The 144,179-nt window shown below is 30.9% G+C and overlaps 11 protein-coding genes across 21 annotated transcripts; 4 read left to right on the forward strand and 7 right to left on the reverse strand.

Moving 5' to 3' along the window:
- Positions 1-6,209: 6,209 nt before the first annotated feature.
- LOC126845806 (PRL-1 phosphatase) lies at positions 6,210-18,907 on the reverse strand. 2 transcript variants are annotated; one of them, XM_050584717.1, is made up of 5 exons: positions 18,735-18,907; positions 7,727-8,202; positions 7,520-7,651; positions 7,267-7,433; positions 6,210-7,178 (listed from the first exon to the last, which is right to left on the reverse strand). In XM_050584717.1, exons 2-5 carry the CDS (start codon positions 7,850-7,852, stop codon positions 7,067-7,069), a joined length of 537 nt encoding a protein of 178 aa, XP_050440674.1. In that variant the 5' UTR covers positions 7,853-8,202; positions 18,735-18,907; the 3' UTR covers positions 6,210-7,066. The 2 variants fall into 2 exon arrangements, with proteins under 2 accessions (XP_050440674.1, XP_050440672.1); XM_050584715.1 differs by lacking the exon at positions 18,735-18,907 and adding an exon at positions 10,753-10,905.
- Positions 18,908-19,246: 339 nt separating this feature from the next.
- Positions 19,247-23,677, forward strand: LOC126845569 (neuroligin-like protein glit-1). Its single transcript, XM_050584279.1, has 13 exons — positions 19,247-19,763; positions 19,830-20,105; positions 20,171-20,317; positions 20,403-20,556; positions 20,620-20,831; positions 20,893-21,060; positions 21,120-21,321; positions 21,413-21,588; positions 21,700-21,886; positions 21,955-22,060; positions 22,481-22,676; positions 22,742-22,857; positions 22,928-23,677. The coding sequence occupies exons 1-13, from the start codon at positions 19,464-19,466 to the stop codon at positions 23,175-23,177; spliced, it is 2,490 nt and encodes an 829-aa protein (XP_050440236.1). The 5' UTR covers positions 19,247-19,463; the 3' UTR covers positions 23,178-23,677.
- A 2,459-nt stretch (positions 23,678-26,136) lies between these two features.
- On the reverse strand, positions 26,137-43,384 carry LOC126845910 (uncharacterized). Of its 4 annotated transcripts, XM_050584932.1 has the most exons (31): positions 42,918-43,384; positions 40,755-40,937; positions 40,544-40,684; positions 39,972-40,007; positions 39,625-39,807; positions 39,387-39,530; positions 39,007-39,321; positions 38,765-38,947; positions 38,545-38,676; positions 38,163-38,477; positions 37,907-38,089; positions 37,708-37,839; positions 37,298-37,627; positions 37,043-37,225; positions 36,832-36,969; positions 36,320-36,502; positions 33,224-33,355; positions 32,970-33,152; positions 32,742-32,882; positions 32,473-32,661; positions 32,014-32,151; positions 31,375-31,632; positions 30,322-30,422; positions 30,175-30,259; positions 29,975-30,106; positions 28,588-28,770; positions 28,379-28,519; positions 28,127-28,309; positions 27,921-28,061; positions 27,396-27,578; positions 26,137-26,567 (listed from the first exon to the last, which is right to left on the reverse strand). In XM_050584932.1, exons 1-31 carry the CDS (start codon positions 43,156-43,158, stop codon positions 26,389-26,391), a joined length of 5,391 nt encoding a protein of 1,796 aa, XP_050440889.1. In that variant the 5' UTR covers positions 43,159-43,384; the 3' UTR covers positions 26,137-26,388. The 4 variants fall into 4 exon arrangements, with proteins under 4 accessions (XP_050440889.1, XP_050440890.1, XP_050440891.1 ...); XM_050584933.1 differs by lacking the exon at positions 39,972-40,007 and having other exon boundaries at positions 26,138-26,567; positions 42,918-43,383; XM_050584934.1 differs by lacking the exon at positions 31,375-31,632 and having other exon boundaries at positions 26,138-26,567; positions 42,918-43,383.
- On the forward strand, positions 43,313-51,743 carry LOC126845911 (kynurenine 3-monooxygenase). 5 transcript variants are annotated; one of them, XM_050584936.1, is made up of 12 exons: positions 43,326-43,498; positions 44,892-45,010; positions 45,075-45,144; positions 46,375-46,568; positions 46,818-46,866; positions 47,843-47,930; positions 47,996-48,161; positions 48,215-48,472; positions 48,540-48,629; positions 48,687-48,827; positions 51,207-51,368; positions 51,625-51,743. In XM_050584936.1, exons 2-12 carry the CDS (start codon positions 44,963-44,965, stop codon positions 51,694-51,696), a joined length of 1,338 nt encoding a protein of 445 aa, XP_050440893.1. In that variant the 5' UTR covers positions 43,326-43,498; positions 44,892-44,962; the 3' UTR covers positions 51,697-51,743. The 5 variants fall into 5 exon arrangements, with proteins under 5 accessions (XP_050440896.1, XP_050440895.1, XP_050440893.1 ...); XM_050584938.1 differs by lacking the exon at positions 45,075-45,144 and having other exon boundaries at positions 43,318-43,498; XM_050584937.1 differs by lacking the exon at positions 43,326-43,498 and having other exon boundaries at positions 44,864-45,010.
- A 219-nt stretch (positions 51,744-51,962) lies between these two features.
- On the reverse strand, positions 51,963-59,890 carry LOC126845930 (2-acylglycerol O-acyltransferase 2-A-like). Its single transcript, XM_050584972.1, has 5 exons — positions 59,312-59,890; positions 55,253-55,518; positions 55,007-55,178; positions 54,714-54,907; positions 51,963-52,364 (listed from the first exon to the last, which is right to left on the reverse strand). The coding sequence occupies exons 1-5, from the start codon at positions 59,533-59,535 to the stop codon at positions 52,207-52,209; spliced, it is 1,014 nt and encodes a 337-aa protein (XP_050440929.1). The 5' UTR covers positions 59,536-59,890; the 3' UTR covers positions 51,963-52,206.
- A 1,091-nt stretch (positions 59,891-60,981) lies between these two features.
- On the reverse strand, positions 60,982-66,310 carry LOC126845929 (diacylglycerol O-acyltransferase 2-like). The gene is made up of 5 exons (XM_050584971.1): positions 65,832-66,310; positions 65,232-65,497; positions 64,970-65,141; positions 64,616-64,809; positions 60,982-62,015 (listed from the first exon to the last, which is right to left on the reverse strand). The coding sequence occupies exons 1-5, from the start codon at positions 66,050-66,052 to the stop codon at positions 61,846-61,848; spliced, it is 1,023 nt and encodes a 340-aa protein (XP_050440928.1). The 5' UTR covers positions 66,053-66,310; the 3' UTR covers positions 60,982-61,845.
- A 6,839-nt stretch (positions 66,311-73,149) lies between these two features.
- On the reverse strand, positions 73,150-75,424 carry LOC126845927 (2-acylglycerol O-acyltransferase 2-like). The gene is made up of 5 exons (XM_050584969.1): positions 75,012-75,424; positions 74,575-74,870; positions 74,340-74,511; positions 74,066-74,259; positions 73,150-73,401 (listed from the first exon to the last, which is right to left on the reverse strand). Exons 1-5 carry the CDS (start codon positions 75,233-75,235, stop codon positions 73,244-73,246), a joined length of 1,044 nt encoding a protein of 347 aa, XP_050440926.1. The 5' UTR covers positions 75,236-75,424; the 3' UTR covers positions 73,150-73,243.
- Positions 75,425-78,405: 2,981 nt separating this feature from the next.
- Positions 78,406-85,244, reverse strand: LOC126845928 (2-acylglycerol O-acyltransferase 2-A-like). Its single transcript, XM_050584970.1, has 6 exons — positions 85,005-85,244; positions 83,529-83,772; positions 83,162-83,436; positions 82,917-83,088; positions 80,241-80,434; positions 78,406-80,037 (listed from the first exon to the last, which is right to left on the reverse strand). The coding sequence occupies exons 2-6, from the start codon at positions 83,750-83,752 to the stop codon at positions 79,880-79,882; spliced, it is 1,023 nt and encodes a 340-aa protein (XP_050440927.1). The 5' UTR covers positions 83,753-83,772; positions 85,005-85,244; the 3' UTR covers positions 78,406-79,879.
- An 8,316-nt stretch (positions 85,245-93,560) lies between these two features.
- Positions 93,561-110,095, forward strand: LOC126845970 (myosin heavy chain 95F). Of its 2 annotated transcripts, none has more exons than XM_050585062.1 (23): positions 93,561-93,810; positions 103,867-104,051; positions 104,116-104,189; positions 104,262-104,391; positions 104,452-104,619; positions 104,698-104,960; positions 105,024-105,173; positions 105,256-105,515; positions 105,583-105,740; positions 106,064-106,228; positions 106,298-106,521; positions 106,592-106,789; positions 106,862-107,086; positions 107,261-107,468; positions 107,537-107,661; positions 107,723-107,839; positions 107,918-108,141; positions 108,220-108,289; positions 108,374-108,513; positions 108,590-108,695; positions 108,768-108,885; positions 108,960-109,193; positions 109,255-110,095. In XM_050585062.1, exons 2-23 carry the CDS (start codon positions 103,868-103,870, stop codon positions 109,401-109,403), a joined length of 3,690 nt encoding a protein of 1,229 aa, XP_050441019.1. In that variant the 5' UTR covers positions 93,561-93,810; position 103,867; the 3' UTR covers positions 109,404-110,095. The 2 variants fall into 2 exon arrangements, with proteins under 2 accessions (XP_050441019.1, XP_050441018.1); XM_050585061.1 differs by lacking the exon at positions 93,561-93,810 and adding an exon at positions 103,422-103,648.
- Positions 110,096-112,129: 2,034 nt separating this feature from the next.
- Positions 112,130-113,728, forward strand: LOC126845972 (28S ribosomal protein S24, mitochondrial). The gene is made up of 3 exons (XM_050585063.1): positions 112,130-112,293; positions 112,357-112,550; positions 113,287-113,728. The coding sequence occupies exons 2-3, from the start codon at positions 112,364-112,366 to the stop codon at positions 113,574-113,576; spliced, it is 477 nt and encodes a 158-aa protein (XP_050441020.1). The 5' UTR covers positions 112,130-112,293; positions 112,357-112,363; the 3' UTR covers positions 113,577-113,728.
- A 4,467-nt stretch (positions 113,729-118,195) lies between these two features.
- LOC126845962 (GDNF-inducible zinc finger protein 1-like) lies at positions 118,196-142,957 on the reverse strand. Of its 2 annotated transcripts, none has more exons than XM_050585041.1 (6): positions 142,407-142,957; positions 137,044-137,727; positions 128,808-128,897; positions 122,481-122,607; positions 120,940-121,285; positions 118,196-120,741 (listed from the first exon to the last, which is right to left on the reverse strand). In XM_050585041.1, exons 2-6 carry the CDS (start codon positions 137,713-137,715, stop codon positions 120,120-120,122), a joined length of 1,857 nt encoding a protein of 618 aa, XP_050440998.1. In that variant the 5' UTR covers positions 137,716-137,727; positions 142,407-142,957; the 3' UTR covers positions 118,196-120,119. The 2 variants fall into 2 exon arrangements, with proteins under 2 accessions (XP_050440998.1, XP_050440999.1); XM_050585042.1 differs by lacking the exon at positions 142,407-142,957 and adding an exon at positions 142,170-142,398.
- Positions 142,958-144,179: the final 1,222 nt, after the last annotated feature.

A 144,179-nucleotide genomic window follows, 5' to 3' on the forward strand; every position in this document is an offset into this window, starting at 1 on the left:
ATGTTCAACAGATGAGAATATGAACCAGTTTTTCGGTTACCATAAGCATACTCATTACCATAGTAATCATCATGAGTACATAATATCAGCTGTTTTTTCGCCATGTTCAGGAAACGTTTGGTATTTACCTAAAAATACTGTGTTCATGCGTATCCAATAAAAAAAAAATCGTAACTGGTTCGGGCTTAAAATAACAACCCCAGGAGGTAAACCAACTCTGCATAATCTGTACGCTGCAACCAGTCGGACAGCAATAATAATTATCGATAAATGTTCTCGAGAAAAGGTGCACGATGGACGAGTGTGGTAATTAGTGCAACGGGACTACCCACGAGCGCCGCAATTAAACGGCTGGCGAGAGAATGATTTTTTTGTTTTTTAGGCTTCGGGTTCCGCCACCGGTTGACAGCCGTCGCGCATAGAAGGGCAGCTGAAACGTCGGTGTATAGTAATTTCGTGGCAAATCCAGTTGTTCGTGTTTACTGCGAGATCTTGCATATGGAAGGAAAGAAGGTGGTGGTAGCGACGGCAATGCCGGTTGTTATGTGTATAGTGCACACTACAGTGGCGGAGGCGGGACGGCAACAACAAGAACGGCAGTAATAAAGGAACGCGTTCCGAGACACACGCGCTCGAGCGCACACATGTTGCGTGCCAGAAAGATTCCCCTTAAATTGCATTGTACTATAGAAGAATACAAGACAAACTCGAATTCTTTTTTGTACGACGGCGATATTCGAATGGAAGGCCCGGAGGTATTTGGCGAACGAGCCCTGAGCGTCGATGAATAGATGGAGATAAAAAAAAAAAAAATACCCCGAACAGCTGACAGTCACCCATCTAGTCTTTGCCCGTGTCCTGTCCTGTGTACGTGTATTTTTCTTTATTGTGTTTGCCGCGCACGTCCCTCGTCACCACAAGAGGCACGCGAGTTCTGAACCGATTTAAAAATACCGTTTTCCCTTGAAAAAACAAAAACAGCTATAGGTGATACAAAATCCAAAAACTATACTCGTACTCATAAATAGGCATCGCATACTACGGATGTCTCGTGGGGGTCGTTCTGCGCCATATACACCTCAGAAACGACCGCAGGAATAGTTATTGTTTTGCTGATTTTTCACATTGGTTCTTGCATTCTAAGACTTTAACACTCCCAACAGTATGGGTTAAATGACCGCATTCACTATAATATAACAATACACTCATAATATAGTGCAAATGTGTTTATTTAAATTACGTTACCAAAATGCACATTCACTCACGGATAAAATTTGGAAACTCGAAATGGTGATAAAAAGTGTTTTTTCCTCGTGTATCAAAGCTACCTATTTAAAATATTACCCACTAATAAAGTCACTGTAGATATTAAATGGACTTTTAAAATCCAAATTTTTACACACAGTAAGAAGTTTCTTATTTCCGTTTTATTTATTTGGTATTTTTAAATAATCATGGTTGAAATAATACTGAAAAATGATGTTATGGACAGTAGAAAACATTATTTAAAAAACAGCTATAGAGCGTATGAGTTGAGGAAATAATAATCAAACTTAAATTCTGAGTCATTATAATTTTGTGTGAGCCGTGAAAAGTACTTGATTAAATTTATTATAAATATTGATAAATAATGCTATTACAAACGGCGTGGAAATAAATTAAATTCCTATAATATTATAATATCTATATTTTTCCATTTATTATATTCTTTAAAATCTTCCAAACGGAGTAGGATGGATCTGATTATATTATTATTTTTTTATTGCAATACACATATCAGCATTGTACGCAAAACACTTTTGTAAACTGCAAAATATTATTTTTAATAAGTAATATCATTGATCAAAAATATTTATTATTTATAATCAATAGTAGTATCTAATATGAATATATTCTAGGATTATATACGTATATTATAACAGTTGCTACCATTTTTACATCCTTTACATGTATGCAAATTCCATTATTTTTTCAAATTAGGAAAAAAGTACCCAAGTAATGTTGTTATTGGCCGTAGAAGGCTGAAATTAGCATAATATATCTATATTAAGTTTTAGTGCCTAAAATAATAAATTATACACAAGCAATTTAATGTGAAAACATAGTGAAAAATTAATAAACGCGTGTATAATGAACAAGATTATTTTTAATATTAAAATAATACCTAATTAATATTATTAAATGATTATTAATTTCAAATGTTAAGTTAGTGTACTCGTAAATATTGTAATTCTAACAGGTTAAGTTTCACGGCGTAGTTAACGTAAATAAAAAACAAACTATTTTTTTTTTTTTTTTTTAAGAAAAACCGCTGCTGATGTATAATAGCTTGGAACCTAAATAGTAAATGGCCCCTTAAGAGTTAAGATAAGCTTTTGAAATTTGAAACATAGATTAAGCTCGAGTAGCTTAGGATACTGTAAAAATTCGAGCCCTTAATAGTAAGCGTTTTCAAAAGGGGAGAATTTCAAAGTTTTCATTTTTGTTACTGACTCACTCGTTTACTCACCATCAAAGTTATATACTATAATATGCTATATTTGACGGTGTTATCGTACAAACAAAAATAATATAATAAGGTAATGTTACATACTGCTAAATTTTTCGTAGTTTAAATTCAAATTTATTTTTTGCCAGTTTTGGAGGCCTTGTGCCCCTGTGTGCGACGCCCACGACGTTGAAGCCAGCAAAAAGGAATGATACCTCCAACAAAAACCTAACAGTGAAAAAGGGCTAAGTTCTAGACCCCTCCTAAAAAAGTCAGCCTACCAAAGTAGTGATATCTACATTGGGCCAAGTCTGCTATTTCTTTAGTTCATAACCTCATTTCACTCCTACCTTTCACGAGCAACACTGCTCTTTTATTTGTATTGCTTAACACTTGGCCAGTTCCTGTATGTACTCACTTAGGAATTACTTGGGTCATTGGGTGATAGGAAGGAGATAACTCAGAAGAAAAGAAAAGAGGTTCAGATTCCCTCCCGAAAAAGTCAGTCAATCAAAGTAGTGGTATCTTCATTGCGGCTAAGTCTGTTTTATGCCTCATTCAGAAAGGTCATGTTTCATTCTGTGGTCTACTTATTGAAACGAATATTAGAGTACCTACTCGTGACATCTGTAAGTTATTAACTTAGTCAATTAAGAGTAAAACAAATAGACTATGTATAAGGAAACATCATTCTTAATCATTCATCACATTGTTGTCTTGTACACACTAACTCAAATTTTTAATTGTTGGCAGTCGGCAGACAAATATGAACTTCAAACACGTAAACTAGCAATATATATTTGATTGTATTGTAATTAAGAATAAACCAGTGGTGGTGGTTTTTAATCAAAATATTTTTTTAATTGAAGCAGGTAAAGATTAATTAAAATCACATTCAGTTAATGTGTTAATCGAGAGTACCGATTTTAAAGGTTGTTACGATTTTCGTAATTTAAAATAAAGATTCAACATAGAGTGGCTTTTATGAATCTTACACCGGATAATATGTGTAAAAATTATTTTTTGAGGATGATGATTGATGTCTTAATTTATTCCACACCTATTAATATGCCCGCGTATAGGAAATTTGAAATACACACACATGGATGACCGTGCATGTATAAATAATTTTAAAAAAAGAGTACCAACAATAACGGTTAATACCCGTTGTCCGCCTACTAATGGAACTGTGCCAACTGCTTGGCAGTTGGTGAAATCTTAAGTAGGTACCTATAACAAGTAATCCTTTTAAATACACATATTTCATAGACATTCAACAGTTGAAATTGAAATTCAACTTTTCTATAAGCTGACATATTATATTTAAAATGAAATATGGCAATATTAAAGAGAATAGAATTAGAGGATAATATAGAGAAATTAGAGAATGGAATACAAGGTCCTATATAATAATTATTGCTCATAGTCTATGTTATTTTATTTAAGTTTTCAAAAATTGTATCGTATGATACAAATAATAATTTTAATTAAATGTTTGTGTTTCAACCTTTATTCCGTACTTAACAATCTGTGACGCACTTAGCCCTTCCAAAAATCCAGGAAGAATAATCATTGAGAATTGATATGGTAACATGTATGTGTGTGGGAGGTGGGTAGTTGGGCAGCTTTAGTAGTTAGTTCTAAAATAGTAGTAAAATCTTTTAAGCCTACATTTAATGGGATGTAGCGTTTGATTGAAGATAAATCAATTTTGAGTTTTTCTTCAATAGGCCGTTCTAATTTCTAGAATTTAATCGAGGTTTCTTTCTTTTAGCTAATTAAAGGGATCGAGATATTATCGAACGGTTGACATTTTTAATTAGGCCTAGACTAGTTTGTGAACCATTGTATCAGTGTCACGTGCTCGGGAGTGACTTTTTGCGTCAACATATTATGAAATAAGACGCAAGTTATGATTTACATTTGATGTCTGTCAGCGTTGCCGTTTAGCATTTAGCATAACATTAATGTAATTTTGTAATAGAGAACGAAACAAGACATGATCATTGATAAATGGTAACGAATAACGATAAACTATCATTAATAGTGAAGCCAACTTAAAGTCCAGTGTTGATTGTTGGTAAATAAATTGAGAAAAAAAATGTTTGGGAGTCGTTTTTTTTTTTTTTTGATACCGAAGAACTTACCGTCTTAACATTTCAACTGATCGATGATCATTCTTCTGATAGACTAGTCCTACCGAGATGACTAATATTATATATAATTGCATGGATTTTGTACTCACCTCTCAGTGAAACCTCGTTAAAAATCAATATCAAGAGTCTGTGCAATATATAACGCATTTAAGATATTATATAATTGTTTTGGTCTCGTCCCCATGCGATAACCGGTGGACGAACATCGCCCCAAATGTGTGACAGATACTCGACGTGACGAAATATAGGTATTCCTTGAAGATACAACACGAAAAAAATAGATTTTAAATAAATACTAATTGGAAATTTTGACGACAAATGGCGATTTTCTGGTTTGACGTAAAGGCATCAAGTTTTCGAACAAGTTAGGGATGAGTTTTGGTTTTTAATCAAATACAATTTTGAAAAAAGCCAACTGCAGATTTAGATTGGGAACGACGTTGACCGCCAGTTTGTGGTTGGTCACTATTTTTATACGTTATGCATTCGTCCATTTGCCAAAAGCAACACAGACACCCAAGTCGTTAATATTATTTCTCTCTAACTTCTATAATAAAGTCATACTTTATTCGAATCAAGAACAATCGACAAGATGATCATAACAGGTTTTTGTAACTTTGAGATGGCTTGAAACAAACTTAACAAAAGCGGAAAAGCCCCATAATACACCCATTATAGTCAACATCATGTCTTTGTAGTATGACGGGGTCACGAGAGTTCAAATACGCCAAAAACAATTATTATGGTTCCAAGTGCGCAATTCGCGCTTACAACATTCTGTAAGTCATTTAATGAACACATACACGCAATAAGTTATACTTAATTCTAGACCATTTCGGTGCTGTGGGAGACCGGCCATTTCATTAATTGTGTGTAAGAATACTATTCAAATCAAAAGGTTAAACGTTAGGGATTTTGTTGAACAAAACCCGGTGAAGAGGACGTTACCTGTGCAGAATGTGTTTTACTCGCTACGTTTGTTATCCTAACGAACTGTAAAATATAATTTATCTTGTTACCTTGTTTAAAATAGCAAAAAAATGTAATTTAGCACCAATTCAAGATGATCTTAAGTCAGGAATACTTTAATAATAATAAAAAAAACTCGCTCCGTGATGACTTTAGAGCAAAAACATCGATAATGAAAACGAAAGATGACAATATTTTGGAGACAATGTCATATCCTTTTTTTGATAAACCTAATATTTATTATTTAAAATAGCTACAACTTTTTTTCACATTGTTATTTTCAATACAATGACATTGTCTCCAAAATGTTATCTTTCGATTTCATAATAGATGTTTTCGCTTTAAAACAACCATGAACCTAGTAAAACGCATTCTGCATAGTGTGTTAAATGAAAAAAATATTTAAAAACATTGCCACCCTTGCGGAGTCCTAATCACTAAACTAATAATTTTTTAATTACAGTTTATAGTTTAAGCTTTAAATTAATATTTTGGAAAAAAGTTGCCTATATACCTTACCCCTAATAAATAAGGGGTATCACGCCCTCGCAACGTGTCAAGGAGAGGAACATAATAATATCCATTAGACACACCAATTTAAATATCTACATTATATTTTGATTTGTTTATTTGATTACAAATAAACAACTACAAGGTCGCAAAACTACCTACATATAAAAACAAAAATAAACTCACAATAAGTATCCGATAAGAGTAAAATAATGGTTGTAATCTGCATCAATATTTATTATAATAAAAATGTTTTAATGTTGTATGAGTTATGAGAATATAATTATTATTATAACTATCACATTACAATATCATATAGATTGATCAGTTAATGAACAAAATTGAATACTATCGATTAAATAAGATCTACTTTATTTTTAAAACGCTCAAATACGGGATCATCACTGTTGTTACTATACTGCGATTAAAAGCAAAGCTTTAACAATTATTTTGTACGAGATAAAATAGAATAAAAATTAATTATTATCAAAGTAGAAAATTAGTTCGGTCTTATCAATCAACATGATACAATTGTATGAAAACATTATCATAGAACTTTTTTTTTTTCGTACGAGAAATGCTCTATGATAAGTATTATATATTATTTGTCAAGTGTATTATTTTATACCTCTTAGATTAAAAATTGAAATAAAGCAGATTTCATTGAGAAAAAAATAAGCAATACCGATATTGTACATACGTATTTTGCTTAACATTTGGATTAAGTTTTTTATTTATAACACACTTATGGTTTTGTACTATACTAAATAAAAAGAAGTTATCAGATCTTTTATCGTAAATAGCGTACATTTATTGTTAGTTAGTGTTTATGAATTTCTAGAAGTGAAATTTTTGTTTTTCAATTTGGATTAATTATGTTGGTGCTATACTTAAAATGGTTATTAGTTTACGTTTGGTAAAACAGAGCGCGTGTAGGAAGTTTTTATTGAATACAACAGACGGTCTTGTGTCCATTTTTTATCTTCAGTCTAGATTTTGGACGGTATTTTTCTAGAAAAGCTAGTTGTTTTGCGTTAATAGCGCCTCTTCTTTTCCTTTGAAACAATCGCAAAAATATAAAATTAATATACAAGAGCTACACAATTTTTCATAATTGCGATACCAAAACAATTATATACTTACTCTCTAATCAATTGGACTGCATCTTCGTACTTTAATCCAAGTTCAATGAGTGCCAACGCCACAAGTACTGGAGCACGACCCAAACCAGCGACACAATGTACCGCAACACAAGATTCTTCATCGGCACGAAACTGGTTGCGCAATAGTTCAAACCATTCTTCAATTAACTAATAAGAATATAAATTTCATACTTAGAAACCTCAATAAAGAAACAATACACCCAAAAACTTCATGTGTTTCGGACTGCATTTACCTCATTAGCTGGAGATGTACCATCATCGTAAGCCAAGTCGGTGACCATAATACCTTCTGCTTTTAATTCATCTACTTTATATGTTGGTTCACAAACACGTACTACATGTTTAACATTGTGTCTCTTTAATTCCTAAAAAAATATAATAGTATAACAACAAAATAGTTTATTAATATAGACAAGAATATAAGACTTTTTGATACTTACAGCTAAATAGTTATGAACAGTCTGATCGTTAGGTCTGTCTGTGATCAAAAATCTCATGCCTTTGTAGTCGATTTCGCACGGTGGCGGTCTGATGTCTTTTTGACGCATAATGGCTTCGTTTGTCATTAGGCTGACTTGTAATAGTTACCAGAGAAAAAAAATGGTAAATATTATTTAACGCCCAACAAAAGCCTTTCCTAAATTGAAGGCGTTGTACAGAATAGTCTGTTAGTCCATTAATGGATGAAAATGGATTGTTGTGTTCTTATAACCAACAAGTTATGCTAAATTTTCGAGTAAACGAATATGATTCAACAATAACAATGGATTGGGATCAATGCGTGTTCAGTAAACAAGCATAACATTCAAATTGAAATTATTTAATATGCATTCAATGCGTTGTGTTGTGCTTGACAATATTCACTGCTGTCCAATGACAAATCCATGAAATCAAAGGCTGCTACAGATTTAACAACCTGCAAACATAACATTTACTAGATAAGCTTGATAAAAAAGAAAAAAATAAGTTTGGTAAATAAACGGAGAGCTTATCTTAAACAATTGTTGATATAATTTTCATAATAATTTATAAATATATGTTTACATCACTAAGATACTAAACTTCACTAGCAATGACTTTAGAAACGTCTCTACTGTGGACGTTTCATTTAAAGGATTGTAGCTATTCAAAATGAATGTAATGGCGTTTATCCCCTCGAATAGTTTTCTATATATTACTATCTAATTAAGACTGTGTAAAAAAAAAAAAAAAAACAATAAGTGGTTACATAAATAACTAAAAACTAACTTTACACAATAACAATAACCTTATCTTGTTTTAAAAGTAAATATTTTTTTAAATTTTATATCTCATGATAAACACTATACAACAACAGTGTAGTTGTTACTTGGCATATTATTAATTTACGATTTGATTTATTAAATGTGAAATTAATATTAATATTTATTTACCAACAGAACCGAGAAAACAAATGAAATTAGGTACTACTTAATGATGATTCAATATACATGTTTACTGCATTATAGCTACAAATTAGATGCAAGTATGAAACTAAACTTTTTTCTAGCCAAATTGTTAATAATACATTATAAAATTAAATATATATTAAAAACTACTATAAATTATATTTTTTTTGTGTCAAATTGTTGTGTTCATAATGCTTGTGAAACATGTCACAATATTAAACATTCTAAGGCTTCTGAGGTCGGGTGTAAACAATATCATTATGTAAGGAGCTCTTTCATTTTATATATCTGCGTTTAAAAATAACACTATTATTCATGTACAATGCCAAATAATTTATAAATGTTACAAACATATAATTGATTCAATTGTGATTACTAATTAATTTAATGAATATTGGATACTGGCAAAGAACAATAATTAATGCAAGGTTCATGTTAAATGCCAATCATATTATGTTATTAAATAAAGATGATTTTGATTTGTAGTGGAGTAATATGAAACAATTGAAAAAAAAAAAATGAATAGTTGGTATAACCCAATGCCAACTCTAGGTTAACCTTGACTAAACTTTATTTAATTTTTACCTACGCATGTCAACAGTACCTTTATATAATACATGAGTTGTATTATCAATTTACCTTTGTTAAATGAAACTTTAAAAGAAAAACGACAGTAAATATTAATTAGAATTGTACAACACATATTTTATTAATATCATTTTTAAAAAGTTTTTTTTTTAATAATTTGGTTTTGGATACACATAATATTAGAGCTATTGAATATAAAAAAAAATAATAAGAAATCAACTTTTGACAGCTCTTTAGGAATTATTATTTTAATGAGGGTATTCTATAAAATTAACAAGACAATCAGATCAGAAAAGGTATAAAAGTTAAAAGAAGAAACTTTGATTCTAGACTAATTGTAGGGTCTACAACCTACTTTTACTATGATTAACAAGACACACATCACACTCTTTTCATAAAATAAATTTCACTTTCCCTCGATTAAGCTTTTGGGGTAACAAGTACAATTTCTAAAAAGGAAAATTGCTTAAAACATTAATTTTTTTAACTAACCAAACGATCATAGTAACCGTATCACAGCAGATAAATATTGTATTAACTTTGATAAGGTTTTGTTTGACGGCAGCTGAACAAATAGCGAATAATGAATAATACTGTTTACACAGTTTGCTGCAAATATTCACCAACAATAGACAGACTTATGACGTCTTTCAAGACAATTTCATAGCTTTAATTATAATAGGTATGATATTTATACTACTAACAGATTTTTGGTAATATAAAACCATTTTTGCTTGCATAACAAGTGAACAGTTTTATGAAATTATTTTTTAATTTTCTACCCTGGCTGTGATACCCGTCCATGGTTGAGTATGAGAAACACACAAAAAGGGTTGCCATATATTTCATTGTAGCCGTATAATTCCACTTTTAACAATTAGGTAACAAGGCATGCACAAAAAGGAATTTGGGAAACGACAAAGTTATGGTCGAGTGGCAAGAGGGATTGGTCAAAATATACTTGCCGGTAAAAATTCAGCATAAATCAAAAATCGACTCGGCTATAGCGATGAACGAAATGGAAAGCTTTTCTGCTGGCCACACACGAATTGACAGCGGATGTCAATTAAAGGGGCTACCCTCGAGTTGTTTCGGAGCCGTTCCTATTTAAGGCCAAACGTCACTACTATTTACACACACGCGCGCGCCATTCAACAGAATGTACGTTTCGACATATTAAAACGAATAAATTGGGTAAGCACGAAATTCGGTTGAGGGCGACGCGCGCGACCGACAATGAACAAAACAAAATGTAAATAAAAATGTTCACAACAATTCTAATACTAGAACAATATCGTATAGCCACGGCGATTGGGCGATCCCTGCGGTTTGCTTAGACATAAAAAAAAAAAAAATAAAAACCAACCACCAAATTCGCGTATCGCCAAAAAGTCCCATACAACTACCACTACTTAAATAACAATAGTAAAACTCGGGTTCGTGGTGTTTACCTGCAGTGCTCGATGAATGACCATGGAAGTAGGAGTTAAATCAACGGAAAAATTGCCAAAATCTGTACACATAACAGTACGGCTGAATTTCCCGTTACCAGCCCCGGGTTTTAAATAACATCACTGCCTCTCAACCATCGAGCGAGTGTTGCGCGAGTGTCCGAACCAGGCGCGCCAGCAAGGGAGGAGGGGGGAAAGAGCAGCATAGCGCGCGCCCCCCCACCACTAATGATTTTACGGTCAACGCGGCCGCCGTCGCCGCGCTCCACTACGGAATACCGTGTCCGGATGACGTCACTATAGTCACTACACGCATCACCGCCGTCGTACGATAATTACCGTGCACACAAAATATTATAATATCGAATGGTTTTTTTTTTGTTTCCAATCATTTTGGTCGATTAGGTAAAACAGTAATATTGCAAACATTCCACAATTCAATATTGACGCCAGTAATTTAAAAAAAAAAAATGTTTTAATTGTTTCAATGCATATCGACTAATTACATAATGCATATTTTTTACATTTATAATTATTATAGTAATTAAACCCGTACACCATATTCCAGTGATAATAATAATAATAATAACGCGAATTTAGAAACGTATTTGTCAGTAACCATAATTATGTACCATACATTATTTTGTATCATACAATTTTTTACAGTGGCAGTGCAACCAACTACTACTGTTTTTGTGTCCTGCACAGTCACGGTACTCGAACAAAAAGCGTTTTTGGTATTAAGGTCAAGCCGCCGGCGTTGAGTTCTTGACGGGGAAATTTTGCGTGTGGGTCATTGCCTTAGTCATTACTATTGTTTTTTTTTTACGATTTATTTTTAACTTTCCGGGGGTAGTCGTCGCCCCGGGGGTGGCATACGTAGCGTTTTCTGCAGGACTCGAGGTCACCGGAAAATGATCGATGAAAACACTAGTGAAAAATAAATTATCCTCAACAACATACAACAGGGATTAGGTCATAAAAGATTGAACTTTAAAACTAAATATTAAACCTAAGTTACGTTGCACGTAAAATATTATGTACGAGGACATAATCACAAGATATTTAAATGGCAAACGAAACTGGAAACGTTTACAATTAAAACTGTTTTTTTACCTGATAAATCCAAACGAGTTCACAATAAAAAATTTAAAAAGTACCGTTATAATATGAGTCGAGAGTAGACGAAATAAATCACGGCGTAAACTCATATTAGGTACATTCATATACATCATCACAAAATAGTCTATAGGGATTCACAGGACCCCAACTTTAAAGTGTTTAATAAAATCTAACTATAACCCTTTACAACATAAACTGAACTTTTACCTTAAATGAGAAACTAGGAAGGGATTTAATTATTTTTTGGAACAAGAACCAGAGTACATTCACTTAACAAGATTTAACTCGCTAAATACAAATGGCCACGGGTTTTGTGCCGCGAGTCTAGTTTATTATTTTTTTAAATGTTTCTTAAATTATGAAAACAGGATTAAATCATGCTATGTTTAACGTGTTGTATGTACTTAAACCATTTATGAATTTTGTTTATAATGTGGATTTTAAATTTTCCAAGTTCAGAACTGGAATTATTTTGTTAGTTTATATTTGTTTTTACTTATACTTATACTTATGTTTATTAGACAAAATAAAAATATTATTTTAATTATTAAAAAATTGGGCAAGGATCCCCAGGCGCGTTAGAAGTGAAACTTACGATTATCTATGAGGATAGTTAGATAGGCAATTTATAGGCTTAATAAATAATTAAAAAAATTGTAAAGATATGTTTAGTTGAAAATATATCTTTGTTCATCAATCATCAGTGTCCATAGCTTCATCTAAATCTAAAAATGAGATAATGGAATAATCAACCAACCTAACTAACTTGTACAGCTGTACCGTACACCAATGATCGCCGAATAAGCCTCATGCTACATCTACCGCATACATGCTCGACCGTTTCACTTTTCAAGAAAATTGAAACAAATAATGTCATAAGTACATGGCATAAATACCATAATGAAGTGACTAAATAGTAAAATTGGTTCAGCTACAGTAGACCCTTTTAAATTTGCGAAAAAGAGTGTCAAATTGTATCGTCCAAGGTACTAATTAGTTAGTATTTTGGACAACATTTTTTAATCTATAAAACGGCCAATGGACACGGTCATTACTTAGTATATTGAACCTAAAACAAGATAGGAAAGCTCACCGTGCGAGCGTGCTAAACCTTATCGGTTTCTAAACGCATTTTATACGATAAACTATAATAAATTAAAAATCAACAATCTTCTTCGGAGCTAATAAAATTGTAAATATTGATATTTGTAACCGCACGGCAACGTATTGATACTTGACAACGGGGATATAAGATGTTTAAACTTATAAATGGGTCTTAACGACAAATAGGAAGGAATATTCGGAGCAGCCCCTGCGGAACTTTTTCAAACTCTCCCTGTATGTCTGTTACGGTGAAAAAGTCGTATAAAGTATTTTTAGTTTTTCTTTTTTTACCGATTTTTTATAGTATCTTCGGGCATAAAAAAAATGATTAAAAAACAGATTCTTATGTCAAATCTCAGCTTTCTGAAAAAAATATTTATTTTATTTTCGAGTAACAACAAAAAGTCATGAAAATTGAGTTTATAATCTAAAAGGTTAGTTTTTACGTATTCTCCAAAACTTGAGAATTTTTCTAATATATTCTTCAGAAAGTTGATATAATTTTACATAAAATGTGTACATTTCAAACTAGGTTCTTCTGTAAAAACAAAAAAAGAGAGGTGAAATTTCATAGAAAAGTGGAAAAAAAACGACCCTACAGTAATCAAAATAGTTGAAATAATTATGGGTAAAAATAAGATAATCTTTCTTGTTTTTGATCCATTTTTATATTATATACACAATGCTAAATTGTATCATTTAATTTATGAAACATTTAAACCATTATTTAGAATAACTTAGTAGCCCGAATGAGCTCGAAATTATTTGTATAAAATCGTGTCCCAGTTAAAATTTAACGATTTTTCTAAATTTGGAACGAAGGGTATTAAGGTCACGTCATTTAGCATTTTAATTTTTTACTCACAATGTATAAAAACGACGCTTAAATATATATTATGTAAGTATAACAGACAAAGAGTTATTTACTTTTTCAAATAACTATCATCATATTTTTGTTTGGTAATTTGGTTTGAAGCCACCAATGTGCACTTATGTAAAAAATGCTACAACAAGAATTTCATGTAGAGAATGAACCCATATAATTTAATGGCAATATTTTTGTATCATGTGCATTCTCTTCTGGCGACGGAATTATATGTAGAAAAAAAAATTAAGTGTTTTTTATTCAGTAATCAACATAATATTATTATTAAATCTCAACATTAGCACATCTACTGGCCGCCGACAATAACGAAAAGATAATATCTGGCCACGTGCCTAATGCAGATTGTATATTATAACGCGTGCACATATGTAGTTAAGTCGTACATATTTAAATTTGATACTTTAATGCCCACCACGTTCAATCCTATTATTATTTATTAACGAATTCCATTACATATTGCGTTTGATATTAAACAACAAACTCATTACAAGGATTAATACAAAATTAATGAAAAACCAACAAGCAAATCGTCAGCGCGTTTGTTAGAAGAAACTATAAAGAAAAACAAATTGGATATAATTGAGTTTAACTATAGAAATACTACGTAGCAATGGAAATTAATTACAAGTACAAAACCAATTAAAGTGCACTATAACGACTGCATATTGTAGTCTTGGAAGTATGCGGTTAGGTAATCTTACCTTATAGCGTTTGTAATCACATAGGCTTGTGTATAGTAGAACCGAAAAGTTTATGAGGTCGGTCACCGATGTAAGTACGAGCACACGTGCAATTAATAACAATTAATTAAACGTGAGTTAAAAGGTTAATATATAATCAATTAAAGAGTAGGTGGAACAACGTGTTAGTGTTAATCTGAGTCCCCTCTGTTCGCAATGACAATCTTATATGCTTAACATTTTTTAATTACCTAATTTAAACTAGTGACGATGAGTTTGTAAAAATTAAATAAGTAATTTTTTTGATTTTAAAAATAATAAAATACAGTAAATTTTAAAATCAATGGTACCCAACATAAATTAAGCGGATATGAATTTATAGATTACTTTCTATATTTACTTGAACTTCAAATGCTATCATTAATAAATGAAATATTATGCGCAGTATACAATTCTGATATTTAAAAATAAACTTTATAATTTTTTCCTTATCAATAAATAATTATCATTTGATTTTGATATGATCATAGTTCTGTTTTGTACTGTTATTGTACTACGACTATAGAATTATTATGGTAAATACTAAACTCTAAAGTTTTAAAAGATATAATTTATTTGTACCTCGCCTACATTATAATCTGATTATTTACTTTGGTATATATTATTTACATAACATACATAAAAGGAACAGTCAATAAATTAACGAATAACAACTAACATAATATCAAGTTTGAACTATATGAAATTATACAGAATGGAATTTTGTCAGACTATTGCCGAATATTATACGTTGTGAAGAGCATAACAAATAGTCATAACATTAAATGTACAAGGAAAAATATCACTCGATAATGGCAATTTTGCTATCATAAAATTAGTTTTGGCGTTATTGCATTATTTTAACATTTATAAATATTTTATGACATGATGAGGTCTTTACTTAAATAGATACTATTTGAATACGGAACAACACTTTTTTCATGAGATATATCTACTTAATTATGTAAATAATGTAACATTATTTTATTTTCATTATCATTACACAGTACATAAAATATTATCAAATGCTAGACAACGCAACACGTGACACATTTTCATAACAAATATATTATTACACAATGACTAATCATTTATGCAGTAGCTTGTCTTGTTTTGACCGATCCAGTTGTCGACAATTCACATACACTCAAGCATTAACGATAAGAAATTAGAAAGCGAATTTACTTTAAATATGATCATAGTAGGTTCAACTGACAAACGTAAGCATTTGAGAGCCAATAAAGAATTACAGAAAGTCATTTTGGAGTCTAGGAGGAACAAGAATTTAAAAGGTCACAAAGATTTAAACGCCATCAAACAAACATAAGAGACTGATGTTTGGATTGAATTGAACTGCACACTATATTATAAGCTTGTCAATAATAACTAGTAGAGGCGGGACATAACAAATTTAAATGTTCACTAAACCCCTTGTAAAAGCCACTTAAAGTCTTGTTAATATACTCATATTAGATACAATTTGTTGATACTAAGTTTTTAAATAATTTACAATTACGAAAATTGACTTAAATTTGAATTATACAAATTCTGAATTTAGGTAAGTTACATAATATCTCTCATCCAATATGCAGTATAATAAAAACTTTAAATATTTGAAATTACATAAATAGAACATAAAAGTAAAAAACAAATTATGATACCAATTATTAAGTTGACGTCATTGAAGATATTATATTATTATCACAATTTGAAATAATAATATATATATAATAGGATAACCCAAGGCGATTAACAATATATTATATCCTACACGTATATTATTTTATCGAACTTACCTAACTATGACCTTAACGGGTTTTTGAAAGGAGCTAGAAACGGCTAGTAATAATTTAGGGTTAAGGGTGCTAAGGTTTCTCTAGCTTTATTTAATCACTCCGATTTCGGGGAGGGTATTTACAATATAAATATTGTAAACATTAAACTGAAATATAATATGTTGGAAATAAACCGGGAACAAAATGATTCATAACGAATATAGACACGTTTATCATTGAATACGGCCTTCTTGAAAAAATGTAGATCACCCTCCTATCCACTCGATTAAAATCCTAAAAACGGTGTTGTTGTTGTTGTTGCTTGAAAAGATGTAATAATAGTAATTAAGCAACAATAAAGTGCCACTCGCTTAACTCGGCAGCGTCGCACCAGCAGCGTGCGTTAATTAGGAAATGACGGACATCCTGCGTGTCAATAAAATACGTGTAACATATATCTAATGGACAATGATGAATCCTATTCAAAAACCCAGGTATATTTATAAATAAATATTTAACTACAGATGGGACGGTCGCGCGCGCACGTCATAGCGGTTCATTCTGATACATTTAAAACAACACGAACAGAGTATAATAAAAAAAAAGAAAAAGGAAACAGGTGTCACCTGCAAAGATCTCGTTACACGCCGAGTATAGACACTTCGACAACAGACTTTCCCATTAGTTCTACGTTTATGGTTTGGTAGGTATTCGAATATGCTCACGACCGCGATGTCGGATACAATAAATGATATTACAATAATTATTATGTATATTATATACACCATACACATACATATCAATACTACACCGGAATGTCATTTTTATTACACTAGCTAGGTATTGACATCACTACAGCTGTAGTACGTACGTAATAAAAACTGTTGTAAATTGTAATACAACACAAACAAACGTAATGATTCGTAGGTAACAACAATCGGCGGAATTTATTTATTATAAAAAAATAATGTTATCGGTTTCGATTTCATACATTAAAAAGAATAATAAAATTGGTTTTATACTCCACGATAAGATATGACTTATGAGTGTCATAATATTTTGATGAAAAATACAGTAACGATTGATGACTATCATTCATTTACAAAAATTTAACATAAAACTTGAAAGCACCTAGCTTCCCAATTTCTTTTTTTTTTTTTTTTTTTTAATCGACCAATAATAACAAACGTAATTTTTTCATTTTTGTATTAAAAAAAAAAAAAAAACAAAATAAACATGTTTGAGCTGGATAAAGCTTATATGAGGTATCAGTGTTGCCAAATAAGGAGATTTGTATTATTTACAAAATTATAGGACACATCCATAATATAGGTCCCATATATTATACAAAATTTACTTCGAGATCAATGTTGAACATTTTTTTTTTGTTCTGTAGGCTTTTTATTTCATTAAGTATACTTATTTTTTAGAGTTTACTAATAGTATTTGAAGTTAGACAAAAATGTTATATAAGCGTCTGGATATTGTTATGTAACTTAGAAGCAACCACATACATTTACAAATTGGAATTAGAAATAATGAGATTGCTTTCAAAATGGTTTACGTTTCTACTAATCTTATAATTTATTATAAACACCTAATTATTACTGTAAAATATTTAAAACAATTGTTATTTTTAGTTCTATTATGAGACTGTTTTTTGACAAATATTTTTGAAATTTATAAAAATGTACACGTTTTACTGATTTGTAAACTGAAAAATTCAGTTATAAGGCGGAGGGTTTCTTAAATAGTATTATAGAACAATATCAAATAAATTCGTACACATATAAACATACCTATTCTGTCTGTCGAAAAAAAGTACTATATATTATCTTTCCTTTACGATTTTTAGATATAATGCATTTATTTAATAATTAAAATTATTTTATTTAGTAGTTTAAAATAAATATATTATAACAATAGATTATTATGTATCATAATAGTATTGCTACAAATGAAATTGTGAAAAAAAATCTACAAAAGGAGTGTAATGTATTAATACTAGAAGCCGCGTTGTAACAGATCAATTTAGCATGCAAAGTTATATACAATCTAAATACAACTTATATACAACTTAAGCCTAATAGTTTAACACCTTTATGGCTTCTAACTATATTTACTAAAAAATAGATACTAGAATAAAATTGTGTTTTTAATTATAAAATATAAAAAGATTATCTATTACAATTACACATATTATCGAGTTGAAGAAATTCTATTAATGAACAACTTCATCCCTTATTTCCTTTTTCACTACAATAATTAGACTTATCTAAATACAAGGAATTTAAGTACATATATAAAGTATATAAAAATTCTCTTAAGCGGTATAATACTAAAGTTAGTTAATTATTTTTAGTTGAAAAAACTTACAGTCATAACCATGTAGAATTGTAGTCATTAGAAGTTGTCTTGACGATAATCGTCGTTCATAAATGATTAAGTTCTGTCAAAAAGATTAATAATTTAGAAACCTAAAATTATATAGGGTGTTCCCTTAAAACGATTCTGATGAAACCACATTTTGATACAATAATGAACTGCATTAAAATATATTTAGTGATAATAATCGAATTATCGCGGGGTGTTCATCAAATAAATTGATAAGACATTGAAACCTTTAAGAGTTGAGGAGGGGATGTAAGAATTAAGTTTGCTTTTATTTAAACGTTTAACACTGTGTGCTAATAAAGTATAAACGCCAATAATTAATATGTATAATATTGTATTCCTTGTGGCGTTAAACTCTCAAAAAAAGTTTAATTTTCAGTCGTACTTAAAATTTGTTTGCACAAATAGAACAGTGTAGCATTAACCGTTATCCGAATTACAAGTGTTGGTACACTTGTCTAGTAGATGTTAAGAGCTGCTGGAATGTGGGCCAACTATACAAAGTACAAACAAAAACAATGAAATTTTAATTTTTTAACGTTCACAATTAATATTTTCTCACGAACATTACCATAAAGACAAATTAAACACTACTAATTTTTACACGAGACCGTTATGTGTGGGCGTAAAATAACTATACACTGTCGTGCAGGCTTTTACTGATAGTCGGATGAACTTTTTTCTTTTAGTGATCTTTTCTGAAAAGCTGTTATGTTATTTCTTCAGTGTCACGCCCTATTCATCGCTTTAACATCTCAAGTTTTATTAACAAATGGCCAACAATATAGTTACGAGCCCTATAATCGAAATAGCTATTCACAACAATCCCAGACGGCATATGACCGTAACTTGCCTCAGTCGGCGAATGATCCATTTAATCCACAGCTCAATCAATATGGCCAGCAAAATAATTATTTGAATCGACCACCATACAACCAATATCCTGGAAATCTGCCGTACCCCGGCAGGCCCGGAACACCTGCTTATCGACCAAATGGTCTTAACTATCCTGTAAGTAAATAGCGTAAACAAATATTTTAAGTTCAACATTACATTAACTGACTGATCAATTTTTAGGGAGACAATACGTTATTGCTACCAGGAATTTTGGGCAAGTGGCGACCGGATCTACAGGGTAAAGAAAGACCGGATTCCAAGCAACTTGACAGAGACGTTTTTGTATCTACTAAATACGGTCAAATACAAGGTTTTAAGGTACACCTTTATGACAACCCTCTGCCTGAAAGTGGTTATAGGCCTTTCCAAACACCCGTCGAAAGAAAACAAGCTGAAGTGGCAGTGTTTTTAGGCATACCATATGCATCACCGCCAATCAATGACGGTAGATTCCGGGTATGCATTTTATTTATTTATTTTCTTGATTAATCCATTAATACATTTTTAATGATTACACTTAGCCACCACGACCACACAAAGGCTGGCAGTTGCACCAAGCAGTTGACTATGGACCCGCTTGTCCACAACCTGCAATGTACACAGGTTTAACTAAAGGTGTATCTAAGGTCGACGAAGATTGTTTGTATTTAAATATTTTCATGCCATCAGTAAGTGAATTTGTACATTAGCTGTACATAGAATATATTAATATAATGTTCTTTAGAATATATTTAGCATTATATTTTTTTTTAGACCGGAATTGCACCTGCTAAGCCATATCCAGTTATGTTTTACATACACGGCGGAGACTTTATTCACGGCTCATCAAATTCATTTCATGGACACATGATGGCAGCTTTCTATAATGTGGTAGTTGTATCTATCAATTATCGCCTAGGAGCTCTTGGTAATTTATTTAGGGACGTGAATGTAATAAATTATATTTCATACTAATTATGTAATTTACTAGGGTTCTTGAGTACTTGTGATGAGAATTCCCCAGGAAATTATGGATTAATGGATCAGGCTATGGCTCTCCGTTGGGTCTATGATAATATTGAATTTTTCAATGGTGATCGTAGGTCTATTACATTATTCGGTCCTGATGCGGGTGCAGCATCTGCGGGATTGTTAATGGTTAATCCAAGAACTAGTTTCATGGTGTCTAAAGTAATTGCTCAGGTAAGTAAAAAAACAAGTTAATTCTTCTCAGACAGAAATTATATTTGTATATATTTTACAGAGTGGTTCTGCACTTGCTGATTGGGCACTCATTAAAGATAGATGGCGAGCTTTGAATACAACTAGAGTGTACGCATCACATATTGGTTGTAGCATCGATTCTACTTGGAAAATTGTAGACTGTTTAAAAAGAGGACGTAGCTTTTTAGAACTGGGTGCTGATTTTAAGGTAAGAAGAAAAAACAACCTAAATTATTTATATCACTTGTATACTGTTCATTTTTTTAGCCACAAATTGGTTTCAACGCTTGGGGACCAGTTATTGACAATGAATTTTTAGTACCCAAAAATAATTGGTATGATGGCTGGCAACAATCAGATTGGCATTTTGTCAATGAGTCAGTGGAACACGCTATCCGGTATGGCCACTTCAATAAAGATCTTAGGTACATGAGTGGCGTCACCACTCAAGAAGCAGCTTATATACTCGGTAAGTTTTATTTATAGTTTAGTGAATCATCAAAATATGTTTATCACTTAAGATGACATTAGTAAAAAAATAATGACTCATTTATTTTTAGTTAACAATAAAACTTATACAGTAAGTGAAGAATTGTTTGAAAATAAAGTCAAAGAACTAGTTCTTCAGTATAACTACACGTTAAATCCTACGGGTGTCTATCAAGCGATTAAATATTTATATACATATTGGCCAGATCCCCATAATACAGATTCAGTACGAACTCAGTACATAAACGTAAGTAAAAATTATAAACAAAATAATTACAATCAGCTGATAGGGTTTGAAAATGATTTTTATCACTTTTAATTGTAATAATTTCTAATAATTTTTTTTTTGTTTACATAGATGTTATCAGATTTTTTGTATGTTGCTCCACATGACCAAATATCTAAATTACTTGTAAACGAAGGTGTTCCAGTTTATTTATATGTTTTAAATACTACTGTGACAAGTATTCCTTTACCAGAATGGAGATTATATTCACATGATACTGAATATTACTTTTTAACTGGAGCACCTTTTATGGATAGTGGTGAGAATTCAATTTAATATATTTATATTATTATATCTTTGTATTTGATTTGTAAAATTACTGTTCAGATTTTTTCCCACGTATACCTGTTGTGGATAAAAGAAAATGGACAGATAATGATCGCAACATGAGCCATTTTTTTATGAAAGCTTATACTGATTTTGCAACTCACGGGTATGCAATTTACTAATAAAATTTCTTAGAATATTTTTAATTTATTAATGACCATTGAAAGTTATTATTTCAAAAATTCTTAAAATTATGTATAGTAGTATAATAAACATTGATTTTGAAATATAAAGTTAACCAGTATTGTGAACAAAAACGGTGACCGATCTCTTGGGAGTTCCTTGAGAGGATTTTCAAGTTTGCTCGTCTTAAAACTATTATCAGGGTATCTTTGACCAGAGGGAATAATCTGAGACATAATCTGTCACATGCTTTTTATATAGAGCACTACTTATCTGTATTTTTTTAAATTAATGCTAATAACTGAGAAGTACACTTAATGAATTAAAAATTTCTAGCTTAAGGTAGAAATATACTTATTGAGTTATTACTTTCTTTAAATACTAATTTATTTTATTTTTATAGAAACCCTAGTCAGACGCAGATTTTGGGTTTACATTTTGACATGGCTGTGAAAGGAGATCTTAAGTACTTAAATATCAACACGACTTTCAATTCAACTATAAAACAAAATTATAGACAAATGGAGTCCGCCTTTTGGTCAGAGTACTTGCCGACAGTTATCGGTATTCTTGTTCCATTCTATCCACCGACTACAGAAGTAAATACATTTTTGTTTATATCACCTAAATGAACTTTTTAAACTAATTTCTTCTGTTAAAATAGTATTGGTGGGAGCCTAAAACTCCGATACAAGTAGCATTTTGGGGATTATCCGGTCTTAATATGCTATTGATTGCCCTAACAGCAATTATGTGCATTTTATGGTGTAATGCAAAAAAGTGAGTCATAACTAATAGTTCAATTGAGAACTATTTATAAAGCGTACTAATTTTCGATTTATCTGTTTAGAACAAAAGATCACTATTTTAACGGTGATGTATTGGTCGTAAGAGAAGAACCCATGGCAATGAGTCAACAAGGTATTGACAATCGTAGTGTCAGTAATATTTATGAATACCACGATGCACCTATCAAAACACTAAACGCTTCTCCCAGGAAAACGGCGTCGGCTAGCACTTTAAGAACAAATAGCGCCGCTTCAATGAGAGATCATCCAATGGGAATAAGTGAAAAACCGGTACCGCAAACTCAGGTTTGATTTAGAATTTGATGTACGATATAATATGTATAGTCATTTAGATACATTAATAGTATACAAAATTACATGTATTAATTTGGGTTTGTGACCTAATTGTTCATGGGCAAATAATATTTTGATTTACTGTTTTCATCACAATCAAAATGTGATTCCAATGATTAGCGTGTAAGAGTTTTCCATATGATGTAACGGTTCCGTCCAGTGTTACTCATACACAATGACCATTCATATTTTATTAACTTATTTTTTTTATTAGTAACTATCCGTCCAGGAATAATGTAAATTATTATAACAAGATGTCTGTCCTTTATACTGTATGTTTAATATTTTTAACATAAGTAACATGAAATTATAATTATTAGTTTATTATTTTGTTAATTAAATTCTGCAAAACGATGTAAAACTACAAGTTTTTTCTTTTTGACCAATTTAAAAATAATACATCACTAGTACTTACCAAAAATCTTAGAAATTTACATCACAAAGGTTTATTTATACAAAATAGAATTTTTCCATAATTCTTTTAAATTAACAAGTAATTTTAATTTACGACAATGTACTTTTGTAGAATTTAATGTATAAAAGTATATTGAATAATAATGATTATACCTCATGAAATTGGTAGAGTACAAAACAATTTTTCTTAACATAAAAAAAATATACTTCAATATCATTTAAGCACTTTTCATTATTGTAGTTCTGTTATTTTATATTATATAATATTTTGCGTTACAATAACTTTTAAGAAATATAATTAAAATAATGAGAATTTTTCATTGGACATTTTAGCAATAAAACACTATCTTAAGAAATAGTATCATAGATTAAATTGTATGTTTCAAAACATAAAACACAGTTTTTAAAAATATTATGAAATTAGAATTTATATTCAATTAAGATCATTATATTATAAATAAGATCATTTATAAGTAAGGATCTTCAAAATTATTAGTTATTATAGTTCAATATTTAAAAAAAGTAAAACATTAGTAACACAAAGTTAAACTTTTTTGCATCTAAGATATTTATTTTTTATGTCATTTGATATCTTCCAGTTTCTATTAATATTATTATTACAGTTCTATCACTGTTTTTTTTGTTACCAAACTCTTAAAATAATCAAGAACAATATTAACGATTTAATTAAGAGTATTTTTACTGTGCTAAGATCTCATATGGAATAAATAAGCATCTTTTTAGTTTTATAGAAAAACAAATGTCATTGTATCTTAAACTGTTATAAGTAAATGTATGTGTTATATATATATATATATATATATATGTATAAACTAGCACTTTACATTAGACTTTAAACTCTTTTGTTTGATTTCATAAGAGAAAACTATTTTTCCATTGAAAACACTAAGTTATTCAACTGCAGATTGTTACATTACCTACCATTGTATCTGTATTAGAGTTAATCTATGATTTTATTGACTGTTATCAATTTTAATAAGCTAACTGAATCCCAGACAAAAATTCTGAGGACAAAATTTCCAGTTAAAAAAAAGCCTTATGAAATGTCCAGATGGCATAAATTTAAAGTATACGTTATTATTAAGTCCGCATATAATATATTATATTATACAAAAACTATCCAATTTTTTCGATCGATAAAATTACATTCGAATCTTTTGTCCAGCTTTCGATGTCCTGCCAACCAGCCATATTATCTGACCTTTTTCAAAGCATTTGTCTTCGAATATTTTTTTCCCCAGACTTTTTTACCGTACTGTAAATTTTATTGTTTATTTACGGTATGTCTTTAAATTGTTCTATTAAATATAAATTATAAAAAATAAAATTAGGTTTTAATTCTTGTTTTAAATTTTTGTATAGACTTTTTATAAGTATTTTTTAGTTGGTATATAATTTAATGATCTGAATAAACTATTGTTCTACAATTATCAATTAGTTTCAATGAAAATTAAATAATTGTTTAATGGTATATATTATTAAAACCTCTACTTCCCTATATTAATTATTAAACTTTTATATCTTATATTTAATGTTAAATTTTGTATGAAAACTTATTTAAATATTGACTAAAAAATGATTTGTGAAAAAAAAAGCACAGAGACTATAATAATAATTACAATAAGAGCAGTGACTGATCGTTATAGAGTTCTAAATGACCTTTTTATTGTTTTGTAAAATCTTTAAATGACAATTTAGTACTTGTGTTAAAAATGATTTTAAATATTACAATTTTTATGAACAAATATGATGAGTAACTAATGTGTTCAATAATTTAAGAACGAAAAAGAAGTAGATTTCTTAAGCATAGTGTATATTTTTTTTTTATATTCATATAATTTTTTTATTTTGTTAATAGGTTCTTATTGACTATTGTAATGACTTGTTAAACATTAATATTATAATGATGTATTTAAAAAAAAAAATGCAATATCTTGTTATAATGTATATGATATTGTTTACAAATTATAATATATTTAATAATAATTCATTATTCAATTTCAACTGATTGAGTATTTACTGGAAAAGTGATATCTGTGCGTGTACAATATATATTTTTGTTCAATTTGATACCTTTTATTGTATTATCAGCAAAATGTTTTTTTTTTGTACAGTCAATTTAATTAGAATATTTAAATAATAAACATATAATCAAGTATGTTTTACTTGTTTAAGTTTTTACAAACAGTTATGATTATAAATTATTGAAAGTAATGATGAATTTCTATAGGTAAGATTATTTTATTGTCGTTTGTAACTGTTGTTGATAACCGTATTTTCTTATTTTGTTATTTGCCGTTACAATTAGAAAACCAAATAAATAAAGACACTTTTTTTACGTATAATATATTTTACATATATTTTATATAAGCATTAACTTAAATAATTTTATTTTGCCTAATTTAATAAAAAAAATGCGGTAAATTTTTTTACAAATTTCACTAGGTATTTTTTTTTTTTTTATTAAAAATAATATACATTATAAAATGACTTTATGCGTTGGTAAAATCATAAAACAACTTTACAAGTTAAACGTTTGCATAATTTGTTGGTCTTTTAGTGTAAGAACAATTACAACGAAATGTGGAATTAATTATATTGTCTTAAATTATTATGTATTCAGTTACTGTCAAGTTTTTTACTTAAATTTGATAAAATCGTGTCAAATTTTTTCAAGAATAGAAGTATTGTCTTTGGTATTTGAACGCACTTGTGGCTATAGTCAGAGTTCTCCTCACGTGGGTTTGACTTGTGTGGAAGTGATTTTTTTGAAACCATACACCAACAAAATCGTGTACAAGACAAACGCCAGCGATATCGTCAACATCACGTACATGAACAGGTTAAGTTCGGGTTCGCGATAACGAGTTTTCTTCAGCCAATCCAACACCTCCAGTTCGGAATCCAAACGTCCTGTGACATGTGTATTATAATTGTTTTAAATATTTATTTAAACAAAGGCCAAAAATAGTATAAGTTTATTTTAGAGTTCAGGCATTTCGAGCCAATAATAACGACGAGATGCCTTCAAAATGTGACCCCTCATTGGGTTTTACTAGGTTTTACCTGACTAGTTACGCCCCTCATTACCTATAAAATATTTATCAACACACAAACTCAAAGTTTGATCTAAATTTAAAAACTGAAGGTCACACTTGATTACACTTTTCATAAACTTGTCTATAAATAATACAAAATAATGGATAATATATGCCACTACTGCGATCCACTTAGTGCAAAATCTGTATGCTAGATTTATTCGACGTGTCTCTCTAAATGTATTCCTACACATCATACTACCGCGTTTCCCTTTTAGTTATACACTGGTTGAGTCAATTCGTATTTGTTCATTTTCTTCAATAGTCTAATAATTCATCTTATCTGTCATCTTTTATTTTAGTTTGTTTTAGTATAAGACATAACTCTCAAATGTTAATTATTGATAGCTTTACAACATACTATAATATTACATATTATGCGTCTCTTCTCCCCTTGTCTGTCTACTATATTATGACATTACATATTTTTCAAAAATATATTTTGGTGCAAAACCGAGCTTAAACATGGCTAATTGACTACTATATTTCGGTTTTATTTATCACTCGTTGGTCAATTCAAGACGATTTCTTTTCTCTTTCATACTTGCTAAAAACTAAACTTAAATATTCTGATCTAGGCGTTATACAGCTGCACCGTTTCCTTCCAAAGGAATCAATGGGCAATGTTCTTTTAGGTGTATACCTCTGTAAATGCTAGGGAATTTATTTCGGAAGTAGACTATTGTCGGTAGTTTGGTAACTCCCCATTTGCGCGCATAACGGGCATCTGCCATTTTCACAAATGTTATGTCCATAGTTGTGGTCTCGTCGTCGATATTCTCCAGTCTAGTCAATACTTCTGAACTTTCTGCCATGTCGTTCTCGTCTAAACGAACAAATTAAAATTAGTCACGTGTTAATGGGTTACAAAAATACGTACTAATAATAATATGGTCTGTATAATCGAAAATAACCGTTATTGTTTAATTTACCGCGTACAATAAAAATGGTTCTCAACTAATATTGATTATAAGATCGTCAATAGTGGTAAGTAATGTATTAATATAACATATTATGTTCCACGTGTTCTTTGTATTGTTATTTCTAGATTCTCAAGTGTATAATTGATGGAATTATGAAATGTTTTCTTTTAAATAGCTAAAGCACGGTTGATTCGATTGGAAAATATTGCAAATAAGTATATTTGCGGTGCAGGTATTAGACTTACAAAAGAAAACGGCGACGAATTCGTTTTCGTTTAACAATTTAGTAAGCATCTTTTTGTTTACTTCATCGATTTCGTTTTTAATCTCAAACACGTCCTGCGAAGTCAGCCAAGTTAGCACCTTATCTTCGTCGGTCAGATCGCCTAAAAAAACACGCATGATCCTATAAGTCAGCATTTGATTATAGGATAAACGAACAAACAATTACCGTCATATATTTGAGGCACCCTCTTTCTAAAGTACGCCAAAGCAGGTAAACTTAATATACTATACTTAGCAGCGGCGTCGGGGTCGGATATTTTCACCATGTCTATACCGAATAAATCAGCTTCGCCGTCAATAATTTCCAAATTTTCTAAAATATCGCCACAGTCTTCGCAGTTTTCTTCATCTGGAAACGTTTTAAAATTGCACTTGTTTTACCCAAAGTATATAGTCAGAGGTGGCGTTGAACATTTACAGAAAAAAACCGCTAGAAGCAACGACTCGTCCAAAAGTCTTTCTAGCATACGACTGTTAACCTCTTCGATTTCGTCGGCAAGTTCACGATTGTCGTCGTCGATTAGCCATTCGAGAACGGATTCTTCATTTTGTAAGTCACCTGTTTTGTATGATAAACACGGTAAAAAAAAACTGCCTTTATTAAATGTTGTTGTTGTACAATCTAACCTTCGTATAATAAAGGATTTCCGTTTCTAAAGTATACCAACGCCGGAAAAGTTTTGATTGAGTACCTCTTAGCTAATTGGGGATCTTGAATTTTCACCATGTGTATACCATACAAGTCGCATTCGTCGTCGACTCGTTCTAAATCGTCGAGAATTTGGTCGCAGATGTGACAAGCCTGTTTGTCTTTTTTCATAAAATATATATTTATTATTTAAAATGCCAAACTATAGGCAATTTTTTACAAAATCTTAATTTAAAGGTTAAACTGTAATGTGTAATTATTAGTTCAAAAACTAGGACTCTATTTTGGTAGTTAATTTATTTTTTGGACTATCACAGCATCCTTGAAAGCGATTTAAAAATGTTTTATCATCTCTACATGTTTAAGCAGACTATAAATAACTCGATTAATTTTGGTTTTAGAGTAAAAGCACCCATTATAAAATTAAAAGAGAACAATATTCCGGAGGGCCAAACGGTACGTTTTTTTCATTATTCCAAGTATAACGCTCAATACATAGTTTAGAAATAACGACTATTTTAACATTTTTAAATGACTGTAACTTATCAAAAAATGATTTTTTTTTTTTAAAAACGCACCGTGGTGCCCTCCGGTATATTGTTCTTTTTTAATTTTATAATGGGTGCTTTTACTCTAAAACCAAAATTAAGCGAGTTATTTTCAGTCTGCTTAAACATGTTTTTACCACTGAAAATCACCGGTGTGACGCCCTCTTAAGTAACTAAGACCTAAGTAATCTACGTCCAAGATTTAACTAGTACATCCAATATGTTTAAACATATTAAAGGGATCCACTAAATCATTGGCCATTATTGTTTCTAGTTAATGATTGTTGTATAGCAGTTCCAGTGATTTTTTTTACGTTCATTAGTGATTTTACTACTAAGTGGGAGTTGCCTAATTTTCGGTTTCAAAATTATTTAAAAGCTATCTTACTTGTTTGATTTTTTTTACCGGAGAATATTTCGAATTCTGATGTTGTTTTAATTGATAAGGTAAAATTTATTCTAGAATCAATAGTTTCTTAATTTTAAACAATACTCTAATGTAAGGTCGGATAATTTAAAGAAAATCGTAAAATAGGAAATTTCTATGAATTCGAAAAATATTTAGATCACATTTTCGGTTGAAAATGTCCTCTAGAGTCATTCGATCAGAGTTTCGATAATGAAATCTTCAAGACCCATTATTTTTATTTTGAGAATTTAGATTTTTAAAAGCTATAAGAGGAGAGGTGGTGACTATCTCTTTCGTCCCTCCCCTTGAGAACGCATTTGTTGTGGGAAGTATTTTTTGAGTTATTGTTGCTTTGTATTTTTGATGCTGTTTTCTAATAGTATATTTTATTAACTTAACCGAACTTACAAAAGTATACAGCCAAGTATTGAGTTTCTTCAATGAGTGATTCCAACATCGATCGGGTGACCAATTCGATTCGTTCCTCGGTCTTTTGTGTAATGAGCCATTGTAGGACTTCTTCCTCTTCTTTCAAATCGCCTTAATAGGTGTTAAAATATGTCAACACTAGTCACGATTCTACGATCGAAAATATTAATATTACCAACCTCCAAACAGATTCGGTACTCCGTGTTCGAAATAAACTAAAGCAGGCAATTTTGTTACTCCATAAAATTCGGTTGCGTCCACGTCCTATCGGGTAAAAAAAAAAAATAATAAATTAAATTAGATTAGTCAGTTGTTTAAATGTTTACTTGAGTTTTTATAAATGTTATCCCGTGTCGTTCACAGTCGTCGTCGATATTTTCCAGTTCTTCCAAAACGCTCGTACACTGTTCACATTCATCTTCATTATCTGCAATAAAACATGGCGTTATAAGTTATTTTCATGATCCAATGAAATATATTTTGTAAGAATTAAGATGTATTTACAGAAATAACGTCATAATTATAATACATTTGATTTGATTAAAAATAACAGGAAAACATACTACAGAGTAGGTATCATGCTTACTAAAAATAAAAGAAAAAAAAGCTCTTGTTAACTATGTAACGATACATTAAATGTATTTAAAGATAAAGCGTGGCTAAGTAAAGGCAAAAAAGCGCCAGTGTTTTTAGGCATGTTCGTTCAATAGTTTTGATCATTGTAAATTTATTTTTCCTAATAGTAAATGTATGGAGAAATAAGCAGGCTATAACACCTGGGTCTTAAGTATTTGTAAATCTTATTAAAATTGTAAAATGTAATCTACCCGACTGACATAATTAAATGCGGAGTGTTAAGGTTTATAGGTGATAGACAATTTTATACAATGTAAGCCTTGTTTAAAGTGAGTCATATTATGTCCGGAATGCTCATTAGATTTTTAATGAGATTAACGATAGACGGTACTTAGCAGGAAATCACTTGCTGACGCACTAGACTCAAACCGCGACATCGAGAACCAAAATATAAGTTTTTGGCTTCTAGACCGTGGGCAAAACTTGGTTTCAAATATTTAAATAAAACACAAAGCAATACTATTGTTTTTAAATTGTGATAAGAACTCGTAATTGGACTTTTTTTCACCAGTGACGCTGTTTCTTAAATATCTTCGAAAGCGTATTTACAATAGTGGTAGGTATTTATAATTTTTTTTGTAAAAACTTTGATTTAAAAGATGGAAGCTTCTAAAAAAAAATGTGCATACATGCAATATTCATTTAGTGCACCATAAGAAATAAAAAGCCATAATTTCGCAGTCGTTTGTGCGTATTGAAAAAAACCAAAGATTCAATTGTTTTTTCCTTTTGGACAGAGATACCATTATTGTTTTTCACTTCTGCGTCCAAGTCATCATGTGAAACATTATCATCGTTATTATCACCATTATCATGGTTATTATTGACATCGTTATCGTTAGTAAATGCATCATTGACAACGGTTGATGCCGTCACAACTTCCGGTTTTGCTTCCTTTTTATGTCCATCGCTTTTGCCTCCGTTCGGCTGTTGCGACTTATGCTGTCTACGGAACGCTTTTGTGTTGGACGCCTTACAGCGTTCGCACAACGTGCCATTCCCTAAATGCCGGATAACACACTCATATTTCTATACAACACAGGTCAGGTCAAGTATCGCAAGTCCAAATTGAAAAAAAAAAATTATATGTTCATAATCAAAATATTCATTTAATAATCTTTTTAGAGGTATTTAAACTCGTGTCCTATGTTCCATAAATGCATTGATAGCAAGTGGTATACTATCGTAAGTCAATTTATGATAGTGCCTAACTTATTTATTTTTGTTTTGTCTCCCCTATAAAATTTGCTTTTTGTGATTTGCGTTATTTGACCTCTGCGGTACAGATTTGTCACCATTACACGATATTACAAATTTTTAAAATTTTTAAACACGAATCGGTCAAGACAAGCGGTTTGTAAAGTATAAATTGTTGAGCTCACAGAAAAATACTGCGATGGATTCCGATGTCGCTACCGCGCTCCTCAATTCCATTCCTTCCATTTCTTCGATTATTTCACCGTGAGGATTCTTTTGGATAAGTAGCCAATTCAGTATGTCCGCTTCTTCGTACAAGTTGCCTGCAATCCGAAATATTAGCGTTTAATATACCTATTTTTTTGTATTTTGTAACCTTACTAAACCGATTGGTGTAACCGAGAGGGAGCGCTAACATGCCCAATAATTCATAGGCTCTGTTAAATGATTTTTATCAGTCAATCATCAAAAATGACCTTTGTGTTGGAACTCGGAATCTTTAGCATCACAAATTACCCCTTTAATACATTATAACTTATAGGAAATAAGAACAGGATCAGGCCTCGTCCACACTATCCCAGCCGAGACTTTTATAATATTGTCTCACAGAGCACTCGTACGAAAACCTAACACTTGTTAACTACCTGCATATATGGTAGGCTCCTTTGAACCTAGTTTGAAGAAAACTATTGCCGGTAAAGCGAACACTCCACATTCTTTAGCTAATTTTTTGTCGTCGATTTTTACAAAGTCTATGCCGGCCGCGTCTGCTTCGTCGTCGATGTGTTCGATTTCCATCAATACTTGTTTACATTGTTTGCAATCGTCGCTATCTAAAATTAATAGCGCAAGTGCGTCGGTTATATATTTGTATTATTGTCATATATATTTCAATATATCTAATAAGTCTCACAAAAGAACACGGCAACGTTTTCCGACGTCTGTCTGATCTTCGAAAACATTTTCCTGTTAACTTTTTCTATGTGTTCCGTAAGTTCCATGTTTGAAGGATCGGTTAACCAATCCAAAATTTCTTCATCGTCGTCTATGTCACCTGTGCAAACAAACTCACACAAATTACATTCGGTTCGAATATACTCCCAACCGATGTAATACATTTATAAGTTACCCGATTACTTACCATCATAGTTGATGTACTTAGCTTTTCTGAAGTAAGTAATGCCAGGTGGACTGCGAAATCCGTGCTTCTTCGCCATTAATCTATCGCTGCATTTCACCACTTTTATACCGTATTCAGCGGCTTCGTCGTCGATTAACTCAATATGTCTCAAAACCCTAGGTACTTTTGGATCGCCCTCGGTAACTAATCGTTTTTTACATTAAATACTATGGACACCTGAGGATAGCAATTTTTACACCATACAATTTACTTACACCATACGACTGCTAAAAAATCTTGATTGTCAATATAATCGAACAACTGTGTTCTATCGACGTGTTCAATACTTTCGTCGTTCTTCTGTCTTATCATCCATCGCAATACTTCCGTTTCATCAGCGATATTCCCTTAAATAGCCAGCAAATAAAAGCAACATTACAGTTTGGTGAAATATCAAATGATGCTAAAGCTGTCAAGGTTTTAATTGTGCTTCTCAACTGATTTAAATGGACCCGAATAAATATGAATTAGGCCGAACTCTCATATTATTATTTCATTTTCTTGTTCGATAAAAAAAAGTAATTTTTAAGGTGCGTATAATTTAGCCGTATGTAAGTAATGTTCAAAAACAGAAATAATCGTTTTATTAATACAATATTTGTACACATAATTGATTGGTAAAACTTAAATTATAACAATTAATTATAATAAACACTTAACATTATAGCTGTGGTCGATTTATGCATGAAAATAAATAAACATTGTTAAGATTTTTAAGTTAAATTTTACAGAAATGGAAGCAAATCTAAATTGTCTAATTTACACTACATGAGCAAAATCAGAAAAACACATGAAATTATTTACATGGGGATAAATTAACAGCCTTTAATTTTTTTTTATACAAATTACAATATTAATAAATAAAAAAATCACTCTGAAAATAATAAATTATGATATTCAAGTTTAATCAAATGTATTAAATATATCTAATACTAAAAATAATGAGCAATTTAATTGAATTATATATTTTATATAAATAAACATGTTTTAATGTTATTAAAGAGGTACAAAAAATACCAACTAGGTTGCAAAATATTTAGTTATATCTAATATTAATTGCAATTTCTTATTAGCTGGGGTTTTACGCATCTGATTTTGCTTAAAGCTTTAGATATACAATAAATAATTTCTTGACTATAATAAATACATAAAAATGCTTAGTTAAACATCATTGAACAAATTTTTAATTCATAACTTACAATTTAATAGTACATATTTTTAAATATTATATTTTTCTAAATATTAATATGGTTTTATTCATTATTATTATTTTGTTAAAAATAGTGTAATTAAGAAACGTATAATAGTTATTAAGTTTTGGATTAACTAATTAATTAGAAAATCGAAGAATAAAAGAATCATACACGTGTAATTTTTTGTAGTTCATAAGTTGAACTTCATAAGCCAATTTCAAAGGTTGAGGTATATGTCACAATCTTATTTTAATATAATGTATAAGAAAAAGAAATATTAGGTATTTAAAAAACAAAGATTTTATATAATATTATAATTTGTATAGTTTTTATTACGATTTGTGATCATCCCTGAAAAATATTTTCTTCTCCTTTTGTTCTTCGCTTACCACCACCACGAACCTTTTCCGTTATCCTTATTCCTTTTATCCTTTTTCTTTTCATTCAATTTTGATCTATCGTTTCCTTTGATCTTCTCATTTGTTTTGGGTACGTTGTTCTTTGATTCCTTTGCCGTTGGTTTGGTGGACTTAGGCTTGTTGGGTTGAACTTGAGGCTTTGGACAACACTGGTACGGTTCAAATGCGGGCGTACTCTTGACATTTCCCAGGCCGATGTAAAAACAGCTGTCGCCTGCAGCAAAACCCAAATTATATTAGAACTTTTGTTTTTACAATATGTCAGTGTGAGTAAATATTTGTGTAAAATGTGAAAATGATAATACGTTAATAGATTTAAAATGTGTGTGCTGTACAAAAGCTTAATCATAACGAGGATAGTGGATCAAAATGCTGCAGACGACAAACTGTTAGTAGTAATTAAAACAATTGTTACAAACAATCTAAATACAGTGTTATAATTTGACAACGTTTGCCCTATCATATTAAATAACAAATATTAGTAGTCACGGATGAATAATAACTTGACGGTTTATAAACCCAGTAACACTATTTATGATTGGGAATGAGTCTTGAAGTTTTTGGTATTAACTAATATAATGTACAGGTTCACGAACGTTTTCATAAAAATTATTAATAAAATCAAGATACCTAAATTTTTTAAATAGTTGACTATAAAATATAGTTTAAATGCTTTAGCATTAAAATCTGACTACATTTCCCGAACCTTCCTATTGTTCTTCAGCGTCAACGATTTTTTATTATTATTGTAAAAATAACATAATGGATAATGGATTAATCAAATATATCATACATTTAAGCTTTCAAAATAAAATACTTAATAAGAGTAGCGTGTACGCTGAAAATCATTATTCGGAAAAACGGGGCGTCTGATATATTTTATAAGAAGAGAAACTACGTCAAAAATATCCGTGTGATAAAATTAGCTACTGTACCAGTCTGCTTTTATTTTTAGAAATTTGTCATATCTAATTCAGATTATAAGCACGCGCCCTTCTATGCTGAAATAAATTAAGTTTTTGAAATTCAAGTACCTGTGTGCTCTATTTTTTGCAATTTAGACGGTTTGGAGTCCTGATATTTTTTTTTGCCACCTGGATATTATACAAGTCAATAAATATTGGGTTCACATTCCGTTAAATTTATAAACGTTATTATTTCATTTACACATAATTACACGCATTGCTTACTTTTTTGATCTATTAGCCAACTTAATACTTTTCTGCTGTTCTTAAGGTTACCTAAGTACAATATAATGTTTAATATCATAATATCTGACACTTATAATGAATAACATAATATAGTTCAGTTAAAATTGTTTACACAAATTAATACCTCTAACACATAAATACTTTATAAAGCAAATAAGAATATTTTTACATTTTAATAATGATCTTATTACCTAAAATAATAATACATTTAATAAAATGACCTCATATTACATAATATAATGGCGGTATTTTTTTTATAAAATGTACTCGTATGTATACATTTTACCATTGCATAGAAAAATTGACAGCGTGAAATGTTACTTTTATTCATTTTAAAAATTACATATATTTAATAAATTGTGATTTTTTTTTTCAATAATGTAACATTTTATTACTTCTTGTTTTTTTATTCGAATAAAGTAAGATACATAATAATCTTGGGGTTTAAACATTTTGGTAAAAATATATGTTAAATAATTTTCACTTACCGTCATACATGATTGGAACGCTAGTTTCATAATAAACCAATGCGGGGAAACTAAAAATACCGATTTCTGATGCCAATTTCGAATCTGTCGACTTGACAAATTGTATTCCCTCTTTGTCCGTGTCGTCATCGATAGTTTCTAGTTCGTCCAGTATACTGGGGCAGGATTCACATTTATCATCATCTATTATACAAATTAAAAATACAAACATTAAAAAAAAAAAGATATTCCTTCTAATATTGCATTGCATCAAATAAGAGTCGTTATACTTTTAATTCGATAATTATTTTAAAATATTTATGTACATTTTGCAGAAGTTAAACCCTATGCAATAGATAAAACGTAAATACGCTAAGGAAGAAGTGTAGGGTTACAATTTTTTTGAGTAAAATAAGTAATTTATTACTGAAGCTTGAGTGGAGTACCTATTGTATTTACATTATTTACACATCTTGCCGGTACACATGTATATTAATGTCCGTGTAATCATAATTTCTAATACTAATACTTACAGAAGAAGACTGCTAAATGTTCAACATCGTTAATTAAAGTTTGTAATGTTTTCCTATCCACACTCTCAATGAAATCTGGTTCAGACTCATGTAAATCGAGTACCCATTCTAAAATTGCTTCTTCGTGCATCAAATCACCTGACAACAATCATGTATTTGTACTCAAGTATAATCCACAGTATAAGTTATACAATAAAAATTTAAAATATACCAGTGTAAATTTTTCGGAATTTGTTTCTGTAAAATATTAAAGTTGGGAGACCAGGCAAATCGTACTCTTTTTGGATTCCTCCGTCTGAAGTTTTAAGGAATTGGATATTTTTCTCTTCACATTCGTCATCAATATTTTCCAATTCCGCTATGATTTTTTGACTCTTTTTGTCCCCTTCTTTATCTAAAAACAACATGGACGTATTTGTTTCGATATTTAAGCAATTTGTCAGAGTTTTGTTTCAAAATGTCTTACAGAAAAATACTACGACGAACTTCTTTTCGTTTAATATCTTATCCAACATTTTCGTATTGACTTCTTCAATACGTCCGGGTACCTTAAGCGTCTCTTCATCGAGCAACCATGTCAAAACCTCGTCTTCGTCTTCTAAATCTCCCGAGTATACAAGAGGTTCTTTATTTCTAAAGAAAACTAGCGAAGGGAATGTTCTAAGCCCGTATTCTCTGGCAATAGACGCGTCTTCGGTAGTTACAAAAACTATTCCCGTTTCGTCCAACTCGTCGTCAATGTTTTCAAACCCGTCTAAAATATTGTCGCATTCTTCTCCTTCTTCGCATCTGCCACCTTCGTAATAAATCAATTATACCCGTCAACGTTATAATTTAAAATAAAACGTAGTTTAAAAAAAAACAAAGTTTACTCACTAAAGTATACCAAAACGTATTCGTGTTCTTCTATTAAATTTTTGAGTATCTCGTCTGTAACTTCTTCAATAGTGGCAGTATTCTTTTGCTCTATAAGCCATTTAAGTACTTCGTCCTCATTGATGAGATCGCCTGCGAATTGGTTAAACTATTTTTATACCTACTATTGTTATTGAATTCGAGTGTAACCATATTTTACCTTCGTAAATCGCGGGTATTTTATTTTCAAAGTAAACTAAAGTTGGTAAATGATCAATTCCGTATTCCTTCGCTTCTGCATCATCATCCAACCTCACAATCACAATACCTTCTTTCTCTAATTTATCGTCGATATTCTCCAATTCGTTTAACACACGAATGTCTTCCTTATCATCCTTGTCGTCTACAAAAACCACATACATAATAAAAGGTAAGTACTATATTGATCTACTAATATCATAATTGTCATTACTTACAAAATAGTACTGCCAAGTACGGTTCGGACTCGATAAGTTTATCAACGATTTCATCAGTGACTTCTGGTATTTCCGAGTGTCTCTTTTGATGTATCAACCAACTCAAGACTTCTTCTTCTTTGAGTAAATCGCCGTTATAAATGTGCGGTATTCTTTTTTCAAAGTACAATAGTTTTGGTACGGTAGTTATACCGTATTCGCGGGCTTCGTCTAGATTATTGATCTTAACGAATGCTATTCCACTCTGATCACATTCGTCGTCAATGTTCTCCAATTCCGTCAAAACCTTCTGGCTTTTCTTTTGGTTTTTATCGTCTGAAACCAACGCGTGTAATGTTAAAACTTATAACGTAAGGTATTATTTTAAACGCGCGTGACTTACAAAATAGCACAGCCACATTGGACAATTTACTAATGAGAATATCAAGCATCTCGTCGGTAACGTCTTCGATTTCATCGTGTTTTGCCTGATAGCTAAGCCATTCCAACACCTTATCTTCGTCTTCCAAATTTCCTGTAAGTTTTTATTTACACAAAGGTATTATTATCTTAGAAATGTATTATTTCGCTAGTATTTAACATCATTTAGTCTATTGGATTACCGCTGTAAAGGGTTGGTACTCCATTCTCAAAGTACAACAGTGACGGGATGGTTTCTATTCCGTAAAGCTGAGCTTCCTCTTCGTCGTCAATTTTAACAAATGCTATTCCCAGTGCATCGCATTCGTCGTCAATATTCTCGAGTTCGTTTAAAGCTTTTTGTGACTTCTTATCGTTGTTGTCGTCTGAAAGGGACATACGAATCCATTGTTATGCCGTTACGGTACATTATAATTTTTCTTACAAAAGAGCACGGCGATATTCTTTCCCTCCTTTATGAGACGGTCCATCATTTCGTTTGTGATGTCTTCAATTTCGTCTTTTTGCAACTGTTCGATGAGCCATTGTAGTAATTCGTCTTCGTTTTCGATGTCGCCGTCGTAAATGTTCGGTATCTGTTTCTCAAAGTAAACCACGGCAGGCACGGATTTCAAACCGAATGACAAAGCAGCCATCGGGTCTTCGATTTTAACAAACTGTATCCCATGGCGATCGCAGTCGTCGTCGATCTTTTCCATTTCGTTTAAAACTCTCAACGAGTCCTCGTCGTCGTTATCATCTAAAAGTGGTTCTTTTAATTTATTTTTTGTTTACTTTACAGTTTTATCCGTACACGATACATACAAAAAAGTACCACGAGGTTGTCGACGGATCCTATAAGGGTGTCCAAGGTTTTCGCCGATACGTCTTCAATAATGTCTTCTTCGTCTCCGGTGGATTTATTTTGCACTAACCACTCAAGAACGTCTTCTTCTCGGGTCAATTCGTCTGAAATTGGATTATCGAATACATTAAAAATCTCAGTGAAACGTGTATAAGATTTAAGCGATAATTATTGCTTGTCATTAAACAAACCACTGACGTTCATAAACAATCGGTATTTGATGACGGTAATAGACCAACTTGGGCAATTCTCCTAAGTTGTATTCATCCGCTAAGCCGGCATCGTGTATTTTTACAAAACCAATGCCCAATTGGTCGGCTTCGTCGTCAATATTTTCCAACTCTTGTAGTGCTTTAGCACATTTTTTACAACCAGATTTGTCTAAAACAAAGGTTCATACGCAAAGAAAACAATCATTAAAAATTTTGCTAGTCAACATAAATGACGGGTTATGCTAGGATATGGTCATGGAAGGTTATACACTTCTAATAGGTAATATAGAGATGATATATAGCCGATGTCAAGGTTACAACCGTATCACTTACGAATATCTTTTAATGTGCATTGAGACCGTTCAGGACCTAAGTCATTACACAACACAATACATACATAATAGTTAAACGTTAACAGTAAATTTAATAAAGTTTATTTCAGTTAATATTCAAATAGTGTATATTTTTTTTATGTTTCAATATCAGTGGCACCACATACGTTTTTTATGGGATGAGGAGGGGGGGGATCATGATAACATTGTTGGTGTTCGGAGGATAACTTTTTAATAGTATACTCATAAAAAACCCATCTCCCTTTATCTGTGCGCACTGTGTACGCCACTGTTTATAACCTAAGACCACTGAACTCAATATACGGAACTCGTATTCAAATAAAAAAATGTTCTGACCTGGGATGCAGCCATTTTGTGTATCAATTTCATAGAAATTGAAAAGGCTACGTTACTTTTCCATGTTACATATTGACAAATGTTAGGTATAACTGTTTGCAAAATGGCAGCCTCCTATAACTAGTGTACATTTTCATAAGCAGCCCATTATAGGCTATACGCGTTCCATATATTGAGTTCAGTGCCTAAGACTCTAAACGTATAATTATTACTTACAAAACAAAACAGCAACATAATCAGTGTCTTCAATAATTTTTTTTAATATCTTAGTATTAACCTCTTCAATACGATCTGGTAAATCTAGGGCTTCTAAGCTGGTCAAGAATTCTAACACTGCATCTTCGTCCATTAAATCTCCTATAAAATTAATAATTTATAAAACAGCTTATTTAGTAAAGTTCATAACTATATGGCCCAACTCACTAACCTTCATAAATAATTGGTTCTTTCTCGCGGAAGTACGTGAGTGCAGGGAACGTTTTAATTCCATAATGTTTAGCGAGTCGTTTGTCATTGATTTTAACAAAGTCAACCCCAAATGAGTCCGTGTCATCGTCGATTTGTTCGAGTTCCTCTAATACTTTATCACACGTGAGACAACTCCTGGTATCTAAAAAAAAAATCAATTACTCGATTAATCTAAAACAAAAAAACCGACGAATTTCCTTTCAAAAATACGAGTACTTTTATTTATACTTTAAAAGACTATTTGTATGTTATACTCCCTACTAAGAAAATCAATTAGTTATCCATTCAATAATAAAAAAACGATAATTTCATATTGAAGTTAATTTGTATATTCTTTTTTATAGTTGCACATTCTTTATTTCATTTTTACTTTATTACTTGTAGTAAAAACACAAAAATTATAAGTGTTGAACAAAATGTTTAAAATAATACATGAGACGATAATATTATTTTTTTTAATTTATAATAATTTAGCAACAGTCAACATATTGGTTTTAAACTAACAACATAATTTATCGTTTTAAGGTTGACGAATTATTATTCTGTATTTCTTATTTATTTATTATGTGTTGTAAATCATTATAGATGTCATGTGTTCACTGTGATGATTTAATGGGGACAATGATCCTTGTTAGTACTTAATAAGTTTTATGTCGTACTCTAGTTATTACAATGAACAATAATAATATTTTACATTCGATTTTATTTATCGCAATGTAACCCATTGTACAGCGTAGGTATACCCGTTTGGCGTTGACGTAGAAAAAAAAGTTAATTGTTGAACATTTAAATGTTCATGTATAATTTATTATTTAGATTGTACTATTCGATTAGTGATTACGGTAAGTAATCCGGATTCGTTTGTTTCGGTTAATGCTGTGATAAAGTGAATCTAAACGGGGTTTTTTTTTTTACTATTACTCTGCTTTATCAAAAGCAGATGTTAAGATAATGCTTGGCTGTGCGGTGTCAGCTCGAGAGAAACGAAACGAGACGGGCTGTACTACCTCAGATGGAGTCAGCCGTGTGCTATTATTATACTCGGCGTCCGGTCTCCGCTAAATCGTCAACGGCCGTCGGGGGATAGTGTGTCCATAATAATACCACCACGGCCGTCGACTGTTTTACAATCCAAATAATTTCTCTCTCTTCTCCATTAGAAAAAAAAAAAAAATACTTTCTTTACAAAGGTCAGAACTCAAACAATTCCGACACTCTGCCAGCGGTCGACCGAAGCTTTTATTTTCAAAAATGTAGACGTGTGCCGAAATTATAGATATTAACAGTTCAAAACAGCAAAAATCCTATGAGAACAGTCTAACGGCGAGGAGACTATTAATAAAAATAGACATAATAACTCTGGATGACCTAGTGATGTTGTATGCGCCGCATGCTCGCGCTATTCTCTGGTGCACTGATCTATGTAGGTGGTTAGAGTATTTAACTTTTTCCTACATCAATCCAAAATATAAAATCAGTGCGCGTTTTTCAAACATCTTCATTAACTTTCATAAATCATCGTTTTTATTTAATAATAACGCGCTCCGTGCATATCATATTACTATTTGGCATTGTGGGCTCATTCGTGGGCTCATTTTTTGCAATAAATATTGTATTTTTAATCCAAGGTCTTCTATATTTAAACCGATCGTTTAATTTAACAATTATTGCTGTAATGCTTTCATCAATATAGGTACTAGGTAGTTATAATAAGGTACCTGGGCGGTTAATTTTAAAGTATTAATTTTTAGCATTTATTTTTAACTATCAAAACCTTTTTCAATCGAACGATAGCTTTAAGTTGTCAACGTGTATACTTGAACATTTCGGAGGACCTATAAAATTATATCTGTTTTAATTTTTTACATATTCATAAACTTCCTGCGTCGTTTGGTATGACCTATGAATGTAAAAAAAAATATTTTCTAACGATTGTTTTGCGTGTGTTTGATTCACGTACAACAGAATTATACAAACTAATGATAAATAAACTAAATTATCCATACGTGTTAATTATAATATCATATAAAAACGTTTTTTTCGTTGAATTAGTTAAGTATCTGCTTTTTACTGTTTAAGGGAATCAGTTCTTCTACGAACACACAACATTCATAGTACTTACACCAAAACACTGCTACGTAATCCTTTTCGTTGAGTACTTTTTCCAGTTGCTTGGCAGTCACTTCTTCGATCACCGGTTCGGGGTTCGATTTTGTCCCTCGGTAAGGGGAGGGTGGTGTTTCGGTCGCGGGAGCCGCCGATCCGCTTGTGGGCAAGTCTTTTTTAGCGGTCGCTCGCTGTTGGAATGCCATCATCGCGAACACGAACACGACCAAGTAGCCGCGCCACGCGAAACGACCCATTGTGGATTGGTGAGTCAAAAAACAAACGGCTTTTTGATATGCACTGCGGTACGGTTGAAATTTCGATCAAAAATCAAATTGATAAAAAGTGTGTGTATTTTTGTGATGTAATAAGGAGGTTACGGGTTTTTTTGGAACGGCAGACCCGGACTGATCAGCAGCCGCATGACTGGCTAACGCGCGTACTGTGTCCCTGGGCAATCGTTCGTCCGGCAATCACTCCTACACCAGAGTAAAACTTTTGAGCAAGCTCGAGCAGTGCTGTACGATAGCCAAAATATATTAAAATTTAATTGGCTCACGCTTGCAGACTGGGTTTTGTTATCTTCTTTTGACATAGGTATGGTAAATACTATGTACCCATCGTTTCGCTTAACACTCGTGAACATGCTTGTCTGCGAATTTTTGTTGAATATTGGACATTTATTAAATATCGCGGGCGAACCAACATTTAAAATTGTTATCATAGTACAGACAGTAGAAAAATAAATTTGTGTACCTACTATTTACGCGTCTATTCCGTTTTAAAATTAATTTAAGCCTTTAATTGTTATACTTGACGTGTTACTCCAATGTTGTAGGTTATATAGTTAATTTGTTTATCAATGTAGACAAATATTTATAATAGTAAATGAACTAGAGATAGGTTCGAAATTACTACCTATTTTTTTCCGCTAATTTCATTAATATTTCAAAGTTGTGTTATCTATTATATAACATTTGTTCCCTAAAACTAGAGCTGTTAGTTCTGGAGCAAATAGAATTTCCATAATCAATTTTTTTACATGAAATTGCTTAAATAATAATAATATTTTAGCAAAAAAAGTTTGATTTAAAACATTACTAGATAAGGGAGTTTTGCATCTCTTATATAATATAGGATGATTTTAATAAAATATTCTTAATTTAAAAAGTTTAAAAAATATATTCGTTACCATTTAAGTTTCAAAAGTTGCTATCAAAAAAACTATTTGGGGGAAGGAGGATAGAAACATAATAATTTGTGGAAAATTGAAATCACATTATATAAAAAAACTGAAAAAAAATTTAATTTCTTATAAAACCCTATAATAAAAGGCCCATGATAAAAAAAATCACATTATAATATAAAATTTGAGAATAAAAGTATTATGCTTCTTTAACACGTTCTTTAACATGTTCACGACCGCTTTCATCAATTTGAGCTAAGTATATAATATTAATATTGTTTAACTATATTTAATTTTTTTATTAAGCTGGTCAGACGAATCGTGAATTGCTTAAACTATATTTTAAAACGCGTTAAGTATTAAAGTTGAATGTGAATAGTGTTCTGAAAGTTACACAATAATTTAGATGTAGGTAACTAGATACTGTATGAAAAATGTTAATTCACTTTTTTTTTTTACTACAGATTACAATAATACTTAAATTAATTAAATGTTTATAGCTTATTGGTTGTATAAGTATAAATATACTGACATATGTAAAAATAATAGCACTTAAAAAAAATTATAGTTAGTTATAAAATTATAATTAGCAGCTTAATAATAAACATATGTGTACAATTAAAACACAACAAATAAATATGCTTGTAAACTAATAATAAAATAAAGTAATCGATAAGTATGTTGCCCCCTCCTGCCACCACAGATACTCCTAGGTAGTTGTATGGGTTTCATATAAAGTAATACTTTTAAGTATCAGGTGTTGTTTTAATTATGTAATCACACTCTCTCTCTTTGTATTTGTAGGACGTTCGATAATATAGATTAACTTATGCATTTTATGATTCTTTCATTCTCAAACTATCGGCAACACCAGAATGGCGTCCCAATCTATTCAGAAAGTTGCCATTATTGGAGCTGGCCCGGTAAGTAATATGGATTTTTATTAGATTATTTACTAATACTGAAATAATAAAAAACTGCTGTTAGGTTGGCGCATTATGCGCATGTTTCTTGGCTGAGCATGGATATGATATATCAGTCTATGAATGGAGAGAAGGTACATAAAATTAAATAAACGTATACATTTAGTATAAACTTAAATTGTAAGAAAATGTGTACATTTCATTGCTCGTCCGCTCCAGTAGATCTTTAAATTAAAAAAGTGAACAGTACATTGTATGTTATTTTATTATTGTTTTTATCTATCGGCCTCGGCTGCTAATGATTGGCTTCTTTATTGTAGTGCAAATTACTTTTAAGTATACATTTGTAATATATAATATTTTTATTTGCATCAGAGTAGTATTATTTTTCTTTTTGTTGCTTTATCCATTTAAGTCATTGCGTCGTTGTTAGTGGCAATATATGTGTGTTCTTGTATCCATGTAATTATTTCACCTTTGAAATTAATTTATTGCTTCTATTAAAAATATTGGTTTTATAAGTTACCTAAGTTTGTTTGAAATGTATTTAACATTTTGCGCTATTTAAATTATGTAATCTCATTTGCTTTGTATTTTTTTGATTTTCATGTTTTTATAATTAATAATTATTATTCGTTTAATGGCTATTTATTAAGCACATTCCTTTATACATCTTATTGTATAATATAATTTGATAGTCCCATAAAAAATATAATGCCATACGTATATTTTTTAGAAATACCTGTCGCCATGTTAATCTTCACAAGTTACTATAGTTATTTTCATTATTTCTTAAGATGTATTATTAGTTTTGGTTGTATTTAACGGTTAGCTTGACTAGATTAAAGAACTCGCGGATACTCCCACTTGAGTAGTTTGACTTGTCTGCCTAAGACTTGGCAGACAAGTCATGTTACTCGAGTGGGAGTACCCGCAAATTGTGTAAACAGTGTAAGTACAATGCAACCCTCAAGTTTTAATATTTTTTTAGATTAAAGAAGTTTAAATTGTCGTAGACTGTTGTCAATAATGATAAATTGGTTATTAGTTGTTGGCACGACTTATACGTTTAAACAAAATAATATAAATAGGGGAAAATATTTAACTCAATCAATAAAATAACTCAATTCACATTACACATGATTACTTTAAACTATATTTTGTTGTGATTTAAAATAATTTCATAGGACAAATTATTACTTGCAAGCTATTGCGAATCACATAAATTGTGTCCATCAACTAAAATATTAATAATATTATAAAAATGTGTTACTAAAATTATGTTCTTTTTAAGCACATACGTACGATATATTTATTACGCATTAAGATTTGAGATACAACCTTTGTGTCCATATATTATGTAGATATGAGACTAACGAGGACCATGTCGGGCCGATCGATTAATTTAGCATTATCAGAAAGAGGCATTAAAGCATTACGTTTTGTGGGTCTTGATAATATTGTTATTGAAGAACTTACAACTCCCATGTTTGGAAGAATGGTACATTCAAATGACGGGAGACTTTTTAGTATACCGTACGATGCATCTCAACATAAAGTAATTATACTTTTCTAAGTATTGCATCTAAGTTTAAATATGTATTAATTATTGATAAAGTTTATTTCAAAAATCAATTATGAGATAACTCCAAGTTTAAATATCAGCTTGTAGCTCATCTCATCAATGTTGAAAAATGAACGCTTGCGCGTACTTATAAGTGTTTATGTACTTGTATTGTTTGTATTTCATTTTAAATTAATTATATTACCAACAGATAATAATAGCTAATAAGTTTAAATGTTTTAGTGCCTGTATTCGGTAAGCAGAAAAGAACTCAATGAGCTGTTATTAACAAGTAAATAAGCTGAAATGCATTAATCACTACTAAAATTTAATAAATACTTTTAATTAATTAGAAAGCAATGTTTTACTCTGGATCAAACAAATTGATTAAAAAGTTGAAGTTGAACAAAGTTGATAGATTCATAATATCTTAATGCAGCTTATGTAGTTTTTCAGCCTTACAATATAATGTAAACCCTTTCTCTGTCTTAGTTTTGAAGATTTAATTTATTTTTAAACATATTTGAGTTATACATCAAATAATAAATAGTTTTAGTTTCATATAAATAGTTTCATTTAAATGAATTCCAGTTAGTAAACATTTCAACATTTATCTACAGAAAATCCGATAGCAATGTTGTTAAGTTTTCTGCAGTACAACATACCAATAACAATATAAAAAGATACCTAATTAACATGATATTGTATTAACTTACATAATAGTGCGATGGACAATGACGACATGTTTTCTAAAAGAACAAAAACCAACGTGATCACAAAAAACTTCCATCTTTGAATGAAAAACTTTTGATCATGCGCCTTTGGTCCTAGAATCTACGAAATCCAATGATCTATGACTCCATCTTATCCACACATAACATTATCTTATCCCCTTCCCTCTCCCTTTAAAATGAGGCTACGTCCAATATACGTGAAAATTCGCAATGTTCGGGAATACCTTTTTTCCCCCAAATAAATTCGGGAATACCTACCTCATAAGTTGTGGAAAACTACATACCATAAATAAAAAAAAAGCATACGCCAGAGCAAAACCAGTACCTTCGCCGCTCTGCATCGAAGCTAAAATGTATACATTTTGATCCACTATGACTTTTAAACGTGTTTTATCAATAGTTTTAATATTTATATCAGAAGGAAAAATACAATCGATTAACAAAATATAACTCTCGTAGAGTATTATTCCAAGTGAAAAAACTAATTTCATTGTCCTTAAGGTACACATGTTTTTTTGTTTGTTTATTATACAGAACTGGAACGATATTCGAACGTGAGTTTAAAGTTTTCTCATAAACTGACTGGCGTTAATTTTACAGACGGATCGTTGTCGTTTGAAATGTAAGTGCGTGGATGTCGATAATTTACATAACTTGTCTATAAATCCTATTGATTATATTTTTTAGCTTTGGTAATCAGAAAGAAATCGTGAAGCCTGACTTGGTCATCGGATGCGACGGCGCTCATTCGACGGTCCGCAGCCACATGTCTCGTCTACCGATGTTCAACTATTCGCAAAAGTACATCGATCATGGATACATGGAGATAAAATTACAACCTGACGCTTCACGAGTAATATTGGGTTATATTTTCTTGGGAAGTTTCTATCTAATGTTTACCCGTAGAGTCCATTATCCCCCGGTCATCTTCATATTTGGCCGAGAGGAACGTTCATGTTGATTGCGTTGCCCAATAAGGATAAGTCATGGACTTGTACGTTGTTCATGCCTATGGATGAATTCTCGCTAATTATCGAGGCTGGCAGAGAAAAAGTACTCGCATTTTTCATAAAAAACTTCAAAGATTTTACTGAATTGGTCGGGATAAACGATTTGATCTTCCAGCTGACTTCGGGAAAACCGCGACCTTTGATTTCAATAAAAGTATATTCATTCCAATTCTATTTGAATGAAGTGGTAATTTGTTAAATTTTATTTTATTCTTTTCCAGTGTGACCCATACCATTACAGCGATCAATTCGTGTTGTTGGGTGATGCCGCACACGCAATGGTTCCGTTTTTCGGTCAAGGAATGAACGCTGTATGTAAGGCATTGTAAATTATATTTAACTTCCGGTGATATACTTGCACATTTTAGGGGTTCGAGGATTGCACGATTTTTAATCAACTGCTCAATGAATACGACCACGATCTAAAGACTGTGATCAAAACATTTTCCAAAAGAAGAATAATAGATGCAGAAGCCATTAGCGATTTGGCCTTTTACAATTATATCGAAGTAAGTATATTTTGTCTTTAACAAAAAAATATGAATTCAGCAACTTTATTTTCGATGGGTACACTTTTAAGAAAGTATTGGGATATTAATATGAGTTCCAACACTTCGAACCTTCTCTCGCACTTATCTGATATCTCAGACGGCAGGCCGTTACCTCATATCTACAAATTGGTCACTATTGGGCAAATATTATATAAAACATAACAGCCATAAACAGTGAGAAATAAAAAACAAAACCACATGACTTATTACGATATCACTTAGTCGAGAAAACACGGTTGTCACTACTGACATATAAATACCGGTAGGAAACAAGCGGCGAATTCAGTATAGTCGTGACAGTAGAGCCGTGACTATAGCTTTGAAGATGGACCGTGCAATGGGTGCGAAACATCAGCTAACTTTTAACAAAATGGATTTATGCATTTATGGAAAGATCCGAAAATGATCAAACTAATAGTTCAATCCATAAAAGTTTTAACACATTCAAATAAAATGTTATTTAAGTAAAATTTCAATCAACTTTTAATAATAATATTTATTTAATTAATAATTTTAAAAAATTATTTGCATACAAGTAAAAAAAAAAATATTTATTTACAATTGGAAAAATGATTAAAAATAATAGGTTATTTGAAATAGTCAATTAAATATGTATTTCAAATAACTCATTATTTTTGTAGTTTATTCTTGGAATAAGAAAGGCCCAGGTTTTCCATTAGGTAACGCATATAAGTGTTTTTGTGATTTTATTACTACTTTATTATATTATATTGGCTACTATTATATTTTTAATGTTTAAGATCAAAATAAATGCTTCAAATTCGAAACCAAGTGGATCTTTTTAAATATTGTGATAACCCTGACTCCACATTGATAAGTGATCACTTCTTTTTAGACTAGTTTATATTGTAATTTTTTTTTATAAGTTTATTATTATAAAAGCTATAATCAGTTAAATATTTGAAAATCCTAAAAAAATGTTAACTTCTTGTAATAGACTTAAATAAGCGTTTTTTTAGTAAATCATCTTAAGTTTTTTGCAATGGATACTTCTATTGTGGATGTACAATGTACATACTAGTCTAGTATATTACTTCTAATCTTCGCATAAGAGAATTTATCATATAACAGAAGTATTTTTCGGTGACATCAGGAATTGATAACAATCTTATCTGATTGATTATTTTCTCGATTATATTCGTACGCTTTATTAAATTATACAATTTTTCCAAAAAAAAAAAAAAGAAGAAAATTAATACGTTTAAACTGAGCATTGTTCAGTTTTATATTATCACGTCAAAAAGCTGTTATTAAAATATGGCTTTGGCGTTTACAGACTACAGTTATAATACAATAACGTAGTCAACAAGTTAGAATTATACTTAAAAGTTAGAACCTATAATTAGTTATTATAAATACTTGATGATACTATGGTTAAAAATGAGTTATAACAAATTACAGATATAAGCTGTGCCATTTGCCATAGTTGGATCAAACATATTAAAAATTAAAATACAATTAATACTTTTTCCTTGACGTAGCATTGATTTTGTTGCGATTTAATATAGCTTGGGTATATATTGGGTATATTTATAGTATTAATTATAATTTTCATCCATAACGTCCTTCAATTCTCATGGGTAATGAAAAGTATATTGTATTTTCTTCTTTACAAATTTAAGCAGACTGAAAATAACTTGATTAATTTTGGTTTTAGAGTATAAGCACCCATTATAAAATTAAAAAAGAACAATATTCCGGAGGGCAAAACAGTGCGTTTTTTTCATTATTCCAAGTATAACGCTCAATACATAATTTGGAAATAACGACTATTTTAACATTTTTAAATGACTGTAACTTTTAAAAAAATTATTTTTTTTTAAAAAACGCACTGCGGTGCCCTCCGGAATATTGTTCTTTTTTAATTTTATAATGGGTGCTTTTACTCTAAAACCAAAATTAAGCGAGTTATTTTCAGTCTGCTTAAACATGTTTTTACCACTAAAAATCACCGGTGCGACGCCCTCTTAACATAAATAATATCTGTATTGCAATGTTATTTCTCTTCCATTGTCAAACCATATTCAAATTGTTTCTGCAACTTCAAACTATCACTTATATAATATACTCATTGCCAAATCTACTTTACCCAGTGCTCCAATCACCCTTATTTTCGTTTTAGCAACTTTCATTTTTTTATTTTTTTTTTTATTCACTTTTGATTATTATTTTCTACTTTTATACTCATTGTTGACTTCGCTACTGTTTGTAAGCACTCATTCCTTTCACTCTAAATGGAACTTATCTTTTGGAAAAAAAATTACAATATTCCTTAATATTTCATATGTATTAAATGTTGAATGTAATGTATAATAGATGCGTGATTTGGTTGCTCGGCGGACGTTTTTATGGCGTAAGAAATTGGATAATTTGCTGTACAAATGGTTTCCCGAAATTTGGATACCTTTGTACAATTCCGTGACGTTCTCATCTATCCCTTATAGCGAGTGTAAGCTTCACAGCCAATGGCAAGACAAGGTACAATCCTGTTTTTTTTCTTTGTACACAAGATATTTTTCAATTTTTAGATTTGTAGTTTTATATATTTAAAATAGATGTCGCTTGCTTGTACGTGTTGGTTGTGTTCTTTTTTTATGTATTATAAACGAATATTCTTGTGATCAGGAAAAAGTAATATTACTCGAGTACTTTTTATACGCTTCATATTACTTATTCATAAAACTAATATTAACATTTCTAACTGATTACGTTGTGCGTTTTTTTTTTGTTGCAGATTTTATTCAAAGTGTTTATTTTTTTGGCTGTACTACTTTCATTTTTGCTATTTCTTATTATTTCATCTTAAGTGGTTTTATATTCTTAGAAATATTTAAACGCGTTTTTTGTTTTACAAATATATTTTTTGAATAAGTAGTATTATAATTAGTTTTAAATAATTACGGCACAAGTGTTATATTCATTTAGAGTAAGGTAGGAATCATATATATATATATATATATATATAACGACATCTATAACGCTATTGACAATTAATTTTTACTACATTTATTATAACATTATATTTAGTTGTTTATTTTTATATAGTAATTGTAATTTGTATTACATTAACAAACATACGGCACATTAACAATAATAAAACAATTTTAATCCTTATGTATAAGTTTCAATTTTAAATGAAATAATTATTCTACATACAATTTTCAACATTAAATATAATAAAAATAATTGAACAATAAAATATTTTACTCACTAACACTCATAAAGTATAAAAATATGTACGAATAATAGTATTCCTAAAATAATATAATTAAAACAGATTGGTAGAGTCTGGACAAAAACATCTTGTACATTTTTTTCAGTCTAAAACTAAATTTTGTTCTTCAACATTTGTTGAATATTTAGTTTTGTGTTCTTCAAATAATTTGGTCAACTCGTCGACAAATATTTTATGATATTTGTCTATATCCTCTCTGGTAGGATTCTCGATCTTGGGTACATCTATCGGCTTGCCAACTGTAAGCAGGACAGTTATAGTTATTAATATGTAAAGGAAACGGTGATGACATAAGTTGCATTTATTGTAATTTACAAGAACCGATGTTTTAAACTTAATAATTCCATATCATTTTATACATTTAATATTAATCGTATTAGATTATAGTGTAGTATATTATATTGTATTGTATTATATTATATTACATTGTATTACTATTTCAGTTAATAAACTTTACATGGCCTCTTTATTAGGCGATCATCAACCCGATTTTTAGCATGTAACATGCTTTAACTTTGGCCTCCAAGTTCGATTAAAACAAAAAAATCGTCTCAGAATAGCGACACGAAATACTTCTGTTAAGATTGATTTGAATGCACCGGATCATTTTGCCGTGGTCGGTCCCTGTGGCTTTTGTCTCAGCACCTCTACTCATAATTTGCTGCACGATTGAAATGGGTGTAGCGGTTCTGATGAAACGCTCATATACACTGTTTAACAATGTAACAAAGGTATAACATATAAGATGCCATCGAAATAATAACGAGTGTCGTCGTCATGCTTATATGTTTTGGCCAAAACAGATAATTAAGATTATACTATCGTCATAAATCGCAAGGAGATTATAGATTAGAAACAATCACTATTCAGGAACCAGCAGGCTAAAGCATGTTCCATGTCTTATAATTTTAGCCGGTAGGCTTTAAGTCGACTGTAACTTTTATGTAAAACCGCTATCAATTATTCATAAAAAAAATGTACTAATCTTAGCTATAATCCTTTATTGAGTTAGAAAAAATCAATAGGCTTCATTTGGGCCATTAACATAATGCACTATTACTTTGTTAGTCACTGACAAAAGTTAAGACTGTTAAAGTTGTCTAGTGTGAATAGGTTATCTATAGTTTAATGATAGCGTTTGACCGTCAAAAATTAAACATTCGCGTCTCTGCGTATCTTTATTGCAGTCTGATTAAATACGGTTTTTCTATTTTATTAGCGTCCGCTCAGTGTCTCAAACTGTCGGAAACGCTCGGTGTGTAAATTTTCGATATTATATTATCAGCTTTTGCTTATTATGTCGACAAAATATTACTACCTTTTATTTTGTTTTAATAAAAGATAATACATTTTGTTACTAAAACAATTTTGATTTTTAAAACAAATTATGAGATGTAAGTGTTTTTATCGCGAATTAATATAAATAATTTATGGGTCGCCAAAAGGTACAATAAAAAGTTATCGGTATTACCCTTTTAAACAACACGATTGCGACAGTTTTTCCCTGCTATCTCTCATGCAACGTTGCCGTATGGATCTTATCGGTGACTACATAATAGTATTATAACGAAAGTAAATCGTAAATCGTAAATATTTATAAATTATTATCTTCTACAAAATTACTATAAGTATCTGGCAATACCGACATCAAATACCAATATCTGACAAAGTTTTTTTCGATATAATTTGGTCGTTATCATACGGTAAAATTGACTGAAACTTACGTTATGTGCACAGCTGTGTTCAAACTTTCGTTTAGTTAGTGTTTATCACAATTGGTGATCGGTTGAATGTGTATGTTTATTATTTTTGGCAATTATAATAATTATTTTTAATTATTATATTCTCTAAATCGATAGTACTTTATATTGTCAAGAAATAATCAACGAATAGAATATATATATTTTCCATTTAAGTTTCAAAAGTTTATACAAATAATTAATAATTTGGATAGTGGTAGAATTATAAAGATTTGTGCAAAATTAAGATTACATTGTATAAAAACATTACGGAAAAAAATAATTAATAAAAACCAATTAAATTCTGTGAAATATTGCATAGATCACTTTAAAAAAAATCATTCTTTAAGTTATACATTTTACAGTTTTAGTATATTTTGGCCGAAAAAAAGTGCTACTTAATATTATTGTTATATTATTTGGCAACGTCACACGAAAAATCGTTCGCAACCGTTTGATTCGTGAACACCGGTTTACAGGGGTCAATTACAGTCGAAATTAAGTACCTAATTAAAACACAATAAAAATGTTGAAACATTTATTGTGTACCTTAAAAAACACATAGTTTTTAGATTGTTTTTTACTTGTGTATTGTGGCCTTTTTAAATAATGACAGAATCAAATATTGACGATCCAGGGCCAGTTTTTATGTTAAGTACATTAAAAAAAAAACTCATAAAAATAGCATTTGTCAAATAATGTTTAAATGCTAAATTAGTGGATCTTATCTAAAAATATGTTAATACTCATTTTTTGATGATTTGACATGCATTTAAACGTTTGTTTAATTTAATACAATTCAAAATCATTTTTTAAGTTGGTTTGTTTATGTTAACAAATAATACTTACCGATAGTATGTATGGGGTGTCTTCGCGGTACAATACCAAAACTATACTGGAACAATCCTCGACCTACCGGTACCAGCCTGCCACTTTTCCATTTAATCAATTTCAACACTTTGTCCCAAAATGAATCTGGTGACGCCTCGCCTTTTCCGTAGACATAAGTCTCGCCAAACGAAAACACTGGCACTAAAGATGCTCTGCAAACGATAGGTACATATCAAATGTAGTATAATATTAGCACTTTCATAAGACATTTTATGGTTTTAAATTTGTTTTGCGAACCGAAAAAGGCTTACCCAGTTTTTAACGCTACGCGAACGAATCCTTTTCGCTTGTTGATTATGATTTGAATGGGTCCAGGGAAGGACTTGAAGGCTTCTGAGACACCACCGACCATGAGTACAGCCACGTTGCCCTTTTTTCCGTCCAAAATATTCACCAGACTCTTTTCGGATGATTCCCGGAGACCTGTGAGCACGCCATTAGTTAGTTATTAATTTTAGTTCCAACCGCTTTATATAGACTTCTGTTGCACAGTGTACCTAAACCGATTCCGAGTTCCCGGGTAAACGGCATGCTAAAATGCAAGTTGAGCGTGATCAGAAACGTTTTGAGACCTGGAAACATCTCTCGGAAAGGACCTGCGTTGGTTGCAAAATTGGAAAACACTCCGGAACACAGTACTCCGTGAGGATATGAGGCGAACAGGTAAGATCTGTCTGCAGGCAGCTCATGAGTTTTTACTAGAGACACGGGGAAGTAGTTTTTGTAGTAGTACCACCAACTCCAATTTCGAACAAAACCAAACCTGTGAACTCAAACGCAATGACATTATTTAAAAAGCAAACCAAGAAAAATTTTACTTCGATATTAATTTATACTTTTGTAAAAACAGTAAATAATTTTATTCGAAAAGACAACAAATTCCATATTGAATATAAAATCAACTCCTAGTGTTTATTGCTTATTATAATAAATGATTTGTATAAGTTGTACTTTGTACGGTGTCATAGATGTACAAAGATAATGTCTCATTTGGCGATAAACGTTATATCCGACGAATTTGTCTCCGGTCTTTGATCACCAGGTCAGCTGATCGCTAGGACAATATTGATTACAGGTTAATTCGATCGTGACTAATAAAAACCAAGTAAACTTATGACATCAATAGACAACAACCATAAATTATTGACAATGATAACAAAAAGCTTCCCTGGATCCTAAACAAAATTATGAAATTTTAACAGCAATTAAAAATTCAATGATAATAAGTGCAATTTATTTGATATTCGTGTTTGAGTATACAGATTAGTATAGTTAGAGATCGATCAACGAGTCGTAAATCAACAAGGTTAATTGTATACACGATACATCGAACCAAAACCAAAATAAAATAAAAAGGGTAACTACCCTATTCTATAAGAAATTACAGTAAAATTAATTAGCGAGATAAATATAATATAAATCATTTATTTTTTAATATTAAATGTTATGAAAAAACGTACAAACACTGCGAAAGTTTCTAATTTTTTTTCTAGACCGTAAAAAGACTTAAACAAATAATAAAACTAACTTCTCGTAAGACGTGTCTGTTTAAGAGGATGTCATACTCGTATTGACAATTTCGAAAATCAAAATTTAAAGCTTAAGCTGTAATGCGTAATTATTAGTTTGGAAATAAGAATTTTTTTTTTTTTTTGTAGTTAATTTATTTATTAAATTATCACAGATTCCTTGACATCGTTTTTAAATCATTTTTTTATCTAAACATAGCTACGCAGAATGCGTTTTACTAGGGTCGTGGTGGTTTTAGAGCAAAAACATCTAATATGAAATCAAAAGATAACATTTTGGAGACAATGTCGCCGATTTGTAAAAAAAAACGTGAATAAAAGTTGAAGCTATTTTTAAAAAAGTAAGAACTGTGATTTTAAATGTAAAATATTAAGTTTATCAAAAAAAGCATATGACATTGTTTCCAAAATATTTTCATCTTTCGTGTTTGTTACAAGTATTTTTGCACTAAAATCATCACTAAGCGAGTAAAACGCATTCTGCGTAGGTATATTTTAACTCCAGATGATAATTGTGTGTATGACGTCCTCTTAAGACATTAAAACAAACACTATTGTGAAATTATATTATCTATAATATGCAATGTATTTTTTTGAATTTATTGTGTATTTTAAATATGTATCAATTATAAATAATAACTAAAAAACCAGCTAAGAAAATGTACCAATGTTAATGTGTAGCAACATTCAACAAGGTTTGTCAGCATAAATTATATTTATACCAATGGGCATTTACAACAAATTCAAAACAGTTCGACTATAAAAACAATAAATAAAATAAAATAAATAATCTCTACACTTTTAGCTCTGATATAGAGCAATAATTACTAGTAGTTTTTGTACAAATTACTTTTCTGTAAATAATGAATCTGTTATTAATTATTTATATTATGTAAAATGGTGTTTTACCTCCGTAAATAAAGAATTATTATTATTTTGTTTTAATAATGGAAAACAATTAGTTTACATTAATAATGACTAATGAGCAAAACAAACTTTGAACATTTTATAATATGTATGCATAAACATTAAAATAACAACATAATTAAATTGACTGTTATGTGAAAACAGCTTGACAATAATATTAAAATCATTGTTTTTTTTTATAAAATAAATATGTTTGTTAAAAAATGTTTAGTATTTAAAAATATTTTGTTTAAAGGATCACATTTAAAATTCAATAGCAACCTTTATATTTATTTTACCAATCAAATGCTTAATGATTTCATGAAAACAATGACAAGGCAATAACCAATTTTAAAAAAAATATTTCGAGTTATTAATTATTATTTATTATAGTTTAAAACTATAGGAAAGAGAGGGAGAATGGTAAAGAATAATATTATATTCTTCCGACGAGCATAACTTAAAATAATAATAACATAAAAAGTATTTAATTAAAACTGGTTATCGATTAGTCACAATTTGTATTTTACCATTATTGTTTAAATAAGTAAATTATATAATATAAATTAAATGTTACTATTAGACTTTACACATTTTCCCCTTAAAACTACCCTTAATAAACAATTTTAAGCTTAGAGGTCAAATTTTTTGATACTTGAAATAAATAAAGTTTTTTTTCAAACTGTTTTATGAAAAAGTATAAATTATGAGGTCATTTGTAAATATTGATCTTTATTGTGTAAGTAGTTTTATGAAAAGAGGCATATACTTATACAGTAGCATCACTATTTTTTCAACTGTAATTAGCGTGAGAAAATAATATCGTATATTATGTAGAATGGTTATTATTTCTTTTAAAGTATTGTATTATTTTCTTAAACTGAGTTGAGTACAATAAAATAAATACTGCATAAAATTATGTTCTTATAATATAATAGGCATTAGTATTTAGATGCTTCTATTGTTGTTCGATTTAAAAAAAACCTATTATTTCGCTCCTCGTAGCATAATAATGTTGTGTATTTAACAAGATACGCGTTATAAATAGTCACATGAATAAACTTAACGAAACGTGTGAAGATATTGATATAATTGTATTTTTAAAAATTAAACAATAGACAATAATATTTGTTTTATGACTACTGTAATATCGCGTGACTTTGCTATACGTTGTAAATTTTATAATAAATAAGCCTACTTTTGATTTGAATTATTCAATTAAATTTGTTGATAAATTATTCAACAATTTAAATGATCACACGCCCCTAGTTTAAATTAAACTATACTGTAATTACATTGATATTATATTATTGTTTTAAGCGTTATTAATAAATATTAAAAAATGACTGTTTCTACAGAAATAGCTTTAATATAAACGTATCTTATCAAACATGCTGTTTAAATATATTGTATGGATAATACACGATTGTTAGTGTGGAAAAAATATGTTGTAGATATAACGTTTAGGGTAAATATATCATTACGCATAATCTCTTTGTCGTTTTTATTTGTATTTGTAGGAATCTGATTTCTTATCGGCGCAAAAACCATTCTGTGTAACAGGCCTAACAGCAGACCTTTAATGTGCTAGGTATAAGGCTCAATGTATATAAAACTAAAAACTAGGTCATGGTGGATAAATCATTCAAATGAACCCGAGTTGAGGCTGGCGTAACTTCGTTAGTATTTACAAATTACGCGGCTCATTTTTAACGACTTCATCCAAAATAACATAATAAGTGAACCGCGCGTACCTTCTCTAGGCTTATTAACGTATTATGTTAAATTGTTTTTAAATTTTAATATCTCTTGGTTTTAATGTTTTAGTACTTATAGATAATATTTATATAATGATCGTCATCGAAACTCATGGTCACTGATCATAACATAAACAGTTACTATTTTTAGTTGTTTGTTTGCAAAATAATAAAATCGTTTAAAAACTCGTACAATCTTTGAAACGAGCAAATATAATAGATTATACATAGATTAGGATTTGAATTTAGCCAGTTAATTATGATATTCGCCATATTTATAGAGATATTTTTTGTTTTTTTGCTAGCATTTATTTATTTTTTTTGATGTTATTTTGCTGTCTATGGGTAGCGTAATGTTATATACCTCGTGTATCCTGAAGACGGTGTGTTCCTGTCTATGTATATCCATGCCACGTACAAGAGACCCAGCCACCAAAACCGAGTGGCCAACACGAGGTAAGCGATCAATAAGCATCCCGTGATGCCGCCAAAGGCGACCAGGTGGATCCAAGCGGCCGCGGCCAGCGTCTCCAGTCTTCGGCTGAGGGGCACGCATAAAGGCGCAAACTCCACGTCCTTCAGCTTCATGGCAGTCGACCGGCTGCTGGCGATTCAAAAAACTAGAAGTTAAGTACTCTCGAAGTCTGCGGAGAAACCGTGTATCGAAAGACAAATTGTTTGTGTGCGAATCACACGGATACCGACTGGCGATTAACCTTGGAAAAGACAATACAACCGAGAGTAACACGAAGTGCAATGCAGTACAGAATTAAAACGTTTTTCCCCGCCGATTAAATCACATAGACAAATTTCGATCTGCCAAAACGTCACTGCCGAAAAGCAGCCGTAGCCTGTTGTAGTCGCCGATAAGCCGACGAGTTATGCACTGCGCTCGGCCGTCACTCGGAGGCACAACGGTGCAGTGGTCATAGCCAAGCAATAATAACCAATGTTATAAGTAACGACTACATGTATAGTAGGTATAGCTGCTGTAGAAATAGTCAGTGGTAATATTTATGATAACCGCGTGTTTTGTACTTTGACTCGGTCGGCGATCACTCAGTATACCATTGTGTATTCACAGTTTACCCACCAAAGTAACAGATAACCGGACAAATTTCAATATAGCTTATCAATTTCGTTTACTATACAGTATAGTACATATTATTATAACAATATGCTAAACCACCGCGGGTACCGTTCGCCGATAATGCATGTGATTATGCCTCACGTCTAATTCGGATAACATTAGAAACCTGAGTGATAAAAGACTAGCTTAGCTTTGTATTATTATTCGATCATCAAAGTGAGTCATATTTTATTTTTAAAAGTAATCGTGTAAGAGGTGTTCTTGACGTAAACAATAATTACTAGGTATGGGCCGATAATTTTCGATTTTTGATTAGGAGAGTCAAACTAATATACCTTTAATTTCATACAAAACATGAAATTCCAAAAAATTAAAAATACTGAAATAAATATTGGTCTTGGTTAAAACCGGAACTTGTTTAACTGTTCTCGTGTGCTTTTACTATAATGTTGCAACTTGAAAACGGAAAATGTACGCAAACTGTTGTCACTTTTCGCTTGAAGTTTGATCTCTTAATTAAACGTTTTAACCATTAATTGTGTTTGAATAAAATTTAATGTATAAAATAATTAAATGTCTTTAATAAAAAAATAATACTCACTACCTACTCAATAGTAAAATGCAAAGTCACAATAATATAATTACCATAATATAAAAACAAAATGGATTATTCAGTAAAACAATTTATGATCATTTTTATTAGCAATAATTCATTGTTTTTATTTAATTGACAAAATAAGGATACTTTAATCCACAATAGTATTCAACAGACATCGATATAATTTCAATAACAATTTCAAATAATAATAAAAGTGGACAACTTAATAATACATCTCTTCTACATTAATTAAAACTTTGAGCAATAATATAGTTGTTTCATAGAATTCGTATATAATTAAAAATAATTAACTAAAAAAATATTTAAAGTTAATTTATTCTCTTATTTTATTTTAGTAAACTTATTTTATTATTTAAGCGTAAAATACTTATTAATTGAAGGTCTAAATAAATTTACCTAATATAGTAATTATAAATCGTTATTACACAAATTAGTTTAGTACTATTCAGGATGTTATTATACAATAATAATGATAAACGAAGTGCGTTACATGTGGATAAAAATAGTTAAGTTTCCCACGCAATGATGCGAAAATAAATGAGTTGCGCTTATATATTATATATATAATATATTTTTGCAACATAAGTTTTCGATTCAACTCCTGACATGAGATCATTCTTTAAGTTTGTATGGGAAAACCTGAATCATTTTGTTGAAGTTATTATAAATCAGTATTTTGTTTTAAACGGACAAAACTTAATTACAACATAATTGTCTTGGTTATTTTCTGTTAAAAGGTCGTCAGAAGTCCGTTATATTTTTCTAAATAATCTGTTAACTATCAAAAATATGAAGTACAATAACTAGTATAAACAGTAAGGATCAAGGTAGATAAAAAAATAGGGAGAAACAAATAACAATATGCTTATATATTATGGTGTATTATGTTCTAATTAAAAATGAATGTATCACGTTTTACAACACGGTACACTAAAGTATAAAAACAACCAACAAGTACTATCTTGAAATTAATAAGAACAATTACATTGTTTTGGGTAGTAGACTACATATTATTTAAAAATATAGTATGTGGTAATTGTCATTGGTTAATTAGAAAATTAATTATATTCCTTAAAAAGGTACATAATCTATAGCCTTTATTAGAATTCAATGATTTCCTTGTACGTAAATTTAACGAAATGCAACAAAGCACGTACGATAAAAACAATATAATGCTGTTGAGGTTATATTAACTACGAATTTCATCGAGCACGATATTAATATTCTCAGCATTTTCCATGTATTTTGTTTTGTGTTCTTCGAACAGTTTGACTAGATCATCAACGAATATTTTGTGATACTTTTCAATGTCGTCCGTAGTTGGATTCTGAATTTTAGGTACATCGATCGGCTTACCCACTGTAAATATAAAATGTTTTTAAGATAAACAAAATATAATATATTATATAGACGGGGTGATCATTTTATCGTGAACCACTCAATATCTCATAAGTTCTAAAGAGAAATTTAATTATTTTTTTCGTAGTATTTTTATACTATGTGATCTCAATTTTGCACAAATTGTTTTTAAGTTAATCATAAATTGATTAACTTAAATTTTAAAATTAAGAATATTATACTTAAAATGTTGACTGGTTAATAACCAATTTTGAACAACTATTTTTAAATTTACAAGAGTTTAAAAGTTAGGACGGGAAGGGAAGTGCGCGCAAATAAAAATAGTAACACACTCCACTCCTGCCCTAACCTTGAAACTTTAATAACTTAAAAAATAGTTAACCAAAACTGGTTATCGACCAGTCAAAATTCTTAGTACATTATTCTCAATTTACAAATGTATTGAAATGTATACCTTAACGTTTAAGTTCCAAAAGTTGATGTAAAAATAATTAGTTTGGAAGGGGTGTAGGAACAGAAAAAAATTGTGAAAAACTGAGATCACTTATTTGAAGCCATATTTGGTGTATAAAGCGAAAAATATAAAAATAACAGTAATATTGTTTTAAGATTAGGTATCTTATAGGAATTAAAAGATGTAGGTAAGTTAATAATTATTACATTTATTTTGTTTTAGATAAAGATGTATTACAATTATTAATGTATTTTTTCTACTTGGTTAATTAAACTCATAAAAACAGTTTTTATTAGTACTATTATTAAAATGTTAAAAACAGTAGTTTTTTTTAATTGAAAGTCACTCCATATGTAAAGTTTATTACTCTTTTTTTTACGTAAGTTTGAGTTAGATTTGACGTTTTGCGAACTTTGTTAATATTTAGTTTTTTAAATAAACTAAAAGATTTTTATATTTAATATTTTATTTAAATTTTTTATTATAATAGTTCATATGTCAAGCTTTTAGCTAGTTAATATTTTATAATCTTACCCAAATACTGCATTTTATATGCATTACGGAAATTCGATGATGACTATTAATTGTAAATTTTATATCAAATATTTTCTTTAAAATATTAATGGTTGATTAACAAAGGCTTGTTAGTAACATTTTGTACGATTTAATAAGACATCCAAATTTTAAAATCAACAGCAAATCTAAATTTTTTAATCTCTAAGCGCTCGCATACTCGTTAATACCGTGACTTTCGGTGCTTCTTAAATACAGAAATTAAATAATGGTGTCAACACCGCAGCACGACTGTCAATGACATTTTTTAAGATGCGATTGCTTAGACGGTAAATTAGAACAATAAAATCTTAGTAAAATTATTTTAGTTGTAATAACTTACATGCATAAACTAAAGCAATTTACTAATACTAATTTTAAAATACAGTTTAACCTTAAAAATAATTAATGTTTTGTCACGTTCTTTAACTAATGTATGCAATTTTTTTTCCTATTAATTAATATTCCTGTAGAATGTACTTTTAGTAATAATTCAATTCAATGTTTTAATATGTTTTTAAAAAAAAAAAATTAAAACAAGTAAATCACATACCTAAAACATCGTATAACAATTTTTGTTCCATTCGTTTTAAAATCAAAAAATATTTTTATTTTTTTTGGTTATTTACCTACAAATTTTTAGGAAATGAAAATTAGTACTCTGTTTTTCAGCAGAAGGTTTATAAAATTAATAACTTTTCCTTATTAATGATCAGTTTTTTTTTTATTATATAATGTCATAATGATTTTTTAATATTAACCAACTACACTTGAAACTTAAATGGTAACATATATATTTTATTAACTTTTTATATTAAGTATGATTTTCTAAAAATGTTGACTGGTCGATAACTAGCTTTGAATATTATTATTAAAGTTTTAAATTTAGGACAGGAGGAAGGGTGGAGAGTATAGTTATTTTTATCTGCGCGCGTTTCTCAACCGCACTCCGCCTACCGTCTTATATTTTAAACCTAAATTACTTGAAAAATATTTATTCAATACTGGTTATCGACCAGTCAATTTTATATGTAAATTATTCTTAATTTAAAAATTCAATTAAATGTATATGTTACCATTTAAGTTTCATAAGTTGATAAAGCTCTAGCAAATAATAAACAAGGTACAAATTTGAATATTGTCTAATAATGTACTATAACATAAATACAAATGTTTTAAAAAAGAAACACTACAAAATTGTAATTAGTGAAATAGTGTAGGGCGTTAAAAGTATCACCCGGTACACCTATTATTAAAATATTACATGAATGAAAACTAAATAATAGTTTCAAGATATTAGTTTGGATATGTGTTTTACTCATATCAATTGTTCTAATATTGTTTCCTTGTTCATCCTCATTATAATATTATGGCGTAGTCAGTCGTTATGATTCATCAATAAGTGCGTTTCATTAATAATACAAAGTCTATGATCCATATGGCCCTTAGACTAACTTTCTATGTAAAAGAGGTAAATATGACTGCTTGTTTAGTTAATATTAAGCAGTTATATGTAGGAACCTAAATTAAGTTTGAGCCAAATCAAATATTTCTATACTTAACTATTAATAATTGTATAATTTGTATTAATTACCGACTGTAGTGATGGGATGCCTGCGAGGGGTAATACCGAAACTGTATTGAAACATCCCACGCCCCTTAGGCATGTATTTAATTTCTTTCCAGTTAATGAACTTTGAGAGTCTTACTGCTAACGAGTTGGGCGACAGTTCTTCCTTATCGTACACGTAGTTTTCCCCGAACGAGAATACTGGGACAAGCGATGCTCTACATTTGCAAAAATTAGTGTAAATTAGTATTTGAACATTAAGGATTATTAAGTCTATAAATTGTGACTGAAGAATTAAAACATAAATAATAGTTTTGATTAAAAGATTGGAATCATTTTAGCTACAGAATCATGTTACAATGTCAATGTTTACCTCACCCTGTTTTTAAGGCAACTCGAACGAATCCTTTTCTCCTGTTGACTACTATGTGAACCGGTCCCGGAAAAGAATTGAGTGCTTCGTCGACGCCACCGACTATCAACACGGCCACATTGCCCTTTTTTTTGTCAAGTATGTTTATCAAGCTCTTTTCTGAGGCTCCCCGGAAGCCTGTTGACAAAACAATTGTAATAAATCGATATACAAACCAAGTGAATTTTGTGTGTTAAGTGTTAGTGTATAGTATATTGGCCGACTCACCTAGACCGACGGCAATCTCACGGTGTAGCGGTATGTTGAATGCAAAGGCAAGGGTGATTACATACGGGCTCAAACTGGGAAAAAGTCGTGCGAAAGGACTGGCGTTAGTCGAGAAGTTGCAGAACACACCTGGACAGATAACACCGTGTGGAAATGTCGCGAACAGATATGACTTGTCGGCACTGAGGTCGTGTGTTTTGACCAAAGACACCGGGAAGTATCGCCTCAGATAATGCCATAGGGACAAGTCACGGATAAAAGTAAACCTGTCAACATTATTATGTTATATAATCTCTTGTTCTATAATATTTAACGTAAAATAAAATACTCGATGATAAACCGTGTATGTGGAAAAGGGAGCTAATAACAATGTAGCATTATACAAAAACGAAATACTGTTACTATGAAATTTTGCTCTTGGCGACATTTTTATCTTCAAGTTTTCTAATCTAATAACTAACATAAAAAACTTTTAAGCATTTGTTTTCGTTGTATTCCAATAGGCTAATGCCATTTGCAGCCTAGTCGGTTTTAAAAAAATGTCATGGTTTTATAGCGCAACGGTTGTATTCGAATTAAACGTTTTACTTTTAAAAATACCTTTTCTTGTCCGAAGACCCAATGTTGTCGAATATAATCCATAGGATGTACAAAAGGCCGAGCCACCATAACCGAGTGGCTATCAGTACATACCAGAGTATGGTACATCCAGTAATTCCTGAAAACAAAATTGTCATGATCCAAATGGTGGCCACTAGCGTTTCCATTCTCCGGTTTAACGGCACGAACAAAGGTGCAAATTTTACTTCTGGAAATTTCATGGTTTATAGGAAACAATAAAAAAATTGATACTAATAATTATTGTGAACTACAAAACGGTATAAGTTATTTATTAACGGGTTTTTAAATAATGTGTTAAATGGTAATGTGAAATTAAAATGAACTTTTAAATCAAAACTCAAATTAAATTTATACAGAAACACATTTAACTTGCGTCTGCACGTCAACGGTTTTCTACTAAACCGATTATTGTGAAATGTGTTGTTACTGCTCCGAACTAACTACTAAATGATATTCGATCACAGCATTGCATAATATTATACATTTTAGTGGACCGAACGCATGATAATGATGAACCTTTGTGTTGGTAGGGCGATAAATATTAAGCCAGGTTCACACTAAATTAATTGTATAATTTTGGCTGTATGAAGTGGATGATCATTGGAGTTTGGTCCGCTAATCTCAATAAATATTAAGCCAGGTTCACACTAGTATTCGCTGAATGTATAACGAATACCAAGTATACGCCTTCTCGCACAAAAGACGAATATACCGTTCCTACTACTCGTCTGTTTGCCGGATGTAGAGAGAATATTACCTACCAAATATACATGCATAATTAATAATTTATATTATAATTACATCAATGTATGTATATTTACTTATGGCAACTATACATACTATATCCAATGAGTATTTTTTTGACACTTTTTAACCTTTTTTAAAAATATTGTACCCGTGTTTTAATAAACAAAATTAAATAAAAGATATTAGTTCATTAATTGTATTTTATTTAATAAAAATTAAAAAAATATAATATTTATAATATTAAAAAAAAATTAAATTGATAAAATAATATAAACTTAATTTGCACATGTACAATCAATAAATAAAATCAAGTCTTCTTCTCTTCTTTATCTGCACTTCCAACTATACGGGGTCGGCCATCCTAGTCTTACACCTCCATAGAGCTCGACCTTCTACACCCAAGCTATCCTCATGTCACTCTTTAACCCATATATCCATCTTTTCTTCGGCCTTCCTCTTTTTTCCTCTACATTCATCTCCATAACACCTCTCACTGTTTCTGCCTCATCTCTTCTCATAACACGACCGAACCATCTCAACCTATTGTCTGTCATTTTCCCCACAATTGATGCAACTCTTAAACTACGCCTTATGTATTCATTTCTTATTGTATCCTCCCTAGTCACTCCACTCATCCATCTTAGCACTCTCATCTCCACTACATTCATTCTCTGTTCAGTTTTCTTGTCAACTGCTCAACATTCCGACCCATATAACATTTCTGGCCTCACTATCGTCCTATACAATTTACCTTTCAATTTTATAGGCATCTTCCTGTCACACAAAACAACTGACGCTCCCCCACTTCATCCATCCACAATTTATCCAATTTCCACGTCCTTCTAATACCCACCATTATTTGTACTACCGATCCTAAATACTTGAACCTATCAATCTAACACACTACATCATCACCCATCTGCATTACCTGTCCTGTAACATTGCTCTATAACTTTCTCGAAAATCAAACACGATTGTCTTCGTTTTACTCCTACTAATCCCAAGTTCTTTTCATACAAGCGCTTCTCTTCACTTTTCAAGTCTTTTACCTAATTCTTCCGGATTTTCCCTATAAAGAAATCAAATTAATTACATTTAATAAAAATAAAATATGATAACTAAAAAAAAATTAGGGGAACATGGGGGAATGACGATCAGTGGGTAACACTGATCAGTGTCATATCTCTTAACATATTATAGCTAAAATTTACATATCCAATTATTTGATAACTTTTGTACTTATGGTTGGCTCTGTCGATCTAACGCTACCAAATAAGTTGGCCCCAGAGAGAGGTGGCCTGATGGACAAACCGCTAGTGCCTGAAATTCGATCCGGCGACCGAGCGTTAATAAATTGCCGCCTTATCTCTACTCCGCCACGCGCCTGCATGTATATATATATTATAGTATCCCTTATTTTAAACTTTTTTTAAATTTTATGCTCCCAAGGTCTCAAACTACTCTAGTGGGTAAAAAAAAGTCCCTAAAAGTTTTTCCAATATTTTTGGAAGATATAAAAAAAAAATCGTATGTAAGTCAGTTGTGTATAACACGTACTTTAAAAAAAAATTGAGTTCGAGCATTGAAACTTTTATGGCCTCTTTTTCACCCACTAGAGCAGTTTGAGACCTTAAGAGCATAACATTTAGAAAAAGTTCAAAATAAGGGACACTCAAATATATATTTATAATAAATGAAATAACTAAGACAAATATAGTAGATACTAGATTTATATAATATATAATAATAATAATAATAATAATAATAAATAAAATAAATATAACTAAAATTAAAAAATTAAAAGCATTAATTAATTATATTTTGTTTATATTATACATCTACATCATATTTTTTATTTATCTAATTAAATTTATTAATTTAATTAAAATTTTAATTAAACATCAAAATTTCAATTGTAATTTATTTTTTATTTTAATATTTTTTCATTACAAATATTATTTTATTTCTATTTTTTATTATATCAAATGCAGTTAATTAAGTAATTAATTTTATTGTATTAAAATTGTAAAATACATTAACCTTCATCCGCTCGCGCCTTCTAAAGTCACACTACTACTCGCTGGGTTGGCGGTTTGGCCGTCCATGATTTTTTATCATTTTAATGAGTTCTTCTTTATTTACCGTAGATGTCTCGATAATAAAGCAAATTAACTCTAATAAAATATTGAAAAAAAAATTTGACAAAAAATATTTATAAAATAATAGAAATCTTTAAAATACAAAAGTTAAAATAACATTTTTATACAAATATCGCCAGTTCAATATACTTTGGCGAAAAAAAACTATCCTTTGGTGTACAAAATGTCACTGGTAAAAATAATAATATAAATATATATACACGATTTCATTAAAATATATTTTATTATATTCACTATAATATTTCACTCATGAACTCAGGGGGTTTCATAATTTCATTTTTATACTTTCCCTCATAGTTCCCAAAAATGTGAGGAGTACCTTACCTAACCAGTCTCACAAAAACGGTTTATACTTTGTTTAAGATAATTTTGAGGACCCGGATGTTGTTTTTCACAGTACACGTCCAAATTATAAGTATAAAGCATATGAACAAAAAATCTAACATGCGCTCGTTAGGACGGCAATTTGGCACTACTGAGTTTGTGGCTACACTGAGCTACCGGGGTGGACAGGTTCGACCAAACTAGGTCACGATCTAGGGGAGGTAAGTGTAAATAGAAAATACAAGACCACTTCCTTGGCACTCTGAAGAAAAATGTAATAAAATTTTGTTTCGATTCTAAACATTTTTCGTCTGCTCGCCAAACATACACAAATACGCCATTTTCACTACTCGCGTAATCGCACAAATATTTGGCATCCCTTTTACTCGTGTCACGTCATTTACCGACAATCCGCGCGAAGTGAACGAACATCTACCGAATTCCGAATATTCGGCGAATAACAGAGTCGTGTGAACCCGGCTTTAGAAAAAATACATGAACAGTAAAACAATAATCGTGTACATCATCGTTAGAATAAAACAAAATAATTTCCATTTCATATTTTACAATTCATTCCCTCTTACCGAATTCACACGCTCTAAGTTGTAGATACTAGATAAGGTTTTTTTGTAATTATTAAGAAATATTCGTATTTGAATTTACAAAGTCAGTTAAAACGTTGTCAGTTTTAAACACTCCTAAAAAAAATTAGAAATAAGCTTTTTATATTTTCTTTTCTTTGACATACATGATTAGGGAGTTGCACTCTGCTATTCGCCGTATTTATGGGTAGTGGCAACTAGTGATGGGAATACGAAAATCCAGATTAAAAAAAATACGCTATTCAAATTTCAAGTCACTTCAAAATCTTATAAATATTATTACAATATAAAACTGTGTAACTAAGTAAAATGTTTTGACGAAAATTTAAAAAAAACGCTTAACTTTGACAATAAATTGCTTTTGGATTTCGGATTTAAACAAATTCAAAATGCAAAAGTAATTTATCTTTTTGGTGTTGTGTTTTATTTTTACATTCTCATAAAAAATATTCTACTTAAGTACACAGCTTTATATTGGAATAGTATTTAATTCTTGTAAGAGTTTTAAGTGGCCCAACTTAAAGGTTTTTTTTAGGATTTTAGGATTCCCATCACTAGTGACAACTTGCTAGTCATTTCCTATGTTATAATTTGGAAATTTATTAGGTTTAATTTATTCAATGTAACATTTTACGAGTTACAATGTTTTTTCAGTCATGTATTATTTTTCTTACTGGCATGAATTTAATTTTTCTTTGAAATGTCAAAATTCAACATTCTAAATTTCATATGATAATTCTTCGAAGCCATTTAGTGCTTTAGTTTGTTAAAGATGATCGTCCAGGAACGTTGGAAAATAAATATGTTATTATGTGTCTGTAATACAAATATTACAAATACTTATAGTTGGTTAATTAATTGTATAATTTTGGCTGTATGAAGTGGATGATCATTGGAGTTTGGTCCGCTAATCTCTGGCTACTGTCCTCTTGACCGCGAACGCATAATACCATTGACCTTTAATACGTAGGTAAAATTAGGCCTCCTAACTTTACCAAATTATACCGGATTAATATCAGGACAAATATTAATTTTCTAAGTCAATTGTAACGTTAGCGGACCGAAATTAACTAAAAGGGTAAACTTAACTTTGCCTTGCTACTATCCCAAAATCACACCGGACCAATTGTGAGTTATAGTATTTAGCAAACACCTGCGTATTTTTGATCGAAAACGACTCATTCTAATTCAAACGTACTGTTCCTAAAAATACTCCGATTTAAGTTTTGAAAAAATATTTGAGTTCTTCAAAACGTTTTCAAGGCATCGGTCGTGGCACAATTTTAAAATTATTTTCAGTTAATTAATTATTTCAGTTGAAAAAAGTTAAAAAATTGCATTTTTTTTTTATTAAATTAATTAATTAACTAAAAATAATTTTAAAATTGTGCCTCGGCCCACGACCGATGCATTGAAAATGTTGTGAAAAATTCAAATGTTTTTTAAAAACTTAAATCGGAGTATTTTTAGGAACAGTACGTTTGAATTAGAATGAGTCGTTTTCGATCAAAAATACGCAGGTGCCTTGCGCTGATTAATTTTACAAAAGGCTGTAATCAAAACTAAGAAACCAAATTTTCACATAATATAGACAACAACATTGTCTGTGTTCTACCATCGCCCTATTTTTAATATTTCAACCAGTTAATGAATAATTAATTAATTAAGAAAGGACTTGTTTTACTATTTTAAAAACGATATAGCGTTGGTTGTATTAAGTATATCCAAAAAAATACGGATGATGGAACACAGATAATTTTGTCAAAAATAATATGTATGAATTTCTTTCCTTAACTATATATGAAGCCAGAGAAAAATTAATCCGCGTAAAACTCAATTCAACAGATTTTTTTTTTTAAATCGCTGTCAAGAATGCTGATAGTCCAAAAAATAATTTAACTACTAAAAAAGAGTTCTAACTACTGAACTCATAGTTACACATCACAGTTTAACCTTATTGTTAAAATGTTGTAAAAAATTGCCTATATTTTACTCCTTAAAAATGGGCGGTGTAGCGTCCTCTTAAGGACAGTACGTTTGAAGTAGAAACATGTGTTTTTGTACAAAAACAGATCCTATATACGTTATAAAAGTTTAAAAAATAATAATGAAAATAGATACTTCTTTCCTATGGTAATATGTATGTTTAAAAATTGTTGCTTGATGTTAGGGTTAGCAAAAAATTGCCTATACAATGCGCCTTAATAACTGCTAGTATAGAGCCCCTTAAGTTTTTTACATTCGTAAACATTTTGCGTAATATTTTAAACATCCAAAGTTTATTTTTTTTTATTGTTAAACGCCATGACGTAATTTGTATGTATATTTAAATTAACAGTTGTAGGAAAAAAAGTAAGAAATAATATAATGGTAATGATACAGTGCTAAAAATAGTAATAGAGGAAAACAAATTAGAAATATTATGTTACATTACAGATTATATACATACATACAGGGTGAATCATTAAGAGGACGTTAAACACATAATTTTTATTTAGCGTTAAAACATACCTACGTAGAATGAGTTTTACTCGCTCGGTGATGATATTAGAGCAGAAATATTTGTACCAGAAACAAAAGATGGCGAGATTTTGGAGACAGTGTCACAGCTTTTTTTTGATAAACCTAACATTTAACTTAATATTTGTCATTTAAAATACATTGTTTATTTAATTGTATTAAAAAACTATAACTTTTTTTCACGTTATTATTTTAAAAATCGACTATGACATTATCAGGAAGGGTGGAGTGTTTTTATTTGTGTGCATTACTCTACTGGGTCATTCCACGTGAAATCACCTAATGGGTGTGCGACTATACTTCAAAAATGTTTGAAATTTTTATCATACATTCTTTATAGGTCCCTAATAACAAAAATAAATTAAAAAAATTAAAAAAATTTGTTTTGGACCTCGGTAGGTCAATTTTTAAAAATATCCAAAAACACCTCATCTTTCTGACTGTAATTTAACCGCCGTTAGTGGTATAGACATGAAACCTGCACTGTTAAAATTCTAATTAAGTGTACTTTAACCATATTTTAAGAAAAAACATTTTTTTTAACCCTAAATTATTTTTTTATTTGAATTTTTCAAAAACTTTTTTTGGGGTCCAAAAGTTAAAAATTAAAAATACATTTTTTGTTTATATAAAATTTAAGTTATGTTCTTATGGTTCATATCATCTTTGAACCAATTAAGTTATTTTTTGCTATTAATTTACAGCTTCAAACATGGGTATTTTTCTGAAAACTGCGTAATTTAATGACCCACAACACAAATGTGACTGAACGAAAATTTTCCAAATTCATGCAATACTTATAAGTGAGTAGAACATCAGGTAAACGTTTGGTGATGGAGAAATTATTCGAACATCAGTGGTAAAGGTTAAACATGTAAATGTAAATTGTGTATATTTCCAATAAGTGTAAATCGTAAAATTTGAACGTTTTTTAAAGTCCAGTCGACTACAAAATATATAGGTATACATTTAATATCATTTAAAATTTAAATAAAAAGAAACTACTAAGACTATATTTTAAGTCGTATAAATGTAACTATTAGTCCAAAATCATATTCATTTCTTCTGGATACGTCGAGTATTTAGTTTTGTGTTCATCGAATAACTTTTTCAGTTCAGTTACATATATTTCGTGGTACTTGTTTATTTCTTCCGTTGTCGGATTTGAGATCTTTGGAACATCAATCGGTTTGCCCACTGTAAGAAATCACACATATATTTGATCAAGTTTTGCGTTTTATCAAGTTTTCAAAATATTTTTATCTTAATTTCCGTATATTATGTCAAAATGATTAAAGGATTTTTTTTGTTAACTACCTAATATTAGGCAGCTGTATGAACACATAATAACACCTTAATAACGATCACATAGGCAATAAAATAAAACAATGAGTATTATTATTTCTAATATTTTTCAGTCGTACAGTCTTTTTTAAATTATGGTGTGTATAAATTGAATAAATACTTATAACTCACATGATATGAGTAGGCTGACCGCTAAAGCCAACACTCAAGTACTTAAAAAAAAAAGGAAATTAATAGGCGATAGTTGCGCGTTGTAGGATTTTTTTACAGCGATCTAATTCCTTATCAAATCTTTTAAAAACACACTATTAATAATAGGGTAGATTTAGCCTTGACAGTAGTGGTAAGTACGAAAACAGGTATAGATTCCAATTTTTTCATGCATTTTCTGAAACATGTGATTTTTGGGTCTCGTGATATCAGCTTACTCGTATAATAACTTTTAGAATTGAGTAAAACGATAATGTACTCAAACGCTAACTAATTTTGTAAATTTTAATTTTTAGATTTCTTATGAACTAGATGTCCTTATTTTCAAAATTATACATTGACTTACCGACTGTTACGATAGAACACCTACGAGGCAGTATACCAAAGGTATATTGCAACAGCCCACGACCGTTCGGCAATATCCTATCCCCTCTCCAATTGACCAATTTTAAAAATTTATGGCAAAGCGAGTTGGGCGCTACTTCATGTTTCCGGTAAAGGTTATGTTCGCCAAATGAGAAAACCGGCACGATCGATGCTCTGTGGACATTATACGTGCATTTTAAAAATATAATACATACGTTTATACTCATATAGTCTGAATCCACTGCTTGGCTTACCCGGTTTTCAACGCTATCCGAACGAATCCTTTCCTTTTATTCACAATAATATGAATGGGCCCTGGGAACGAGTTGAACGCTTCGGCGACGCCGCCTACCAATAATATCGCTACATTTCCTTTCTTACCGTCCAATATATTGATCAGGCTCTTTTCGGACGCATCTCGAAAACCTGCAAGTACATTTTCACCAAAAAGGACATTGCATTTAATCAAGGAAACCTAGGTCGACTCACCAAAATTTATTAAAAGTTCACGGCCAATAGGTATTTTGAAATGTTCGCCGAGAACGAGCATAAATGCGTTTAAACCTGGAAACAAGTGTCGGAAGGGGCTAGCGCCGTTAAAACAATTACCGAAAACTCCAAAGCCTAAGGTGCCGTGTGGGTACGACGCAAATAGGTATGATTTGTCAGCGGGAAGGTCGTAAGTTTTAATTAGTGATGCAGACAAGTATCGTCTATACAAAGCCCAAAGCGATGTATAGTTGTACAAGTCCCATAATGGTCTATATTTACTGCGTGCAAAGTACCTAAATCGATAAAAACATACCAAAATAATTAAAAGATGACATTCATTATAGAACTGAATCTTTGTAAACTGTTGTCTATGTTTTTTTTTTTTAAATAGTTTTGACGAAAAAAAACATGCGTGCAATAGTATGAATAAGTACTTGGGTTCTCCCGAAGACGCAGAGTCCTTGTCGATGATCGTCCATATGATATAGACTGGCACGATCCACCAATAACGTGTGAACAGTAAAGTATAAGGGATAATCACAATCCACGACAGTGAGCTTAAAATTATCATTGAAATCGTAATAGCCATTCCTAGGGTTTCGAGCCGTCGACCCAAAGGCACCCATAAAGGAGCGAATTCCACGTTTTTTATTTTCATGATTAATTAAAACACAATTTAATAGAACACAATATGAACAAAAAGTAAAATTACTTATAATTACTTAATTACAGTAAATATATTATAGATAAAAAATCTTCGTGTATTTATTTGGTGCTCCTAAATCCTTGATTTTATTGTGGTTAAAAGTTTTACAACTGTGACGTGTAGAAAGGCGCTTACCATGCCTATCTGTAGAATAATCATAACAACCAACTAAATTAAATGTATAAGCTTAAAACTAGGTATAAAACAAATTATTCATTATTCATCTAAATTAAATTAAATTTACATTTAAATTAAATTTATATTTACTACAATAAAAAGGTAATTTAAATGTATTTAATAATTGTCTTGCATTGTAGTTTGAATTTTCCCATCGTATAATTATGGCTTTAGTAATTTATTGTAGTAGGTCATTCAGTAGAACTCTCAGAAATAAACAAAAAATACATTTTTATTTAAAAATGTTTCAGAAATGTTATACCTATAAATGGCACCAAAAAATTATGCTTTTGTAAAAGAGACGAGACACCAACGTGACAACTACTATGCGCTACCGCTTGGTTTATTTTTTTCTATATTTTCTCCAAATATTAGTATCAAGGTCACAGTTTTGAATCCTTAATTTTTTTAAATTTCACCAACATTTAATTTTAAATAATAAATTCTTACTCAAGTACTTTAAAGTCTAAACTATTCATTTTAAGATATATTTACTATAATATTGTGGGTAAGAAAGTAGGTAATACCAAATATTTTAATACATACTATAATTGACGATGATTATAGGAATATTAATATCGGTTTTTACTAAAATAGTTTCCCTTTTACTAGGCTCCCTTTACGCGGACATATTTGTTTTTATCATCGAATATTTTATGAAAAAGAGGTATAATATGTGCAATAAGCTTGTATATTTCAATCATAGTATTACCTTATAAAATGCAGTATGAACAATGTAGGTATAATTGTGTATGAACTTATACAATTGAAGGGCTGCGGGGAAAAAAGATCAATGTCAGTTTTTTAACATTCTGAGAAAATCATGTTTTTAATTTCAAAACGTAATACATTTTGCCTGTATGCCTAAACTTCCGGCGGTTGTTACTCTCGACTAATCTATGTTTTTCCTGGTTCGAGCGCATAAAAGATACAATACAACAATACAAATAATTTAATATCAAAATCTCATTTAAAAAAAAAAAATTTACATTGATCTTTTTTCCCCGCAGCCCTTCAATTATTTAATAAAGAATTAAATTCAAAATATGCTATATAATAACAAGCTTCGATCGGAATCTAAAAACATGTCTAATAAATATAATAATAATATAATGTGTCGTATTTTTTTAGGAAGATTTCTCAAAATAGAATAAAGCCTTATACAATTAACCTATCAATTGAAAATAAAAAATTTAATTTTGAAATAGATACGGGGTCTAAGTACAGTGTTATATCAAAAAAATGTATGATTCTAACTTTAGTAATATAGTTTTACAAGACAATGATATTTCATTATACGATTATGTAGGAAATAACATAAGCCCGATAGGAAGGTCATAGTAAATGCGAAATACTCAAACAAAGCTTTTAAAATATGTATTTATATAAACTGCTGATACGTAACAGAAACCATGTATTTTTTGTTTACCAAACAAATTTTCTTATTAAAACTAACAACTTTTGTGGGAAAAGTTTTCTATAAAATCCATTAATTTTTTAGTTCAATTTCTTAAGCTATTTTTAGTTTTGTTATTTTATTTGGTGCCTGTGGTAACCGTGGTATGTGTCCTGCTATGTGTAACCTTGGTATAACATGATCGAGAATAAATATTTTGATGATTCATGATCCGAAGTAAATATAATATCATAAAAAATTAACTTTAAGAGACCTTCATCGCTTGCCATAATTTGTTTTATCAATGTTGATATAAAATGTACATAGACTTAGAATGCTGTATTGTATCTTATTTTTTATCTGCCTATTGTTTTAAATTGCCTACTATGCGTTCTTAATACTATTAAATTACTAATTAATATTTAATTAATTTCACTAACATAGTCACGTTTTTCATATTTTAACATTTGTATAAAATAATAAAAAGTAATCCTAACGCGTCTTTTCTTTTCATGTACCTAAGCGTATCTGATAATTAAAGCTTTATCAGTCTGCAACAGAATAAAAATGAAATCATAACTAAAGAAATTACAGTTTTCTTTACATATGTACATACATATACCATTATGATATTTGAGGTCACACAAGTTTACCTAATTTGACTTATTTTAAATTAGTTATTAGTTACTATTTTAATTATAATCAAATGATATAGCTAAACATCAAAACTAAAAATAATTTGTTTTTTGTATTTAGTAGATACTATATAGCCTTAGGTACAATAATTATAATTTAATATTATTTATTAAATTGCAATTTCACAATAACTGAAGTAAAAATCATAAACTGAGTATTGTTAATATTATTATTATTATTAAGATGTATATATTGGATTTGGCTCTGAAAATAAATTAAAAATTGATTTTACTTAGTTAAATCCTCAGTTTTTTTGGACTGGAAAACTATTTAGGACTAATATGAGTACAAATTTACTAATATTTTATAGAATTTATCCAAAGCGTCATTTGCATTATAAAACCGTACACTTAAAATCAAATTTTTCTAAAAAAAATATGGAAGCTGGCATCAAAAAGAAAACTACCCGAAAAACGTATAAATTGATTTGCAACTTAAAATGTATCCAACTTTAAAAAAAAATCCTCTTAAGTAGGGAAATGATAAAAAAATTATTTCAAATTTGAATTCAGCGATCCCAAAAATATATGATTGGATATGCGATAAAATACATAATTTGATCTATTTTGATAAACATTTTGACTGGTCGATAAACAATTTTGAACAAATAGTTTTAAAGTTATAATAGTTTATGACGGGATGTAATGTGCACAAATGAAATTAACTTAACACTCCATTCATCCTCTCGTAAAATTGTTGAACTTTAATAACTTTCAAACTTTTCATTTAAAACTGGTTATCGACCAGTTAACATTTTCAGAAAATTATTCTTCATTTAAAAATTTTAATTTAACATGTATGTTACCATTTAAGATTCAAATGTTGGTAAGGCCCTAGAAAATACTTAAAAAGGTAAACATTTGAGTATTGTTTATTAATGTAATATAACATAAAAAAAAAGTTTTCAAAATGTAATACGGTATATATATATATATTAGGGTAGTTCTTAAATTGGATATGACGTTAGATGGCCGTTATTCGGCTTCCAATATTGAAAAAATATTTCACTAATTTTTCAAAAATTATATTTCATTCCCTTAGTCTCCCTGTTTGTACATCAAATGTATACACTCGGCTAGGGCCACCAAGCGCCGCGGCCCATAGTGGTCTAGAATTAAAAAAAGCGATCGAAAATAATATCTCATACATTTTTAATTTAAAAACATCGAAATAAACCAAATTGTGTGTTTTATCGCATATTGAATCATATGCTATTTTAGAATATTAGACAGTATTAACTCTTATCTTATTTAGAATTTTCCAGAGCTTTATCAACTTTTAAAGTTTAATTGGTTTTTGGTACTTTTTTAGCTTATTTCCAAAAAGATGGGATTGTTTTACGTTTTATATTAAAGAATATAATTTCGACTTAAAAATTTAGAGGACGGTCCGATCGCCAGGTGATGCCCAGAGAATAAGGTGGGGACGGCAGATGACGTTATGTGATGATAACAGTATTGTCAAAAATATTCGTTTTGCTAGGATTGTGATTTAAACTTATTACATCACTGTTAACTTTATTTTGAACATCGTGTTAATGACCTAGTTGAGTCTATTCATTTTTGTAATATGCTACCAAAAATTATGATACACTGAACTAAAATATTAGGATTCTGGGCCAAGTGACATCTCTCAGGTACATTAAATACAATGTTATCGGAAAAAAGTAACAAAAAACGCCTATATTTCATTTTCTGGCGTCAATTTTAACAGGTCTGAACTTTTGGGTATGGAGTCTGTATTCAGCAGACTCCAAGCTACAATACCGTCAAAAGTTCAACTCAAAATAAGGATTAGAAAAAAAAGTTATGCAATGATTTGTACACAAGTGTCGAAATCCTATGTTAAAGCCCATATTTTAAACTTCAACCATTGTGGGGCACGGGTTAAAATTAATTTTTTATCATTTTTTTTTTAATCTTATTTTTTATTGTATTTAGAAACTTTTTAGGGGGCGTCGAGGTTAAAATTCGAATATCGACTTTTTAAGGACCACCCTAATATATACATATATACATCTCTGATAACAATTTGTAGATACGCTTGTTTCATTATTTTTAAAAGATATTAAATAAATATTATGTATTTTATTTTTATATTATATCGACAATCATTTAAATATAATAGTAAAGAATCTTTTTTGAATGTCTAAAATATTGTCATACAAATTGTTCAATGCTTATTTATGTGATGCAATATTTTTTTTAATATCTACATGATTTTCATGTTGCAGACCCGTTATTAGAATATTACAAATAATAAAGCGCGGGATATTTTTTATAATTAACACAAAAGTAATCGTAACGATCAATACGGTTATTTTTTTTTTAGTCTAAAACCAAGTTCATTTCTTCGGGGTACGTCGAATACTTGTTTTTGTGTTCTTCAAACAATTTTGTCAGCTCGGTTACATACATTTTGTGGTACTTGTCTATTTCTTCCTTCGTCGGGTTTGAGATTTTCGGCAAGTCAATAGGTTTTCCCACTAGAACAAAATTAACGAATTAATTATAATAACATTCATTTATATTATATTTCTAATATATAGTTAATTTTTTATTTATATACATATATTTTATCAATTTTACAAATAAAAACACATTTTTTAATATTTCTAAAATTATAAATTATAATATTGAGTTATGACAACAATATGACAACTTTTAAATGTCTATTGTCTACACTTACCAACTGTTACGATAGAACATCTACGAGGCATGATACCAAACGTATACTGAAAGAAACCGCGTCCATTCGGCACCACTCTATCGCTTTTCCAATTGATAAATTTTAGAAGTTTATGCCAAACCGAATCAGCTGCCACTTCATACTTTTCGTACGCGTTATTTTCTCCAAACGAAAATACAGGAACAAGTGATGCTCTATATATCATGTACATAATTCTTATAACCTGTACGATATAAGTGTAGTATAACGTATATTATACTATTATACTACACTATATAGTATATTATAAGTGTTGTTTCCTACACATTTCTAATTGCCTCTAATAATAATAATTGAAGGATCTATGGCAAAATCACTTAACAGTTAAGAATTACAGTTTCAACTTATTTTTAACATTTTAACACAGAAGTTGAAGTAGGTACTTTTTAAAACTATATCTATCTAACCCCGAAACTTTAAACTACCATCAATTTTTGAATGATACCACCACTTTTATTTTAGAGTTACGTTAGGGTTGTCTAAAAGGAAAATATGATTAGTCAAAAATGTCTCTTGCGCAATTTGGAGTAATTGCGGTTTTAATTTTTCATCCTCAGTTCTATAGAAATAGAATTACGCTACATCACTCACTATATCCATACCTTATGTCTCACGTAGTCTTAAAAACTTCGGTTTATGTTCCGGAAATCATTTCCTCCTTCTTCCACCGCTAAATAAGACTTTGTCTATATTACGTATAAAAAAACTCTTAGTCAATTATATTACTGAGCGCAAAAAATTATAGTTTTTTTTAAATATGTATTTTATGTGTTTGTACTCAGTTATATCTCTGTTTAAATATGTATGTATATATTGTTTTAATAATAAAAAAAATATTATGTATATACTATTAAAGGTTTTATCAGTCGTTTGAGTTAAAGGCAATACTATTTACTCGTAGTTATAAAAATTGTATTAATTAGGTCATTTATTCATATAATTTATCATATTATATAGTACACCGAGTGTATAAATATTGTCTAACACTGTAAAATATAATTAAATATGTTGAATCATTGTTGTTATCATTTATTGTAAACAGGGTGATTCATTAAAGAAAATTTTCTTTGAAAATAATTACAATTTTACAGTTTCTTTTTGAAAACATGTTTATTTATATCATTATACAACATTACAAAATTACAAAATATTTAACTTTTTTAGTATTTTTAGAAACTCTGCCAACTTTTGCAACTTAAATGGTAATGTATCTATTTAATTAATTTTTTAAATAAAGAATAACTTGCGGAAAATGTTGATTGGTATATAATCAGTTTTGAATAATTCATTTTTAAATTATTTAACTATTAAAATGTAGGACGGGAAGTAAAGTGGAGTGAATTATTTCTTTTATCTGCGCACATTACTCTACCGCACTCCACCTACCGTCCTAAATTTCAAACTTTAGTAGCTTAAACAGTAATTATCCCTAACTGGTTATAGACTAGTCAACATTTTCAGAAAATTATTCTTAATTTAAAAAGTAAATTAAATGTATACGTTAGCTTTTAATTTTCAAAAGTAGATAGTGATTTGGAAAAAAAAAGATAAAAATTTGAATATTTTTAATATTGTAACACAACACAAACTTAAGTATCTCCAAAAAGAAGTTAGTAAATAAAACATCATATAATAATTAAATAACATAATATTTGGACCAATCATCCCACTTCATCCTCCTAAATGCTCTAGCAAATATGTCGATGACCTCATTGATTTACAGGAATTTCATTATGAATATTTAAAACTGCCAAACCTTTTAGGCGCTCTGAACCCATGGATGACCTCATATAATTTTTCAAGCGCTGTTATGATGAAAAACTTTATTTAGTATATTTGTTTTCAGTTGAGATATCAAATAATCGATAAAAGGTAAAAAAATATTTAACCTACACAGAAAATAATACATAGTTGGGTCCACCTAAAATTATGATTAATATTTGGAATAGGTAACTAAATAAATAGTTGGTCCAACTATACATTTAGTTCGGCTAACTAACTAAATGTTTAGTTAGGCTAACTATGTATTCCATACAGTGGCGTATTTTGAACAAAATTTTGAGGGGTGTCCAGACACCGTAGACCCCCTGCCCAAAAAAAAAAATATGCCAATGAATTTTTATATTATTGTTTGACGGCCGCATAAGCGAGGTATTTATTCACCAACTAAAGCTGTTTTATTAAAAACATTTTTACAATGTTTTTCAAACTCAGATACAGAATTGCCTCTAATATTCCTAATAATACCAATGACATCATTTACATGTGAATTCCATCGTTGTCCTGATACATCTTTAGTCTATAGATTGTAACCATGGTTTGAGGTAACATTAGATAATAAATGTAAAAGGTAATTAAAAAAAAAAATCAAGTTCTTAATGGAGGGCTTCAACCCCTCTAGCCCACCCCTTGTATCCGCCCCCGCCTACCGTTATTAATTCGTTAACATTAACGTATAATTTATCATTTCAATTTTATAGAAGATAGATGGTTGTATTTTATATACCTTACTAGAATAAAAAGAATGATTTTTTCATACCTCATAATTATTAGTACTAAAATTTGAATAATTATTATTGATTTATAGTAAATATCTATATTAATTACTTATATCATACTGGTTACTGTGTTCATTACCCGGTTTTCAGTGCTACTCGGACAAAACCTTTCCTCTTGTTTACAACTATGTGGACGGGTCCTGGGTACGATTGGAATGCTTCTGTGACACCGCCTACCATTAATACCGCTACATTTCCTTTCTTCCCGTCTAAAATATTTACCAGGCTTTTTTCGGAGGGTTCCCGGAAACCTTCAAAAATGCATATGCTATTTGAAATGACATTTTGGCGAATATTATTTTGTACAACTATGGTGGAACTCACCTAAACTTATATATAGTTCTCGGTGAAACGGCATATAAAAGTGGACGCCGAGAATAATCATGAACGGTTTTAGACCTGGAAACATGTCTCGGAAAGGACTTGCGTGAGTGAGGAAATTTGAAAAAACGCCAGCACTGAAGGTGCCGTGTGGATGAGTAGCGAATAGGTACGATTTGTCAGCCGGAAGTTCGTGAGTCTTCACTAGTTTTATAGAAAAGTATCGTCTGACTAATGACCATAATCTCCAATCTCGGATGTTTCTTATCCTATATTTACTGTACGACAAATATATCATGATATTTATTAGTGTTAATCAATCGACATTATATTTACAACATTACCTATATCTGTTTAAAAAAAATGTTACCTAGGTTCACCTGAAGAAGCAAAATTTCTGTCAAGGACCATCCACGCCATATAAGCCACTCCAATCCACCAAAATCGTGTGCCCAGAACAATATATGCTAAACACACGGTTCCTGCAATTCCCGTGAATAGAAACAAGGAGAGCATAATGGCTACCGCGAAAGTCTCGAGCCTTCGATTTAGAGGCAGCCACAGAGGAGCGAATTCTATATTTTTTACCTTCATTATGGCAAACACTACTTTATCTATATTGTAAAATATAAAAATCCATGGATGTATCAAAATAAAACTAGAGTCGCTTGTGGAAATATATATTTATGTATTTGTTTTTAATTCATATTTTCGCAATAAAATACATTTTGAGCGATCAAAGCCTTTTTCGGCCAAAAATTTAATACGCACGACATATTGTTTTTATCTTGACTTACGAATTATAACTAGAACTGAGATAAAATAGATAAAAAATATTTAAACGTTTTTTTACAAGACCACACCGTGAAAAATACAAACTACACCTACAAGCTCAATGGAAATGTCAAACATCCGGATTATCACAAAAAACGTTAATTAACTCATTTGATATTCTTATGAATGCTAAATATAAATACAACATATCATATATGTACATTGTTCATTAATAAGTGTTAACTAAAAAGTTTAATTGGAGGAAATGATACCTACTAAAAATACATAAATTCACTATTTTTGGTGAATATTAAGAATTTGAAATATTAATATATTTATTTATTATTAACAAATATTCTAATTCAATTGTAAGAACTATACAATAATACAGTAATTTGGATATGAAAATATGTAAATAACAAAATATTAATAATAATATAAATAATTTATCCCAGTTCAGGTCAACAATGCTGTTGGTAAACAAAATTAAAAATAAAACAAGGTATTAACCGGAGCGAACGCTAATTACACACTAAAATATTTTTTTGGTTTTTGCTGTCAAAATAAGATTAGGTCTCAGTAAATTAAATTAAAAAAATATTTTATTATTTGTTAGACTGACATACCGCAAAAAATAAAAAATACCCCTATCAAGCGCCAATGAGAATTTAAAAATTAGGATTTTTCCAAAAAAAAATTAAAAATTAAGAAATTTGATAGTTTAATGAATGTTAAATATAAAAACATAGATATGTGCTCAACCAAATAATATAACTGATGGAAATACCTACGTAATTGAAAACAAAAAAAAAAATAGTTTTAGATTTTTGAGTTTTTTTATTTCATCTCTACACTTTAATGGTTAAAACAACTCTTTTTGTGAATATCGGGATTTTAAAATTCTTATTACTTGACAGACGAGTGTTGAGATAATAATATATTTATTTATTATTTACATATTTTCAAATACAATTGTTAAAATAACACAATAATACAGTAAATAAGTTATAAAAATATGTAAGCTACAACATAGTATAAATCTAAAATAATAATAATAATATAAATAATTTACCCAGACTCGGATCACCACTGTGTTTGTTAAAACAAATTAAAATAAAATAAGGTATTTGATACACTAATTAGTGAATTAGTTTTCGGTTTTTGGCTGTCAAAATACGATTATGTCTCGGTAAATTCAACAAAATTGATGTTTAATTATTTGTTAGAAGGACATACCGTAAAAATTACAAAGTACAACTATACAGACAGGAACTGTATTATTAATATTTAACAGTCCGAACGTTAAATTGTTATCAAGACTTCGATTGAGATTGTATAGTTTGCCCGATTATGTACGTCATTTACACCGTTTATTATTGTTTTGGTGGTGGTTGCTTGTACTTTGATTATATTGCATGCAGATAAAACATTAATTTTGTTTTGACTACCTTTATCATTAAACACAGCATTTCGATTTGCATAATCGAAGGTAATTTTTTACTTACAACGATTATTACTCAACCTTAAAATTCGCCGTCAATAGCAAAATTGTACATATGGCAATCCGTATAAATCAAGACTTTGTAAAATGATTGTTAGATGTATACATTATACTTTAATGACTATACGGGTTTAACGCCTCAACAATTTTTGCCTTGTATATTTTGACTGTTCATTCTATACTCTTCATGAAAGGACCATTTAAAATTGTGATTAATATTTATTATAAGTATTTAATTATTTCTCATTAGCGATACATTAAATAGACAAGTTTTAGTTATGTAATTAAGATTAGTCTAATCGAATGCATTATTGTATGTATAATATTCAAGGAGTAATACTTCTCTTGTGTGTAATCTTATCATCTAAAAGGTCAGTTACATTGAAATAAATACATTTTTTTTTATAGTATCATCATTATATTATATTATTTTATATTTTGTGCTTGCCATAGTAATAGATTAAATCAGTCAGTAAATACTCAAGTCATTTTTTTTGTTGCGTTTTAATTGGTATACAAATTCAATAAGATGTAACTTATAATATTTATAGTAAAAAATAAAAATAAATTTGATCTATTAAAAAATGTTTTAGTACATACATTTGAAGTTTCTTAAAAAAGCATTAGTTTTACTACGGCGTTTTTTTGTCTAGACTCACAATAGCTTTTTAAATACTAGACTGATTTTTTACATAGCGGGTGTTCAATTTTAAGGCACTAATTATGAACTGTATTTATATTGTATCAGAATATTATATTATAATATTATATTGCTCATACATATTATGTTATGTTACATGTAAATAATTTTCTATTATATTTATAGTCTTGTTATTTAAAGTTGAGTCACTTTCAAATCATAAAAATTTAGTTTTTATAATTAATTGGCGTCTTTCAAAATTATCAATTTTATACGGTAGATACGTAGTCTGGTAGTGTAAATCAAATTATCTTAAAAAATCAAAATTATGCCATAAGAATGGATTAAAATCCTTATTCAGAAGCGTATCAAATAATAAAATGGTTGAATAAGTGTTACACGTATTAATAAAAACGACGACTATCTCCCAATAAAAATAATTAAATACTCGGTATACACGAAGTACAAAATATACTTCTGAATCGACCAACTAACTAAATAATATAATATGGTGTTTGATTTATAATTCCAATACCATTTTATATAATTCCAATATTCAATAACATAATATTTTATTTCGTTCAAAATATTGAGATATTTTTAAAAGTTCACCAAGTATAAATTTTCAAGTTTTTATTTCAACATTATAAATTAATTAGTATTGTACATTTCAATTATCAGAAATGACATCAAGGTCGTTTAAGATTTTTTTAACATATTCACGGACTTATAATAATTTTATTCAAATTTAAATGCAATATCAACATATTGTTCAATAAAACAGTATATAATCTATATATATAATACATTGTACCAATTTCGGCTAATCAGCCTTCTAAAAAAATAGGCAGAAGGGATAACATGTACATTGTACTATTTTATGACCTTAGGTTGAAAAAGTTCACTACTCCCCTTTCAAAATTAAAAAAACACAATCTAAAAACTGACTGACTACGGCCAAAGTGTAAATTTACCCTATTTTTGGTGTTTTTCCTTAATAGAAAAAAAATTTGACTATAGATTTTTGAGAAAATTTTATATGTTATAGTTCCATTTTAGATTTATCTTCGGTCTAATTTTCAGATCTAAATCTCTAAAACTTTGTTTGAAAAAAAGAAAAAAATTCTATCCCTTCTAGGGGAAAGGGTTTTTGATATTTTTTTAGTTTGTTAATGTTTATCGATAGTACTATGTTTGAAGAACAGTTCATATAAATTTGGAACTTTTTCGACTACTTTTAAAAAAGTTATAGAGCATTGTAATTTTAAGCTGAAAAATTTATAAATGTTTTGGGCGTTTTCCTCGATTTTTATGGGAAAGATTTCCATCACTAACACACATATACTACACTTACAATTATATAATAATATATACTTACGTACTCATGTGTGGCGCAGTGATATAAGAAGACTGACTCGGTATCGCGCTTAGAATTGAATTGTCATAGTCTTGCTAATAAAATAAATCTAAATAATCTAAAACTCATAAGGTCTTCCAAAAAAAAGACCTTCAGTTAATTATGTTAATTCTTTTATTATTATTCTGCATTGTAGTAAGAAGTTTTAAGTATGTTAATTATAATTTTTTATTTTCCCATTGTATAATATGTATATTTTACAGTAGCTTAGAACATAGAATAATATATATATATTTTTTATAAAAATAAAAACGAATAATTTGTTAAAGTGATTTTATTATATTTATTATAACATTATTTATAATGAAAATATATTATTATATTACATTCCATAATATGCTCTACATAGATTGTGCTATGGATTTTATAATATGTAAATAGTCATTTTATATGAAATCACCTAATGTGTGTGCGACCATAGTTTTAAAGTGTTCGAAAAATGTATCATACATTCTTTATAGGTTCTTAATAAGAAAAAAATTTTAAAAGTTTTTTTAAATTTATTTATGACCAAGGAGGTTAGATTTAATAAAAATATTACAATCTACTTAAAGCCTAATGGCTAAAATTATAAAACATGGAACATGCTTTAGCCTTCTGGCTCATGAATAGTGATTATTTCTGATCTCCTGCGACTTATGATGACAGTATAGTCTTAATTATAATATGTTCTGGTTAAATTATATGTTTTGGGCCGTGCTATAGACAGCTACTTTATTGACAGGAAATTATGTTACAGAACAGGAGAAACAGTGAGATTAATAACAACTAACGAGCGGGGTGCCATAGGGATCGGTCTTTGGACCCACCACGTGGAACCTGCTCTACGACGGCTTACTCAGGGAAAACATGCCAGCAGGAGTCGAAATCTTACAGTCTTGTCTAACGTCGGAGTTCTTAAAACAATAAGAAGGAAATTAATATCAACTGTTGTGACGTCGCAGATGCTCTATAGATCTCAGATGTTGTCTGACAAGTTGGGACGCGGAGGATGGCCATTACTTGAAAAAAGCAAGCGCGCCTTTTTGATAAGAGTGTTGTCAGCCTATCGCACAGTCTCAAGCGACACATTAAGCATTTTATCGAGAATACCCCCCACTGAACTTCAAGCAAAGGAAATGCAGAACCACAAAGCACACAAAGAAGGAAGAAACACGACAAAAGCCAGGAAAATATCCAAACGGGAACTACAAGCTAAGTGGCAAGATAGATGGCAGGCAACAGAAAAATGTCAATGGACAAAGAGCATCATCCCAGAAATATACATTTGTAAAAACATATAATATGTTGTAAATTGTATTATTATTATTGTATTAATGTAAATGAAATTGTGTTGAACAATAAATTATATAATCAAATATACAAGTCGATAATCATACCCTCGACCAAGTTGAAAACTCTACCCATTAACAAAAGAAACTTATTATGTTCCAATAACATGAGTATGGAGGTTAAGAAACATCTAGTCAAAGTATATAATAAATGGAGTGTGGCACTATATTGATACGAAACATGAGTTTTGAACAAATCAGAACAAAATGTTCTCGAAAGTTTCGAGATGTGATGTCGGAGAAAAATAATGCGAATAAGTTGGACCGAACGAAGAACAAATAATAGTTTACTAAACGAAATAAATGAAACCAGAAAGATACTTATTAGGATTAAGGATAAAAGATGGTATATGATTGGACATGATTCAACATCAGGAAGAATATCTACACATGCAATTACAGAGAAATTGAAGGGCCAGCTGGTAATAGAAACGAAAAGAGGGAATATGAAAAACTGCAAAACCAACCTTAAAGTTGATCACAATAAACAAAAGTAGCAAATATGTGTATATAAATCAGCTAACCGCGCGGAACCGAATTTTACACAAATTTATTAATAAGGCGTCGATGTCGTCAAATTCGATACATTTACCTAAAAGATAAAAGTGTTGCCTACTTACACGCCGTGAGTTAATCGCATGCACGAAATAGTTTTTAGCTTATACAACCTTAATATCTATGAATAAGATGTATTTCAGAGGAAAAAATTAAGGTGATTGTTTTGCTGTTACAATTTTGTTGTCAAATTTAAAAACACACATTTTCTTCTTACTTCCGTCAATATTCTCCGAAGTTACCCGCCATAATTTTTCAGTCTGGATATTAACGTCATATTTACTTAATATTATCATCGTGGTTTGGCATATTATTTTATATCATTAATGAGCAAGCATAATGTCACGGTTTGGAGATGTTAAGAAAGCCAATAAAATAGAATTTAATGTAAAGCTCTTATTTAAACCTTAATAAATTGTGATTTACTATAAATAAGTAAATTTGGTTAATCTACTGTAATACTGGCAAGTGACCTCACATGTCCTGCGCAGAGCAGTTTTTATGGGGAAAAAACTGTAATTCATCTTGTTGAAATGACTGTGATAGTCTGCCAAAAAAAATGACTACCATTAAAAAATTATCGTTGCTCTATTATTAGGTAACACTATAGTTCAAGATCTAAATTAAGGCTTTACGAAAAATCGCCTATGCTTCACTCTTTAGAAATAGGCGGCGTAGCGTCCTCTTATCGTTAGTCGATAATTTATTTATCGACATTATTATTTATTATACGCATATTATGTCTTAATGACATGTTTTCAGTTTGTTTTTATTTAAACTGGAGTGACCATGCATTTTGTAAGATCTACAGTTAAGATTTCTATGGCTGTGTGTGTGGAGTTTTTTGAAAGAATTTTTAGATTTTCTCTTATGACGATTACACTTCCATTTTTTTAAGTAGTCTTTCTGCAGCCAGTTTTATTCCCCTTATCCTTGGACGGATATTATTCTTGTCTCGGTGAGTGTTTTGAATGCATATGGTGTCGCAAACATTTCTTGTAAAATGTCACTTTCAGTAATAGGGAATCCTTCAGTTTTTTTAATATTGTTCTAAGAGGGTGAAAAGGACAGTTTTAAGATTTTTGGCGTGGTCGACAAAAGTATGGCAGTTCAATTTTTTTATTTGTATTTCAATTTAGAGGTGATTATCAAGTGCAGGCTGTAATCTTCCCAATCACAAGTGTGTTTACACAAATGTTTATACAAATTAATAGTTAAACTATTTTAGTTTCTAAGTATTAAACTGAAATATTTATTTTGTTTGTAAATTAAACTTATTTTTACTTTAGGTTTAACATTGATATAACTTAAAGCAAAAAAAACTTAAAGTTAAAGCATGTATTCTGAAAGAAGGGATAAACTTTTCTGCAGTACTCATTAAACTAAAATTTGTCAACGTAAAATTGTAGTCGACTGCTTCGATTGGTCTTATTCAGGCCTGTTAAATTGAAACATAGAAGAAAATTTTAAAATATTAATATTGCATTTAAAGACAAAACATTGTGTATAAATTACAATCTTTATTAAGAAATCAATACATATATTATTATATCTAGTCGATTACATACGTCAGAGGAAGTCCATTCTCCTTTTTTTTTTGTTTCGTGCAGTTCCAGCCGTAACCTTGGTCGTGATAGAAAGAGACTTTTGTTTCGATGCATGAGGTCACAATTATCTCGTAGCACAAGACTTTTTAGCCAGTATTTTAATATTAAGTATACCAATAACTATTTATTCTACTATAGAATCAGCTTTAAAAAGCTAACTACCAATACTTTTATAGAAAAATATCAGTCATTAAATGAACATTTAAAAAAAATAGAAATGTATTAAAGGACGTCATAGTAAACAATTTTGGAGCGTAATAGTATTTCCGTTTATTAAAATATACTAAAGTTTCAAATGTCGATAGTCTGTTCTATTATAAATATTGAGACATAATTAATATAACAGTTAAACAAATTGTTTGTCAGTTTTTCAAAAAGTAATTTTAATAACTTTTTTAATTATAGTTTTACATTTTTCCCTCACAAAAATAAACTATAAAGGGTCCGCATTGCTTTTCTAATTAATATAAACTGCACTTTTAGCAATAAATTAAGATTCTGTGAAAATTTCTGTGTGAATACTATTAACCAGGAATTAATAATGCGATAGAAATTGAAATAATTTCAGTTTTTATACATTTGCTTTCAGTAAATCATTTTTTTTTAATTTCCGTAGAAGCCACAAATTATAATTCACTTATAAAAACAAAAATCAAGTACCTATCTTATTCGAACTTTTTTTTAACCTCTTGTGTGAACAGTAGTGTTTAGTTCAAATTACGATTCTGAGATCAAATATTACATTTTTGTACGATTGTGATTTTTTTGCAAAACGTAATTAGCTGTACGATAACTTAAAACACGATTTATTATTGGTGAATGATGAAGTTAATACTAAACCATATTCATTTAGTGGTTATCTAAATTAAAGTACGAAAAGATAAATTAATTATTAACATTGCGTTAGCATTACATACCGTTTAGGCCTCAACATCACCTTTAACATTTTACCAAAACATCACAGAAATGGTTTTAAATAGTAAATACAAATCATGACTGATTATGGGTGTATTTCAATTTAAACCTACTTACTCTACCCTACTTTTAAAATAAAGTTAATATTTTTACTTTTTACATTGCGTTGACTAAAATGTATAAAATATTGTGAAAGCGAAACGCAGTTATTACATAATGAAAATAAAACATCATTATTTTGACAAAATGTTATAATTCCGTAGAAGACATTAGTATTCAGATATAAGTGTTTTTTATTTGTATTTCTTATAATATTGTTAGAAGCTGAACAGCTCAACAAAAATAATATTATTAACACCGGTGGGTTCCTATAATATGTTTAATTATCCTAGGCGCAAATATTAAAATTTGTTTAGGAAATTTAGATCTTTTAAAAACTTCAAAAGTTCCATCTGAATTGCGGTAAAAGTTAAAAACGTTACTTGGGGGAAAATGCCTTATCGGTAATGATATTTTTTGAGAGTCTGGAGGAGTTAAGTTGCTTAGAAAGATTTGAACTAGATTAGACTTCAGTCTAGTTGTACCAATGAGAGGGAGGGCTTGAAAGAGTTTTGTGATATTTAAGGCGATCTCTCTATTAATTTTCACTAATGTTATTGTAGTTGTTACTCAATGGTATTATCAACACGGCGTTAATTTCTGTAGCCGTTTTAAACATTCATTATGTAAAATCCCATACGAGCTGCTTGCCATCGAGAGTAATAATGCTGTTAGGGCCATTGGGTACCGGCCAATTTTTCCGTCAAAATCTACTCATTTTACTTCAATCAGTCCGATCGTTGCATTGATGCGATAAGACTTCTGAAAATATATATGAATTCGGTTTACTTGAGATCAATCAGCTTACATTTTTTTATTTTGCCCTAAAAATTCCACAAGTTTGATTTAATTTTTTTGAAAAATGTTAAATCTTGTAGTAGTGTTTAAAAAATACTATTAAATGAAACCGGAAAAGTGGCCTGACCGATCTCAAGTAGACTTCACGCTGAACTCAAATTGATTTTCAGAAGTCTTATCGCATCAATACAACGATCGGACTGATCGAAGGAAAATTAGTAGTTTTGCAGCATAAAATTGTACGAATCCTGAACAGTAGCCGTTTTAACCGACTTGTGCGTGTGCGTACGAGAGTCATTTCAACAATGAATTAGACGGTTGCGAGGACGGGAGGGTAAGATAACAACACTTACACTAATGTTCATTTACTACGCACACAACGACAACGCGTAACAGAAAAAGAACCAGAAATTGCCTACCTACAACTCCTTAATTAAGGCCAGTACCCAATCGCCTTAATTTTGTTTCGACGGAATCGAGATAAAAATGTGTGTACATAATCATGAATTTTGTTTTTTTTTTAATTTTTATACCGCCTAATTCGTGCGTTTCCTTCCCCGCGGACGGCCGTCGCCGGATACGGAAGCCGTAACACACCTATAAACGTCGCACACCGGTATGGGGTACGAGTTGGCAGCCGTGGTTCCTTCCTGCCCTCCCTTGTCCTCCCCTGACTGTGATGACTGTCGTTTGCGCTTATACCTAGCTGATGTTGATCGCTGTTGCCGTGAGCTGCTGCTGCTGATGGACGCGGCGCACCGAATCGGATATACGGTCCGGTAAACGTCTGCTGCCGGTTCGCGGTGACTGTCCGTTCGTCAACCATCAGTGTATGTGCGCGCGTGTGTGCATAGTTTGTACGTTCTTTCCCCCATCGTGCTCGCATTATTTCACTGTATCCTCGCCGGACAACACACGGTATTCCTGACTGCATAGCTCTGGCGTAGGCCGCTGTTTGCTCTATCGTTGCTGTTGCTCTGGGGAACTCCGACACACGAGAAGAAAGACAAAACAGGTAATTAACATTGTACTCGTATTGTTATCGCAATTAATAGACTAAGGCAACGCATGTCGGCGTTTGACGGGTAGTGCGATAGTGCGCGAAATTTGAAATTTCCCCGAGCGCTTGCAGCGTTGACAAAATTCTTGAACAAAGTGCTCGTTTTCAATAAAACGGTAAAAAACAAATGTTTGCTAATGAAGCGGCCGGATACCTTCTTATACTTTTTTCGTTAGAAATAAGTAAATAATACAGTAAAGTTCTGTAAGTTACAACAACTGTGTTTTTATTGATCATATTATCTAGTATATGCTTTCAAAAAATAGACTAAAGAAAGAGTAATTAAGTCTTCTGGCATGCCCTTGATTCCATCCCAGCTATTATTTTTCATTCCGTGCGCCATACTATAAGCTATAAATTCAGCAATAAATATAGGCCAAATCATATCGTTCAACCATATATATCTTTGTAATAATAACAGTATATTCAACCTCATCGCGTGCGAAATCGAAACGCGCGTAGACTGGTCATTTCCCACTCGTTTTGTTTATTTGATTAATTCTACTCTATCTCTTTGAAGCAAAAAACGACATTAGTGTGCGTCTTCTGAAATGCAAATATTAAATTTTAAGTATAAACTATAATCTACGTTGAAAACAAACATTATTCTCTTTTTAGAGCAATGACGGCGGAAAAAAACTATATGACACACGTGCATTGATCGGTTATTATGTATTAAGTATTGAGATATTAAGTATCTATTAAGTATGTTTTATACAAGTGACATTGAAACGACGACGATTAAATATTCAGGAGTAACATCGATTATTATAAATATAGCTATTAGCTGTATAGAAAGTAATAACGTTTTAGTCAGTATTGCCTATTCTGTATAATCATATATAAAAGATATTGATCAAATTAAAAAAAAATACATTGTCATCGATACAATTGTTTGTGAAATCCGCTCCTCATGTGGTGTTCTTCTCTCAAAAATAATAATAAGAGAACAAACTCTAAGACTCTAGGTGCTAATATTATTTCCTGTTAAAGTTTATGGGTTAATTGAACTTGATGGCGGGGTTCAAAATTATAACGCGGTGACAGTACGGCATGGGTCGGCACTATAGCATCATACTTAATATATGGTTGTCTGGTTGAGACTAGACATTTTACTATGTATCCGGAAAAGTGCAACAAAAGAATTATAAATGAAGATTATAATTGTTGCTGTTAGCTATTGTTATTTGTACTGATTGATTTAAATTTTTGACTTTTGTTTATTAGCATAGTATTAGTCATATCTTATCAATATTATTAGATATACCTCACGCTGAATCTAAAATAAAAATATTTTTATACAATGAAAAAGTTGTTTATGTTTGTTTAATTAATTTTCTCAATCCTGTAATTTTATAATATTATTTATATTTGTATTAACTTATCACTAGCTCTGTCTGTATACAGATTATTGTGTATTGATAAAAAATAGATTTCTATCGCAAGTTCCATTTGCTTTCTTACATGTTGACGAAACATTTTTTTTATTTAAATGCATACATCAATGTGAAACTGTAACTTGTTTTACTTTTAAAATGACTTATTCGTTTTTAGTACCTTTGAAAAAGTTCGAATCTAAGTAAATTTGATTGTATGCTAAAAGCGAAATATTATGTAGTTTGAATTTGAATAGTTTCTAAGTTGCAAGTGAATAACCAATTTCAAAGTAATTATAATATCGTTTTTAATTTTTATACAAATTTGCCAGTAATCGCTCGTACGGAGAGCAACTTGTACAAGTTATCTAAGTTTAAATTACCGTAAAAGACGGGCCCCATGTCCACGCGTTTTTCAGTACAAAACAAATTAATGAATGCATGATAGATCCATAAATAATTGGTGGCAATTCGTGTTTCACGCAGAAAACAGTGATTACTGATTAGGTAACGTGGAACAGTGGCGGGTTGACAAGTATAACCGAGACGTACAATGTCTTACCGTCGTTGCGTGTATATTCTGAAGTATTGGAAATCCGTAAAACCGTAATCCGTATCGTTGGTAAAATGTTTGTATACATTATCTCACTGCTGGTCTCGGGTGAAAACTTTATAGGTTACTACTTACTGCACACCGATGGGAAAATATTCAGACTTCTCTAACGGGAACAAGTAACAACAAAGAAAGCACGATATCGTCACGACATTAGTATCTAATATAATAAAGTATTTAGTATCTACTAGGCATTATTACTTTCTAATTATTATTACAACAAAAGGTCAACGTTGCACTATTACAAACTATTTCCTGACATCAGAAGATTTATATTCTTATTATGTGTATCCATCTACTATCTCGCTGTATTTATTCATATTAGATTATAACTACTAGGCATATATTGTCAGTGGCGTAGTCATGGGTGGATTTAAAGGTTTTAAACCCCTCTTGGTTTTTGTTTTGCTTACACTTATCGAGCAATAGCCTCCTCCGAAGAGGAGTTAGTTTCTATATACAAATAGGGAAGTTTTTAGAACTCCCTAAGCCAATTTCCAGCCACTGGCTGTCGTTGTTGGTTTGTTTGGGTACTGTCTTTTTTTATCTCCACTGAAACTTGTTTGATGCAACGTGCACAACGGTCATCTACGCTTCGGTAACTATATTTAATATTAACAAACATATTATATTTTAGAGTTGGGCCGTTATTTTCCGTTAAACTCTTGCGGTCGACCACATGGCGTTATTATTCAAACAGAAGGCTAAAGAGAAAAACGAATATCATTATTATTATTATAGGTATAAAGATAACAACGCCGTACGCCAAGTGACAACACCTGCACCGGTTGCAGTTGTACACTTGTACAATAGTCAGTAGTTTGTTATAAAATATTACTATTTATCAAAAAATGAAAAAAACGGTCTCAAACATTATACTATTTTAGTACTACTACAACTAGTGGTAAACTTATCGTCATATGTGGCGGGTCCACACTAGAGCCGACGATTCTACACGTGTATTTTAAACATACGTGTAGGACAAGGTTCGTTTAGTTCGGATTCACGTGTAGAATACGTGTTTTAAAAAAACATTTTTAAAAGACACTCATTTTTGTAAAATGATTATCGTTAAACTGATCATCCTGTATTATGTTTATCGAATATAGTGGTACCACGTCACGTTGAAATTTATTTTTAATTATAATTATTTTTAATAGTTATTTTTTGTGTTATTCACGAGTTCATAGTCCTGGTGCACATTTAAGCGCGATTGAAAGAATAGGATCTTTCTTCGACGACAGTCGTTTGATGACTACATATTCATGCTCGCAATGTGTGCACGTTTTGCTATAATATTGAATTTTAATTATCTGAACTCACCGCAGTAAACTGTCGATGGTGCGCTAAAAAACGCATAAAAATACACAAACCGTGATCGTCGAGCCTCACATGTTTTTTTTTTTTTTGAAGATATTATAAATATTATACATACAACATTATGATTTATTGGCGTACGTTCTGTACACGATGTTGCACGCAGTTAAATATAGTATATATATCTATAAATGTGTGTACATAATACTATATATTATTATGTACATTATTATATAATAGTACACGCTGCTGCTACTGCAGTGTATCCATATAATATAGAGCTGTAGTCTCATGACAATGCTGAGGTTACAATGAAAAAAAAAACGTACCTAACAGTTCGTTGACTTGCCGTGCCGATACGCTTCGAGAAGACACGATGGCCACCGCTTACGGCTTATCTTTCCAGACTTGCTTATTGTGATTATTTTCTCCTCCGATTTTCCAGTGAAAGTGTCGGCAATAATATTACGTTTATTAACAATTACTTTTCAACGCGTCTAGCGATAATTATTATTACTGCCACCCGACAATCATAAGCCGTTATAATCTTCTTGTACTCACTTAAACGGTACGATCACGCAGGCGTTTAATACAAATAATTCACAAGTGTTTTTCATAGTTTTTTTTGTCTCGTCCATTTTTTTTTTTTTACAGCGTACAGAATGTTAATGTAGAACGACGAAAGCCTATTTTGATAATAATTGACAGTCGCGGCTGTTAGGATTAACTGACACATGAAATATAGGTACATCACTATGTTTTTTGGTTTAACAATAAACAATAATGGTCAACGGACGACTGACGAGGACCAGCGCATACCTATAATATCAAATAATAATAATATACCAACGTACCTATAATAGGTATTATACATTTAGGTACCTATTAGATATTTGGTTTTATGTGTACAGTGTACAATTCGTTTCGTCCATTTGGTTCTTCCGTTACGCTTCCTCGAAATTAGACATGTTGCCATCATCACCACATCAGTCGTTGTCGTCGAATTAATGAAATTTACAATGTTTTTTACTGTCAGCAAATGAATTGGCATATTATACATAATTTGTCATAACACCCACACCACATATTATTATAAAGACTAATATTAAATAACAAACATGTAGCTTAATATACTATATGTCTGATGAAACTACTAAAATCAAACATATTGATTGAAACAATATTTGGATTGAATATTTAAACAGATAGTCACTTAAATATTTTTATTTTGTTTACCGTCTTATTTATGAAGCAAATCCCTAAGTTGAGAGGTTAAGCAAATTGTGAAATATGCTATTTTTAAAATAATATTATATCAAGATCTCTGCGACAACCATCTAAACGCGGCTGACTATTCGGTTAAACGATTACTGTCTAAATCTAGAGGGGAATCTGAAATGTGAACTATACGCAGTAGTACGATGATATCGTTTTGTAATGTCGGCAGTCGGCACCCTAAAAAATGTAGACCCAATTTCGCCTATCACATAACTAACTCTATAAGGGGTTCCTCAATCCTCTCATAACGTTTCAGTGAAATCCGAGAATCATTTCGACTTTTAGGTTTTCCATTAACTAAACTATCCATAGGTGATCATTAATCTGATAAAAATATTGTACATTGGTATTTTAACAGGTAGTGCATTTCCTTGACGATAGTAAAAATAATATTTTTGGAAACCTAGTTTCTGAAAACCATATCGGTGTATTGTAGACCGTGGACGTTAATTCTGCATTCATTCTGAGTACTAGAAGACACTATTAAAGTGAGATTAACTGTAATTAGAAGATTAAGTTTATAATGCGGTAACTAATAATGCTGATAATACTATGGTATACTCGTGGTCGCGTAGACTTGTATACCACTTACGTTACAAAAAAAAAAAAACATTCGTTAGTGCTTTTGCATTAAACATTTGAATAATTTTAGGTACGTTTATTTCGTTTTTAGAACATTTAGGTACATTGTTTTTGTCGTCTTGGTCGAGACTTTACTATAATTTCCAACAGACCTTTCGTAAAGTTATGAAGAATATTTAAAATTAAATTATACAAACTAACTGTACAGACTGTACATTTATATCACTGCCGCTATGCAAAATTAGGACACTGAACCTGTTCATATTTTATATCTTTTCCGGAATAATCATTGTAAACAAAAAAAAATAAAAAATAACTCGACTATCGATTGACCGTTGGCATTTAATTAATAATCATTGAAATTAAAATAAGTTACTCGCTGGGATAGGACCTTAAACTTGTCCATACTTGTTCTCTACTCTGAAAATATCAGGACTTGTTCAATTCATACCTAATGTGAATAAAAAAACCTATTTTAGAGCTTACGTAGTACATTATTCTATTAAAGACTTTTAAAAGTGTTACAACTAAATTTATTTATACATTCGCGAATAGTTATATACCTATCTTATAATATATCTTTTATCTAATTCTGTACATATTAAAGTCTGTGTGGTTAGGTATGACTTGACTTTCTCAATCAGTTTTAAAAATCAAGACTACCACTAAACACCAAATGTTAATATCCAAATTACTGCCTATGTGGCCCTAAGACATCCAAATTTAAGTCTCGGCCTAACCAAACAACATTAAAACAATACAAGATTTTTAATCGATATGTCTTCGCATTATCGCAGCAGCTCCCTTGTACATTAATATAAATAACCAATGACAAAGTCACAATGGCCTTAAGATATCCACCATAAGCATGCGCACGGGTGTGGCTTATTGAGCTTTAGCCTTCAGCTACACATGAAAATTTGTTTAGGAAAAATCAAAAAGGAAAAATGATACATTTAACATAAACTTAGTTTTTTATCAGAATTTTAAAAATGTATTTTTTTCTGATATCATGGGTACAAGTTCAATGCATCGGTTTCAAAAGCATTACCCCATTTTCCGCGGTCAACACGTGTAAACAAATATTAATAGTACTCTGTACTCATATATTTAGCTGGCGATAATCGATTGCTTTAAACTTTACTAGTGCCTAGTGGGTGATTCGTGATTGTATTTAGAATCTAATAGTATATTTGGTTTTAATTTTGGACTATTTTTAAGAGGGATATTTATTATATTTCTCTTTTATATTTTCCCTTAATATGCTTGAGCCATTATTCTCAATTATATTAAAAGTGAGTTCAAGTTTACAAAGTAAAGATTCTCAATAGCTATTGGTTTAATAAAATCTTTACAACTTACGATTACTCGTTTTCCATCTGAGGATGATGAATACGATAATATTGAATTAAAAGCCGAGGTTAAATTATTAAATAACAACAAATAGAGTATTTTTTATCTTTACGTAAGTATATTCCGATTTTCGATTGAATAAGGAAATTGATTGATCTGATTGATTTAGACGATTGTCATAAATACAATAAAAATAATTTACTGGCTGTCACCTTAAAACTGAATGACAGAGTGTTTCAGATTTTTGCAGATCTTCTATCCATCGCAAAGTGGACAGAAACCACATAAAAAGTAGCCAAAAGTATGTTTTCTCAAAATAATCATTTAACCATAAAATTTAGCCTATGTCTAAGTCACCGCGCATTATTTTTTACAAAATAAGAATTTTTGATTACCTACTTTTTATAAAAAAAAAAAAAACAGAAAAAACAGAGTAAAAAAAAAGTAAATACATTCTAAAATATAGAATAGGTATAATTGAAATCTATGTAAAATCCATGCATATATTAATTCTGAAATTTTCCATTATTTAAGATATATCTTAGGGTACTTGTAAAATGGTTTAAAAATATAAAACTAGTAAAGTAGGTATTTTAAAATGTATTTACTTTTTTCAACAGCGTTTTCTTAAGTAGGCAACCAAAAATTATTTTTTTTTTTAATTAATGCTGCTTAACTAAAATATATAGGTAGTTAAAAACCTAATACTTGGAGAAAGTATACTTTTGGCCACTTTTTGTGTGATTTTTTTACCAAGTGGTGCACATTATTAAGAGGCTTCTTCGGTACCCATAATACACAATTACACAAGTAATAGCTATTGTTCGTTAAACATTTTTTCGTCAATAATTTGTACTACGTTGTATAGATGCAATTATTTATCGGACTAGGTATTTTTTTCGCATTTAGTTCCAACATACAGTAAATAATATCATTTGCAGTTGACCTTTACGCTTAGTATACCGGTAAGTAAGGAAATGTCGGGTAGATGAGAATTGAGATGACTAACAAGTATTGTGGAATAGGTATAATGTTATTACTTATGAGTTAACTGTAAAAGTCACGGTAGCTGACCGGTGGACCAACGAACGGCCGTCGCGTCGTCTTCGACCATATGAGTATTATTTAATGTTTCCCAAGGCGGCGTTCACAATAAAACCTGTAATATCTACATGTCATTTCTATTCACCTGAAATTGCGCTCAGACTTCATCGGACGAAGCGATATAATAATAATAATGTGTGAATCACATACGGCAAATATAATAATGGTAATAACAGAGGTAATAATAAAATGACTACCCCACACTGTTACGGGTACAATGTAGTAGAGCATAATATATAGATTATACATATTATGTGCTACTTCGAAGTTAGATTTATCGATCGTCTTGGCTATTGTGTCTGCGAATTTGATTTAAGTAACATTATGACCGATCTACGTTTAGGTCGAGAAAATTGTATTATGTCATTATCCAATATTCGGTGACTACTGACTAACTGTTATATTATGATGACCGCGTCATCAACATATTATTATGATTTATTTAAAAATAAATACAGGCAATGGCCAATGCTTCCGGCGACTCTAGACTAAACAATTAAAGTTAGTGAAAAAAATAGAAGTAATCATTAATTGCAAAAGTTAAATCAATATAAAAGACAATGAATGACAATGCCTTTCCGCCAGTCGACTCCAATGCACTAATTGTCAAGAGAATTCGGTTGCCGCTGACCGCTTTCCCAAGCTTAAGAGGGCGCCACACACCCGTTATTTTCTTCAAAAAACCCGCCTTGCGCGGATTAATTTTACAAAGGCTGTAATCAAAACTAAGAAACCAAATTTTCACATAATATAGACAACAACATTGTCTGTGTTCTACCATCGCCCTTTTTTTTAAATTTTTCAACCAGTTAATGAATAATTAATTAATTAAGAAAGGCCTTTTTTAAAAACGATATAGCGTTGGTTGTATTAGGTATATCGAAAAAATGCGGATGATGGAACACAGATAATTTTGTCATAAATAATATGTATGAATTTCTTTCCTTAACTATATATGAAGCCTGAGAAAAATTAATCCGCGTAAAACTCAATTCAACAGAATTTTTTTTTTTAAATCGCTGTCAAGGATGCTGTGTTAGTCCGAAAAATAATTTAACTACTAAAAAAGAGTCCTAACTACCGAACTCATAGATACACATCACAGTTTAACCTTATAGTTAAGATTTTGTAAAAAATTGCCTATACTTTACTCCTTAAAAATGGGCGGTGTGGCGTCCTCTTAAGTTCAAGAGTTCGTTTGTTCAACACCTTGTACTTTTTCCTTTTCACGTACACGTGTCTTGCGATTCGTTCGCACCTTGTACCTATCCCATCTCCATCCAATCTTTATTTAAACGCATTGTGACGATCGGTCGTTGGTAATTGTACCCTTTTTTTTTATAATTTCTAATTTGAAAAACATTCAATTTTTACCTTCACTACACGGTGAACAGTGTTTTCCAAATCTTAAAAAAGATAAAATATTGCACTTTTTCTTTTCGACAAAAGCTGTTGCTATAAAAAATTGATCATCAATTTTTGTATGATGTTTTGTCATCATAATGCTAATTATAACTTTTAACGCTGAATTTCGCTGCATATATTTTTAAATCGATGAATATAAATTATTTATTAAATCGTTATAAAAAAATAAAAATATGAAATATTAGCCTTATTAAAGATAATGTATTTCACCGGAACGGAGTCATTGCCTTACGCATGTTGAAGACATAATTTTGGCACATGTGGGCTGTGCGCCGCGCGCTGAACATTATTCTGTTCATGATATTGAAAATAACCCGTTTTGGTTGCTACATCAATAATTACGGTACACTAAATCGTAGTACGCAGATGTAACAGCTTAGAGTAGTGTAATGTACTATATAACTGGTATGACTAAGCGCGAAATATGCTCCGTAAGGCGCTTCGTATCAACAGTGGTTAGAAACATGCGTGCACCAATCGAGTGGCCCGTTATCACTATATGTAGGCGACCTGTTTACCGTGAAGCACTGAGTGCAAAATATTATTAGGTACGGTGGTCGGTGAGGTGAGAACTTTTTGTCATTACATGGGGAACGAAATAGTAATAGCCTTGGCCGGCCCCTGCAGTAAACATGTGTATGCGTCGCATACTCCTCTAAAAGTTTTTCATGAATCCTTAAAAGGTCAACATCGTACGTTCGGTGCACTCCCCGATTCTATCTAAAGGGGTAAAAATGGCTAAAAGGTAATCTCGACTTGCTGTACATATTGTATTACATGGAGTGTAATAATATATATCATATATATTATTTATGTATCTATGTATTTTTAGTATAATTATTTGTTGGTTTCACATAAAAAAAAAAATTTGCTGCACGCAAATGGTTTTATTTTGACAAAACACTTTTATCTCGGAATTATTTTTTAACATAAATAACCGCTGTACTTGCCTGCGTATTTCAGAATGGAACAAGTGGTCTGGGTTCCGGAACCTAAGGAGGGTTTCGTCCTAGCCACGATCATGGACTTGGGTATGGACGAAGTGACTGTTCAGCCGATGGGAGCGTCCAGAACCCGTTTAACGTTACCGTTAGATCGAGTGTATACAGCCGATCCCCATTTCGACAGCAAGGATGTCGACGATAATTGTAAGTAAGAATAGTAAAATTGTTTGTATTCAAAAATATCCATCTAATGATCTCATCTTATCAGGTTCCTTAATGCATTTAAATGAAGCTACTCTATTGAACAATGTTAAAATACGATACTCAAAGGACAAAATTTATGTAAATATTGATATTTTATGATATTATCACTTACATTATTTATGTATTAAATGTTTGTGACACTTATGTTAGACCTATGTTGCGAACATTTTGATCTCCATCAATCCTTATATTGATATAAAAAATCTTTACTCAAAAGAAGTCATGGAAAAGTACAAAGGGAAGTCCCTTGGAGTTTTGCCACCTCACGTATTCGCCATAGGTATGTGATTTGGTGTTATTATAACACAAACCATATTGTACAAAAAAATTATTTTAACAGCCGACAAGTCATTTCGAGATATGAAAGTATTGAAACAATCTCAGTCTGTTATTGTATCGGGTGAATCTGGAGCAGGAAAAACCGAATCAACAAAACATCTGTTACGTTACTTATGTTATCAATGGGGATCAACTAATGGACCGGCTGCCGATCAAAAGATTTTGGACGGTAATATTAAATTGACCATTACGATTTCATATGATTAACTGTTTATTTTAATAAAATAAAACAAATTGTTTTGTATAGCAAATCCTGTATTAGAAGCATTTGGAAATGCTAAAACAACACGTAACAACAATTCATCGCGTTTTGGAAAATTCATGGAAGTACATTTTGATAGTTCGTGTTTAGTTGTGGGAGGATACATTAATCATTACTTATTAGAGAAATCTAGAGTCTGCATACAGAGTTCAGAGGAACGTAATTATCATGTTTTCTATTTACTGTGTGCTGGAGCAACGCCAGAAATACGATCTAAACTATCACTTGCCAATCCGGATTCATTTAACGTACGTATATAGCTTAACTTAATTAATTTGTGGTCTATTAAAAATAATTTTTTTTCTTTATAGTATTTAAAAAAAGGCTGTACTCAATATTTTACCGATAACCAAACTAGTAATAAATTAGAGAGCTATCAAAAAAGTAAATTACAAAACAAACAAGGAGGTCTTAAAGATCCTATGTTGGACGATGTTAAAGGATTTGCTACAATGGATGAGGTAAACAAACTAATAATCCTATTTGCTTTTAATCATTTATCTTAAAAATATGTTTGTACATTTGATATTTTTTTTTTCGTAGGCTTTGAGCAGACTTGGGTTGTCCAGTAAAGAAAGATGTGATATTTACACTATAGTAGCAGCTGTTTTACATTTAGGAAATATTGAATTCGAGGAAAATCTGGAAAGTACTAAAGGAGGTTGTAAAGTAACTAATCAGGCAGAAAAAAGTTTATCTATTGTTGCTGATTTGTTGTCTGTAAATGTCGACGAGCTACGACAAGCATTAATCACCAAAGTGATGATGACTAATCGAGGCGGTCTTAAAGGAACTGTTATTATGTGAGTTTAAAATATTTTAGCTTAATATGTCCTAAATCCTAAGTTAAGACTAAAATTTAAATTTCAGGGTACCTTTGAAATCATATGAAGCAAATAACGCACGAGATGCTTTAGCTAAAGCTATATATGGTAAATTATTTGACCATATTGTCAACAGAATTAACTCGAGTATTCCATCGAAAGCATCTAGCTACTATATTGGTGTATTAGATATTGCTGGATTTGGTAAGATTTATTTAAATAAAATATTCAATCTATATTGGCTTCCTTTGTATTTAATGTTTGTATTCATTCCCATAAGAGAAGGGGTTAATGATTTGATAAATTGTTATTACAGCTAACCGACCTAGCCCTGACAAAAACAATTTAAGCCCATAAAAGAGGGTGGTAATATTTCTTCTATAGACAGTTGATTACCTGTTTTGTAAAAAAACATGCCTTTGTCCTAGTGTTGTACTAAATATTAAAACTCTGTTACCTTCACCCTTTTAGTCACATTTTTCTTAAGGCTATTAATATCTATAATAGAGTATTTTTTTCCCCAACAGAGTATTTTACAATTAATAGTTTTGAGCAATTCTGCATAAATTATTGCAATGAAAAACTTCAGCAATTTTTCAATGAGCGTATTCTTAAAGAAGAACAAATGCTGTATGAACGTGAAGGTTTAGCAGTTAAAAAGATAGAATTTGTTGATAATCAAGATTGTATTGGTAAATAAAAAAAATATATATTTTTTTTTATATATATGTTTAAATATATTAATGTAAATATTTGCACAGATTTAATTGAATCCAGAAATGGCGGTATATTCAATTTGTTGGATGAAGAATCTAAATTGCCAAAACAAAGTAGTGAACATTTTACTACAGAAGTGCACAAACGTTGGCAAGGTCATTTTAGACTTGCACTGGCTAGAACTTCAAAACTTAAGGCGCATCGTGAAATACGAGACGATGAAGGTTTTATGGTCAGGCATTTTGCTGGTGCAGTCTGCTATCAAACGGTTAGTAAAGCAACTATTTTCTGTTAAAAACAATAATGTACTCTTAAAATTGCATTTCTTTTACCTATAGGGTCAATTTATTGATAAAAACAATGATGCTCTCCATGCCAACTTGGAAGGTCTCGTTCAAGAGAGTAACAACCCATTTCTGCAAAGCTTGTTTGCGTCTAGTACTTTAGGGACGGCTAAGGGTAAACTCAACTTTATAAGTGTAGGATCTAAATTCAAAAGCCAATTGGCCGAACTAATGGAAAAATTAAGGAGTACAGTAAGTGGGAAATTTAATCATTTTTGATGATGATCTCTAATTTTAATCTAAAATAAAATATTATTTTTTAAGGGTACAAATTTTGTTCGTTGCATTAAACCAAACGATAAAATGGTCGATCACATGATTGATGGTGGATCGATATTATCACAACTTCAATGCTCCGGAATGACGAGTGTACTAGAGCTGATGCAACAAGGATTTCCATCTCGTGCTCCATTTCAACAACTCTATGATATGTACCGACAGAGGTTGCCGCCAAAACTCGTTAAACTCGATCCTAGAATATTTTCAAAGGTATATATTTCTTTTAAATGACATACAGTTAACATTTATTGAAAAAGGTAGCTTTTTGTTCAGTTTATAATATTGATTGTCAAACTTATTAAATTGTAACAATGTGGCAACATATTGTTTTTTGGAAAAAAAACTCAAAACTAATGGTGGTTACTTTGTTTCAAATGTCTCCAGGCGTTGTTCAGAGCAGTTGGCGTCAATGAAGGTGATTATAAATTTGGTGTCTCAAAAGTGTTCTTCCGTCCTGGTAAATTTGCTGAATTTGATGCTATCATGCATTCTGATCCTGAAAATTTAAAGCAAATGATAGATAAAGTACAAAAATATTTAACAACTTTACATTGGAAACAATCACAATGGTGTGCTTTAGCTGTCATCAAGCGTAAGAATCTTAGTTATTAAACAAAAAAATTAATGTTATAAATAATTCATATTTTTTTTAATAAATAGTCAAAAATAAAATATTGTACCGGCAAAAAAATCTAATCACTATTCAGAAAAATGTACGAATGCATTTATCTAAAACCAAACATCGCCCCAGGTACATGGGAATAAAAAAAATCAACAGTCTTAAGGTAAGGTAGTTCTAGTAATTTACTACTTCTAGTTAAATAAATTTATGTATACTATTTTTAGACAATTTTAAATGAAATGGAAACATTAGCAAACCAAATAAAAAAAGATAATGCTGTTTATATAGCTGATGCTCAAAAATTAAGATCGGAATTTGATTACGCTATTCAAAATATTAGGGTATATATAATTTTCATTATTATAACTGTGTATGATATGTTTATGAGGTGAATTATTTGGTAATTAACATTTGTTTAGTCTAATGAAAACATAAAAGCCACTGAAATAAATGAAACCTACAACAATTTAGTGAAAGCAGCTAATACACAAATGGAAAGTTTAAGGAAAAAAGCTGATGCTGAAAGAAGTGCTGAAGCTGAAAAAAAAAGAATGGCCAAATTACAAATGGAAATGGAAAGGGTTAAAGCAGCTAAAGATAAAGAAGAAAATGCTAAATTGGAAGATGAAAAAATTAGACAACAGTATGATAAAAAATATCTCTTAATATATTTTGAATTTTTGCAAGACATAAATTTACTATAAATCATTTTTACATTAAGGAAAATTGAAATTGAACAAAGACGCAAAGCTGAAGAAGAAATACATAAAAATGATATTTTTCTCAGTCAAGTAAGTAACAATATTTTATGTTAATTTTATTTAATTTTAAAAACGAGAAGTAAACATAAAATGTACAAAACATTTTACAAATAGGAAGAACTTGAAAAAGCTGCATTGGCTGAAATTAAATTTAGAGAACAAATGGAACAAGAGCGGCGAGATCATGAGTTGGCCTTAAGACTTGCAAAAGAAACTAATAGCTTTGTTGAAGATATTTCTAATACATATGCAAAGTAATAACAGTTTATAATTTGAATTTTTGGTTAAAAAAAATTATAATAACGATTTATTAATTTCTGTGCGGTATAGGAAAACAACAACAGTCGAACCGTCTAGCAAGTATGATTTATCAAAATGGAAGTATTCAGAACTTAGAGACACAATAAACACTTCTTGTGATATTGAGCTACTAGAAGTAAGTTTTTTTGTAAAATAGTCAACTTTTTATACTTTTGCGTGCTAATGAAACAATAATTGAATTTAATAGGCTTGTAGAGTAGAATTCCATCGTCGACTCAAGGTATATCATGCCTGGAAAGCAAAGAATAAGAAACGATCTTACATGGATGAAAATGAAAGAGTTCCCCGTTCCATAATGGATACTGGTAATTCTTTTGTATTTCATAAAATAATTGTTTTAATTAATTATTTATTTAAAATAACAATTATGCTGTTTTAGCTAATCAGTCAAAGAGTGTTAAACATTTACAAAATGTCAAGGCTCAGCCTATTGTGCCAACGAGTAGCCAACGTTATTTCCGCATACCGTTTGTACGTTCGAATACTCCGACAAGACCAAGTTCAGGAGGTGCCGATCAACATCGCGGTTGGTGGTACGCCCACTTTGATGGTCAATATGTAGCTAGACAAATGGAACTACATCCTGAAAAACCAGCTATTCTACTTAACGCCGGTAAAATTATACACATTTTGTGGGTGAATGCATAACAATATTTAATTATAATTTTTCACAGGGCAAGACGACATGCAAATGTGCGAACTGAGTCTGGATGAAACAGGGTTGACCCGCAAGAGAGGGGCTGAAATACTGGAAAATGAGTTCAATAAAGAATGGGAAAAACATGGCGGTAAACCGTACACGAGTAATAAGGTTAAAAAATAAATTTCAAATTTGAAAACCTATTAATAAAAATATTATATGCTTGGTAAAACTTGCTTCGTTTCTAAAACTGTGTAAACATCTTAAATTCACATTCCATATTATATTTTACAATTATTACTTTAATATTTAATTTTGTTCCTAAAATTATATCCCACAATACGAAAATCAAGAATTTCGTTTTGGGGGAGGGATAAAGCTTAGTACACAAATTTGTATGCATTTTAAGAGTTACGATCATATTATTAAATATGACTTTGTCTCATAACTTAAAGTGCCACTTTTTGTTATGAATGATAGCTACATTTAAAAAAAAAAAAAAATGTTTTTAAAACCACAATTGAAACATTTGCTTTACTGTTACGTATTCTAGTAACAATTTAAGTTTGTTGCACTATTGAGTTATGAAAAAATATGTTCATGCTGTTATTGTTTATATATGTTTAATGCCACCACTAACTACTAAACAAATTAATTATTAAATGTTTTTTTTTTTTTTTTTTAATAAATTTATTGCACTAAAAATTATTACGTTTATAAATTGTTGCAAATTACAAAATATAATATTATTAATCTGTGATAAGTATTTGAGAGTTTAAAAAAAAAGTTTTTCTTTTTATATTTTATTATTTAGTTGGTGTAAGAACTAATTAATTGTGTACAATATTGATAGGCTAATTTATGGGTAATACAAAAATAATGTTTTTTGAATATCAAGTTAATTATTATTGTTCTTATTGTGTTTAAATAATTACATTGTTTGTTATACAATTACAATTGTTTTTGTCTATATTAGTTTAAAATTGAATTCAATTGATACTATTAATTTGTTATACACAAAAATTATATTATAAATCAGTGATGTATTGTATTTTGCTATTTAGTAAAATAAAAATTCCGACAATCTGTTGATTCAAAGTTTGATCGCTTGGTTTAATATTGTAATGTGATAAAAATCGACGTGATCAATGTTAATTAAGTTATTTAAAAACGATATCTTTCGTATAACAAAATTATTGATTTTAAACTAACTCTTTTTACAAGCGTCTAACCAATAGCACAAGTCTTCTAACAGTTTAGTTATTTTACTTACAATATTTTTGTAATGTTGAATAATCGGACCAGAGGACTCGTCCCTTTCGAAATTGACCGGTTTGAAAACTACTTTGAAGAAAAATTGTTTAGAAATATCCGACATCGCTTTTTCAATGTGCTTGACAACGTGCTTGTAATTGAATTTGGCGAACAATTTTTTTACAGAATTGTCCATCAAGTACATAATTGCCTCAAAGTGTTGGTCACTGCTTGAATCAAAGAATCTTAGGAACTCGGCTATCGCGAAAGACATTATTTTATTATACGGTTTATTGTACGGTATCGTGTACCTACACCAAATTTTAGATAAATAGAAATAGGAGTTTTGGAACCGACCGAGCTTTTCGACCTGAGATCCGGATGCTGATCGGTTCGTATAAGATAGTGGTTTGTTTTCATTTCGTCAAAAACAACGTTCTGTCGGTTATACCATTGATTTTAGAATATACTTACAATTAGTATATTCTAAAATCAATGGTTATACTGTGTTCAGTATTTGGAAAAAGTTGAATGATCTCAGCGCCTCGTTAACAGCCATAAGAAAATCTAAACGAAGAGATTGATACGAAAAGAAAGCAACGACGTCTGTGCTCGCGCCACAATCGTTGTTGAACCTCATAAGACGGTTTATTGAATTTTTATTCATATCGATACATTTTATTTTCGAGTTCCATCGAGCTCCTTCGAGTGCCAATTCCTGGCCTATGTAGACGTTTTTTTAGTCGTACCTGTCCGATTAAAATAGAAACAATGCTTACCGGAAATTTATTTGTTGCGTTCGTTGAGCTATAATTGTACTTGGTTTATATTATTATTCATAATTTTTAAACAAACGTCTGTCTTTTGAAGACCGCAACCAAATGTGTGAAACTGAGTAGCGGATGATAATAATATGGTGATTTCATTTTTTTAAAACTAACCCAACCCCTATAATTTAGTTTCAAAATATATTCAATTAAATCTTACAGTTATGTTTCAGTGATCCTTCTCATCCTAAGAACTAAGGAACAGCTAGTATGTCATTATTTATGACCAAATCCAATACACGGGACAACGTTATCGATTGTCCAAGACATCTAGAGTTCTAGCTTTCAGGAATCCGTGTCCAGCTTTTCTAGGCTTAAGCATTTTTTTTTTATTCCCCCAGTATAGAAAGAAGCGCGGTGCTGACTTATTTTTTCCTCATGCGTTAAATTTAACAAACAACATTTCCTCGATTAAAATTGAATGTAACTATTCTGTTAAGAAGTAAAGTAGTGTACCTTGTTTAGTTACTTTATGAATAGAATTTGTTTTAATAGATTAATTTTATCTTGTAATAAATATTTTGCTTTTTATTATTATTGTTACGTCTAGATTTTATTTATGGGAAATGAGTATTTTTTATATGATATAATACACTTATAGACATATGATTTATACATTTTTAAATACAAATTTAAACAATGATTTAGGTTTTTTTTTTTAAATTTAAAACAATTAAATTTGTGTAGGTATTAATCTTTTTTCTAGATAGAAAAATATTATGCGGTAGGTATGATTTTATTCTCTTTCTGACAACACTGTCCGGTGGCTTATCATTAGTAACATATTTTGTTATCTGATATCAATTTAACATGTTTAAATACAAATTTTTGAAGACAATTTAGTGTTACAATTCCAGAATACTCGAATAAAAATTTAAAACATTCATTAAAAGAAGACGTATTGTATAAATAAAGTAATAGAATTTAGATTCGCAAGTACATTTTTTTTTTCATAATACAATAAGTATTTGATTTTAATATTTATTAAAGAGGTAATTATCGACAGTAATACATCATGTTGAATGTTAACTAGTTATTTCTTTATCCTATTACAGAAGAATCATGTTCTTTGAGAAATTAAATCACACTTTATTTGCCAGAAATTCTTGTTTAATTCTTTCTCGTTGTAAACACGTACAAGCGGCTCGTTATAAACGTTCAATTAAAGGAAACAAGCCATTGACTTATGAAATGGCTGGTCCGCCACACACAATTGCTCATATCAAAAGTTGGAATTCATGGAATACATGTAAGGAAAATAATATTTTTAGTCAATTCAGTAACAGTATATACTACCATAGATTAAGACTTATTGTATACCTAGGTAGACATTTTGGATTTCATAATAGTTTTAGCACAGAAATGTGGGTAAAATAGTGTTGGTGGGTTTCACATTAAGGCGCCTTCCCACGACCCTTGGCTCGACGAGATACAAGTTGCTCGGAAGATCCTTGGCTTGGGAAAGTGCGGCTCGTAGCGATCCGGGAAATGTCGGTAAAACGGTCCCGAGTCAAAGGGGAACCCGTTGTACCAGGCAGGATATTTATTAGCTCGCCAAGCCACGCGCTATGGGAAAGCTAAAATTTGTGTTGCACCGAGCTCGACGTCACTTTGGCGCGCCGCATGAAGCTTGCCGAGCCACTTGGGAAGCCCCTATTAGCATTACTAGTAATATAATTACTATTTTTTGTATAAAATAGTAAAATTTTATCAAGCAATCATTAAAAACTGCTCTACCTAAGTATTGTGATAGTGTAAATTATCATAGATAGATATAGTGCCGAAACAATTATTAGATAAATAGTTTGTATATACAAAGTTAGAACCTACCTTAATTATTTAATTGGAAAATATTATGAAATTTCAATTTTATTTATTTAAAATTTTCAATAAAATAGGCATTACTAAAATAGTTTTTAATTAAATTAGTTTTAATGTTTTACTATCATTATTTAGTACACAAATAATAAAAAACAATTTTTCAGGCAATATGTTGGATGGTTTAAGACCAGCTGAAACAGCAATAGAAGATGAGTTTATTCGTCGATTCATTGTTGGTACCTGGCATGATTTAATTGCCTCAGAAATTATCATTAAACGCCAACACAACATAATTAGAATTGCTGCTATTGCTGTACAGAAAATCAGTGTGACTAAAATGTATTTTTTAATTGGTTATACAGAGGAGCTTTTAAGTTATTGGTTGCAGTGCCCCATCAAATTAGAGTTTCAAACTGTTGAAGATCGTAAAAATGTTGTCTTTAAATACATTTAGGTTTAATTTTAATAGATTTTCATCCAATACAATGAGATATTGGAAAAAAATTTCTTCTTATTTAGTATTTTGTGCAAAACTAAATATATTATAGTGATTGTTGTTTATATTATTTTCTTGTGTTATATAACATATAAGTCAATTTAGGAAAATATTTCTTCTTACTAAATAACCATAAATGTCTTCTATTGGAATTGGAATAATTATTTTCAGTGTAAGATCCGTCTATATTAAGCTAATACCTTAATTGCATGTGGGTGAGCTGTATAAGAGTGTAAAAAATAATAGTTGGGTTAATGACTAGCATGCAAGGAGCGAGATTATCGTTTAAATTTATTTACAACAGTATTATAAATTTACCACTAAAATCACCTGGTTTTGTCCCACTATACTGAATAATTGAGGAGGAGTGGCTGAGTGGGTAAGGCGACATTGTGTTAACCGTCACTATCACCGGGTTTGACACTCGGTCACGGTCTTGACAGTGAATCCGTCTTGAAACCATCATCTCTTGGACCTTAAAAGCCCGTTAAGTTTATGATGATGATACTAAATAATCTAATGATGCGACGAAAAGTTTGAACTTACCGCATCTTCTAAAGAATGACTTCCCCCTTTAAAAAAAAAAAAAATACATACATTTCTTTAAGTGATTACACTTAAAGAAATGTATGTATTTTTTTTTTTAACAGTTTTTCTTAATATTAATTAAGAAAAACTGTTAAAACTTTCTATTTTTTTTATTTTCATAGAGCAATGCAATATATCTATTATGTTATTGTCTTTCAACAGGTTATAATGTGGACTATAATTTTATAGTTTTAGACAATAAGATAATAATAATTGGGTACCTACCTAATTTTCAAACAAAAGAATTGTAGATACAGTTTATTTGTGCTATGAAAACAAACGTTTACAATCCTATATTCAATTTTCAAACAAAATTAACACACAATTAAAATATTAACGAGTATAAAAAATTAGCCAGGCTCTCTCATAAAAGAATAATAGTAGTAAATTAGGAATATTTAAAACTTTGTAAAAAATAGATTAGCCATAATTTATCAACAATAAAAAAGAATAATTGAAGATAAGATTGATTGACTCCACTTCTGCTCGTCTTGAATATTTGCGGACTTATCACTTTAGTGTTTATCTATGCTATGAGTTGAGAGGATTGAAAGTGTTCTGTTTTTTGGAAGTTTTAGACATAAAATACCGCCAAAAATTACATCTACTTAGTTAAAGGATGGCCCAATTTAAATTTTGTAAAATTATTGGAGTTTATCGGCCCCTTTTCTTGATTATTGATTTGTGGAAATCAAAAATTTAATTCCACAAAATTGTGTTTAAATCCTATTTGAATTTTTCAAATTTATAGTAGTCCCAATGTTGGTTAAGTAAACTAAAACATTTTCTCCATCACCTGGAAAAAAGGTTGACCGCTGATGAGTTTAAATAATGTTACAAAATTAAATTCCGATCATCTAAAAAGGCGTTGGTCAGGCTTTTAAGTATAATTGAAAGAATTGAATTGCCACTTACAAGTGGCGTGATATTGTAATGGTGGCTAAAACTCTTAGAGTAGTTATTTCAAGCGAAGATGAAGAAGGAAGTAGTGATGGGAATATGAATATCAGGATTTGCCGTATTTTGAATAATATCAATTTTTAGTTTTAATAATAAAATCATCGCTACCAAAAAAAAAAGTTGCAAACATAGATATTGCCCGAGGTAAAAAATAATAATTAGTGATAATCCGTAAAATCCGGGCTTTTGGGTTTGTACATCAGGATTCATCAGAACTCTCATCTGCTATAAGAATGTTAATGAAAAAGGATTGTTAGGTACCCATAAATTTTTAACAGTAATACGATATTTGATTTATTACTTTTATTAATTTGTATTTTTGTTGAATCAGATAATGCATTTATTTACAACATAATTATTATCATTATTATTAATATAATACTCACGTTTGTTTAGTATAATACACAACAAACGTGTTAAAATTGATCACACGGCGTTTTCATAAACCTTGTTCGGAATGAGAAGGTAAAAATAACATCAGCTAGAGATGTAGCTGACGAGGATGCTCTACATCAAGTTGTACTCATTAAGGTGTTATCGTCATTCGATTAAAGCTTTAAGTAAAATGTGTACATCATCGATTGGTCTCAGCCAAAGCAAGTTCCGATTCCGAACAGAGCGCACAGTTACACGGCAAATGTAAATTGGTAACAATTTAAACGGTCAATTATTTTATCATCAGACAGTCTCTGTGAAATCATAAATATCTAAACAATAATTTAAAATTTGTATCATATTAACATAAGATTTTTGTGCTTAAATTATTTGTAGCAGTTGAATACACAAACAATTGTTTAATAAAACGTAAATTATTTTGTACACCGATTGTATAGCATCAGAAAACCCCTCTACATCAATGATTTACACCAAAATAACGCGTAAAATGCAATTTTTGTATATTATCATCATATAATTATATTTGTAGGTAGATGCGTTAAATATTAATAGGTAACAAGTCTAGGAAGTTAATAAATCGTTTGAATTTGTTAAGTTATTGTTTATTTTAGGCAAAGTGTAAATAAAAGATAAGAATATAAATCTAATAATTGGTTGTATGAATATGAATCTAAACATTATGACTTGACCTGAACCTGGTGTTTATGTGTAAAAAAAAACACTTATTTTTTTGTCAACAGAATATTTTTTTCGGTTCTAAAAAACGTACATTGTCATACGTTTGCTTAATTTATTTTTACCATTATACTATGCGCGTACAGTCAAATTCGTCTAATTATCAAAATATATTGATTTAACGCGGTGGTAAGAATAATTTATTAATAATAATAATTATGTTTATGTCTCTGACCTGTAATTAAATACATTAATTAAGAATTATGTAACCAATCTATTATATTATTTACTATAAAGTACGTATAAAAACCGGTTGGTTCGTTTATGAAGAAAAGACAAATTTTACTAATACCCTCGACATTGATTTAATAATATAAATATGCTTTTTACAGTCGTAGAAAAAAATTGTTGTCGCTGGCATTTTACACGTAGTCATATTGTTACAGTTATAATTTATGTATATTGTCAAACAGAAATAAATAGAGTAACAATTTTTTTTTTACGTTATCTGTTATACTATAATTATATACGATTTATTATTTAAAAAGGATATTATTTAATATGTTTATAATATGTCAACGCGACGTTTAAAATTCCATACCAAAAACCGGAAGATTATTAACAAAAAAAACAATTCTTATAAAATTGTACCTACCTATAAATGCCTACTTAATAATATTTAACACTAGTATGTAAACATATCATATAAATTTTAATTAGAGTGCCGTTACAATGATATATATTATGTAAACAAACAGAAGTATAATATCATAAAGGCTCGACGTTGAGCAAATATATTACTTATAGATATAAGAATAATATTGTTATTGTTATAGACGACACGGTTAGGTAAAGTTAGGTTAGTGTTAAACATAAAGGAACTGAATGGATTTTGTCAACTTGGATTCTGGTTTAAAAATTAATTGTTTTTGAAATTCATATGTAACGGTGGTGGTTTGGGTATAATATTCTTTTATCAACGATTAAAAATCAACCGTAGTCGTCTATAATGTGTACAAATTGGACATAGAAAATATTTTTAAAGTTCAATACTTGGCAGTTACAGTTAACCCGTCTTTTACACTCAAATTCGACATTGTTGGTAAATGTAGTAATCACTGACTTGAAAAAAAAACTTATATTACAGTATTATTTTGGGGATATATGTATACTGTATCATCTGTTATTTTTCTAAAAATGTCATACACGGTCACCTATCTTCGCCCACGTTCTAATTGCTCTAAGCCCGTTTTCTATAAAAACCCTATGTTTGTCATATTATAACATTATGTCTAGCTACAACGTGTATATGGCCAAATTTCAAATCGGTTTGCCGTTTTTTTTCCAACAAAAATTGATTACGCAACATGTATATCCTATGCTAGTTTACGCTTGCATGCGATACAATTGCATTGTCGTTAATGAGCAATGTATAATAAAATCAAAGAAAAAAAAATACCAACATGAAATATGGCCAGGCTACACTGGGGTAATTTATTTAAATATTAATTAGATAACAACGTCGTCGCCGTCCTTTACTAAACAATTATTTTTCATAATAAATACATGTCTATCATGATATTATAAAATATGTTCTATAAAATGTACTAAATGGATTAGTATATTAAAGTGTAATTATATTGAATACTCTTAACCGCAACAACAAACGCAACATTCAAAATGACTAAATTTATTTTATTATTATGTATGTATATTTACTATATACGTATAAAACAAAGCTTAAATCTATTATAAATAATTGTATCGTGTATATATATAATATTATTATGTTTGGAAATTATTGTTTAATTTATTATTATTGTTACATTTATCTATTTTTTTGTGTTTTTTGTTTGTTTGGCGAATCGCAAGGTACTATAGTATAATATTGTTATATTATACATAGAAATAACGTTAAATACGTTGGTTAAATAACATTTTCAGAAAAGGCAAAAAAAAAAAAACAGGAGGTATACATAAAAAATATAATTAAAAACAAAAAATAAAAATAAAAATACTTAATACAAAATTAAGTTATTGAGGTTAAACATAAAAAAAACCAAGTGAGTTAGAATAATTAACAAAAAAAATTGGCTATTTTGTACTTTTGTTACGAGTATTTGTGATGTACCATACTGTATATTATAAACACGAGGTAGAACTGTAAAAAAGCTTAATAGTTATAATTAAACGTTATACATTAGGTATTTATGAAAAAAATTGTACTATTTTTGTTACGAGTTTTGACTATTATTGTACGATAATAATCATAGGTTAATTATTAATAGGTACGCGGTAGGTATATTAATAATAATAATAATAAATAATATGTTATTTTGTTGAGATTTGTGAATTAAGAATAGTTTCGTTTTGTTTTTTGTTTTTTGTTTGTCTTAATACTGTTTTGAGCAAAACATTTATCTTAGTAAGTACAAAATATCATGTACTCAACCGAGTTGGCGCTATGTAAGTTTGTTCATCCCTAATGTCATGTTAAAATAATTAGCTGCTTGCATTGGTCGAGACAACCTATTCAGTCTGATGATTACAATACAGAATATAATACAATGTACCATCGCACGTGCCAATGAATCCGGATTACAATCCGAACTCATTCGAATTTTCGAAGAATACATACATAATATACATACCTACATTCTAACAATCTCACACGTACACAACATCCTCCAAATTCATTTCATTTTGTTTTTACGCATTATCTGTTTCCAAAATTTGTTTTTTACATATCACAACCATTAATGTTACATACCTATATTATATCTATCATTTCATTTTTGTTTCAATATAATATCACTTTCCAGTTTCCTTTCGTTTCTATCACAGTTTTACAATCACATGACATATGTTTGACAAAATGCTTAGATAAATATATATGCCTATTAAATTATAAATAAATATATAAATGTAAACGTAAGTATACAAAAGAAAATTAAACAACCTTATCGATAATAATAAATTAAAAACTACGGTTTTCATAAAAAAAAAAAAAGAATAAAAGGTATCAAATGTTTAACAAAGCTTCCGAATGTTTGGGAATAGTATTTACATTACACTATCCCTTAACCGATCGATACACTCATTAATTATCACATACTGGGTTTGCTTAAAATTATCACATCAAAAATTGCAAAATAATTAATAAAATAATAATAAAAACCGATTGTGTGTAAACTATATAAACAACATAAAAATGAAAAAACAATACAAATATAATATATATATGTTTGTAAGACAAAGCGCGTTGCCGTTCAATTTTTGTTTTAATAATTTATAATACACGCTCGTCCGATCACAAAAACAAAAAAATTTTGATTTTTTTTTTTCAAAGGAAATATAAACATTAATTTATATGACTAGAGAATGTAATTATACTTAAAATTTAGAGTTAATAATTTTTCTTTTGCGTTTACAATCAAATAGGCCGTCGTTTGCCTTCAAAATACTCTCATTAGCCACATTATCCCCATGACAATGGTTCAAACGGATCACTGACCATATTATACTATTAATTTTATACCACATGCCTAGTAAGTATATTAAAAAAGAAAAAAAAACAACAAAGGAATCAATCGATTAAGTACAAACTACGAATACTATAATATGTTTTTTAGAGCATTATCGTTTAGAGTAATGTATAAAAAGATTTGTTCAAATAAATTTTTAATTCTGTTTAATTGAGCTTTCGCGAATAACCATAATCGTTTCCAACCGACACACTACTGCAAGTCCGGTATGACGACGTTAAAAAAGAAAAACGACAAATTGATTATAGTTATAATAATATTACGTAATAATATAAGTGAATAAAAAAAAAAACGTGTAACCCAAAGAGACCATTTGAACCATTACCATGTCGACCGTTTAACGCTGGTGGTTGTTGTGTATGTGCGTGGTCAAGTGTTTGGACAGGTAATCTGCTCTGGCGAAACACTTTCCGCACATCTCACAATGGTAAGGCCTTTCGCCGGTGTGAATGCGCAAGTGTCGGGTCAAGTCGCTCTTGCCGCCGAAAGCGCGTCCGCAGAACAGGCACGCGAACGGCCGCTCGCCGGTGTGTTTCCGTACGTGCAGCTTAAGGTTTTCCTTGGACCGGACGCACTTGCCGCAAAACGGACAGGCGAACGATTTAACGTTGTTGTTGCTGTTGGCGGTACCGTTTGCGACTCCGTCTGTAACGGCGGGCGCACTGGCAGCCGACGCTGTCCGTTGTGCGTTTGATTTGAGCACGCTTAACGGCGATGGCGACGACGACGACGACGACGATAATACTTTGGCGGACCCGGACTTTGGCACCGGACTACTGGCCGCCGACGATTGGGCAGCCTCGATGGATACCACTTCGTTTGTGCTGGTCACTTGAGCCTCGGCTGAAGTCGGCGTGCGCGGCACGTCCCGACTCTCGTCGCCCCCATGTGCCGTCGTATCCCGATGAAGCCTCTCCAATGCGTGGTTTAACCGGTGTTTCTTGAACGACTTGAGATACCTAAAACAACCACAGGAATCTCACGTTTTAACATATTATTATTAAATTATTGTGCCAACTATCATACGGTTAATGGAATCCCATAAGGTTCTGTTAGGGTGATTTATTTTTGAATTACGGGAGTTCAGCCGCCCGTTGAAAAGTCGTACACGGCAGCCACTATACGCATACACATAACTCAATAACTGCGGCACTCACCTGAACTGCATGCCGCATATGTCACATGTAAACAGCTTGTCGGCCGGCAGGCGTGCCCTGTGGTTTTGCTCGCGATGCTTGAGATATGCCGACCGGTACCGATAATTTTGACCGCATTGTTCGCATTGGAACGGTTTCTCGTCACCTCCGTCGCCACCGTGACCGCGAACTGGTTGCCCGGTATGCTGCAACGCCGTATGCTGTTCCAACAGCCAAGTGGACGGGAATCCCGCCAAGCAAATGGCACATCTGATCAAGCAGCGGCTGGCCACTTCGTCGCTAGAGCTGACGCACGGTCCGATTAGACCTTGTTGTTGAAGCACGGAGTACAACGACACTGATGTTTCTACACAATAAACACACATCAAATGTACTCATAATATAATAATTATTATTATAATGCAGATACGATATAATTGTTAATCTTCGGAATGGAGTAGTTTTTGATCAGCTCTAATGAAAAGATCATATTATATGTAGTTATTTTTAAAATGATGATTCCCTTAATTTTTTCGAATAGTTACATTCATTCTATATGGGTATTATTAAATTGGTCTTCAATGATAAAATTAATATTTTTAATTAGAGTTTTTCTTCAATCTCCCCTTATATATTAATAATCCTTCTTGGTCGGTTACATTGTCTGTTATAAGGTGATACCTCAATACTTGTTAATACATCGTATAAATAAGAAATTTCGATGTTAATTGTTAAGAGAGAATCTAACAAGTAACGGATATCTAGAGTAGGCGAGGGGAAGAATGGTGGAATAAAAAACGGATAAACCTTTATTTTATAACTTTTTACTTATCGCGAGAACGTCTCGATTTCATTCATCATTCGGATTATAAATTATAAGCATTAAATACAAAAGCTGTTATACAATAAAAACTATTATAATTTCATAAAACTTCTATCTAAAAAAAAAACGCTTTCTTTGACATAATTATCTAATCTCAACAGGATTTTGATCTCCCGTTCGATACCTATTTGCTAAATCCTCTTTATGGTATGAGATAATTTATATTGTGTCAGATCGTTTTTACACAATGCAAAATTAAATACCTAATAAGTCTTGAGACAAATAATGAGTTTCATACGTCGTAGTCTAATAACTGTAATGTTAAGCCTATATTTGTATGTATCTGATTAGTGATTCAAGTGGAACAGGAGTAATCGATATTTTGCGTGATCTATTGTGAACGTTTCCCAGCTCGTGTATCATATTATAATCAATTTAAATCACTACGTCTATAGATTTTTTTTTACTGTAACTATAAAGGTACGACTAAAAAATAGAAATATTTAAAGAAAAACAAATTTCGTTTTGCGCCTACGGTGAGTCATAAAATATAATATGAGAAATTAGGTTTTTTCAGTTAATTAGCTTACAAGTGTTGCACAGTCTGCCACAGTTTTTAAATGACTGTACAATTTTTTTTTAAGATTTATAATTGTTTAAAGAAGGGACCAACACCTGAATAGAAAATATCGATAGTTCAGTCAGTTTAAATGACAAAAATGTATTATTGGCAATTTACCTGCGTTGTAGACGGGCGGCAGGGATGCTGGAAACTGGCTAAACGCTGAGAATCTCTGTTGCAGAACGGATACTTGTGATCTGTACGCGGCCAAAGTGTTGAAAACTCCTTCGACCAAACAAACTTCCTGCATTGTACACACATGACGGACACAACAGATTAGTTGCTAAACATAATTAAACGGGGCGAGCATAACAGTTTTGATATGGCAAATCATAACTATTGTAATTGTGTATATGATACTCTTGCGAGTACTACTAGAGTATTACTACCGGAGTAGTACTGGCCAACTCTAATTTTCAATTATTAAATTTAAAAAAAAATTGCCGTCTTTTTAAAAAGTCGCCCTAGGCCGTTGTCTAAGTATTACCCATGTTGCATATACCTTCCGCCGGCCCGGGTTATTATAAATCATAAAATTGTGGACAAGTTTTGGAAACGGGTCGTTTGAGGGAAGTGATGGCATAATTTATATTATATATATATAGTAATTATTGAAAACACATTGATATACTGTTATCGAAACGACGATTTCGTTTAATGTATATAATAATATATTGCACTGACAAAAAATATCGTATTACATAATCAAATACACAAATATATCATCATGAAATAGCTTAAAAAATACAATAATAATGATAATAATAATGTAATTAATTAGCACCTAAAATTAATAATAAAAAAAAATTGGCGATATCACTGGATCTCGTTATCACATCGAAACTAAACAATATAACATAATAATTAACGTTTTCCTTCTATTATAATATGTATTTATCTATTTCATTCGTTATTTTTCGTTTACCATTTAGTGTATAACAATGAATCGGTTATTAAGGTCAGGTTATCGAACATGTATACTTAAACACACTGTCTTTGTAAACAAATGGAGTATGTGCAAATGTTATTTCTATATAGAAATAATTATCTGTTCAGATTTCAAAACAAAACACCTTTTATCACGTTGTAATATTTATGTTACAAATGGAAAAAATGATCTATTATTTCTGCGAAAAAAAAATAATTGGTCATAGGCTAGTTGTATTTGTTTGCAATCGCCACGCTCGGTACTACTTACTATAACATTTTTAAATATTCCAAGACGTATAGTAAAACGCTATAAATTAAATATTATATTTTACAAGTGCAAATAATATTATAACATGAGCCTCTCTGAAATAAACTATAGCTAATTTAACCATCAATTGTACTATATCGTATCGTCGATTGATTGTGATGTTTTACATACCCGTGAATTAGAATTCCGAAATTACTTCAAGCCAAATTATATTTACTATTTAGTTTTGGAAATCGATTCGCCCGGGTTCGAACGGTCTGTTAATTTAGTTTTAGACGAATTTGGTTAGCGCGTACTCGCATTATAATATTATTATGTAATATAGTCTTGGCCTCGATCACGGTGAATGTATAATAATAATAACAACATAATATCATGTATATTATAATATTATATCGTCGGCTATAGTATAGCATTAACCGATTTGACGTTAAAACGGTCGTCTCTTCTTTGTCCGAATCTTAAGTTCGCCGACGGTCGATAAAACATAATTATTGTATGCAAATAATCCGAGATGAATAATATTATTAATATTATTATAGAAATATAATATTATACCTACTGTTGAACGGACGGGGATTTATTAATATGGGTAATCGAATTGGTCTATAGCATTATAATATTAATTATTATTCTAACAATTTGTATGAAATTCCGTACAATACGCGTAGCCTATCACAGTCGGATCGTCTTAATCCTAATGATGACACCCACGGCCGTTGTCACATTATATCTCTGACAACGGCCGTGGCCTATTCTAAATTTAAGCCCGAGTTTTTTTAATTTGTATTTTACCACTGTGCTCTTTTTTTATTAAATTTATTATTACAATTTTTTTTTTTTTACATAAATTATTTTCAGGTCATTTGTTACATTCGTTTGGTCCAAAACGCACGTATACGGTATAGAGACAACAGCGTGTTGCTCCACAACGTTGTACGTAGGTATGATATAAATATACAATACCTCTTCCGTCTCTCTACCCCCTCCCATTCCACCATTTAAATAAATGATGAAACTAATCATTTATTCTATAATGTTGTTTTTTACCATATATTTTGAAAATAATATTATATTTTATTAAGGCGCCTTTTAAAAATCATATTAAAAAAATAACATTTGTCATTTATCGGTACACACGACGGGCACCTAGAAATTATTTTTTTTTAAACAAAGTACCTACGTTATTATTTAATAGTGCGGAAAAAGCCTCAAAACCCATGGGCGGCTACAGCCTACAGCCTTTACAGCGATACCGCAGTGGCTCTAAGGTAATATCATATAAATACTTATTGTTCGAAATTGAATTTTGGTAAATTCTACGCAAATAAACTTTAATAATAAATAATAAATTTCTACATTAAGACAAAAACCTATGTTACCGCTTTCCAACTGAAAAATATCACATTCTCGTTTTATCATCGGTACATCAATCTCTCCCCACCCCCCCCTCCCCCCAGTCCGGTTTGGTCCTCGTTCCGATCAACCGCACAATAGTGTTTTACGATAATAATAGTTATAATACATTATTATATTAATTCAATTTAAATATTTATAATTTATAAATAGCATTAAAGAAACGAGAAAACAATTGATCACACTCATGTAATAACTAGTAATAAATATATACTTAGGCCTTAGCGAATAACAACAATCGCGGTAATTTAGAAATAACATATTATAATATAATATATAAAAAAGAAAAAAACAAGTACTAAAAAATACATTAAAGGCGACGGTGTCTGATAATACACATCCATAGCAAAAGTACAACGTTATGATGGACGGCGCTTGACAGGAGATGGAGCGTTCGGTATACGAGTGTGGCACATTATAATATAATATACATATACATACAAATTGTCTTTTTACGAAACCATAATATTATAATGTACATTGATATTCTACCATGTGCTCGCCTGTGTAAAAATGAGATATAGGTCAGGGTTTTTCGTGTATTGTGTTTGACAGTGATAACACTATTGCCTGGGTCGGCGCCTGAAGAGAAAATTCAACGAAATCTTCAGTAACGAACTGCTGCTTTTAAGTTAGGCGCCGTGTAACACTTACTTAAGATGTTTGAATTAGTAACAATAATAATAATTTAATTAGATAATAAAACGTTTTTGTCATTAACAAGTAGAGACCCAATTAAATGTCACACTTAAGATTTTTTATAAAAATTGTTTTATACAAGGTAACCTGACGCGATTAACAAGCGCATTCCAAATAAAAAATACAAACGTGATATGGTGTGAGGTGTCAATCATATAGAACGGCGAATCGTGTAATATTAATAGCACACGATTTTTCCATCAATAGAGTCGCTCAGTTAGGTAGTCCAAAGATTCGGTGTTTGTCTATGTAATTTACCTGAAGCGAAATTCGGAAAATATAACAAACGAATGCCAACTGCTAATATACATATATAATGGACATATAGTTTTTTTTTTCTCAAATATTGTTTTAGACCGCGCCCACTTATATGTTGTTCGCGCAAACGCTTGGTTAGAGATCATAATAAAACCTTATCTAATTTTTTATAATTCGTACTTGATACAAATCGACATTTCAAATGTATACACTATAAAAAACGTTGTTATATAACTCACGAGGCATAAGTGTGTGCGTATATTATTAAAGAAATCAATTGGCTGTTCAATCGACGTATAGGCGTATTAGAAGATTAAAGCTTTCTAAACGGGAATAACGAGACAAGGGCAATCAAACGCCATCGTTCACAGGTCAGACATTTGCGAACACTCTCTTCAGAATTTTTATACCTTGATAACCATCCATACTATATGTATTGTGTTCACATAAAAAGACAATATGGATGTAACACTCGTATACCTACGTGGTTTTTTTTAGTGTTAGAATAAAAGCTATGCGTTATAAAGAAACATGATATAGGTAATATTAAGTAAAATATGTGTGTTTTTTTTGGTTTAGTTAAATTAGCTCCTGGCTGGGACCGATGCTGCATGAATTTACACCCTATAAGTAAACAATAACTGTCAAGGTGGCGACGGCGAAGGTGAAGTCCTGTCGGGTCTGTGCTGGTGGATGACGCTTAGATCGAACGGCCGAACGGGAACGGCCGACGACGAGTGTCCCCCGGGTTCCTCTTCTGGACTGGGCGACGACACGAACCTATGGCGACCCGTGAACTTGGGGTAGTGCGTTTTCTCGTGGGCCTTGAGTATGGTCGACCGGGAGAACGTCTTGCCGCACAGGGAACACCGGAACGGTCGTTCGCCGGTGTGCACGCGACAGTGGTCCTTCATGTGGTGGCGCAGTTTGAAAGCTTTGCCGCAAAACTCGCACTTGAAGGGTCGGTCGCCGGTGTGCGCCGGCAGATGGCCCACCAGCGATGCCACGTCCGGAAACGGCTTGCCGCAAAACTTGCACAGCGTGCCGACGCCGTCGTCCACGAGATGTGCCGGTGTCGACGGGCCTTCCCCTCCTCCACCGGGGTCCCCCAGCAACAGGCCTACCGAACCGACGGCCTGCGGTGGCAACGTTGACGGCGGCAGGTTTTCCAGGCTGTGCGACAGGATATGTCGGGTGAGTTTGCTTTGGTGCGGAAACGTCAGGTTGCAATAAACGCACGTGAAGAACCTTGGTAACGTCGCATCCGGCTTGTCGCGGTCCTGCAACCGAAACAAAAACAAAAAAAAAAACTCTCATCAACTTCTTTTCGCTGGTAACTTTGTTCGAATATTAAGTAGTAAAGAAAAACAAAGAAAAATAATATTGTTAAAATTGTACACGGGCTAAAGTGTCAGCACAAGAAGTTGACGTGATTTTTTTTTTGCTCTTGTTTTTTGTCTGGTTACAGGCGGCCTCCACAAAGCGCGCACCATTAAAAACAAATAGCACAGTAAAAAAAAAAAAAAATTATAATAATAAAACACACAAAAATCAAAATACGCTATGCGTGTTGATAACCTTTTACTGGGTTGACGCCAATATAAGACCGAGGGGAGGAGGGGCAGTGTTAGTTAACGCGCGTATACCACGACGATGATACTTATGATGTATCCTAAGTACGTTTCGAAAAACGGTTCACGCTATTTTCAACCGTTTCGCTTGAGTATTTTATCTAATTTTGGATGACAATGTGTTGTGTCTAAAAGGCGGTCGGTCATTGACGAAAATCAAATCTGTTTGGCGACGGCGTTAAACGTTTATGGCAGAATTTTGAACTCACGTTAAACATTAGCACACGCTACAAATGATGAATAACACTGTGGGTCGTTACCGGTTAGGTTATTTAGAAGTTCGTGTTCACCGTTGCCGGATGGCCTTCTCTCTGATCATTGTCGAGAAAGAATATTTAACGACCATGAGAGAGATTTCAGTTGTTTTTTTATTTTAAGATGATTTAATATTTTTGAAAAATTTGGCCAACGTTATTATTACTATTTTATTATTATGCATCGACGAATATTGTGCCAATATCGAATGTGGGGATAGTCGTTTGTCCATGAAAATAATGCTTGCAAACCTTGTGGGTTGCTAAAATTCCAAACGGCGTATAGCGAATTTATTTTATGTATTTTAAAATTAACGTTCCCTAAGGTTATGGCGTTTTTGAATTACAGTTTTATTTAACCTTGTGACGCCACACATTTTCGGCTATCGTTGTACAAATGAAAAAAAAGAGAGGTTACGTGGGGGGGAGGGGGGGAAGAAACAGAGCGAACTACAGTCTTACAATCCATCAAAAAGTTTGACCTCGGCGGTATTGCAAAATAAAATTTGTAGAAAAAAATTACAATAGTATAGCTCAAGTAACTTTTTTTTTTTTTTACAGAAAACTGGATTAAAATTAATCGAACCTAATGATTTATAATTATTATTATGCATATATTACAAATAGTAGTTTTTTATTGAAGTCAACTTCTTGAGACTGCACTTTAGTGTTCATATAAAACGTGTATGTTTATTTAGTTTTAAGATCAAATTTCCAAACAATAAAAAATAAATATTGTGAGTTAATTGGTGTAAAAAAATAATAATATAAAAAGGGTCTACTGATGTTCCTAAAATATTATCACAGGTAAAGTCTCACACAATATTGTGGAGTTACATTACTTATTATATACACTGCAATTTCAATATGAAGTTGGTAATGTATAAGTACAGCTCAAACTAATTGTAAATACTTTTTAATGTGACTAATACAAACAAATATTGTACAGATATATAATACGCATAACGTGCTTCACGAGTTTACTTACCGGGTCCGGTATGTTTCTGTAGTCCAATGAGCTTTCGCCTTGAGCGCTTCTGTCGTCAGTCTTGTCACATTCAGCTTCTTTTTTCAAAAACTACAACACATTAAAACAATTGCAATTATTAAAACCGGTTAGACCGCATGCGTCATTATTGATGCCATTCAAATTGCATAGCAAACATCGACCAACAATAATTAGGCGATTTTTTAACATATAAAGGTTAGCCAACAAGTGTCCTTATTTTTAACTTATAACACCTAAGTTTTTGTGCTAATCAGCTTGTGCATGTAATACGTATGAAATATAATAGACATATTGGTTTTTCAATAACATTAAGGGTGTGTGTGGTCGCTATACTGGTTAAGTAGACATGCCGTTGAGCAAAAAGCAGCCGAATTGTTTTTTTCCTTTAGTCCTTGAGCTACCCTTTGGTTCGGTTTCCGGTTGGTAACTATACTAACGATCTGATTATTACTTTCGGGGAGGCAGCGTACATACTACATCCATGTCCGGCGAGGAATCCCTCTTAGTTGTGTGATTATTAATAAAATAGGTCTCGCCAGTCTCGCCGCTAGGGTACGGAAATTAGTCGGCTCTAAATTATAAATAAGCTGTTTGAAAATTTTAATTTGTTCAACGACTATCACAACTAAACAGGTCAAGGAGAGACTTCGGGCCTCTCTTTTCGGTATTATATTTTATTCAGATACAAAACCGAACGACCGCCAGAATAATTGTTATTCAAGCAAAAATGTACCCTAAGGATACAAATCACAACAGTGTGTTCGCTATCAATCGGAAAAAAAAGTCGACCGACAGCCAAATTTAATTTCTCCGCTTGATTGCAGAACACAATATTCTCGAGCTTATACGCTGTGACTTACAACCAGGGCCTTCTTAGGCTATGCAAAGGGCATGGGAACATAGGGATTGGGGGCCATTAAGAAAACAAAAAAAAACCGTTAAGTAATTGTAATAGATGTAAATTATAATAATCGGGGCCCCCATAAAGCCAGGGGCCCTGAGCTCGTGTCCAACGTGCCATTAGGGTAAAGACAGCACTGCTTACAAATTATAAAATAATAATAACAAATTCCTCAGGTATAAAAAAAATATGATAAACATTTTTTATGGTTTGAGCCGAAAACCAAAAATCGGTTACAGTTCTTGTCCGAAAATATTTAAACCTTGTAATTAAATGTTTTAATCAGTTGAAGTGAACTCGAAATCCCCATCAAATAAGGTCGTATCTGTCATTTTCAAATGATTGAGATTTATTTTACTTTTGTTACATTTAAGACAAATAATACAAGAACACACATTAGAATGATTTAGCCTGAAAAATAGTAAAAAGTGAGATACGACCGTTTATAATACCGTTTAAGGTATTATATTATTAAGGACAATCCATTAAGAATAATTAACTGCACGAAACACCGTAAAATATGAAACTGAGTGCAACGACCAGAAAAAACTCGTTATGCCTTTTTTAAAAAAAATATTCTTTTTTTTAACATTTTTTTTTATTCAGACGGGTTTTTGTGAACAATTTGCGGTTATTGCACCGATGCATTCACACGTGCTTGGCGCATATATTTGTGCCCGCGCAGTCACTATTATAAGTAGCAATATAATATATTATACGGTGCAGTATACAATTTTTTTTTCATCTATTCATTTTTTTTAACAGTTTCAACGGTCGATAACTTCATATAGGTACAAATAGACAATAGCACAGCGATAAAAGCGTTTTAACAACACGGGTTAAATGTCACGTGGTTAGGCTAGCTAGGCTAGACTTTTTTTCGTATGGAAATAATAATAAGTAGATAAATATAATAATTGTTGTTACACTGTTGCTAAAATAGTGCTTTTGATTGTATGCAACAAAATAATATATTATAGCGAAATAATGATTTTGTTCTTTCAGTGCGATATCCGGCCACGGACACTTTGAGATATCAAACGAATTTATGAACTATTCATTGATGGGTCGTTGCAGTGGATAATGCTAAGTGCGGGGTATAAATAAAATACAATAAATAGGAAAAAGCCACAATCTATTGCCGGCTTTATAAAGCGCGAGAATTTATCGACTATATTACATTACATAGTTTAGTTACTCCGGAAAAATGAACATATACAGGAGATTTAAGGCTCAGCAGCAATAACGGCTCCGCAGTCGGCTAAAGGCGTTTAAATGCGTTCTATAACGATCGGCAAACCAAATAATAATGTTAAAAGCTGCGCAAATATTGTAGACAAAAATACTTGGCAAGATACAGCCGACCGATTTTAGAATTTAAGGTTTTAAACTACGATTAAACGATATCGTAAACTTCTGAAAATTTTTACACGTTGTTTTGGTTATCTTAACACGATTTTCTTATTTAAAAATGTCATCCGAAATCCAAACATCGCACCTTTAAGCTGCTCAAAAATAGTTAAGCCCTATTAATATGTTATACAGCTGATGCAAAAGTGAAACCCTACACGGACATAGTGTTATCTTACAAAATATAGTGTTGTCAACTGCACAGAGTAGATATATTATCTAAATTAACGAGTTAAAAAGTAAACTTTTAAACATTAAGTTTAATAATTAAATTATTATTGATTAATAATTAACAATTAATTAAATAAAATAGAATTTAAAACTGTAATTATTCAAGTTTAAATATAGTTTTTAATATTTATAAAATAAGCCATGGTAATTTGTAATAATGATAATAATACATAGATATAATATATAAAATTATATAATCAATAAATCATAACGTCAAAATTATTTGTAAAAAAAAAAATTAATGAACTTCTATTTTTTAACATACTTTTTCTATGAAATCCTATTATAACTATTCATTATTGATATTTGGTTTTTGCTCTTTAGTATACTTCTACTTTAAAATTGATGTCATTTTTCGGTTAGGTCGGCTTTGTGTATAAACACTTTTAGTTAGTATGTATAACATTGTAATTGTTGTGTATTTATAATGTTGAATACTTGAATGTGTACTTCATTTAAATAGTTTCTAAACAAGTGAAGATTAGGTTGTTGGAAATAAAAACTGTTATTTAATTTGGAGTGAAGTGAAACGAACCGCATTTTTTATTTAATTTTTTGACCACCATTTTGGAGGGATATTGTCAGGTAGGTCGATAACAATTTTGTAGAATATTACCAATTTACTATTTTATTTTAGCTATCTGTTCAGTCAGGAAAAAAGGTCATTTGGGTAGGAGTTTTTACATGTAGCCTTGGGAATCTACGAGAGTCTGAACTTAAGGGTATAGAAGTGGGCGGTTCTTAAGGGGTTTTATAAAGGCAATATTTAACAAAATAGTGGTTTTAATAAATTTCGACCGTGTCAATTTATTTTTAGAATAATTTGTATAGGCAATTTTTTCTACAAGTAAGAGCCATTTAGTTTTTACAAAAAAACAATTTAGACATAAACGCCTAACAAAATTACGCCTACTTAGAATGATTGGGTTTTAGTTCTGTAAAAATATTTTAAGTTCATTGACCCTTTTCTCTGGAAGTAGATTTTTAAATAACTGTTTACTTAAAAAAAAACAATAATAAGAATATTGGAAAGTTGAGACATTTTTAAAAATTAAAATATGATTTAAACCCAATTTTAATTAAGGTATCAAAAAACAATACACACAATAACTTAAAAAAGATGCTCAATTATTATTACAGAATTAAAATCAGACCATCCTAAGTAGTGTAAGTTTGTAAGGTCTTTATGTCTAAAACGTCCACCAAAAAACCGACTGCTTTCTATCCCCTTAAATTATTTTCTAAAAATGACATAGTTACATATAGATATAATCTATATGGTTATAACTTATAACTTATACCTACTAAATGGTAACTAAATTACAAGTTTTTGTTTAAATATTAGAATTTTTAACGCCTACTAAACATAACGGGGTAAAGTGAACTCAAGTGAGGGAAACTAGCCAACTCTTAGAATAAAGTCAACGTCTTACCAATGACGCCACATGGGTTGAAATTTGACTATATTATGTACTACGCAAAAATTATGCTAATCAGTTGTAAATAGCTTATTAATTAATCAAATTAGAATTGATAATTTTTAGACATCAATAACCGAATTATTATTTCAACGAACTACCGACACTCTAGTAATTAATAGAATTTTAATACCTAATTAACAACATATTGGGCTGTGTTATAACAGTTATAATTTTTATCAATAAATACTGAAAAGATTTTTTGTCTAAATGTATTAACATTATTGCTTTCAGATTTATATGAAATTTCCCTAAATACTTGACATAAATACTACTCAAAATTATTTTTTAGTCAAATTATTTTATATGCTGGTTAGTTGTAAAAAATCATTAGTCATTACATATGTAGCGAATTTTTGACACAATACTGTTTAGCAAGTCGAATATGAATGTATACTTTTTTAGGCGTATCCTTGTGAGATATAATTGTATTTCTTGATTTATAGTTACATACATGGCTTGACATAAAATCAATTAAACACTTTTCAATGTTACATATTGAATACCTAACAAAATAATGGTATTATATTGTAAGGTTTACGAATTTGCTTTGTATCATAATATTTATATTTATTTTAATTTAAAGTTATTCAACGGTGCCTGTAAAAGAGAAATCGTGTAATATTTTATTTATCATAAGGATAAAATAGATAATGTCGACATTAAAATATTTTAGTAGATACATTGATAATATTGTGAAAAGATTTATTTGATAATGTGTACAAAATATACAAAACAATGTAAAATACTTAATTGCAATAACCTAAATAGTTTAATTAGGTACTCAGTTGTTAGCTGACTCGTCATTTGATAAACGTTTCAGTCGGTTATAACTTACAACGCAAAACATGTATAAGTGTAAGACCAACATGTTTTTCATTAATTTAAGTTTCACAATATAAGTAAAAATCATAGTGATTAGAGGTCTAAATCGCCTGTATTCCACATTGGTTCAACATGTGACTCCTATTTGCAGTTCGACCATAAGACATAGACATAAAAACAATTTGTAAGTATAAAAACTACTTGTTGATAACCGACCTCCTCCCTTAATTTACATAATATGATAAGAACAATTTAAGATAATTATCTTAAATCGTGGTTATATGTAAGATAACACAAGTAGTGTCAGCTAACCACAATTTACCAATTGTCATATAAAAATCATCTATACTATTTAAGCGTATAAAAATCTAGATAAGTGACAGAGCTGACGATTTTTACGAAAAGTGGAAGGTAGTTTTACCAATTCTAACCCGTTTATTATCAGCCGAAATCGTGCTTGAAATATTAATTTGTACAAACTCAAAGAGCCAATTTTGATAAAAGAAGTTATGGGAAAATTTGTATTTAACATTATAAATCCAATTACCTACTTGAATATTGTTTAAACGTATATTTATTGTCAAGGTGTTAAAGTCAATTGTACTGAAATGTCAATAAATTAAAATTAATAGTAAATTTAAAAAGGTGTCATATGTGCCATTTTTTTTTTTACATTTTCATGGTCTGCTCACTAAAATGGCCTTTAATTTTTTAAGTACTGCTGCTGGTACTTGGGAAGGAAACACTTATACAAGCTGTAACAGGGCCATATTTCCCATTAGGCAAGATCGGCACGTGCCTATAGCCTCCAAATAAAAGGATCTCACTTCGAATACACACTCTTAACAGCAATTTTTTTTTGGGAAATATTTTTAGGAAAAAAGTTATTAGAGAGTTATAGGAAGGAACAGCTAAATTAATTAGGTGAAATATAAAATAAATATAAAAAAACTATAAATGTTTTATATGCTCTCTGGAGTTGCCCATGTGCTTCTTCAAAAAATGAGGCCGAAATTTTAAATGTGGTCAATTATTTATGGGTCACCTGTGATGGTAAAAATCAAATTGTGGCACCAATAATTTCAAAAAATTGTAGTATTATTACTCGATCGAGTGGTTTTTAGTGGTAGTAGTAATAGTAAACAGGGAAAACAATTTTAGGGAGGTATTTTATGATTTAAAATGTCTAGATCAGGGCCTAGACTGTAGTATAGTATTGTAAAACTCCCCAGTAGAAATAAAACTAATTATTTGGCTAATAAAAAGGAATAACAAATTATAATGTAATACGTATACGTAAGTTTAAAAATTAATAACCTAATGAATATTGATATTTTAATTTCAAACGTTTTTGTTTTATGTTGCAATTTTTATTAGCTCTAATAAACATAGTATACTTTTTGGCAACATTATAATTAACCAAAAATAGTATAGAAAACGATATGTCTCATAAATTAATAACTTCCTAGTGGTCATCAAATGCGTGTGCAATAAAGTGTACAATTTAGATTAGAGTTTAAAAAAATTACTGAAACATAACAAAATTGCTTGGAAGTTTTATAATAAAATATATGTTTCTCAAAGTTATAACCTAAAAGTGAAATTAAAATATAAATATTTAATGATAAATTTTACCAGAAAAAGTGACGTAAGGCTTAATTTGATTAGAAGATTATAAATAATAATCATTAGTACTGTCAATAAAGCTATACTATCAACAGATTTTTGTTTAAAAAGTAAAAACAGACAATTTTACAAACATTTTATTACATTTGAGCAGCTCCCTTGGGAGAGTTTTTTGTTTAAAAATTTATATTTTTGTATTTTCATGGATCTGCAAGTAAATGCAACGCCAATAGCGTGGAAAAACGCTTATGATCTAATCTTGTTTAGATTATTTCATCTGAACGGATAACGAGGTTAAAAAAAATAACTTACTCTCCATAGTGAAATACCGAAATGAGCAGAATAAAGATTTTTACCACATTATCAGCGGACAGCTTAATTTTGAATTAATTGTTATTAGCTTATTTGTAAGATTGCAATTTTGGACTCCAACGCATTCACATGAAAACTTTTTATTTATTTTTAAAAAATGTAATTTTTAATAAAATTGTACACAAACTGAGTTGTCAAAAACGTGCAACAAGAACAACATTTATTTTTAGTTTTTATTTTTACCATTAATGGATTTTCTTGTATTTCTTGAGTAATTATTTTAAATAGTAAGGAAACCTTATAAACAATGGGTTAAATGTACTCTGGTAGTATTTAAATTTCAGTATTTCTAAACGATTTTAATTTGGTTCGATCTATTCATTATTTGAAATTAAGAACGATAAATTCGTCTATATGATAATCTATATGTGGGACTGAACTAATCTGCTACTGTACTACAGCGTATCTCCTGGTTGCGCAGGCACATACGAGAATAATGCGTTTTGGTTTATGTGCACTATCGCTCTTATATGGAAAAGAGTATAGTTAGTCCAATTGAAGTTCTGACACAATAAATTTATAGTTGGAATAACTAAATAAATAGTTGGCCCTACTAAAATTTAGTTGGACTAACTATTTATTTAGTTATTCCAACTAGAAATGTATCGTGTCTCCATGTTAATCATAATTTTAATTGGACCAACTATATACATTTTTCTGTATAAGCTATGACTGGGAAATAGACAGACTCTTCTAAATTTACTAACAGTAAACTGTTTTTACAGTAAGCAAAATTCAGATTTTTTAAATTGTTCAAGTTGAATGTTTTTAAATAATATTTTTAGATTTAAAATAGGTTTAGATTTTCAATATTCTATTTTAAAGAATAATTTTGATTATAGGATTACCAGAAATCTTATAAATCTGGATTTTCCCCATCTTTATAGCTTCTCTTACTATAAATACAAATTTTGAAACGCACGCTGATCTAGAATAATTGGCTGGAATTTGGAACCCTACTAGTCCGGGTCTGCTCATATACGGGATGTTATGAACGTTTATTGAGATTTCACCGAGAGTTCAAAACATTTAGTGTTGTCTTAAACATCAAATATATTGATCCGTGATTTTTGTATTAAATTTTAATGAACCATTAAATTATGCAGATTTATGTACAGCTCGGCAATAAACTATAATGGTGTTTTCTATATAGACCTGTTACAGATAAGCCTTAGAACCTGGCCCTTACAAGGCGAAGTATTGTAGTGGCTGCTTTCAATGCCCTACATGGTCTACGTGGGCTGAAAAGCTAAGAAAAGAAAAGAAGAAGTACTTATTTTCTATAAATATTTCTGCTCAGTCTCATACATAACGCCACAACTTGAAATTGTAGTACAATATTAAATAAGTTATGTGCAGTTCGTTTACTTACCAAAGGTGCTTGCTGAACCGGCGGCAAACCGAAACTGGGCGGAGACGACAAGCGTTCTTGTCGGTCGACGGTAGTCATGTCGCTAGGCTCACTTTGCATGGACAAGTTGTCGTCGCTTTCGGTGGGCGGCGGCGACGGCGTCCGGCTTTCCAGCACCGGCGTCCGGGTTTTCAGCTCCGGCGTCCGACTTCCCACCTCCGGCGTCCGACACCGGCTCGTGGGCCTCAGATCTTCTGGCTCGTCGTCGTCACGGTCGGCGGCCACCATTTCGACGTGGTCGCTGACGGAGTCGTCGGCGGCGTCGCTGGGGCGGGCCATGTCGGCCAGCCCCTTGACCTTCAGACTCTCGGCCGTCTTCAAAAGAGTGGACAGCTGCCTGTGGTCGACGTTCACTTCGCCCCGGTACATAAATTCCACTAGGTCGCGCAGCTCGGCGAACTGGACGTCTTTGAGCACGACTATGGGATGCCGGGTCGGGTGGTCTAGGAACAGTGCCTTGAAGTAAGCGCTGCACGCGGATAACACCACCTTGTGCGCTCGGATCAGGCGACCTTCTTCCGAACAGGCGAGCGTCACGTCCACGAGGGACTCTTCTTGGAGCAGTTGACTGAATACACCCAGCAAGTTGTTCTGATGATTGTTCCACCGTAGACAGTAGTGCTCGCTTCCCATGTCTGAGACAGCCTGCGCACAAACAAAACAAACGCGCGGGATTAGTGCGTTCGGCGGCGGTTACATGCGCGCATTTCGGTGCAAGTCAAGTAACAGCTCGAAGCCGCCGCCGCAAAAACTACCGCTCGTACACCTCGTGTGTGTGCATCGTATTCGAACAATAAAACTAATAACAATAATGGTTTAAGTATATATTATATAAAAAAAAACGATATAAAACGTTCTTTATCTTTACAAATTTGGAAAATATTCTTTCATAACAATATTCGATAATCGACTTTCGAAGGCGCGCACGCAGACTTGATGAACACTATACGGTGCCAATACCAGTCAAGGTCAAGGATGTCCAAAAACGATTTAGTGGTTAAACTCTGACACCGTTTATTTTTTCGTTCGACTCTGTTAAATTTTGCTTATTTTTTTTATTATTATTTATTATTTGCGTGAATTTCGCGTAGTAGGTAGGTGTACAGCACGGTCGATCCCGTCGAATACACGGCATCGGCTTCCGGCAAAGGAAATTGAAACGGAGGAAAAAACCTTCAAAATCGAAAACGAAATAAAAATCACATTTGGAACAATAAAATGTCATTGAACTCGGCGGGGTCAGTTATCGCGACGACCGATTATACAATAATTTTCGTGTGCTCGGCGTCATCTCGTTTCCATATAGTATACCATTACGAAATAATAACACAATATTAAATTAAGCGTTACGCCACTGTGTGTGTGTGCCGTGTGTGTTTATATACAAAGCTTTATTCGATACACAGTAATAGCGTATAATAATTAATACCGTTTTGCAGGCAGAGAGAGAGAGACAGTGTCCATCACGTATTTATTTGCTAAACTTCTTGACCGTTCTACGGCGAAACGGAACGCCTCGAAATCGTGCAATTTTCGCACACCAAGAGACCTAGAGATTTCTTTTTGCCAAAAAAAAAAACCGGTTTCGATTTAACTGTTTCAGCCTTGTGCCGGCGTTAACAGTTCAATATAATAATGTAATATTATTTTAAGAAAGCTTAGCCGATCTCAACATCAAGTCTCGGCTTGTTACAAACATTTTTTTGCGAACATCTTAACTACCGCCGAGTCACCACCGTCGGTTTTGTGTGTGTGTATTATTATAATAATTATTATTTGGTGAAACTAGGTTTTGGAAATTGTAATGGGCACAACGCCCATCCGGATAACGTACGGCTGTTTAAAAAAAAACAAAAAAAAAAAAATGATAAATCGAGTTTGTTGCTCCCACAAAATAGCCATAAATTAATATTAAACACATATCATAGTATATACTCTCTTCTATTGACAGGCAGACCGCGCAGTGATGGGAAAATGCTCTGCAAAGGGAAGACGAAGAAGTTGGTACTTTTCTATTGAAGTGTTTAACACCGGTATGGCAATTATATTGTATTTTATATATTTAACAGATAGTCGTGCTCATCTATAAAATAAAATTTAAAACAACAATGACAAAACCACCGGTAATAGACGGAAGAAAACGTAAAACTTAAAATGATGCTCACAAAGTCCATAACATTCTGATAGCGAATGAATAGAATCGACGATGACATATTTTTTTTTTTACTTCGAGCAAACCACTTTCAATATAAACGATTTTGCACAACTCATGCATTTAATAGTGTATGAAAACTTAGGTTTTTGATGTTGGCTTAGTAATCGGTCGGTAAAATTGTCAATTGGTTTTTTTTTTCTATTTTTTTAACTTCTTTGAAAATTTTTCTTTATGAATTGTGTATACCTACTAGTGTAGTAAGCAAAATTATAGCAATATTGCACAAAAGAAGTTCAAACAAATATCACAACGAACGTTGATTTTAATTGAATCTTTAAACTTTGAGACATTAAAGATCAACAAGTACCTTTTACAAAACTATTACCACACATCATATTATTGTCATTGAAATTTAATTTGCAGTTTACAAGAATTATAAAAAAAAAGCGATGATCCAATACAAAGTTTGTATCCTACACAATTATAATTATAACATTGAAATTATTGTCCTTATATAGACGATCTAACCGTCGAAACTGCATACGCCTTTAAGTATAGTAACTGTCTTAAAGGTGTATAACAATGCATATTATGATCTTTGGACGAGAACTTTAAAATGAGAAATACAAAACCAAATGACAATTGTTTTTTTGCGGATTCACTATGCTTACGGTAGATAGGTAAACTATTGTGATCAACTATGTTCTTTGTTCTCATTGTCAGTTCAAGTGTCGAGACACGTTCGACCGCCCAAATGAAATGGTATAAAAATAAAAAACTTTTTTTAAGCGACTATAGTAGTCGCACACGGTAAAGAAAAATAGTAAGTGGCCAAAAAACACCGAGGACATTTTTTATTTTTGCCAAAATTTATATTTTTTGACTTGACCATAACAACAAATATAATTTGAAAACGCTACCGCGTCCAAGAGCATAATATTGAATGTATTTGCGAATTTTCCAACGAGACATTGTTTTACGGCTATTACCCATACATTATACCTAAATAAAAAACGCTAAACAGCGTCACAAATTCGCACAATGCAAATTGGCGTTAAGGAAGTGAAAACTATTTCCAAGAAAAATTATAAATGTTTTATATTATTAAGTTGGCGATCGCCAATTATATGGCCCAACCGATTGGAAATTAAATTTGAAGACAAAAAAAATGTCTTTAATTCGAGCGTAGACGTTTTGTATTAGCAACGTTAATACACGTTTCTTCTTTAGTTTTTACTTTGATAATTAAAAACCAATGCATATTGATTACGACAAGGCGATAACTAACTAATACACGAATAAAAAAAAATAACCAAATTAGTAGACGTATGGAAAATACAAAACAAATGACCAATTATAATTCAAAGTTTTCTTTTTTTATTATAAGATCATTTAAACAAATTCCTGTTGGCCGGAAATAAATACAAATTAAAATATACCTAATATGGTTATTGTGGAGTACATGGAAAAAACTCAACGCGGGCAAATTGAGATAAAGGGTTTTTTGACATAAGAATAATAAATAATATAATTCTTAATATATATATATATATTTTTTTTTTTATGACGAGCGACTATACGGCCAGATAACAACGACTGTGTTGGTTAACCTCGTTTCGGTTGCGGTTGTGTTGTAGGCTCGTTTCACACCTCAACTAAACACATTTTTAACCGATAACGCGAAGCAACAAATAGATAATGGATGCATATTATTATTAACAATTATGTTACTATTAAATACTCGAATCACTGCACCGCGAGCAGTTGCCGGATTTATTTTATCATTGTAAAATATGTGTTTATTAATTAGCGTTTATTTATTATAATGAAGTATAATCGAACGCATTTGTCGTGCCTGATACAACAAATATCGTAGTCTGTCGGCATAGCACAACTAAGCGCGTCTTACACGGGGTCAGCGTCGCGTCGCTAATTTTAGAAGAAATAGAACGAGATAGATCGTTTAAATAGAAAGTTTTTTTTCAAAAATGCAAAAAAATCCACCGAAAAACAAACAAAATACCCGACAATAGCCTCGCGTCGATCAATCGTCGTTAGAATATCTAATCAAAACAGCTATGTAAAACTCAATATAAATGTTATGTTGATTGTAAAACTTCATTTTAAACGCAAAACTTAGTTATTTTTTCAAAATGTGCAAACGTGACGATCAAGATGATTAATTTGTAAACGGGCGCAATGTGTATGCAATTTAAAAACACCGGCGCGTGTAAGTTGAGTGTGCGTGGGCGTTACTGGCCCGTCCGCACGTGTAGGTATTACAATAGTATTATCATTATTATTATTATTATTATTGTTGTTGTTTATTATTATGCATCGTCGATGCCGAAGGGTGTCGGTAAGTGGAGAGGACTCGGCGGCGGCAGGGATGCATCAGAGGGGAAGGACGAATTGCGCATCCGAAGGCTGCGAGTTGTGCGTAGGTTAAGGTGAACAAGCGTAAGCCGTCGCCGTCAAGCACATGCATCGGTCCGGCGCAACGTTTTTCTAAACGGGCCAACCGCAGCAAAAACAATGCCTACGGGAAAAGCCTACAATTATTGTATTTACTCAATCGACGGCATAATAATAATTATAATGAACCCGGCGTGTTTAAATAGCCGTTATCCGCTGTTGAAACAACACCCGAATTTCATATTACACCGGCCGTTGATAATCATAAATACAATATAATAATGATAATAATAGTAATAACAATAACGACAACGGCAATAATACCGTCAGACGAATAAAAGTCCGTCGACATTTTATAATAGCGTGCGGCGGTAGGTATAGTAAAAAATATGTTATACTTTATGATTATTATTATTATAATATATTGCGCCGAGCGTTTTATTTGATAAAATATATTGTAATAACTCATAATAATAATAATAAATGTTTCCATATAATATTGTAATATTATATTTACATGCTATTGCAGGAGCGATGTTGGATGCGCCGACAAGAGAATAATACGATGATGCACACTCGGAAATTCGTGATTCGAAATAACATAACAATTACTATTGTAATTTGTAACGATACAAAATTATAGTCGTAATAATGTTATTTACTGCGTTTAAAACTTAACGTACACACACATGTTTGTAACAAAATATAATTATGATTAAATTTTTTTTTCTTAGTCAATTATTGTTGTCTGTACCTTAGCTAAACGGACTCATTTTGGACGCCTCTATTGTGTGCGTTATACGGCGGCACTGGATATCGAGAGAACGCACACGGAAAAAAAAAAAATTTTAAATTTAAAAAAAAAATTAAAATTTGAATAGTAATTATTTGTCACGAGTATTGTGTTTTTACACAAAACCCGGTTAAAACGCGACGCCGGCGGATAACGGACACTATTCGCGGTAACGGCGGCGAAGTTTCGCGAATATTTTTGTACTGCGCTCGTACAATTTTTTTTTTATTTTATGTCGTGTATATTTTTAATATATATATATATACATATATTTATATTCCCGTATAATTGTATCGTGCTTGCGTGTGGTTTATATATGTGTGGACGTGTGTCTGTGTGTGTGTGTGTGTTATGTATGTATACGCCGAGTGAGTTGTATATGACGTGTGTGTATATATATGTGCGTTATCACGCGCTTTCGACGGGAGTTCAACCGGCCTCCGATGACTTTGCCGGTCGACTGATCGAGTGACTGTGAACGCTAAAAACACAGACTACCGCACACCGATGCCGTAGCGCGGCGCCAAAAAAAAAACCTACCGGGCGGCGTGGAAGGCGCGCGCAAGAACGTCGCGGCGGCGGCCCGCCCGAACTGACAACGCCGCGCGCAGCGGCGGCGGCGGCGGCGTCGACGACGACGGTGTTGGACGCCGGATTCCGCCGCTGCACACGGTCGGACGGACGCCGTCCCCCGGGGGACAAGGGGCGCGCGCGGTGAGGGAGCCGCCGCCGCCGCCGGCGGCGTAGTGGACGGACGGGCAGGCGTCCCGGCGCGCCGGGAGGAAGAGTGGCGCGCGAAACACGCGCGCGGGGGAGACAAGGCGAACCTTCGGCGGCGGTCGAGACGACGGAGGACTCTGGCCGGCATCCGCACCCACGGTTTGCCGCCGGCCCCCCCCCCTTCCCCCCGACAAAACAGCCACCGCGGTCTCGCCCCTTCTCGCGAGCGACGAGCAAGGCTTCCTCCGGTCCCCCGTCCGAACCGGTCGCGTACTCGAAAAATTGGCGATTTTTGCGCACAGGTGATATTCGGCGGATTGCGTAACTACGTGGTTTTTCATCGTTAATTATTATTATTTATATTCGCCACTGCAGCGCTCGTGTGTGCATGTATAATTTTTTTATACATATATTTTTTTCCAATGCGACGGATAGGTTACGGTTGTTGCTGTTGGCCATGGTCGCACATAGCTGTTGTTACTGCGTGTAAAACTGCAGCCAGTTTTCGGCAGTCCCCCTCTCCCACCACCCTATCTCACGAATTATTATGATAATTATGAAAATTTCACTCAAGGATTATTGTCGTCCTGGCTGACTGGCACCGGTCACCATTTTTTAGCGCCGGTTTTTCCACCGCCCGCACACAGCAGCAAGTTTTTAACGTGAAACGGAAAAACTAAATCAATCGCATACGATTTCTGTAATTCAACTTCCACGAGTATATAAGCTGACTATGGGTGTATTTATTTATATTTTTTTTCAATTGGTTGTTTATCTATCTACATATCTATATCTGTATCTAAAATCGTAACTAATGAGAGAAAACCAATGTTCAGACTAAACGCGTGGAAGAAATTACTTGAAATTTGAATTTTTATACCGCTCTCACTAAGAAGGGATTTTGATAGCTAACGCGTAAAACGTGTATCTTGTTAATACATTTTTATTTGTTTTGGCTACTTCTTTTATACGCGTGTTTTGTTAACAGCAGAAATATTCCGTTGAGTTTGTTTA

Source organism: Adelges cooleyi, unplaced genomic scaffold, assembly GCF_023614345.1.
Source record: "Adelges cooleyi isolate 19-005CV unplaced genomic scaffold, UGA_ACOO_1.1 ACOO_flye_CR_arks_rails_tigmint_CR_PRNA_8, whole genome shotgun sequence".
Classification (NCBI taxonomy): Eukaryota; Metazoa; Arthropoda; class Insecta; order Hemiptera; family Adelgidae; genus Adelges; species Adelges cooleyi.

Bases quoted from the DNA above. Each gene is read 5' to 3' on its own strand.
- LOC126845910 (XM_050584932.1), bottom strand. From the start codon at position 43,158: ATGGGTCGTTTCGCGTGGCGCGGCTACTTGGTCGTGTTCGTGTTCGCG. The intron at 40,685-40,754 runs GTTAGTGAGTTG...TTAATTTTATAG, and splicing joins AGAACCAATTATTTATGAAG to GAGATTTAATGGACGAAGAT. The intron at 37,628-37,707 runs GTGAGTAAACTT...TTTATTACGAAG, and splicing joins ATACGTTTTGGTATACTTTA to GTGGCAGATGCGAAGAAGGA.
- LOC126845970 (XM_050585061.1), top strand. The intron at 107,087-107,260 runs GTATATATTTCT...AAATGTCTCCAG, and splicing joins ATCCTAGAATATTTTCAAAG to GCGTTGTTCAGAGCAGTTGG. The intron at 107,469-107,536 runs GTAAGAATCTTA...TTTAATAAATAG, and splicing joins TGCTTTAGCTGTCATCAAGC to TCAAAAATAAAATATTGTAC.
- LOC126845972 (XM_050585063.1), top strand. From the start codon at position 112,364: ATGTTCTTTGAGAAATTAAATCACACTTTATTTGCCAGAAATTCTTGT. The intron at 112,551-113,286 runs GTAAGGAAAATA...ACAATTTTTCAG, and splicing joins TTGGAATTCATGGAATACAT to GCAATATGTTGGATGGTTTA.
- LOC126845569 (XM_050584279.1), top strand. From the start codon at position 19,464: ATGTTATTTCTTCAGTGTCACGCCCTATTCATCGCTTTAACATCTCAA. The intron at 20,557-20,619 runs GTAATTTATTTA...GTAATTTACTAG, and splicing joins TTATCGCCTAGGAGCTCTTG to GGTTCTTGAGTACTTGTGAT. The intron at 21,322-21,412 runs GTAAGTTTTATT...ATTTATTTTTAG, and splicing joins AGAAGCAGCTTATATACTCG to TTAACAATAAAACTTATACA.
- LOC126845911 (XM_050584936.1), top strand. From the start codon at position 44,963: ATGGCGTCCCAATCTATTCAGAAAGTTGCCATTATTGGAGCTGGCCCG. The intron at 48,162-48,214 runs GTAATATTGGGT...GTTTACCCGTAG, and splicing joins TACAACCTGACGCTTCACGA to AGTCCATTATCCCCCGGTCA. The intron at 48,630-48,686 runs GTATGTAAGGCA...TGCACATTTTAG, and splicing joins TCGGTCAAGGAATGAACGCT to GGGTTCGAGGATTGCACGAT.
- LOC126845930 (XM_050584972.1), bottom strand. From the start codon at position 59,535: ATGAAGCTGAAGGACGTGGAGTTTGCGCCTTTATGCGTGCCCCTCAGC. The intron at 55,519-59,311 runs GTATATAACATT...TTGAGTTCACAG, and splicing joins CCGTCTTCAGGATACACGAG to GTTTGGTTTTGTTCGAAATT. The intron at 52,365-54,713 runs GTAAGTATTATT...TCCTGCTTACAG, and splicing joins ACACCCCATACATACTATCG to TTGGCAAGCCGATAGATGTA.
- LOC126845806 (XM_050584717.1), bottom strand. From the start codon at position 7,852: ATGACAAACGAAGCCATTATGCGTCAAAAAGACATCAGACCGCCACCG. The intron at 7,652-7,726 runs GTAAGTATCAAA...ATATTTTTTTAG, and splicing joins CTGTTCATAACTATTTAGCT to GAATTAAAGAGACACAATGT. The intron at 7,179-7,266 runs GTAAGTATATAA...ATTGTTTCAAAG, and splicing joins GCAGTCCAATTGATTAGAGA to GAAAAGAAGAGGCGCTATTA.
- LOC126845962 (XM_050585041.1), bottom strand. From the start codon at position 137,715: ATGGGAAGCGAGCACTACTGTCTACGGTGGAACAATCATCAGAACAAC. The intron at 128,898-137,043 runs GTAAGTAAACGA...AATGTGTTGTAG, and splicing joins CGGTTCAGCAAGCACCTTTG to TTTTTGAAAAAAGAAGCTGA. The intron at 120,742-120,939 runs GTGAGTGCCGCA...TGGTTGTTTTAG, and splicing joins ATATGCGGCATGCAGTTCAG to GTATCTCAAGTCGTTCAAGA.
- LOC126845927 (XM_050584969.1), bottom strand. From the start codon at position 75,235: ATGAAAATAAAAAACGTGGAATTCGCTCCTTTATGGGTGCCTTTGGGT. The intron at 74,260-74,339 runs GTAAGCCAAGCA...TAATGTCCACAG, and splicing joins CGGATAGCGTTGAAAACCGG to AGCATCGATCGTGCCGGTTT. The intron at 73,402-74,065 runs GTAAGTCAATGT...GATTTCTTACAG, and splicing joins GTGTTCTATCGTAACAGTCG to TGGGCAAACCGATTGATGTT.
- LOC126845928 (XM_050584970.1), bottom strand. From the start codon at position 83,752: ATGAAGGTAAAAAATATAGAATTCGCTCCTCTGTGGCTGCCTCTAAAT. The intron at 83,089-83,161 runs GTGAGTTCCACC...GCATTTTTGAAG, and splicing joins AGAACTATATATAAGTTTAG to GTTTCCGGGAACCCTCCGAA. The intron at 80,038-80,240 runs GTAAGTGTAGAC...ATTTTGTTCTAG, and splicing joins ATGTTCTATCGTAACAGTTG to TGGGAAAACCTATTGACTTG.
- LOC126845929 (XM_050584971.1), bottom strand. From the start codon at position 66,052: ATGAAATTTCCAGAAGTAAAATTTGCACCTTTGTTCGTGCCGTTAAAC. The intron at 65,498-65,831 runs GTATTTTTAAAA...TAATGTTGACAG, and splicing joins GGGTCTTCGGACAAGAAAAG to GTTTACTTTTATCCGTGACT. The intron at 62,016-64,615 runs GTAATTAATACA...TTATATTTACAG, and splicing joins GCATCCCATCACTACAGTCG to TGGGTAAGCCGATCGATGTA.